This window comes from Leuciscus leuciscus (assembly GCF_965113295.1).
Source record: "Leuciscus leuciscus genome assembly, chromosome: 19".
Lineage (NCBI taxonomy): Eukaryota > Metazoa > Chordata > Actinopteri > Cypriniformes > Leuciscidae > Leuciscus > Leuciscus leuciscus.
In genome coordinates, this window is record NC_138743.1 from 17,633,890 (window position 1) to 17,778,068 (window position 144,179).

General features: G+C 39.2%; 4 protein-coding genes and 1 long non-coding RNA gene across 8 annotated transcripts; 4 read left to right on the forward strand and 1 right to left on the reverse strand.

Annotated features, from left to right (window-relative positions):
- Nucleotides 1-596: 596 nt before the first annotated feature.
- lgals8a (galectin 8a) lies at nt 597-14,879 on the reverse strand. Its single transcript, XM_082148518.1, has 9 exons — nt 14,720-14,879; nt 14,450-14,538; nt 9,085-9,295; nt 6,851-6,979; nt 6,508-6,558; nt 5,801-5,827; nt 2,244-2,332; nt 1,937-2,102; nt 597-1,640 (listed from the first exon to the last, which is right to left on the reverse strand). Exons 1-9 carry the CDS (start codon nt 14,756-14,758, stop codon nt 1,491-1,493), a joined length of 951 nt encoding a protein of 316 aa, XP_082004644.1. The 5' UTR covers nt 14,759-14,879; the 3' UTR covers nt 597-1,490.
- Nucleotides 14,880-15,128: 249 nt separating this feature from the next.
- Nucleotides 15,129-25,316, forward strand: galca (galactosylceramidase a). The gene is made up of 17 exons (XM_082148474.1): nt 15,129-15,420; nt 15,508-15,576; nt 15,679-15,742; nt 17,760-17,873; nt 17,980-18,119; nt 18,204-18,242; nt 18,340-18,467; nt 18,553-18,708; nt 18,790-18,914; nt 20,267-20,394; nt 20,504-20,593; nt 20,689-20,778; nt 20,864-21,008; nt 21,089-21,269; nt 23,001-23,164; nt 24,402-24,478; nt 24,559-25,316. The coding sequence occupies exons 1-17, from the start codon at nt 15,292-15,294 to the stop codon at nt 24,700-24,702; spliced, it is 1,983 nt and encodes a 660-aa protein (XP_082004600.1). The 5' UTR covers nt 15,129-15,291; the 3' UTR covers nt 24,703-25,316.
- Nucleotides 25,317-36,503: 11,187 nt separating this feature from the next.
- On the forward strand, nt 36,504-62,688 carry ak7a (adenylate kinase 7a). The gene is made up of 18 exons (XM_082147621.1): nt 36,504-36,611; nt 36,683-36,835; nt 55,014-55,122; nt 55,328-55,422; nt 56,409-56,519; nt 56,627-56,710; nt 56,803-56,891; nt 57,001-57,091; nt 57,654-57,731; nt 57,821-57,970; nt 58,153-58,281; nt 59,548-59,653; nt 59,766-59,894; nt 59,987-60,052; nt 61,110-61,307; nt 61,465-61,658; nt 62,357-62,515; nt 62,606-62,688. Exons 1-18 carry the CDS (start codon nt 36,531-36,533, stop codon nt 62,639-62,641), a joined length of 2,058 nt encoding a protein of 685 aa, XP_082003747.1. The 5' UTR covers nt 36,504-36,530; the 3' UTR covers nt 62,642-62,688.
- Nucleotides 62,689-63,784: 1,096 nt separating this feature from the next.
- papola (poly(A) polymerase alpha) lies at nt 63,785-86,794 on the forward strand (the record flags this gene model as incomplete). 4 transcript variants are annotated; one of them, XM_082148471.1, is made up of 24 exons in its annotated part: nt 63,786-63,958; nt 66,912-67,082; nt 69,469-69,535; nt 69,627-69,708; nt 69,802-69,911; nt 70,003-70,056; nt 70,182-70,293; nt 71,377-71,466; nt 75,257-75,395; nt 75,517-75,589; nt 76,448-76,568; nt 77,128-77,212; nt 79,025-79,078; nt 79,206-79,325; nt 79,424-79,533; nt 79,652-79,776; nt 80,678-80,811; nt 80,951-81,030; nt 83,275-83,513; nt 83,605-83,664; nt 83,776-83,829; nt 83,927-83,962; nt 85,471-85,592; nt 85,970-86,794. In XM_082148471.1, exons 1-23 carry the CDS (start codon nt 63,951-63,953, stop codon nt 85,564-85,566), a joined length of 2,220 nt encoding a protein of 739 aa, XP_082004597.1. In that variant the 5' UTR covers nt 63,786-63,950. The 4 variants fall into 4 exon arrangements, with proteins under 4 accessions (XP_082004599.1, XP_082004597.1, XP_082004596.1 ...); XM_082148470.1 differs by having other exon boundaries at nt 85,471-86,794; XM_082148472.1 differs by having other exon boundaries at nt 83,278-83,513; nt 85,471-86,794.
- A 34,897-nt stretch (nt 86,795-121,691) lies between these two features.
- LOC309481542 lies at nt 121,692-126,506 on the forward strand. Its single transcript, XR_014200047.1, has 2 exons — nt 121,692-124,167; nt 125,398-126,506. It is a non-coding gene; the product is annotated as an uncharacterized lncRNA (long non-coding RNA).
- Nucleotides 126,507-144,179: the final 17,673 nt, after the last annotated feature.

A 144,179-nucleotide genomic window follows, 5' to 3' on the forward strand; every position in this document is an offset into this window, starting at 1 on the left:
TACATATGACTTGTCTGTGCTCAAAGCAGAGAAGAAAACGTATATTACAGCAACTTCATAACTATTATGTGTTAAGTATGTTGCTATGGATGAAAAGTGACCCAGACAAGAGGAGAGAACGCATAAAATAGGCCTTTTTAAAGGGGGTGCCGGTGTTGCCAGTCTGAATGACCTCAGTTGGGGAGGTCACTAATTTATCCTTACATATCAGTGACGATGACAGTGACAACAGATGCTGCTTCATGACCAACCTGAAGAGATTCTCCAGCACCAGAACCATCGCTGATATTGCCTCGATTGAAAAACGTAAATGTAAATTGATCAGTTGACTTAACTAAATAATTTTAAAGCAACGGGTTTCCTCACTTTTAAGTAAATAAACCATGCGTAATTAAATTTAAGTTATGTGGAATTGTCAAGTTGACATAACTTAATGTATTCAATTACGCATGAAGTATATTTAAAAATATTTAAAACATGAGATTTTTCTGATTCTTATTTCATGTCAGGCTTTACAGGGTTAATGCTTTCTACTGAGATTTCTAAATCCAAATGGATTGAAAAAAACATCACAAAACACAACTGTAACTACCAGACATTGTAAAAGGTATATATTATATTTTTATTATATTATAATATTGCTTATTTCTAATACATTGATCAACATCTCTCAAAGGAAAAACAAAAACAAATGAGATTTATATATTTTATAATATATCACAAATTACCAGACAATTCTAAAAACTATTAGTAGCAAAAAGCAATTATAGGCCATTGGAATATTGCATAGATCTGCAAAAACTATCAAATATATATATATATATATTTTTTTTTTTTTTTTTTTTTTACTGATCTTCAGTTTCTTCAGTTTAAGGCTATCATGCCAATGCATTAGTGCAGGCTTCATTAGCTAATCATCTGCTTCTCTGATGTAAAATTACACCTTCTGCAGAAAGGAAAATGAAATGTTTTAAGAAACTCAACTTCAATTATTATACTCATTACTGAAAAGGTTTATGGTTGGATCAGGATAGGTATGTTTATCTACCCTGTAAATCTGTAATTGCAAATGCCTGGAATTAGTTTGGAATGATTCCGAAACAAATGGCTGGACAGACAGACAGTAGTTACTGTCACACAACCATTAATATCCTGCCAGATGGGAGTTTTTTCCATCCATCTGTTATGTTCGTGGTCTACAACCTTGTTTGACCATTACAACCATGTCGCGGAATATTGATGCTAGTTTAAATGTGCTAATAGTTAGATAAAGTGGTTGAGGAGTATAATTTCAAGACAGATTAAACAGTGATAGTGGCATAAAAATGTAAACAGACCAAACTCCAGGTCTAGCATACTAGTCCACTTTCATATTACAACTTGAACAAGGTAGTTAAAATAGTTGAGATTAGCATAGCCACAGGAGTCACAGGTTGATTAAATATACTTGGTTGGAGAAAACATGGGAATGGTTTTCAGGCTGGAGCTGCTCACCACATCTTGACATCCTTGAGCTCTAGATCTCCCACAATCTCTAGCACATCCACACAATTCAGATCCTGCACACGGTGCCTGTATTTCAGCTGGTGGAACCCGTTTACTGCCACTTTAAACTCCTCAGCTTCACACAGGATGATCATCTGCCATGGAAGGGCATGAGGTAGAAGTCAGAGTTCAAAGAGCAGATACCATTCAAAAATACAAAGCTACAATGTATAAGATGCACATGCAGGATCTGATGAAATATCTAACTAAATCATGACCTCCATCCTGTATGTTCAAAGATATCTTACGGTTTGCTATTAAAAATGACACTGAATGCTAAGTGAACCAGGACTAAATGTATCATTTTCTTTTTTTGGTCCGGACCAAAAGAACCAAGAGAACCGTGACTACAAGTGTGAACACACCATTAATGACAGGAAATGTCTGATACCTCAAAGTATTGACCAGGTGAGAAGGGAAAGCTGGAGAGGCTGCACTCCTCGGACCCCCAGCAACCCCACAGGAAAGAGTTTCGAACAAAGATTCCAGTCTTAAAACGAGGGTTTAAGTGAAAAGCAATGTCCTCTGAGTTACTGATGCGTAAGTTTACTGAGAAACTATGGGGATAAAGGAAGATATAGAAGACATCAATACATAATTCAATGAGAAATAGGTTAAAAATGACAAAAAGCATTAATTATATATTATATATCTATAATATTCCAGTGGTATTGCTGCTGGTTGTTTTCTTCTCACACCTCTGTGGGGAATCAGTGATCTGCCCCTTCACCATAATGGAATCTCCTGGACGCAATCCTTTCGCAAGTTGGCTCCTAAAAGGAAGACTCTGGAGAGAAAAAGGACACATCTTTCAGATTCAGCAGGACAAAGACAAAGTGCAATTTACCCAACCCAAAACCACCGATGACACTGGATTTTATTGTGGCCACCAACCACAATAATAAATCACAGCTATTATTACCAGTCACAATTATTACAAGGCTGGAATACACTACACGACTTTTAAAATCGAAACATATCCTAATTGTCATGCACTGAACAACTGAGGATCACACACTACTAGACTTTTCAAGTTGTTCCAACAACTGCAAACTAACGCAGAACGTTGCCTCGTTGCATGACAAACAAAAACAATGCATGTTCTAAAATCTGCTCAAAATATAAAATATGTTGAAAATATCATAAGCTACACGATTTCCTGTGAAATCTGTTAACTACAACTAGCTCTGACTCTTCCAGAATGCAAACAGGGCAAAGATCTCTGCAAATTCGTGTAGTGTATTCAACCCTGCTCCTGGAGACCCGCTGTCCTGCAGAGTTTGGCTCCAACCCTAACCAAACACACCTGAAGCAGCAAATCAAGTTCTTTAGGACAGAGATGGGCCGCATCCCAAATCACATACTTTCTATTTAGTATGCGAAAAACAGTATATGACAAAAGAAGTATGACTGAATTCACAGTTCTCATAAAAGAGTAGGCAAAAAGTAGCCAGATGACTGACTTCTTCAGGCGAGATCCTGAAGTGTGTATAAGATGGACACTTTACTATCCCATGAGGGCACGGGAGAGGGTTTATGAACGGCAGTGAAGCGAAGCAACTGATGCTGGTAGGTCACGTGATAATGACAACATGGCAAATGTAGTACGTCCTGATTACATTCATACTATATAGAACATACTTTTTAGCGGTCTCTCTCCACACTCTCAAGAGAGTATGGGATTTCGGACGCAGCCATGCCATATTATTAAGAGATATGAGGTTCCCTGGCTCTACCATTGGAGAAAGCATAACGTGTGTGCCTTAAAAACAAATCGCATTTGTTTAGAGTTGAGCGACAGTCAGTCACTGTTAGGGATACCATAGAAATGAATGAGAGTGGCCGTAAATTCCAAACTGTCGCAAACTTGTCTGTAGGTGCGTTTCCATTACAGATTTGCGCAAAACTCTTGCGATTTTTTCTAGATGTCGACAAAAAACTATTGCGAAATGACACAGTTTCCATAAACCGATGTTATGCGAGTAAAACTTAATTTTTTCCTCTCTCGATAAGTCATTCCAAAAATCATAGCAACGGATGTTGGTAGGTTTATGTATCTCAGCCACCACACTGGCCATTATTATTAATCAAAGGAGATGTATGTGTGTTATCCAAGCATTAATGGCAAGGAAATTCCCTTAGCCTATACTTGAGAGCAGCACATTTGAGGTGTTTCTGGGTGTTTCTCACTCATTTCTGCTTCGAGGTCTTGATTGTGGCATTTCTTTGAGGTTTAGAATCCAGTATTCCTGTAATTCTTTGGTCTTTTATGAATTTAATAAAGAACTCTGTCTCATATTCTGTCCAAACATACCACGTCATCTACGTCAGGTGACCTGTAAATGCGCAAAAACTGTTTCCATTGCAGTTTTGCGAAATATTTCTTTTTCGAATTGCCTGAAAAACCACCTCATCACGAATTGCCTGAACAACTTTTTTTGCGATAAATGGGAGTTTTTGCGAAATTTACGTGTTTCCATTGGGCGTATCTTCAATTCGCAATTTCAATTTGCGCAATTTGAAGGGTAATGGAAACGCGGCTTGTGACTTTCTTATAAAACAGGATTTTTTTTGGGTGTAAACTCAAAAAACTAGATAAATCCAAAACAAATATTTCATGAAGAACATGTTGAAGATTAGCCGATAGGCTGTCAATTCATTAAATGATAAACTGTTTTCCCACAAAAATGGTTTATTCAGCATAGTGAAGCCTGTCCTCCATTGACATCCATTAACAAGAAAAAATCCTCTGGCCTCCTTTCCTGGTGTCCGCAGTATTACCGTGAAGGCTTAAAGCCTTACAGCGCCACCAGGAATGCTTGCAAATCACATGCAGGTGTGCAGAAGCAGGTTGGATATAAACTTCACAGGACAGTTTTGGCTTGCTTAGTTGGGGACATTTAATATTCAACAATATTATTGATCTGCTTACTTAAAGGAGCCGTATGTAAGATTGTGGCCAAAACTGGTACTGCAATCACTTTCAAATTACTGTAGAGCGGTGTATCCCCTCCCCCTCCCCCCTGACTCGAGGTTGCCAGATAGGCTGCAGGATCCAGCAGGAACGTAGGCTGCTACGTAGCTGTGGTAACTAGAGCAGAGCTGGCAACCCCGGTGCCGAAACACTACTGACTTCGTGATTGGTAGATAGGTGGAGGGTGGCGCTTCAGGCCAAAACACAAGATGACAACATCAACATCAGTTGAGGGCTGCAACTTCACTTTTTAAATGACAATATCCTGGTCGGACTACTGTTGTCAGTGATATAAGTATTTGAAATGAACATGATTTCTTTATGTCTAGTGACATATCAGGGCCATTTTATGATTAATTGAAATACATTTCTTACATACAGCTCCTTTAAGGTGGGCGATGACGCAGTTTTCTTCTAGAAACAAACTTTGTTGTATTATTTTCATGTTATCACTGTGAAGCTGATTTGAAACAATCTGTATTGTAAAAAAGAGCTATATAAATAAAGGTGACTTGACTTGACAGTGGGTCTCCAAAGCAGGGCTGAAGATCTCTACCTTAAGATGTTCCAAGTGCATTGCAATACTGTATGGTTGCTAAGGTGTTGCTAAGGCATCTGTTAGGGTATTATAGGTGGTTCCCAGGGCATTGTTAGGCAGTTGTTAGAGTTTTCTGGCGGTTGATCCGTAAGCCACGCTGTAGGAACAGAAACCAAGCCATTGACAAAATGTCATCTCCTTCATCATGGTTGGTTAGAACAAATCTCAGATTTGCACGGAAGAAATGATCAAATCACATCTGGTTAGGTCATGGTATTAGTCTAAGGGATTATTGCTCATGTCATCATTTGCTAGGAGAAAATTGTAAGTCTGATTACTTAGAAAAGTAATGGCACACTTCTAGTTCACCCAAAAATTTAAATTCATGAATGAGCAATAGTATATATATATATATATATAGATATATATATATATATATATATACTGTATATATAGTGATGCTTGTCCATTAACAATAAGAAAGTGAAGGTGAATACACCATTTCTTGAGGTTGTAGTCTTCCTAGAAGTCCCTGATCAGTAAGGTGCTTGCTGTAAAGGCCTGATTTAGGGGTCAAAGTGACCTGGTTTCTGTCCAGACTGTGAGGCACCCACCTCAATTTGATTTCAATCATTCTGAAATCAAGTTATGCAGTTTGATCTGTAGTCAAAAGTAATAAAAACTGCATGTGTAAACAATTTCATGTTTGCCCTTTAGGAAATTATAGCCTGACATGTACTCACCATGTCACCTGACTCCGACATGACTGACTATTGGATGAAAGAGGAGGGGAACGTTATAAATAAACAGCTTCAGCTAAACTATCTATTTGAAAAATTATTTTCATTTTCAATTATTTCAATTATCTTTTTGCAAAACAAAGATACACATCACTTCACTAACACACATGTGCACACACACTACCGTACAAAAGTTTGAGGTCATTAATATGTATTTTTTTAGAAAGAAATTAATACATTTATTCAGCAAGGACATATTAATCAAAATTTTACAATTTTACTACAAATAAATGCTGTTCTTTTGAATTGTTTATTAATCAAGGAATCCAGAAAAAAATATAAAAAAATTAATGAATTAATACAAATTTATAAATGTTTCTTGAGCATTAAATCATCATATCAGAATGATTTTGAAGAATCATGTGACACTGAAGACTGGAGTAATGATGGTGAAAACTCAACTTAGCATTCACAGGAATAAATTACATTATAAAATATATTAAAAGAGAAAACAGTTGTTTTAAATTGTAATAATAGTTCGCAATATTAGTGTTTTTACTGTCTTTTTGACCTAATAAATGCAGTCTTGGTGATCATGAAGTGACTTTTTTCAAAAACATTACTAATCCCAAACTTCTGAACAGTGGTGTGCATATATATAGAAATTAAAAAACACAATGACTAAAAACAACATCAGCGTAGTCACTTACATAAGGCAGTGATCTTTTGCTCACAGCGACGTTTGTAGGTGTGATGGGGTTCTGAAAAAAATATCACATCATCATGTTTCCATCCAAAAATGCACTACCAACCACATCATAAACAGTAAATGTGCTGATCAAATAAACAGTGTGTGCATCATGTGCCCCTGACCTACAGTCTACAATTGATCTAATACTATTCTCTACATATAACTATACTATATTGACATTATTTGTGCATATACAGTATCTGTCAATCCCACTATCGGTCAGTTTTCAGGCTACTTTAATGCAAATGCAAAAATGTTCTTTAAATGGTTGGAAATCCTAATAAAAAGAAAAAGCAAGTTACCTTACTCACTGAACTGGGAATGAACCCAATGGCCTGAATCTGAACCTTCCCTGATACGGCCAGCGTGTCCACCTTCTTGAGCTCTAACCTGTGCCTGTACTCCAGCAGATGAGAGCCGTTTACCGCCACCTGGAGGAGATTAATCAAACTATATGCTTATTTTAAAAACAAACAAGTCATTTGTGAAATCACAACACATTTTTCCTGTGCACTTCCACTTCTTTTGAAGAACAAACAAGTTCATGTTTGAGAGTGCCATCAACTGAAAGCATGTGAATTAAAAACACGATTTGCTGATGTCACAGCTCTCATTGGCTTAGAAATACTTATCTTATTTAAAATTATACTCTATTAACTCTACTTTTATATTTCATGTGTGAGAATAAAGTACAACCTCTATAGAATTATATATAGGCCTAGCTCCTAAAAGGACAGTGATGGACACAATATGAGATGGGAGTAAAAATTTTATTTCAATGCTTTAGTGTTTGCTCGTGACAATTTTGCATTCCCTCGAGAAAGTTAGCAAACCTTTTGTGTTCTCTCAAAACCTTTCCTAAAGAAACTTTTAATTCACTCGCAAAATATATGAAATATAGTTTTTCCTTCCATCTCATATTATTTCCATCACCAATTATGCCGAACCCTGAAACGCAACAGTTTTTTGCGAGTGAATTAAATACATTGAAGTCTAATTGCCCCATCTCCTTTAATTACCACATCCCTTTACAATGATGAGATTTTAATCATATTTCTGAAATCATGTCTTTATTCGACTGAAAAGATGGACAAGACACAGATTTTGAGAGTTAAAGGAATATTTCACTTAAAAAATAGTTCACTTAAAAATGAAAATTCTGTCATCATCTTGAAGATGTCGGTAAAAAAACAGTTGATGGACCCCACTGACTTCCATAGTATTTTTTTTCCTACTATGGAAGTCAATGGTGTCCATCAACTGTCTGGTTACCGACATTCTTCAAAATATCTTCTTTTGTCTTCAGCAGAAGAAAGAAATTCATACAGGTTTGAGGGTGAGTAAATGTCATGATGAAAGAATTTTCATTTTGAAGTGAACTATTCCTTTTAACTCCATTGACCTCCTTGAACTGAAATATTACAAACATTAAATTAGGTACAAAAGCAGCAGTTTTTTAAATACATTAATTTCATCTGTAACAAAGAACAAGCAGTATCTGCTTTTGCTAAGTTGCATAGATCTCTATATCACTATATGAATGTTTTATTCCTCCCTTGACTGCAGCCGCCTACTCTCGTCTACATTCAAGGTGTTTGGCATCTCAAACACGTCTAATGTTTTGATCCACAGAGCCACCGTGTTTACACTTTGGGGGACAGCTTACCTGCTGCATATTAAGGAGAAAGTATTTTAAAAGTGCAGTAAGCGATTCCTGAGAAACACAGTTGATATCTGAAATCAACCCAAATGAACAAACCCTTCATTGCTCCGCCCCCAAAATGAACGAACATGCAATGCAAGAGTAGATGTCTCTTTATCATAGCTAAAGCGAAGATGACAAACGAACAACAAGCAAGAACAAAAAATTAACACACAGTCCACAAGAGTATATAAAAGCAAGAGTTGGCTGTTAGTCTCCAGCAGCAGCAAACTGTCCTGTTACTACAGCTAATATTACAACAACACAGTATATCTTGGTTCTGTGAAACACAGAAAAGCCAATGTTACTCACGTATGGAGGAGCAACAACTCAACCCCGGCATCCATTTTCTGGCCTTCCCGCTTCAGTCTCTCCAGCGCTGGAAAGCTTTTCTAATATTAACACTGGTCCTAAAGTTCTTGCCTGATCATAACCCTTCTTTTTCCAAAGATAATCCTCTGACCTTTCTCTTTTGTAATGTCTCTCAGCCATCTCTCTTTCTACAGTCTTTCTTCAAATCTCCCTCTTGCTCACTCTCTCTCCTCCCCTGTCATGAGTGGACACGCCCCCTACTGCTGATTGGCTACAAATGTGTAGTGGCGCTCAGTCTAATCCACTTTCAACACCAAAAAAAAAAAATAATAATAATAAAAAATGCTTACTGCACCTTTAACATCCAAAAATGACCCACTTCAACTTTACACATACAGCTAATATAAAGTTGCTAATGTATCATTTCAAACAAGAGAAAGAGATTAAAGCTGACATCATATGGCACCAGAGATAGATGCCACTGAACAGAGGAGGCAAAGTAATAAAACGCAAGTTTATAACCTTGAACAAATCTTTCTGCACGAGTATGATGATCTCAAAGGCAGTGCCGTGCCTGAAGGGCATCAGGTAGTGGATCTCCTCTTTTCCCCAGCTCTCCTTCTCCAGCGTGTTACAGACGATGTAGGGAGAGCGCTTGAAGCGAGGATTGAAATGAAAAGCCACATCTGCCCGAGGCTTCACGCTGCTCCCGCAGGTCAGGTCCACCTGAAACCTGCAAGACAGTTTACAGATTCTCACTGTTTGGACTGGATGTGGATATGAACATATACCAGGGTGTTTCAACAGATTTCAACTGTATTCTTTTTGTTATATGGTTGTTAACCATCTTGGAAACTTTGACAATACCGTCATCATTTATTTTTATGAATAGATTTTATGAATAGAATATTTTTACGCCTGTTCAGCACGCAGACTTTCATTCTTAACATATGGTGATGACTGATGATCTAAGCAAAGAATAAAATAAAGTACTTCAATTTGTGTGAAAATTATATAAATCTTTCCACATTTTTTATTTCCACAAACTGTTCCTCAGCTGTACCATAATTTTTATTTTGACCAACAATTTTACCACTAATAAAGTTTTTTCAAACATTAATGTACTTGGTTACCAAAGAGACAATGCAGGGTGTCTACAGATATAAACAAGTTAAATTTAAGACTTTTTAAGACCTTTTTAATGCCACTTTGAATTAAATTTAAGACCAAACCTGTGATGGAAATACACATTATATTACATGCGTATATGTAATATTTAACATAAGTAATTGAAATAATTTAATATTCACTCAGGGCCTGAATTTCATTATGGAAAATGGGGGGGAAATCCCCCCTTAGGTGATTCTTATGGGGGGGGGGGGATTTTTTATTTGAGGGGGGAGTTTAGACTTTTTTTTTTAATTACATGTATCTCGCCTAATGTATGCTCACTCATTGCATTTTTACAATGGGGTAATTTTGGTCTTAAGAATTTACACAACACAAGGAAGCTTGATTTCAATCTTTGAATTAAATTGAAAAAAGTAGCACAAATAAATACAATAGAATAAAGATACCAATAAATAGAAATAAAGAGAAAAGTTTTTGCTTAGGTCTAACACTAGTATTCAGAAATACTACAGAGACTGAATAAAGTAATCAAATGTAAAATAACACTGGGTAGTATTTTTGTCCTGACTAAATTAAATACATAGGCTATTAATCCTGATTCCTTAAAATGAAAGCTATGGTTTGTTGTTTTGACAACCAAATGAATGACAGACACATATGTCTGCTGTCCCTTTAAGAGCTAGTGCACGGATCCTGTGTTCAATATACGGTCATGTGCGATTTATGCTTATTTAAGACATAACCGACTGTGTTTAGAGGATACTCACCAAGACCGAAATTAACATCATTTTCGCATGTTTTTGACTGTTAAAGCGATCAAATCCACGAAAAATAACTTTTGTTACCCGCGAGCTGTTTGTGAGGCGGCTTTACTCTATGTACATGTGTGAAAAAAAACATCTCTCAGACAGCGCGCAAGTACAGAATAGTTTCAAATCGCGTGAATGTTTAAACTGGTAAAACTTTAAAAGACGTGCAAATGATAAACTTTAGTTACTCATGATGCAATGCTGGCTCGATTATGCAAGTGACAATTCCGTCTATCCCGACTCCCGAAACCCGAGAGTGTATTATCGCCGCCTGGAGCTCTTAACGAGCTTATAGAAGACCGAAATTCGAGCTCTGCACTACTTGTTTATTGAACTAAAATCAATGTAACATTTGCAATCGTGAGAATATTCAGCAACATAGCTCCCGTCATGTTATGTTACTTAACTATATCACATGTTATAAATAAAAAAAACTCAACATTTTGAATTTTTACCTCAGTATGTTTCTTCTGGGAGTTTTTTTAATTTTTATGTTTGCCGTTATGCTCATTTGCCATAAAATCTATCACAGAGACAAGCAGCGCGAGCCTCAACAGCGTTACCAGAAAAAGCCTACATTATCATTATCAATAGCTGTTTATGTAATAAAATCTGAATCATTCTCGCGATTCGATGCTTCACTGGTTATTTGACGGATTTTAGGTCCGTCAGACTGGAGAAATTTTAGCGGTAACGTGACCAGAAATATTTAAGACCTATCGAATCTGAATTTAAGACATTTTAAGACTTTTTAAGGCCTTTTATTAGGAAAACTTTATTTAAGACATTTTAAGACTTTTTAAGGACCCGCGGCCACCCTGCAATGGTGTAAATGATTAGCATGATGGAGATGAGATGCAAGTCATGTGATGTGTGAGGAAAATTAAGATTACATTATGTGAAAATATCAATTAATTGTGTATATAAGATATATAAAATGCTAGCCATGAAATTAGGCAAAAGAATTGGCTAATTTCTGAGAGTTCGGTAACACTTTAGTTTAGGGTCCAATTCTCACTATTAACTAGTTACTATGATATTGTCTGTTTATTAGTACTTATAAAGCACATATAAATGTCTTATTCTGCATGACCATATTATACATCCCTTAATCCTTCCCAATACATAAACTTAACAACTATTATTAAGCAGTAATTAGGAGTTTATTGAGGCAAAAGTTGTAGTTAATAGTAAGTTAATATATTGAGAATTGGACCCTAATCTAAAGTATGACCACAATGTCATTTACATCACAGAATGTTCTCAAAACACAAAAAAGTATTTGAGATGGAAGATTGGAAATGACATTTCATTTCAGAAAAAAAGAGATGCGTTTCAAAATGAAATAAATCTAGTGATTTCCACTGTGAGAGTTAGTTGACAGTAAAAGTGTGTGAAATATGTTTTAAGGGCCAGAAATGGCCATGAAAAAAGGTTTGGTGCTTCTATCATCTCTTATTTCTATTAATATAATATTTCCCTGCGTGAGTAAAGTCAGCATATTCAGTATATAGAGGAAGTTGGCTTATAACTAGAAAGACCCCTTCCACCTCAACTGTTACAGGACTACCTCAAGTACAGTCTGGGGACTGCAGTGACATGTACAGGGTTAGTTCACCCCAAAATATTTTTTTTATGTAAAAAAAGATCCCGCAATTTACTCACCCTCAAGCCATCCTAGGTTTATATGAGTTTCTTCTTTCAGCCAAACACAGTCTGAGTTATATAAAAAAAATATCCTGGCTCTTCCAAGTTTTATAATGGGAGTGAGTAGAGCCTGAGATTTTGATGCTCAAAAAAGTGCATCCATCCATCATAAAAGTAATCCATACGCTCCAGGGGGTTAATAAAGGCCTTCAGAAGCGAAGCAATGCGTTTTTGTAAGAAAAATATCCATATTTAAAACTTTTTAAACTATAATCACTCTGGCGGAAGAGTGACCTCTGACCCTAAACTGCGCTTCTGAAGGCCTTTATTAATCAGAATCAGAATCAGAATGAGCTTTATTCGCCAAGTGTGCACAAACACACAAGGAATTTTTTGTGGTTTTTACAGGAGCTCCTGGTACATACATATATGACATTAGAACAGGCATTTAAATGAGAACATAAATAAATAGAATAAACAATAATAATAGTTCTAGTATACATCTGAAACAGAAGACTTATGTACAGATTTGTGCATTGTGTGTACAGCTCTATAAATAAAATTTGTATATGTATTTACACACAAAAAAAAAAAAAAAAAAAACTCTTGCTTCTCTCTCAAGTACTGAATGAATTATACAGCAGGTGTTAATTGCTGTTTTAGCTGTTTAAGCTGGAGATAGCATGGGGGAAAAAAATGTTTTTGTGCCTAGATGTTCTAGTGCGCAGAGATCTGTAACGTCTGCCTGACGGCAGAAGTGCAAACAGGTTTTGGCCGGGGTGGGAGGGGTCTGTGATGATGTTCCCTGATGTTTCTAGATTTTTATTATTAATGACGCTTATTGTTATTTAGAAGAAGAATGTCATTATTATTATTATTATTTGTATTATTATTATTATTATTTAAAAGAAGAATGTCATTTTTATTATTTTGTCAGTCTGAATAATTTTTTTGGTCATTGAAAGCCTTTCATTACTAAACCCAGTCCGTGCACACCTGCCGGGCCTAACCCTGGCCTAACCATCGTTTCAAAGAATAGTACAACGGCGAGCGCGTCGAGTATAAACGCCTTGTCCGTTTGGGGAGGTGTGCGCGCAGTCTGCGGAGACTCGCGCTGCGGAGCCAGGCGAAAGTATAAACAAGGCGTGAACTGTCAGGTAAAGCGCACAGGCTCGCAACTGAAGGAATACATATGCCTACAATTCAAATGCTTTGGTAAAGTCACACAACTTAAACATTGAAGTCCATGTTGCACAAAAATAAACACTGAAGTTTATAATTACTATGTTGTTGTTTTTTTACAGTGGGTCATAATATATCATATCTTTTAGTTTGTCAGTGCGTTTTGTGGTGTTAGGAATTGTTTTTCTGCGCATTCCCGCACTCAAAACGTGCGTACACCACCTCCTGAGCTGGCGTAGCATTTGAGCGTGCCGTACGCCAACGTTCATATTGATAAATCTCAAAGTCACCGTGGTTTTGGGTGTACGCCAGGTGTACGCTGGAAATTTGGTGTACGCACTTTTGATAAATGAGGGCCATTGTGATTGTCCCACTTCAGGTCCTGAGAGATGGTAGTGCCCAGGAACCTGAATGACTCCACTGCTGTCACAGTGCTGTCCATGATGGTGAGAGGGGGGAGTGCAGGGGGGTTTCTCCTAAAGTCCACTATCATCTCCACAGTTTTGAGCGTGTTCAGCTCCAGGTTGTTATGACTGCACCAGACAGCCAGCCAGCTGTTCAACCTCTTGTCTGTAAGCAACTCGTCACCGTCCTGGATGAGGCCAATGACTGTGGTGTCGTCTGCAAACTTCAGGAGCTTGACGGAGGAGTCTTTGGAGGTGCAGTCATTTGTGTAGAGAGAGAAAAGCAGTGGGGAGAGAACGCACCCCTGGGGGGCACCAGTGCTGATGGTAAGGGTCCGAGATGTGACTTTTCCCAGCCTCACTAGCTGCTGCCGGTCTGTCAGGAAGCTGATGATCCACTGACAGATGGAGGAGGGCAACCCCCTGGAGTTGTATGGATTACTTTTATGACGGATCATGGATGCGCTTTTTTGGGCTTCAAAATATCAGGCTTTATTCACTCCCATTATAAAGCTTTAAAGAGCCAGGATTTTTATATATATATATATATATATATATATATATATATATATATATATATCTGTGTTTAACTGAAAGAAGGCAGCCATATACACCTAGAATGGCTTGAGGGTGAGTAAATTATGGGATAATTTTCATCTTTGGGTGAACTACCCTTTAAGGTGGAAATGATATCGAGATTGTTTGGGTTCTCACCTGTCGGAGTCACTGGGGACACTGCCCTGGATGAGCACCATCTCTCCGGGATGAAGTCCGCCCAGGATGGTCCCAGCATAAGGAATCGTCTACAGGCAGAAATTGGGACATGAGACACAATGACTCAGTTTGTCCTACCTTATAAGTCAACAAGATACAACAATTAACGCTTTCATTGACAGATAAACAGTTGAAGTCTAAATTAACTTATCCGTCTAACGTTGCATAGAGACCCATATAAGGAAAAAGTATAAGTAGAGTAAATCTTACTGGATTCATTATTGTTTGTTTCGCATTTGCGACAGACATATTGACGATGCTGTTCCGAAAGTCTCTTTATATGCTGTTTTTACGAGTTAATCACCAGCTGAGGAAGAAAATATAAACGCTTTCTGCACTTTCACTTCCGCATGTGTTCAGTGACCAATCAAAGCGCGAGGTGAGCGCGACGCGTTCAGTGACCAATCAAAGCGCGAGGTGAGCGCGACGCGTTCAGTAACCAATCAAAGCGCGATATGAGCGCGACGCGTTCAGTAACCAATCAAAGCGCGATATGAGCCCAACGCGTTCAGTGACCAATCAAAGCGCGATATGAGCGCGACGCGTTCCGTTTTCTAATTCTAAAATATAAATACTTAATACAAATGACATAATTTCAGATATTTGCATGCACTGTTCTTGAATCAATGAGCTCACGTTTACCTCCTGCATGTCTGTATAAAGAACAATGACATAAGAGGAGTTTCACTTGCAGTTCGATCGGAGCACATGACACGGAAGTAGCTGCACATAAACATCATGATTTCAGGCTTCAGCAGCAGTTAAAAATCATTCATCAAAACATGCAAACATACACTCTGCTGTTCATTATCTCCTGTATTTTGGGGTGCTCTGCTCAGTTTTATGTTATAGATGATCGGATTGGATTAGGGAGAGAGTTTGATGGAATAGGTGGATTAAGCGGAGGAGGAGTAAGTGAAGTTTTGTTCACTTTTTAAAGTGAGTCTGGATAATTGTGTCGGTGGTTGCTATTGACAAACTGTCGCTTTTATTCTCAGGCCACTTCGAGACTTCTTGTCAACTATGAAGAACCGTATCGGAGTCAGATATTGGATTTCTTATTCAAGGTATTGGGTCACGTGAGCCACAGATGTGTGATATTTAAAGAAGGACATTTTTTGGAATAACCGAATGTGTTGTTATTATGTTTTGGGTTTGGTTTTATTCAGCCCAACTTTGGAGCTTCACTGCACATCTTAAAGGTAGAAATAGGAGGCGACGCTCAAACTACAGGTAATAAAGTGAATATGTTGTCTGTCTGACTTGTCCTGATCGATTAATTTGTTCAGTAATTCATTAAAAAATTAATTCATACAGTCAAAGATTTGAACACACGATACACACCTTTTCTATAATAAGTATGTTTTTGATTTAAAATTAATTCAGGTGGAGCATAAAGTAATATATATATATATATATATATATATTCCTGACAAGAAACCCATAATTAGTAGTTTGGCATAATATTGTATTGTTTCATAGCAAACTACGCTGTCAATGTGAAAAAAAATTGAAAAAAAATTGTACATGAATGAGTCATATGATGCAAGTCATGTGGTACCAGCATGACAAATACAAAAAATGACATGATGATGAAGTGTTCATTCCTGAAATTCTCTGACATTTGACCTTTTCATGACAAATCAAGGTTCATTCAAGTTGTAAAATGTCATGTGATTTTGCATGAACTCCATTATTGTCTGGTTGAGCCAAACAAAATGACAAAAGAAGTTCATCCGGTGAAGGAGCAGTGGGCTGGATAGGAAGGACAGTGGAGTTCAATGGACCAGCCGACCTGAGTTTGAATCCACCTTTTTCCGATCATATTCTTCTCCCTTAACAAAAACAAACAAACACTGGTTTGACTTTATTTTAAGGTGTCCTTGTTACAGTGTAATTATACATACAAGTACTGAGTAATATTAATTAACTACATGTACTTACTGTAGTTTGGTTTAGGGTTAGTTGCGTGCAATGTGTAACAGGGACACTGTAAAAAAAAAAAAAAAAGTGTTACCAAAAGCCGATGGTAACACTTTTTTTTTTACAGTGTCCTTGTTGCACATGTTGCATGTGCTTGCATTTAAATTATGCGTAGTGGCATGCAACTAACCCTAAACCAAACTACAGTAAGTACATGTAGTTCATTAATATTACTCAGTACTTACTGTATATGTATAATTACACTGCAACAAGGACAACTTAAAGTCAAACTGGTGTTTGTTTGTTTGTTTTTGTTTTTAATAAAGAATAGAGAAAACATTCTAAAAGTGTAATTTACTTTTAGAATATTTAGAATTTTTTTTGTTACCATGCTGTTGATGCTCTCTTCCTGGGACTTCAAGGACATCTTTATTGATCAATATTGGCATAGTATCCTGAATATGTTGTTGTTATTACATACTGGTTTATAATGTACTAGAGTACACTGAGGTACAAATAGTATAAATAGCAAAAGTATAATTAGCATCTAACTAGAAATATTTACACTTAGTGGAAAAAAAATACGGTTACACTTTATTTAAAGGTGACGTACTATAGGTACATTGTATTTACTCAAATAAGTACTGAGTAATATTAATTAACTACATTTACTTCTTATAGTGTTAAGTTTGGTTTAGGGTTAATTATGCATAATTTACTGTTATTACTATAGTAAGTACATGTTGTAACATGCATCTACGTCACCTTAAAATAGTGGGTAATACTTTATTTTACAGTGTCCTTGTATATGTTACAAGTACTTACCATAATAACAGTAAATGATGCATTATTACATGCAACTAACCCTAAACCCTCAACATACCCTAACCCTATAGTAAGTACATGTAGTTACTTAATATTAATCAGTACTTAAATATATAATTACACTGTAACAATGACACCTTAAAATAAAGTGTAACCAAATAGTGTTACCGAAAATAGTGTTTTCCCTCAGTGAAAATAACGCTTTTTGCACTTAGCAAATAGACTCTGCATTATGTAGACTATATGTTTTTTTTTTTAAATAAGACAATTTTAACTTTTGATTGACCCAATGATAGTGATGCAAGGATAGTGTGGAGTTATTAAAACTATAAAACAATTATAATGTAAAAAAATTTTTTACACTTAATTATACAAATATTTCACACTTAGAAATACATTTTTAGACTAAAACAAACAGTCTCAGCAATTTAGGTTTCCAGAAACACTATTAAGAAACTTCAAGTCTGGATTACTGACCTTTTTCTTCCCGTTTGATTGACAGATGGCACAGAACCCTCTCACATGCACAGTAAGGATGAAGGGAATTTTTATCGGGGATATGAGTGGTGGCTTATGAAAGAAGCTAAGAAGAGAAATCCAAACATCAAGCTGATAGGTAATCTATTTGTTCCATACTGAATTTGCCATTTATATTATAAGGACAGAAATAATGTAGAGAATACCACAGATATTTGACTTGATTCAATGGTTTGATTTTGAAGGTCTTCCCTGGGCATTTCCAGGATGGGTTGGATATGGAACCCAATGGCCTTACTTCTTTCCAAATGTTACTGCCAACTATGTTATTACATGGATCATGGGAGCAAAGCAGCATCACAACCTTGACATTGATTATATTGGTGTATGTATTGCTTATAATTAGTCTGTTACTGATGTCTATTTTAAAGTGAACCTTTATTTGAACTAATTTTGATATATTTTTCAGATATGGAATGAAAAAACATGTGATCCAGCATACATTAAGGTAAAAAATAGTCATCTTAGTTCCAGCCTAATTACCTTGGCAATACGATTATTAAGATTTTAGTCAGTCCACATTTATCTGTCTGTAATTTCCATAGGTGCTAAGGGATATTTTGGACAGAGCTGGTTATACAAATATCGGCATCATTGCTGCAGATGGAGACTGGTCAATTGCAGCTGCCATGTTGAAGGATTCATATCTGAATGATGCTGTTGAGGTGATAGGGTGAGCAGTTTAGAACATTTGGCCTTATAAACCCATATTATCAACCAACTAGCTGAGTGTAGTTATAGTTTACAGTCTTTTACAGTGTCCACTACCCAGGCACCCACACGGTGAAGGAAGCTCTGATGACGGAGAGGAAGCTTTGGTCATCTGAAGACTACAGCACCTTTAACGACGACATCGGTGCCGGATGCTGGGCTCGCATTCTGAACCAGAACTACGTGAACGGCAGAATGACCTCGTGAGCTGTTTTCATAAAACTTTCGCTATCTCTGCACTGTGATACACATGATGTGCTCAGAGTAAGTCTGCTTTGTTTTAGGACTATATCCTGGAATTTGATTGCAAGTTACTACGAGAATCTGTCCTTTGGTGGAGATGGGCTGATGACAGCGGAGGAGCCCTGGAGTGGACATTATGTAGTGGATTCTCCCATATGGATGACTGGTAACATGTTTACAAAGCTCCTTTCACACAGAGCATTGATCCCTAAAACAATTGCCGTAGATTTGCTAGAGTGCCTTGTGTGTGAACGCAAACACATTCCGGGATTTATCCTGGGATGGGGACCAAGTAACATTTCTGGGATCAGTCCCGTGAACATGCCCTGTGTGACCAGTTCTGTAAGGGGTGTGTCGTAGTGATGATGCATGTGTCGTCGCAATTACTTTCAAAATTGCCCTTATGTTTTCAGATCATGTTATGTTCATATATATATATATATATATATATATATATATATATATATATATATATACTGTATATATCAGTACTGTGCAAAAGTCTTAGGCATGTTAATAGGGTTAGAAATTGGGTTATCCACCTTGTTCCTACGCCCCATGATGATTTGCGCGAAATATGGGAGTAACTACTGATACTGATACTCAAGCATCAAAAAGTTTATAAAGACAACGTAAAAGTATTTCAAACTATTAGGGGTGTAAGAATATATCGCAATGCAACAATATATATCGTGGATAGTTCACCCAAAATGAAAATTACTGTGAGAAAAAAAATATCAAGTTTTAAGAGTTTTAGTGTCAGTACTACATTAAACTACTATATATAATGTTGAATATAATGTATACTAATGTAATGGGGGAATATTTGTGAGTCCTGATAATGCCAAATGTCTTATGTTACCAGTAAAAAGTGGCCTACATCATTTTAAATATATATTTAGTCAGTGACAGAGTGCAAGCATATTCGTCTAAAATAATTCTGTATTTTCAGCTTCAGAATCATGAATATTTTTAGTCTGGTGTCACTATTGTCCTGGGTTTCCAGCACCAAGTCCAAGCCTATTCATTTATACCCACAATGTAATACCAAATTTAGCATTTTCATCAACAGTGCCTATTTTGTTAACCTTTTATCATATGTCTTGGAGTATCGCAATTATATCATCTTGTGAGTTCAGTATCATGACATGAGGGTGTCGTTACACCCCTACAAACTATGAATCAAGCTGTTTAATCCAAGTATTCTAAAGAGACAATCCCTTTATATTATGAACAGATTTCGTTTTGGCTTTTATTCGCATATAAACATTGATCAACGCAAATACATATATGGTATACACTTATATATTACTGCAAATGCATTATATATGGTAAATGAATCCCAACCCTGCTTGCTTTATCTTCTAGAACAAACATCATTGGTTTTCACGCACCAAGTAAGCCCGTGGGACTGAGAATGGCTTCTTGTAGCAGATGAATGTTAGTTATTTCCTCGATGAGTGTTGAATTTTGTTTCTGTTTCCTGTATGAATTTCTTTTATTTCTTTTTCCCTGTAGCGCACACAACTCAATTTACACAGCCAGGCTGGTTTTATCTACAGACGGTGGGGAATCTCACCAGTGGAGGAAGCTATGTGGCTTTAACAGACCGTAAAGGGAACCTAACAATTATTATTGAAACCATGGTGGGTGGTTAATATTTTCTTAGGTCTTGTGAAGGACACAAGTTTCAGTGAATAATTTATTTTGACCTCTATGCACAATATGTACACTCCTCCACTTTTCTTTTTCTAGACACACAATCACTCTCAGTGCATTCGTCCTCCTCTACCGTACTTTGACGTTTCCCCTCAGAAAGTCACATTTCAGCTCAAAGGTTCTTTTGTAAGTGCAGTTCTGTCCGTTCTTGATATTTCAATCCATTTATTTCTTAACCTTAAGGCTTAATTTTATGTTTTCTGCTTTCATCTTTTTTTCAGGCACATCTCACTGACCTTCAACTGTGGTACTCAAAATTGGATTTTGAGACCAAAAAAGACACGCTCTTTGAGCAGAGGAGTCCTGTTAAGGTTTAATTCAATCAGTTCAGTCCATGTTTCATGTCTTAACACATTGCAGGATTGGCAGTAAAGGAAACTTCCTGTTTCCACACAGGTCTATAATGGTTCCTTCACCTTAAAACTGGATGTCGATGAGGTTTACACAATCACAACAGTCACCACTGGACAAAGAGGTTCAAACCCAGAGCCCCCCAAATCCCGCCCGTTTCCGAAGAATTACTCTGATGATTTCACTATTGGTAAGGAGTATTAGTGTCAAAAGGAAACTATTGGCATTGACTCAAATGACATTTCTAACAGCATTTATTTTCATTCCAAGATGTCCCTCCCTTCTCTGAGGCTCCGTATTTTGCTGATCAAACCGGCGTGTTTGAGTACTTCAGAAACAGCTCAGATAATGCCTCGCACGCCTTTACCTTACGGCAGGTGATCACTGAACGGCCGGTCACCTGGGCTAGAGATGCCGACCAGACCATCAGCATCATAGGGGACTACAGCTGGTATGTTTGTCCTCGGAACAGTGATATTTTGATGAGAAGATATATATATATATTTTTTTTTATTACACACATCATACAATTTTTATTAGCACATACTAGCACATAAATATGGATCTGGATGTCTACAATGCTAATAAATGTTATGACTCTTAAAGGTTGTATCAGCGATTTCAGGCCCAAACATAACATAAATGATCACATTCATCTAATCTTTCCTAACGATCCGCTAGCTGCCCGCCCCAAAAAAACAATTGCTTTCAACACCACTCAAAACCAAAATAAATAGTGTTCCAAAGCAATTGGTGTTGAAAGCAATTGTTTTTGTGCGCAGATCTCAGAGCCTAGGCTGCCTACAGAGACGCGTTTTTTTGACGGCCTGCTTATGGGACGGGCAGCTAGCGGATCGTTAGGAAAGATTAGATGAATGTGATCATTTATGTTTGGGCCTTTTTTGGGCCTGAAATCGCTGATACAACTTTTAATGGGCCATATCATACACCCGGCGCAATGCAGCACCAGGCCCGACACAAGTGTTTTTTGCTAGTTTCAGTCCGACGCAGTTATCATTTTCACGTCCTGCGCCATGTTGTTTAAATAGCAAATGCATTTGCGCCTATTTGTTCGCCCATGGGCGTGCTGGTCTGAAAACGAGGTTCAGGCGCATTGTTGACGCATTGCTATTTTGAGGCAACTGAAATAGACTGCGCCATTGACTAACTGAAACCTGGTCTAAAGTCAATGGCACAATATTTATTTTTGTTATTTAAAGAGTGCGTTAGTAATGTGCATCTATAGGTGGGTCCATAACGCGCATACACTCTGCTTATTATACACACACACTCTGCTTATTACACACACAGGGGCAGCAGCAGCACACGCAGCAGCACACAAACATACCAAATAAAAATAAAAGGATTACAATGTAAAAGATTATTATTGTGTACATAAAGATATGGTGGAATCCGGCTTGTCCCGTAGATGGTCTAATCACACGCTTTAACCTTGTGCATGAGCAGATCCGTTCCCTCTCTAGAGAAAGCGTGCAGTCTTTCCGCTTGCAAATTCCGCCATGTTAATAGCGAATCCGCCATGGCGCGAGCGCAACTGGCTTTTAAAGGGAATGGGAGATGAGACTCTGATTGGTTTATTGCACGTTACACCCAAAACACACCCATTACTCATTAAGAGAGTAGGGACAACCCTTTTAGACCATGCGCCGGGTGCGGCGACCATTTTTCCCGTCGTTAAACTAGCAAAAGTGAATTCGAACAATATTTTGCTTTTAAATTTGCTGATATTTTTGTGTGTTGTAAGCCTGAGGAAGGTTGAATGACCGAAATTTTGTGATGATGCAAGTTTAGACTAATCTGTTGGATTTATACACTTATTTTGGACGTCCCAATTTATATTGGACGTTTATCCACCACATCTACGAATGATTCAGGGGTGCGAAGCTCTATATTTTTTATTAAGAACACACACTTTGCAAGATATTTTATGAGATATAATTCTCTGATAACCAAGGCACTCCTTAATTAAAATGTCTTTATTACAAAAATGACATGTCCTAACTGGACAACTTTAAAAAGCCCACGCGTAGCGGCATGGAGCCTTCTTCAGGGCTCCATATTTTATGAGATGTTTAACTCAATACTGCAGTTCTATAGTAAATGGCATTGATTAATTGTGCCTCATAATTAATATAACCAAACTTCACTCATGTCTAACTAGGACAGACCTGAATGTGTCCTGTGATGTCCTCATTGAGACGCCCATCACTGGAGGTGTGTTTCTGGCGGCCAGGGTTGATCAAGCTGGAGAATCCGTCCGAGAAGCAAAGGGTGTCTTTTATTGGCTTTATGCGAATGGAACCTATAAAGTGACAAATGACATAGGTAACAATTTTGTATTTCCCTTTCTTTGAGTACAGCATGTTCATTTTGGTTATATCATTATAAACAGGGTTTGAAATTAAGTTTTCTCTCACCAGCCAATTTTTAAGCTACACCATAAAATTACGGGTAAATAAAATAAAAGAAGCGGGTTTGTGTGTCAACTTGTCGGAGTGTCGGAGTGGTGAGAGAGCGAGAAAGTGCAGCTTGTATCGTGTTTTCTGCGGAAAATGAGTATTGAAACCGTTTCAGATATTTCAGTATCGTTATGTATCGAAAAATCTATATTTTTGACAACACTACATTGCACTTAGTTAAAGGGGTGGTATAAAGCCCTTTTCACAAGATGTAAAATAAGTCTTTGATGTCCCCAGAGTGTGTATGTGAAGTTTTAGCTCAAAAAAGCCCCACAGATATTTGTATATAGCATGTTAAAATTGTCACTTTTTGAGGGTAAGCAAAAACGCATAGTTTTTGTCTGTCCCTTTAAATGCAAATGAGCTGCTGCTTCCGGCACAGGGGGCGGAGCTACAACAGTCTGTCCTGAAAATTTCTAAAACTTTTAGCCTTTTATGTTCAAACCGGAGTCAGACAAAGATGAAGAGACTCAAGAAGAAGTGATAACATGTAGACAACATTTCTGAATGGTTGATGAATTTATGTAGCTTATGTGTAGATATCTTCTAGTCATTGATTAGCATATTCTGTCATGATAATCTATAAATCGTGTTCCCGGGGGTGGGGTTTATGTAAATTTTAGGGTTTGTGTGTGACGTCACTAACCCGGGAGGAATGTTGTGTAGTCCCTACCAGCCGTTTCTTTAAGCAAATATATCCCTTTGCTTTGAACTTTGAGTGTTGTAACTTTGCAGATGTTGTTTATGCTCAAACAGCAACATTACACACTAACTAAAGTAAAAAAAAAGTGAAATCATAATCAACCACCCCTTTAAGTTTATTACATCAGATGCCTTTTTAAAAGACCACAACTGAAAAATGTATGTATTATAAATAAAATTCAACCCGCCAAAGTGGCTAGTAGGAGTGACTGCGTTACACGCCACCGCTGAAATCCAACCGCGGTTAGCGGGTGTTGATATCAAGCCCTGCTTACTAAGCTATATGAAATAATTTTTACCCTGATTACAATCTTAATTTTGTTTTTACTTAGTTTGGTTCATACCTGAATTAACCATTTTTGTTGTATTTGTGACTGATCTTTATGTTTTTCACACTAAAGGTGGAAAGAGAGTTCTTGCTGAAGGGCTGTCAGGAACAAGGGAAGGTGTATGGTATACCTTAACCCTTAGTGTCAAGGTAACATCTACACACTTATGTGCAACCTTTTAACTATTCATTATGTCTTTGTTCTAAACTGTGCATCTTTTGGTCCACAGGGATATTTTGCCTCAGGGATGCTGAATGGCTATCCGCTGTGGGAGAACGCTGTTGTTCTCGAACCCAAGAATGGATGGACTGCACTAGGAACTTTCTCTTTTGAATATGCACAGTTTGATAATTTTGAAGTAAATGCATATTGATTTCCGCTTACTTTGATACCTCACATTCATGTTTACTTGATTATTACAAGTTCACGCCATGTCAGAATTACCGTAATTACGCGTCATCGTAGAACTCTCAATTACAACAAGAGCTCTGACTTGTACCACATGACCTCTGCAATCTAACTCAATCTAATTCATTTTGCCGTTGATGATGTTGGCATATAAACACACAATTCTAAAGATGTGAACAGCTCCGTCACAAGTTGTCGTCTCGTAATTATGGTAATTTCATGGCATGAACACAGCATTTTGGTGCATTGACTCCTTTCACCATGTTCAGGTTTCTTAATATCTTTTTTATTTTAGTGCAAAAATAACACTGTAATGAATGTCTTATTTTATTTTATTTGGTGATTTGCCTTTTTTTTTACTGGAATGATCGGTTTATGATTGGGGATTTATAAATGAGGAATGTGAGTATGAAATATTAATCTTTAAAAAGGGACATTCTGTGCCAATAAAGCTGAAGTAGACAGTGAATGACTTGCACTACCAGTTTAAAGTCTGGACTTATTTGTTTTACACGGTTTTAAATTGTACTTGTATCTTATACAGAATAAAAATTGTGGAAAAAAATTTGTTTGAATGACTCCTTCAGTACTGCTTAGAAAGGATGTGCAACATAAAAAGATAAAAGAGACCTGACTTGTACAAGAGCAGTCTACACGTAGGCTGTGTTCGAAATCGCCCCCTATATACCCTCATTCACTTGTCCCTACATTACTCAACTAATATAGTCCACTTGAAGGAGTGAATGAAAACGAGTGAGTGAATTCGTTCACTGAGTGCACCGGAAGAGCTGCTGTTTTTGCATAGTTTGTGCTTGCTGTCTAATAATCATTTGAAACTTAGCACACTGGCAGCTCCAGTAGCAATGAAACGATTTATCTTGAACTCTGTCATGGAAACTAGCATGTATAAACCTTATTAATAATAATAATAATTCGTTACATTTATATAGAGCTTTTTCTGAGACCTCAAAGCGCTTTACATGGAAGGGGGGGAATCTCCTCAACCACCACCAATGTGCAGCATCCACTTGGATGATGCGACGGCAGCCATACTGCGCCAGAACGCCCACCACACACCAGCTTACTGGTGGAGAGGACACAGAGCGATGCAGCCAATCAGTATATGAGGATGATTAGGAGGCCATGATGGACAGAGGCCAAGGGGCAAATTTGGCCAGGATGCCGGGGTTACACCCCTACTCTTTTTCGAAGGACATCCTGGGATTTTTAATGACCACAGAGAGTCAGGACCTCGGTTTTACGTCTCATCCGAAGGACGGTGCTCTTTTGGCAGTACAGTGTCCCCGTCACTATACTGGGGCATTAGGACCCACACAGACCACAGGGTGAGCACCCCCTGCTGGCCTCACTAACACCTCTTCCAGCAGCAACCTGGTTTTCTCAGGAGGTCTCCCATCCAGGTACTGACCAGGCTCAGCCCTGCTTAGCTTCAGTGGGCAACCGGTCTTGGGCTACAGGGTGATATGGCTGCAGGCCATATCAACAAATATTAAACAATTTAATAATCAATTAAAAAGCATTTATTAATACCTGTAGGATATTACGCTGTACCCACATTGGAGCAGTGGTTTGGAAAAAGGATGGATGATTTGATTCAGCTGCAGGCGCCATCTTCTGGTCAGACACAGGAATTCATTTTGTACAACTTACAGTGCATTATGGGTATTCTCTAGCCGTTGAGCGTACATGGGTTGTACACTCATTATTGCAGTGCATTATGAGATTGAATGAGTGCACTTGATAACGTCTACAATTGTTTCGGACACTACTGCAAATGGCTGTGTGTGGGGTGATTTCAGACACAGTCTTAGAGATTATGATGTTCTAGACTAGAGCTGTGTCCCAATTGAGAGGCTGCGAGGGGTGGTAGTGGCGCAGTGGATAAGACACATGCCTTTGGTGTGAGAGACCCGGGTTCGAATCCACTGTGAGACACCAATGTGTCCCTGAGCAAGACACTTAACCCCTAGTTGCTCCAGAGGCGTGCGACCTCTGACATATATAGCAATTGTAAGTCGCTTTGTATAAAAGCGTCAGCTAAATGAATAAATGTAAATGTAAATGTAAATGTGCATCCTTCGAAGGCCGCGAAGGTCGGACTGAGCATTGTTGAATGGTAGGGGTCTCCAACACGTCGCTCGCAAGCTACCAGTAGCTCGCGGCCTGATTGGAGGTAGCTCGCCAAGGGCCGTTCACATATCGCGTCTTTTGCGCGCTCAAGTTCGTTATTTCAAATAATTCAAGCGACGCGCTAATTTTTCCAGGCGCAGCGAGTCAACATGAAGGATGGGGGTGCACCCAAACACTACGGGTGTTTTTTTCTTCTCCGTAAATAAATCTTGTAGCAGCAGCAAGCGTTTCTCGGTGGTGGAAATCCATTAGCTATTAAAACTTCTTTGTCCTTGTGGAGAGCGCAGTGCATGGTTGCATAGCAACGACAGATGCCACGGGAAAATCGGACCGAATTTGACTATTAACAAACGTTAACAAAGCATGTCTACGGAAAGCCTGTTCACTCCAACGCCCTATTAAGTCCTATTGGTTGTAATTCCAATCAAAGTTCCACTGGGGGCGCTCGCCATGAGTGCAAAATGAATGGGAGTCAATGGGGCTAGGCGGCTAAATGTGTCTCTTTCACCAGATTGCCGTTGAGAAATCTCAGATTTGATTGTAGGTTTTGCAAGTTCAACATGGGTTATAGGTCGAAAGTTGAATGAACGAGTACTTATGTCCTTTCGATTTCTTACAGGTTGAGTTGTTGTTGCCCATAACACGCTAGCATTCTGCTAATGAACGCTGATTGGTCAGTGAAGGACTGATTACGACCAGAGATACCGCTTGATGGCATCGTGGCATCCGAAGCCGGACCAGAAACAAACAAAACAAAAACTCATCTAGCACGTGTATTTACCTGTGTCAGCTGTGTTGTCGATGCCTCGAGAGAAAAGAAAGTGCAGAGCGCGAAAGCACCAAAGTGACTGAAGGATTGCCGTGAAGCAGTATCTCTGGTCGTACGATGTGTTGTGTATGACGTCATTGACATTTTGAAAGACTTTTTAAGCAAATAAGTGACTCTAAAAAATCTAACACCAAGCAATGTGTAATTTCTTTGCATCCCCTTTCGAAAACAACATTCAAATTACTAGACAAAAAATTATATCCTGAGAAAAGTGGATTTTGAGGGGTATAGCGCCATAGACCTCCATTCATTCTGCACTCGCCCTGTGAGCGCCCTCATATGGAACAAGAGTGGAACTGCAACCGGAAGTTTATTGAGTGGCACTTCTCCCCTCATTAGACTTTCTCTGCTATTAATAATAAAAGATAAGCTAATGTGCAATGTTAATGTCAGTAATTTATCTTTTTTGACTCATTCTTTTTATAAAAATGATTTAAAGGCTGAAATATGCGAGGTTTATCTTTTTATAAAACTTTTTTGTCAAAACTTTATTTGAACTTGTACATGTTAGTAGATAACATGTTGCAATACACTCCTTTAAAATCTGGCCATCACTTTTAATGTTATTATTTTAATGTTTATGTAAACAAAAAGTGCATATTGATGCTAAGTTTATTTGTTATTAGCTGGTTTTAAACATAAAACTTGGTGAATTGATTTTATTGTGTAGTATTAGTACTTTTTGAACAGGATTCTGTGATAACCGTGATCATTTTGGTCACTATAATCATGAAATGAAATTTTCATGCCATTTCATCTCTAGTTCTCTTACGAGAGTACTCTCGTGTTGCGTAAGCTAGCTTACGCTACGGGAAAAACCCTTTTCTCGAGAATACTGAAGCCAAAAAATTATCCTTAATTTTTGCATTAGTTTAAAACGCATTGCTGAATAAGCAGACCTAGGCAGAGCGGCTCGCGCGCCTATTGGTTGCTCAGCAGCAACTGCTGCAACCTATCCAGGACCTGCTCGTGACGAAGCACCAATGAGGGCGCGGGCGCCCGTGCGCGTCACGTCCCGCCAGAATGGCCGTGGCTACAGGCTATAAAAGCAGGCCCGTGAGGTTGTTCTCTGATTTTTCAACTCTTCAGCGAAGTGGACACTCACCTCGCTGTTCTCTGGAGAAGCTGCGCCGTCGAAGAGCCTTCAGCGGGACGAGCTTCAAGCCGGCCATCTCGCCGCTTCCTCTGCCGTTCCTGCTGCGCTATCCGGCGCCGAATATCCTTTTTCATTACCGCGTGTTACGTTACACACGCTTGCATCTAAAAGAGCGAGGCGTTGTTTCAAATGCCTCTTTTCAAAAAGTGCGGCTCCTGCCGAGCCGATCTCAGCGACGGGGACCGCCACATCCTGTGTGTTTCCTGCCTGGGACAGACACACGCGGACCACGCGCTTTCCCTGGGCGGCTGCCCGGAATGTGAAGTGATGTCTATGGCGACCCTGCGGGCTCGCCTAGCATCTTTCAGCGTGGATCCCGCCCCTCCGCTTCTCTCTTCTGGGCCGCGCCGTAAAAAGCGCCGTTCACAGAGAACACCGGAGGCATCTGCCGCGAGCGCTTGCATGCCGGATCTCTCCCCGTGTGCATCGCTCTCTGCATCCCCCACCTCTATCACGGCCGTCCAGCCGCCCGCTGTGGATATCGAGTCGGAGGGAGATGACGCAGAAGGGGACAGCTGCTCTATCCTGGCTTCTGACTGCGAAGGCTGGTCGGGCTCCATTCCGGACCCCGCCCCTTCTCTTCAGGAATCGAGCGGTGTGAGGTCTACGTTCGACGCCGAGCTTCTTCGCCTGCTTACCAAGGCCGTGGAGGACCTCGGCCTCGATTGGTCGCTTCCTGACGAGCCTGCACCCAGCAGGCTGGACGGTTGCTTTCTGCCAGGCCGCCGCTCGACGCCTCACACGAGGCCTGCCCCCTTTCTTCCGGAGCTCCACGAGGAGCTCACTAAGAGCTAGAAGGCGCCATTTTCTGCCAGGCTGCGTTCTACTGTGTCTTCGACGCTCTCTCTAGTAGACGGCGCGAAAGACAAGGGCTACCTCTGCATTCCTCCGGTCGAGGAACCGGTAGCCACGCACCTCTGCCCGCCTTCCGCCGGATGGCAGTCTCATCCTTCACTGCCTTCCAAAGCCTGCAGGACTACTTCGGCTTTGATCGGTCGCGCCTACACCGCCGCCGGTCAAGCCGCGTCCGCACTTCACACGATGGCCGTGCTTCAGGTGTATCAGGCCGACCTTCTCCGTAAAATGGACGAGGCGGGCCCGAACCCTGAGAATTTTAATGACCTCAGGAGCGCGACCGACTTAGCGCTACGAGCCACTAAGTCCGCTGCTCAGGCCATCGGGAGGAATATGGCGTCTCTCACTGTCACCGAGAGACACTTGTGGTTAACGCTGTCCGACATGAAGGAGTCCGACAGAGCCACTTTCCTCGACGCGCCCGTGGCGCCATCCGGTCTCTTCGGCCCGGCTGTCAAGGGGTTTTCGGAACGGTACTCTGAGGTTCAGAAAACCTCCCAGGCTATGCGGCATTTCTTGCCGAAGCGCTCCAGTTCCGCTACGGGTCGCTCTAAACAGCCGCCCAACCGGAAATCAGCGCCACAGCCTCCCCCGCCGTCAGCCTCACAGCGCCGTCAGCCGAGGGATTCCTAGAACGAGGCTATTCACTACAGTTCGCTCGCAGACCCCCTCGCTTTCGAGCCAGGGTCGAAACCACGGTGAACAACGAAGTAGCACACCTACTTCGCGCCGAGATTGCGAAACTGTTAGAGAAACGAGCCGTAGAAGCCGTCCCTCACACACTGAGCGAGGCAGGTTTTTACAGCAGATATTTCCTCGTTCCAAAGAAGGGTGGCGGTCTCAGACCCATCCTAGATCTCAGACGGCTGAACAGAGCCCTTATGCAGAGATCGTTCAAAATGCTCACGACCAGTCAGATTCTCGCGCAAATTCGCCCGAGGGACTGGTTTATCTCTGTGGATCTGAAAGACGCATGTTTTCAGATTCAAATAGCGCCCCATCACAGGCCTTTCTTGCGATTCGCCTTCGAGGGGCTGAGCTATCAGTACACCGTCCTGCCGTTCGGTCTGTCCTTAGCACCCCGTACATTCACGAAGTGCATGGATGCAGCGCTCGCTCCCCTGAGACAACGGGGGATGCGAATACTGAACTATCTGGACGACTGGCTTATTCTAGCCCAGTCAGAGTCAGAGTTAATAGCGCACAGGGCTCTATTACTCGACCATTTACGGGATTTGGGTCTCCAAATCAACTGGACCAAGAGTTTACTGTCTCCCAGCCAGAGAATCTCTTTTCTGGGAACAGACTTAGACTCTGTGTCAATGACAGCGCGGCTGACGTCACAGCGCACGCTGCAGATTCAGCGCTCAGCTGCAGCTTTCAGGACCGGCAGCATTTTTCCATTTTTCCAAACGTTTTCAGAGGATGCTGGGTCTTATGGCTTCGGCCTCGGCAGTGCTTCAGCTGGGCTTGCTTTTCATGCGCCCGCTGCAGCACTGGCTGAAGACGCGGGTCCCGCTGCGAGCATGGTCTGCTGGCCGCGTTCGCCTCAGGGTAACTCAGAACTGTGTCACAGCACTGAATCCCTGGAAGGCGGCAGACTGGTATCAGTCAGGAGTGGATCTGGGCATGGCTTCGAGACGAAAAGTAATCTCGACAGACGCATCCAACTCAGGTTGGGGCGCCCTCTACGAGGGCAGACCAGTGTTTGGTCTGTGGGCAGCCTCAGAAAGGCGCCTACACATAAACTGTCTGGAGATGAAAGCGGTCGAAAATGCCTTGAGATACTTTCTCCCCCTCCTCAAAGGCCACAACGTTTTGGTCCGCACGGACAACATGTCAGTGGTGTCATACATCAACCGCCAGGGCGGTCTCAGGTCACGGAGCCTTCACAAGCTGGCGGAACGCCTCCTCTTGTGGGCCCATCACAACCTGCGCTCACTGAGAGCATCACATGTCCCGGGCTCCCAAAATGTGGGCCCAGACATGCTGTCCAGGGACAACGTTCCCCCCGGGGAATGGTCCCTGCACCCTCAGATAGCCCAGTTACTATGGGACATCTTCGGCAGAGCGGAGGTCGACCTCTTTGCGTCAACGGAGAACGCGCACTGCCCAGTATTCTTCACGAAACAGAGAGATGCGCTGGCCCACGACTGGCCCAGCCGTCCGCTCTATGCGTTTCCCCCGATCGCGATGTTACCACAGGTAATCAAGCGCATCAGGGAGAGCAAATGCTCTGTGCTCCTCGTGGCGCCGCTCTGGAGGAATCAAGTGTGGTTCTCAGAGCTGATGCAACTGACGAGCACGACCCCGTGGCCGATTCCGGTGAGGAAAGATCTCCTCTCCCAGGCCAGGGGCGCGATCTGGCACCCGCGCCCCGACTTATGGGCCCTGCATGCATGGGCCATCAACGGGTACTCGCTGACCTCCCAGCGGCAGTGTTGAACACAATTACTCAGGCTAGAGCACCCTCTACTAGAAGGCTCTACGCCTCTAAATGGTCAGTGTTTTCCGGCTGGTGCTCGGCCCAAAACTTAGACCCACAGCGCTGCAGCGTTGCAGAGGTTCTCTCCTTTCTGCAAGAGCTTTTGGACGAGGGCAGGTCCCCCTCCACGCTCAAAGTGTATGTGGCGGCCATTGCGGCGTTTACAAAACCTTTGCATGGCCGGTCACTGGGTAGAGACGACCTCATCGTTAGGTTCCTAAGAGGAGCTAGGAGGTTAAATCCTCCTCAGCCCCCTCTGGTTCCAGCCTGGGACCTCTCCTTGGTCCTGGAAGCCATGAAGGGCGAACCCTTTGAACCCCTCCAGTCCGTGGATTTGCGGTATCTTTCACTGAAGACCGCTTTTCTCATGGCTCTCGCTTCAGTTAAGCGAGTGGGTGACCTTCACGCGCTCTCTGTGAGTGCTTCGTGCTTGGAGTTTGGGCCTAATGACTCTAAAGTCATCCTTAAACCGAGGCACGGTTATGTCCCCAAAGTGCTTTCCACTCCGTTCAGATCACAGATCATTTCACTGTCAGCTCTTCCGAGATCTGAGGGTGAGGACGATGTGAATTTTCTCTGCCCCGTCAGGGCGCTGAGAATATATGTCGAACGGTCTGATGCTTTCAGGCAGTCAGAGCAGCTCTTTGTTTCATTCGGTGGCCGCACTAAGGGCTTAGCCACATCGAAACAGAGCCTGTCCAGATGGATAGTTGACGCTATCGCTAGGTCTAAGAACCTTCATTGCCCTCTGGGCGTCAGAGCGCACTCCACCAGAGGCAAGGCCTCGTCGTGGGCGTGGTCTCGCGGAGTCTCGCTCCATGATATTTGTACGTCGGCGGGCTGGGCCTCTCCGTCTACATTTATCAGGTTTTATAACCTGGAGGTGCCTGCCCTACAGGCTAAACTGTTGTCAGTCTAACATACTAGCTCTGTTCGCTCTCGCTGCAGATCGACACAGACTGTGTGTGGTTTGTGTTATACACAGGCTCCAGATCGACAGACCAGGTCTTCCTGTCTGTGATCTTTTTTCACCTGACCTTCGGGTTCAGGTGGCTGACAGGCAGTGTTATCATTCTTAGTTCAGCCCACGGATGTCCCTGGCTGTTCTATTGTATTAAGCACCCATTCCCACACTCTGGAATGGTTATCTCTCCCTGGGCCCAACCCTCATCGGCCCAGATATTACCACTTACGTTTGTCCCCGGGCACATGCCCTTGGGAACGTGCATGTGGACCTTCTCTAGCACGCACTGCGTTTTACATTGGGTTCCCGTAGCGTAAGCTAGCTTACGCAACACGAGAGTACTCTCGTAAGAGAACGCTCTCGGTTACTAACGTAACCTCGGTTCTCTCTAGATGAGGGAACGAGTGTTGCGTAACCCTGCCGTGCTTGTGCTACTTCTGGTTCGCTTCAGATTGAAAAACCAGAGAACAACCTCACGGGCCTGCTTTTATAGCCTGTAGCCACGCCCATTCTGGCGGGACGTGACGCGCACGGGCGCCCGCGCCCTCATTGGTGCTTCGTCACGAGCAGGTCCTGGATAGGTTGCAGCAGTTGCTGCTGAGCAACCAATAGGCGCGCGAGCCGCTCTGCCTAGGTCTGCTTATGCAGCAATGCGTTTTAAACTAATGCAAAAATTAAGTATAATTTTTTGGCTTCAGTATTCTCGAGAAAAGGGTTTTTCCCGTAGCGTAAGCTAGCTTACGCAACACTCGTTCCCTCATCTAGAGAGAACCGAGGTTACGTTAGTAACAGAGAGCGTTATCATGCACTATAAAATCAACTATAATTATGTGTTTTTACAGTATAATCATTTTTTTTATTATCTCTGATTCTGTTCTTTTCTCTGACATTTAAGGGTGACATATATAGTCCTACAAAAACTATTTTAGATCTAAAAAAGTTTGGATAGTTGTTACTATGAGAGTTATGAGACATTATTTAAGAGATTTAAGTATTGTATTACATGAGTAGCTCTCGTCCACTTTCATTTTTAAAAAGTAGCTTTCAAATGAAAAAAGGTTGGAGACCCCTCTAGCCTATGGAGGACTGTTCTTGTTGCCTAGCAACTGCGACAGCTGCTGTTGACAAGCGGCAGTTACGTTTGTAAGTCCCTCCCCTTCCGGTTGACCACAATGGGACCTTATTTCGGAAAAATATTGTATGGTAGTCAATGGCGAGAGACAACAAATACATTTACATTTACATTTACATTTAGTCATTTAGCAGACGCCTTTATCCAAAGCGACTTACAAATTAGGACAAAAATTCAGCGAGTCATCATAAAGAGGCAAAAACAACAACAACGCAAGAAGTGCTCAAAATACGAAGTTCAGGTATTATTCAGAGTAGCATAAGCCTGATAAGTGATGTTTCAAAGGGAAAGGATTTATTTATTTTTTTATAAGGTTAAGTGCTCACGGAAGAGATGGGTTTTCAGCTGTCTTTTGAATGTTGTCAGGGATTCTGCATTCCGGATGAGGGTGGGGAGGGCGTTCCACCAGCATGGAACTGTGAATGAGAATGTTCTGGAAAGTGATTTTGTGGCTTTCTGTGATGGAACCACGAGACGTCGCTCATTGACCGATCGTAGGTGTCTGGTAGGGATGTAGACTCGTAGGAGTGAGTGAAGGTAGGAGGGAGCTGAGCCTGTGATGGATCTGTAAGCAAGCGTCAGTGCCTTGAACTATTTTGATCTCGTTTGAATTGTGCCCTGAATTACACATAAGATGTTTGTCAATTTAAAAGATACATTTTAAAGTCAAGAAAGTCGCAGTTTGATGTAAAACTGTTGAGGTATAAGACTGTGAAAATACGTAATTACAAAGACTACAAACCCAAAAGGCGCACATGTGACGTCATACCTTTTCTCTCAATGAATGAAGCTAACTTTACTGAAGCTAACGTCTGTCATTTTTTCTATAGTCTTGCGTTATAATCGTAACGTTACGCTGTCATGCCTGAGTGTTTTGTACCAGACTGCACACATACGAGCATGTTGGTGACGTACAGTGCGAGACGAGAGATGTAGTTCATTGAGCGATTTTCACATACAACTAAATGTTACTCTTCTGTTTTATGACAAACTGCAGCTTTCTTGACTTTCATAATTATCTTTTAAATTGACAAACATCATATGTGTAATTCAGGGCACAGTTCAGACGGAATAAAAAGATAAGTTGTCTCTCGCCATTGACTACCATACATATTTTTTCCGAAATAAGGTCCCATGAGCCGGAAGCGGAGGGGAGGGACTTAGGCTCTCTATACTGGACTTTTTTGAAAGTTATATTAAACTGTCTAAAAACAAAACAGGGTTCATAAACTGTTGTTTTTTTTCTTTCGTATCATTAGATATTTGAGTAAACTGAAACCCAATACTTACATTTAAAAGTGTAATGCGCAATTTGTCAAAAAAAATCCTGTCATCACAGGCGTGCAATGATTTCTGGGATAGACAAGGCAGCGAAGGATTCATCTGTTGTATCATTCATTAATGTACATGAAATGAAGGACTCATTTGGAGGAGCCTTCGAATTGGGACAGCCTTCGTAGCGCTGCGGTAACGCAACCGGCCTTCGAAGGATGCAGCCTCTGAGTTGGGTGACCACAGGGGTGCCCAATTCAAAGTAGATCTCCAGGATCAGGATTGGCACCCCTGTTCTAGACAATTTACAAAAAGTAGGTCGTTTTACCTGACTTTAACCTAAGAATAATGAGATCATGCTTAAATGATGAAGATTCTGAATAAACTTGTGAGCGTTGTTTCATGTCACAAGCACATGCTGACTTGACTTCACCTCTGTGTGAAATAACAGCATGTCATTACACTACATGTATACACTTACTTTAAATGTTTTTGGCATTAGACAACATGTTTGCACTTATTTAACCATGTTTTAAATTTGATTAAAAAAACATTGGTTAATTTGGTTTTGTCTACTGGCATGACACGCAAATACATTGCCTTATTATTTTTCCTCCATCTAATCTTTAATTAAGAAGAATTAATTATTCTTGTAATTAACAATTCATTGTCCTGTCATTGCAATTACAGCTACATTTTAGACACAGTTGTCAATATTGTGTCTCCCCCCCAATCTTAATCACATTACCACCATATGAACATGTTCCACTGTTGAAATCATAGGTTGAAATGCAAAAAACTTTTCAACATTTTGTCATGTAGCCTAATGCATTTATAGTGAGGTGTACAAATATCTCAACAACAATAATTAAAAATGTTTAGGACAAGGTTTTATAAAATACATTTGCTTTGCATCTTTCCAAGTCTCCATAGCAACCAAACGACAAACATGGCCAACCACAGCGAGAGCCGCTCCAAACGAGTCTTTTTCAACAACATCGACTCATACTCTTCCAAATATATCGCGCAGGTAAAAGAGTCATTAGGTACATAAATTACATGAATATAATAAGCGCTGTGGCTTAATGTTGCTTTGTTTAGTTCTTGTCGTCGTGTGTCGTCGGAGAGTCTCTCGCTAATGAAGAGGAGGAAGACAAACAAGAACAGGCTTCAGAAGGCGCACGATTTCAGATAGTCGGAACAGTTGCGAATAAAGGTGCAAAAAAACAACGTTTTGCTCTGGAGGAATATTGGGTTAGTTAAGTTTATCATCTGTCATTTCTTTTGTGGTATTGTAGATGGCATTTGAGATTCACGCACACAATACACTTCTATGAACAGCACATTTTAAAATTCTGAATTAAAATTTATTTAGTTATTTAGTTATTTTTTCGGAATCAAAAAATAAAAACATTTGTAGGTGATATATCATGATATATTGTATACAATGGTGCCTATGAAAAAAAATCATTAATATAATGGAATTCTTAAAATATTAAATTCTTTAGTTTTTATTATTTCTTAGAAAATATGAAATAAACAGTGAAGCAGTTTTTTTTTTATAAATATAAAATAAAAGTAAAGTTCAGTAGCTGCTAGTCATAGGCCGGGAGCCAGGTCCACTCCGCTACCCTTTTTTCACTATTATTTCCTATTATCTTATACCTTGGGCCATCACAAGTTGATAACTACCACCCTCAACTCGGCCCCGTTTGGTCTCAGGGGCCAAAAAAACACCCTTTTTGGGTAAAGCTTTTGGCGGAATGATGTAATTGTGAATATTAAGGTACTGCAGCTACATTAATGGCCATAACCCTAAAATTTTGCATGGTGTATCCTGACACATAGGGGAAACTAGCAGAAAAAATTCTGTGGATTGCTGTCTTTTTGCTTTCAAATATCACCCTCAACATACCCCAAAAGACAACAAAAAATTCTGTCCGCCTGACAAATTGTCATCAAAAGGGATCATTTTCAAGCATTTTATTATAGATAAAGGCCTATATATATCACTGCCTCAAATGTACATGAAAAACTTCCCAAGTTTATAAGCTTCAATTTAAGTCCAAGATGACCTTTCTATCTAGAGGATTATAGCTGGTATAACCAAAGTTCTCCCCTCTACTTAAAATCGGAGAAAACAGAACTTTCAAGCATTACCATTCCATATTGGATTAAGCATATTTTTTGCATATGAACAATGTCTTAAACAAGAGTTGAGACTTGACTTATGTACTGCTATACTATATGAAGTGAATTGCATGAAAAGTGAGTAATGTTATGCCCCTAGGTCAGGGCTATTCAATTAGCTTAATTCGAGGGCCGGATTATTAAATCAGAATGTTGAGGAGGGCCGGTGGGGTTTAGCTTATTTATTGAAACATTATTTATTACTTATTGAAACATAACAGTATCAATAAATAAGCTAAAGTAAACCTAAAAAAGTATTGTATTTACTTGGAAATGTGGTACCCAACAGTATGCAGATTTATGAGTCTTTAATAAATAACTTATTTACAGCTATGTACAAAAATTGTAAGAATTGGTAAGAATTATTTTATATATAATTATTATAGGCTTAAATGAAAATATTCTGACAGTGAGACTTGATAACCACAGGTAAAACCGTGCATGGCTACTCACTCACTACAACTGTATAACAAAATGCCTAAACACAGGTAAAAACTATACACAAAATTAATTGTATATTCCTCTACCCACCTAATTAATCTACTGCAATATAAATGACTATAAGATAGTATTCAGTATAAATATTCCACATTTCTGCCCAAACCATAATTACTACAGTACATTCATGGTAAATGTTTGTAAAGGTGGTGATTAGGGGATTTATTAAAGTCTTCTAACTTCGTTCATGGCACAATATTTCTGCTGTTCACCTCATCAGTCGTGTTGGGAATGTTGAGGCTGCTTCATCTGATTTAAAACTAGTTAAATCATCGAGTGATTTGTGGTCTGTAACAGAGGTGTGTCGAATTGAACAACTTCTCACTGGATGTTGCAATGCTGTTTAATAATAGTGTCCAGAACCGGGAGTAAATGCTACTCCTTTAAGCTTGCGTTCCGTTATCCACTGGGCGGTGGTGCGCAGTTCAAAGTAAACTAAACTGCGAGTTGAAACTAAACTGAAAACAGCGCTATTTGTTCTATATTTGTTATTACTGACCGAGAAACAGCTTCAGATGATTCAGTGACAGAGCGGTCCAAACGAATCTGAATCGTTTCAGACCATTATGCAAGCGCATTTGGCCAATTCATGGAAAGGAAATAATTGAACCAAAGATCGAACAAAAGATTCGCACCATTCACAAATGATTGGTATCGCTGGTTCAGTCGACAGAAATACGGGACACACATAATAACTGCTGAAATATTCGGACTGAAAACGTTTCTCAGGTTAGTCGGAGCGCTCATGGTACGCACAGTGCGTATAGACGTACAGCTGCACGCGCCACTATGGCCACTCGCATATCTAACCAAATGTAGCCACACCGCCAGGAAAAGAGGCGGAGGGAGGTTGGGGTGCCTTTGGGCCAGATGGAGATGATTGAATTGAATTGCCCTGCCCTAGGTGGACTGGGGTGAGGGTGCAACATAGGGTACATTCACACAAAATCAATTAACCAAATGTCATTTGCATCAGCTGTTAAGCCTCGCAGCGCAGGCATATAATGAGCAGAAGGTGCGAGGTGAGCTCCTTTTTTGCTGAGGAGCCAAGCCTGGTAAGCTGGCCACCCCAGCGGGCAGCAGCAGATGTGACGATGGGATGTACGTCTCCGTTACCTCCCTCAGGGAACGAGGGTTACCATATGTAACCGAGACGTTCCCTTATCGGTCAGTCACTCTCGACGTATGTCGTGACCGACTGATAGGAATCCCTCTAGCGCCCGGTGTAAGCCTGTACCCCTTCTTGCCTGGACGGACGATAGGAAAGGGCTTACACAGAGCGTATCTGTCACTGTTGTTCCGTGATAACCCATACAGTGAGATTATTGGATAACACTGGGAAAGCGTGCCCTTTCTATGGAAGGGGAATGCTGCGGAAGCCACTTTCTTCGAGGGAGTTATGTGGAAAAATGTGGAAAGATAAGCTGAAATAGCGGCAGCATGTACTTTGAGGGTGGAGGGAGACAGCCTTCGCTCCAACCCTTGCTGCAAGAAGGAAAGCACGGACCCTATCGAACATCTTCGGGGGTCAGAGCGAGATGTACTGCTAGCAACTCGAGGCAGTTGATGTGCCAATGCAGTTGAGGGCCCGTCCACACCCCTGACACTGCATGCCCGTTGTACGTGGCACCCCAGCCGGTGGCAGAGGCGTCTGTGAACACCACAGCATGCCTGGACACCTGCCAGCAGGAACGAGGGGTTTGACCGCGGGCTGAAGGTCTGGCGGCACGCCGGGGTGATTGTCACCAGGTTAGTGCCGTGATGCCACACCCACCTCGGGACTCGGCCATGAAGCCAGTGCTGAAGCAGTCTCATATGGAGCAGCCCGAGCGGATTTACCGCTGCTGCCATATGCCTTAGGAGCCTCTGAAAGAATTTCAGTGGGACCGCTGTCCTGCCTTTGAAGGTGTTCAAGCAGTTCAGCACCGACTGAGCACGTTGCTCTTTGAGGCGCGCTGTCTGTGCGACCGAATCCAACTCCATACCGAGAAATAAGATCCTCTGCATGGGGGCGAGTTTGCTCTTCTCCCAATTGACCGGAAGACCCAACTGGCTGAGGTGCCTGAGCACGAGTTCCCTGTGTTCGCATAACTGATCTCGAGAGTGTGCTAATATGAGCCAGTCGTCGAAATAGTTGAGGATGCGCATGCCCTGTTCTCTCATGGGAACAAGGGCCCCCTCCGTGACTTTTGTGAAGACAAGGGGAGACAGGGACAGCCCGAAGGGCAGGACCTTGTTGTGATATGCTCGACCCTCGAACGCAAAGCGCAGAAATGGCCTGTCTCGAAACCAATCTTGGGGACGGATGCATTCGAAAATGCGTTTCTGCGTGAGCATGAAGTAGGGACTGTAGTGCCCTGACCTCATATCGGCTGGAGGGATATCGCGTCCTTCGCCAGTAGGACTGCGATCTCCGTTCGCAAGACATGGGCATCGGCTGCCCTCACTGTAGTGGAATGGATGGCCTGATCCATCTCTGGGTCTGCCTGCCTGCCTGCGACTGGCTCTTCGGAGCCGGACGAGTTCTATTTGTGTAAGCTCTTTTGGGGACTGCTCTCGTTTGTGCTGAAGCACGCAGGGGAGCGGTCACTGCGAACACAGACAAGAATGTGCAACTGTCTGTGCGCTCTTTCTCCTCGCTGGTCTTACCAGCCGTGAAAACGGCCTTTGAGTGCTCTCAAGCGCAAGTTTGCTCAAGTCAAAGCAAAAACAAAAAGAAAAGAAAGAGAGAGAAAAAAGACCAGTGTGGAGAGGTCCGAAGAAGAAGAAGCTCGCTCAGTTTCATAATCTCCTTGAAGATATGTAGAACACATCGAAGTGCTTGGCTCCGAAGCAAAAAACTGAAATGCAATCGCAACTCTGCCCATTATATACCCGCCCTGTGGGGCTGAACAGCTAATGCAAATGATTGCATGCCAATGTGTATTGGCTCGTTTTAGTTTCACTTTAAGTAGATCTCTCTAGCGAGATTCCTATCAGTCGGTCACGACGTACGTAGAGAGTGACCGACCGATAAGGGAACTAAAATACAGCTCAAATGTAAAACAGAAAACATTTATTTGGTTCTTAGATCTTTTTGCTGCTTATCCATGCTGTACTTCAACGACTGGTCATGTTAGTGTATTGTATTAGTGTAGAATATAAATATTACTATATTACTAACCAGACTGACTCTGTTATTTCTGTCACACGTCTACAGAAGTTTTTATTGAGAATTAACAGAGGTTTAGATGTTGATGTCTTATTGAAAATGTTTTCGTTTGAGGTCACCATCATGGAGAGCATGAAACAGATGAAGATGATTTGACTGATGAAATCCATACGAATATAGATGAAGATGAGGAAGAGGAGGAAAATTATGATTGAGAGTTTATATTCTACACTAATACAATACACTAACATGACCAGTAGTTGAAGTACAGCATGAATAAGCAGCAAAAAGATATAAGAACCAAAAAATGTTTTCTATTTTATGTTTGAGCTGTATTTTAGTTTCGCCATTTGGCTGTAAAGAATGTTTACCTGTACAGAAGGTTACTAACTTTTACTCTATTGAAGGTTGGCTTTTTGATAACAGACTGCACACTAGAGTCATCTTTATTCCTTGTGTTGCGAGGACTTTGTGGACTTATGGAACCCTTATGGAATGGTAATGCTTGAAAGTTCTGTTCTCTTACGAGAGTACTCTCGTGTTGCGTAAGCTAGCTTACGCTACGGGAAAAACCCTTTTCTCGAGAATACTGAAGCCAAAAAATTATCCTTAATTTTGCATTAGTTTAAAACGCATTGCTGCATAAGCAGACCTAGGCAGAGCGACTCGCGCGCCTATTGGTTGCTCAGCAGCACTTGCTGCAACCTATCCAGGGCCTGCTCGTGACGAAGCACCAATGAGGGCGCGGGCGCCCGTGCGCGTCATGTCCCGCCAGAATGGGCGTGGCTACAGGCTATAAAAGCAGGCCCGTGAGGTTGTTCTCTGATTTTTCAACTCTTCAGCGAAGTGGACACTCACCTCGCTGTTCTCCGGAGAAGCTGCGCCGTCGAAGAGCCTTCAGCGGGACGAGCTTCAAGCCGGCCATCTCGCCGCTTCCACTGCCGTTCCTGCTGCGCTATCCGGCGCCGATATCCTTTCTTTACCGCGTGTTACGTCACACACGCTTGCATCTAAAAGAGCGAGGCGTTGTTTCAAATGCCTCTTTTCAAAAAATGCGTCTCCTGCCGAGCCGATCTCAGCGACGGGGACCGCCACATCCTGTGCGTTTCCTGCCTGGGACAGACACACGCGGACCACGCGCTTTCCCTGGGCGGCTGCCCGGAATGTGAAGTGATGTCTATGGCGACCCTGCGGGCTCGCCTAGCATCTTTCAGCGTGGATCCCGCCCCTCCGCTTCTGTCTTCTGGGCCGCGCCGTAAAAAGCGCCGTTCACAGAGAACGCCGGAGGCATCTGCCGCGAGCGCTTGCATGCCGGATCTCTCCCCGTGTGCATCGCTCTCTGCATCCCCCACCTCTATCACGGCCGGCCAGCCGCCCGCTGAGCATATCGAGTCGGGGGGAGATGACGCAGAAGGGGACAGCTGCTCTATTCTGGCTTCTGACTGCGAAGGCTGGTCGGGCTCCATTCCGGACCCCGCCCCTTCTCTTCAGGAATCGAGCGTGTGCGGTCTACGTTTGACGCCGAGCTTCTTCGCCTGCTTACGAAGGCCGTGGAGGACCTCGGCCTCGATTGGTCGCTTCCTGACGAGCCTGCACCCAGCAGGCTGGACGGTTGCTTTCTGCCAGGCCGCCGCTCGACGCCTCACACGAGGCCTGCCCCCTTTCTTCCGGAGCTCCACGAGGAGCTCACTAAGAGCTGGAAGGCGTCATTTTCTGCCAGGCTGCGCTCTACTGTCTCTTCGACGCTCTCTCTAGTAGACGGCGCGAAGGACAAAGGCTATCTCTGCATTCCTCCGGTCGAGGAACCGGTAGCCACGCACCTCTGCCCGCCTTCCGCCGGATGGCAGTCTCATCCTTCACTGCCTTCCAAAGCCTGCAGGACTACTTCGGCTTTGATCGGTCGTGCCTACACCAGTGTTGTTTTTGGCAGCCCTTTTAGTTTTAGTCTTAGTCTTAGTCTTTTGGACGAAAATGCTTTTTAGTTTTAGTCACATTTTAGTCACTTATAAACTTGATAGTTTTAGTCAAGTTTTAGTCGACGAAAACACAAAAAGGTTTTAGTCAAGTTTTAGTCGACGAAAACGCAAAAAGGTTTTAGTCAATTTTAGTAAAAAAAAAAAAAAAAAGTAGTCTTTAACAAATTAATTTAGGTTAAAAAGTATTGGAAATGGGCTTAGGTTTGACAGGTTGTAGAAAGTGTTGCAATTCATAAAACAGCAGTTAACCTTAAAACCTTTGCATAATAAACTAGACTTTCTCATTGATGGAGATGCAGTGCTGCCAAGCTGTAGGCTACTTCATTGTTGCATTGGGCAGAAACCTTTTATCCCCATATTTCAAGTTATATTTTTTCCATGAATTGATGCTCTTCTAAAATTTCAGCACATTGGCTATTTTCACCAGTAATCACAGTAATAAAGGAATGGTTTACAGTTTAAACAGCCAAAAACTTTGAGCTATCAACATTACACACAGATTAAGGGGTAACAGTGGAATCACTGTTTTACTCAAAAAAAGCCAGGAATAAAAACATTCTTACTTTGGCAATTGTGGCTTTATTATATAATTAGTTAAATAATAATTTATGTTATAATCTAAGTTATATAATAATTATATATTACTTTGTACCAATTAGCCCACTAAACTAATGCTCGGACACACTCGGTCTCTCTCGCGTACACTCGGTCTCTCTCGCGTACACTCGGCCTCTCTCGCGGCGCAGACACACTCGGTCTCTCTCGCGCACTTTCGGTCTCTCTCGCGCACTGTCGCTCGCTCGCGCAGTTCGTTTCGCTTTTGTCCAGTCCGTCGCCTCATATCGAAGATGTGTGGCGAGTGACTAGCCGCAGCCGCAGGTGTGTTGTTGTGTGGAATCTGGTGCGCGGCATGGCGGCAGCCGGGTGGTGGGCGTACCCAAAACAAGGATAGGAAGCGGCAGCCTTGCTGATACTTTTTTTTTTAGTAGCTCAAAACAGACAGATTTCACGCAAATTAGGCAGAAATGACATGCATTGTGAACGTCAGACTTATAATCATTTTCGTTCCGTCTCGTCTCGTCAACGAAAACTCGAAAACGTCTCGTCATGTTTTAGTCACCTTAGAGCCATTTTTAGCTAGTCATCGTCGCATTATCGTCATAAAAAAAAGGTGCGTCAACGAAATCATTTCGTTATCGTCATCGTTGACGAAAACAACATTGGCCTACACCGCCGCCGGTCAAGCCGCGTGCGTCTGCACTTCACACGATGGCCGTGCTTCAGGTGTTTCAAGCCGACCTTCTCCGTAAAATGGACGAGGCGGGCCCGAACCCTGAGAATTTTTCTGACCTCAGGAGCGCGATGGACTTAGCGCTACGAGCCACCAAGTCCGCTGCTCAGGCCATCGGGAGGAATATGGCGTCTCTCACTGTCACCGAGAGACACTTGTGGTTGACGCTGTCCGACATGAAGGAGTCCGACAGAGCCACTTTCCTCGACGCGCCCGTGGCGCCATCCGGTCTCTTCGGCCCGGCTGTCAAGGGATTTTCGGAGCGGTACTCCGAGGTACAGAAAACCTCCCAGGCTATGAGGCATTTCTTGCCGAAGCGCTCCAGTTCCGCTACGGGCCGCTCTAAGCAGCCGTCCAACCGGAAATCAGCGCCACAGCCTCCCCCGCCGTCAGCCTCACAGCGCCGTCAGTCGAGGGATTCCCAGCGCTCACGCTCTTCCAGCCGCCACAGACCGCCTCCCCCTCGGGGACCTCGGTCCAAGATTGTGCTGAAGGCAGAGCCCTCAAAGTCTTCCTGACCGCGTTAGGAAGACGAAGATGGTCGAGTCCCGCTGCGGCCGGACCGCCATCAAAATCAGCGCACCTCGCTCTCACAGTCCCCTCAGCAGAGGTGACTGGATATGTGTATTTCACAGTCAAAGAGCCCGTTACACAACACGCTCGCCTGTTCCCAAAGGCCGTTTTTACGGCCGCCCAATTATATCACAGAAAGAGCATTCTGTCTGTTTATCCGGCTCACGCCGATGGTGTTATAAATGTAGGTCATGTGCCCACTCCACAGTGTTCGCGCCTGCATACAAACACGGCCGGTTCAGTGATTCACACTCATTCACGGCCCATATCCATAAACCCGGCTCACGCCGTGTGTGTTTTGAATGTGGAAAAGGTGCCCGCTGTACAGCGCTCATCCCTACATACAAACACGGGCTGCTCTGTGATAAGCACTCATTCAGAGCCCCCGTCAATAAACACAATACGTGTCCCGTGTATAAATCACCCTCTACCAGACACGAGTTGTGTTATGTGTGTGCGAAGCGCGCGTGCCTCCATGAGCGCGCTCTCTCTCATGCGCTGTGAGATATGTGCCACACACACACAGCGACAACAGCCCGCGCGTTATTCTCCTTCTAGCTTTTCACATAAAGTCATGGAGGGAGCTGCCGGGCGTGTCAGAATGGGTACTGAACACGGTAGAACGAGGCTATTCACTACAGTTCGCTCGCAGACCCCCTCGCTTTCGAGCCAGGGTCGAAACCACGGTGAACAGCGAAGTAGCACACCTACTTCGCGCCGAGATTGCGAAACTGTTAGAGAAACGAGCTGTAGAAACCGTCCCTCACACACTGAGCGAGTCAGGTTTTTACAGCAGATATTTCCTCGTTCCAAAGAAGGATGGCGGTCTCAGACCCATCCTAGATCTCAGACGGCTGAACAAAGCCCTTATGCAGATATCGTTCAAAATGCTCACGACCAGTCAAATTCTCGCGCAAATTCGCCCGAGGGACTGGTTTATCTCTGTGGATCTGAAAGACGCATATTTTCAGATTCAAATAGCGCCCCATCACAGGCCTTTCTTGCGATTCGCCTTCGAGGGTCTTAGCTATCAGTACACCGTCCTGCCGTTCGGTCTGTCCTTAGCACCCCGTACATTCACGAAGTGCATGGATGCAGCGCTCGCTCCCCTGAGACAACGGGGGATGCGAATACTGAACTATCTGGACGACTGGCTTATTCTAGCCCAGTCAGAGTCAGAGTTAATAGCGCACAGGGCTCTATTACTCGACCATTTACGGGATTTGGGTCTCCAAATCAACTGGACCAAGAGTTTACTGTCTCCCAGCCAGAGAATCTCTTTTCTGGGAACAGACTTAGACTCTGTATCAATGACAGCGCGGCTGACGTCACAGCGCGCGCTGCAGATTCAGCGCTCAGCTGCAGCTTTCAGGACCGGCAGCATTTTTCCTCTCAAAAGTTTTCAGAGGATGCTGGGTCTTATGGCTTCGGCCTCGGCAGTGCTTCAACTGGGCTTGCTTTTCATGCGCCCGCTGCAGCACTGGCTGAAAACGCGGGTCCCGCCGCGAGCATGGTCTGCTGGTCGCGTTCTCCTCAGGGTAACTCAGAACTGTGTCACAGCGCTGAATCCCTGGAAGGCGGCAGACTGGTATCAGTCAGGAGTGGATCTGGGCATGACTTCGAGACGAAAAGTAATCTCGACAGACGCATCCAACTCAGGTTGGGGCGCCCTCTACGAGGGCAGACCAGTGTTTGGTCTGTGGGCAGCCTCAGAAAGGCGCCTACACATAAACTGTCTGGAGATGAAAGCGGTCGAAAATGCCTTGAGATACTTTCTCCCCCTCCTCAAAGGCCACAACATTTTGGTCCGCACGGACAACATGTCAGTGGTGTCATACATCAACCGCCAGGGCGGTCTCAGGTCACGGAGCCTTCACAAGCTGGCGGAACTTCTCCTCTTGTGGGCCCATCACAACCTGCGCTCACTGAGAGCATCACATGTCCCGGGCTGCCAAAATGTGGGCCCAGACATGCTGTCCAGGGACAACGTTCCCCCCGGGGAATGGTCCCTGCACCTTCAGATAGCCCAGTTACTATGGGACATCTTCGGCAGAGCGGATGTCGACCTCTTTGCGTCGACGGAGAACGCGCACTGCCCAGTATTCTTCACGAAACAGAGAGATGCGCTGGCCCACGACTGGCCCAGCCGTCCGCTCTATGCGTTTCCCCCGATCGCGATGTTACCACAGGTAATCAAGCGCATCAGGGAGAGCAAATGCTCTGTGCTCCTCGTGGCGCCGCTCTGGAGGAATCAAGTGTGGTTCTCAGAGCTGATGCAACTGACGAGCACGGCCCTCTGGCCGATTCCGGTGAGGAAAGATCTCCTCTCCCAGGCCAGGGGCGCGGGTGCCAGATTTAGGGCCCTGCATGCATGGGCCATCAACGGGTACCCGCTGACCTCCCAGCGGCAGTGTTGAACACAATTACTCAGGCTAGAGCACCCTCTACGAGAAGGCTCTACGCCTCTAAATGGTCAGTGTTTTCCGGCTGGTGCTCGGCCCGAAACTTAGACCCACAGCGCTGTAGCGTTACAGAGTCATCCTTAAAGTCCCTGTAAAGTCAAAATTAAGTATGTGTTCTGAGTTTGTCACACCACAGAAAAATGTGTTATTAGCCACCCAGCCAAATTTGAATGATAAAAAAAGCCGGCAAGTACATAAAATAAGCTATCAAAATCTTGAAAAAATTAGCAGTAGTCTCTAATCTCAAACGCTGGGGGCGTGTCCGCTGGCTGCGCTGAAACCACGCCCACTCGCGGGAAAGCTACCGTCGCCACACTCAACTGTCTGTCACCGCTACAGCCGGAATGGATGCTCCGGAATGGATGCTTTTTTTTACAAAGCCATACATGTTCGAGCCTGGACTACCTACTATAATTATAACATAAGCACACAAGGCAACTTACACTCATTGGTGGGCACGCACTGCCGACGATAGCACCGGGAGGATGAACACCGAGGCGAGAGAAAGTCGGCTCGGCCCCATTCACCAGTAACAGCGGACTATCAGTGAATCCCAGTTGTCTCCGACGAAAGTTTATAAAACTATCCCGTGTAAAATGATCACTACAGAGGCAGGTTTTGGCGGTGATCCTCAGCTCTCCATCAAGGCGGCTCTTCACTAAATTAATCCACCTCTTCTTGATATGATCGTTTTTTGGAAATTTTAATAAGGACACCGATCTGTTTTGTACGTGATCGCATCCAGGTAGTACGCATTTCCGTGACGAATGCATAGCTAGCTAGCAAACTGTAGGCTGTAGTAACTAATAGTACTGACAGTAACTCGCGATCGGTAAACTGATGTGATTGTGCTCTATTTAGGGGAGGGGCCAGCGTCAGGGGCTCCAGTGCGTCATCAAGTAGGGGCGTGTCCAGGATCTCAGGGGCTCCGGTGCGTCATCGAGCCCCCGTTTTAGCCCCGCCCAAAAAATCCGGAACACAGCAATGGTGAAAAACTGTTTAACTCCACAATTCAGCACTTCACAGTTCACAGTCTTTGTAATATGTTTTAGCAATACATTTCTAACATTTATAATGTGTTTAGAATTTTTTTTTAGAATTGCCTTTACAGGGACTTTAAACCGAGGCACGGTTATGTCCCCAAAGTGCTTTCCACTCCGTTCAGATCACAGATCATTTCACTGTCAGCTCTTCCGAGATCTGAGGGTGAGGACGATGTGAATTTTCTCTGCCCTGTCAGGGCGCTGAGAATATATGTCGAACGGTCTGATGCTTTCAGGCAGTCAGAGCAGCTCTTCGTTTCGTTTGGTGGCCGCACTAAGGGCTTAGCCACATCGAAACAGAGCCTGTCCAGATGGATAGTTGACGCTATCGCTATGGCTTATAGGTCTAAGAACCTTCATTGCCCTCTGGGCGTCAGAGCGCACTCTACCAGAGGCATGGCCTTGTCATGGGCGTGGTCTCGCGGAGTTTCACTCCATGATATTTGTATGTCGGCGGGCTGGGCCTCTCCGTCTACATTTATCATGTTTTATAACCTGGAGGTGCCTGCCCTACAGGCTAAACTGTTGTCAGTCTAACATACTAGCTCTGTTCGCTCTCGCTGCAGATCGACACAGACTGTGTGTGGTTTGTGTTATACACAGGCTCCAGATCGACAGACCAGGTCTTCCTGTCTGTGATCGATTTTCACCTGTCCTTCGGGTTCAGGTGGCTGACAGGCAGTGTTATCACTCTTAGTTCAGCCCACGGATGTACCTGGCTGTTCTACTGTATTAAGCACCCATTCCCACACTCTGGAATGGTTATCACTCCCTGGGCCCACCCCTCGTCGGCCCAGATATTACCACTTACGTTTGTCCCCGGGCACATGCCCTTGGGAACGTGCATGTGGACCTTCTCTAGCACGCACGGCGTTTTACATTGGGTTCCCGTAGCGTAAGCTAGCTTACGCAACACGAGAGTACTCTCATAAGAGAACGCTCTCGGTTACTAACGTAACCTCGGTTCTCTCTAGATGAGGGAACGAGTGTTGCGTAACCCTGCCGTGCTTGTGCTACTTCTGGTTCGCTTCAGATTGAAAAACCAGAGAACAACCTCACGGGCCTGCTTTTATAGCCTGTAGCCACGCCCATTCTGGCGGGACGTGACGCGCACGGGCGCCCGTGCCCTCATTGGTGCTTCGTCACGAGCAGGCCCTGGATAGGTTGCAGCAGTTGCTGCTGAGCAACCAATAGGCGCGCGAGTCGCTCTGCCTAGGTCTGCTTATGCAGCAATGCGTTTTAAACTAATGCAAAATTAAGGATAATTTTTTGGCTTCAGTATTCTCGAGAAAAGGGTTTTTCCCGTAGCGTAAGCTAGCTTACGCAACACTCGTTCCCTCATCTAGAGAGAACTGAGGTTACGTTAGTAACCGAGAGCGTTTTCTCCGATTTGAGGTAGAGTGGATAACTTTGGTTGTACCAGCTATAATCCTCTAGATAGAAAGGTCATCTTGGACTTAAATTGAAGCTTATAAACTTGGGAAGTTTTTCATGTACATTTGAGGCAGTGATATATATATATATATATATATATATATATATATATATATATATATATATATATATATATTAAAATGCTTGAAAATGATCACTTTTGATGACAATTTGTCAGGCGGACAGAATTTTTTTTGTCTTTTGGGGTATGTTGAGGGTGATATTTGACAGCAAAAAGGCATCAATCCCCAGAATCTTTTTCTGCTAGTTTCCCCTATGTGTCAGGATACCCCATGCAAAATTTTAGGGTTATATGGCCATTTATGTAGCTGCAGTACCTTAATATTCACAATTACATCATTCCGCCAAAAGCTTTTCCCAAAAAGGGTGTTTTTTGGCCCCTGAGACCAAATGGGGCCGAGTTAGGGGTGGTCATTATCAACTTGTGATGGCCCAAGGTATAAGATAATAGGAAATAATAGTGAAAAAAGGGTAGCAAAAAACATCCTGAGGAGTGGACCTGGCTCCCGGCCTATCAGGGCACTGATCAGGGAATCTGCCATTTTAAGGGCTGTCTCAATCACAATTCCACTGCACTGAAACTTTGCTTCCTAAAAAGTCCAAGATAAGTAAATTCTGAAGCACAAATATATTGCACAAGCCAGCTCAATACACATCATGACACAACAAGACAGATGTATTGAAAAAAAACATTATATTACACAAACATTGATAGACAGGTAGTGAAAAATCTAGCTACCATTATAGATGATTTACAGTAGAAATGTTGAAGGGAAATGTAACAATCAAATTATTTATCTTAATGTACTTTAAATAGCATAACAAAAAAAGTCAAAAAGCATCAGTTCTGCTGTTATTCATAAAAATCAATAGCAATGCTGGCTGTACAACACAGATGTTTTCATGTCGCCAGAAATGGAGTGTCCCAATGTGTTGTGAGCAAGGGACCTTATTGTTATGTTTTAAGCAGGGATGAGGAGAGGTGAGAATCCAGGTGCAGAAACAATTCAAAGAACACAAATCAAGATAATCCAAAACAAAGACAGGAACATAATCCAAACAGGGGAATCAGAGACTTAATCTAGACAGAAGAAACCAGGAACACAATAACTTACAAAGAGAGACATGAAAAACAACCGACAAAAGATAATTGAAACACAGGGTTATAAATACACAGGGAACACAAGGGCTAATGATTAACAGGTTCCTATGGAAAACTACGGAGACAATCAAGGCAACAAGGCAAACCGGAACTAAACACGAGAAAAGAACTTAGGGACAATGGGCACAGAAAATTATTTCAGAATAGGAGTCCATATGAAAACATCGATGAACACAGACCCAGGGCACATGTTACAGAGCCCCCCCTCAAAGGAGCAGCTTCCAGATGCTCCAAAAACATAACAATAAGTCCTGGAGGGGGGTGGAGCGGAGGCAGATCAAGGGGCAGGATGTCGGGCCGGGCCTGTGTAGCAGAAGTGAAGCTAGTGACCAAGGTGGAGCCGGCAGAGCAGGTGGTCTGGGTTGAGCTGGCAGAGCAGGGGACCATGGTGTAGCAGGCAGAGTGAACAGGGCGGAGCTGGCAGAGCAGGTGGCCACCAAGGCGGAGCTGACAAGACTGAAGATCCCCAAGGTGGAGCAGACGGAAAGGCAGATGGATAAGACGTTCTCCGTGACCGTGTCTGAACAGACAGAGTTTAGGAACGACCTCTGTAGTCTTGTCAGGGCAGACAGGGAGTTTAAGAATGCCGTCTGTGGTCATGTCAGAGAAGAAAAGTAGTTCAGGGACGGCCTCCGTAGTCTTGTCAAAGAAGACAAGGGGCCCTATTTTAACGATCTGAAACGCAAGTGTCAAAGCGCAAAGCGCAAGTAACTTTGTGGGCGGGTCTCGGCGCTGTTGCTATTTTCCCGGCGGGATAAATGACTCTTGCGCCAGGCGCAAATCTAAAATGGGTTGGTCTGAAGTAGCTTCATTATTCATAGGTGTGGTTTGGGCGTAACGTGAAATAAACCAATCAGAGCGTCATCTCACATTCCCTTTAAGAGCAGATGCGCTTTTTCCATAGCGGATTGCTATTGTAACGGCGGATTTGCCAGGCGCGCGCCAGCAGCGGTTCACAGCCAAGGAGAGCAACGCTCTCGTCACGGCCGTAAAAGAGAGAAGTTACATTGAAATGGAGAAACCCACCCAAATTAACTTCGGTTAATTTGGGTAAATGTGTAAGCTAGATGTATGCTTTTATAATAAATTGTTTATCTATCTATCTATCTATCTATCTATCTATCTATCTATCGTAATAATGTATGATTTGCAAAAATGAAAACTGCTGCTTCTGTGTAGATGAGAGAATCAAAGTGCGCGTTGTGCACACGCTACATTGATTATGGCCAAGCATGCGCCCTTAAAATAGCCTATGAATAACATGCGCAACGCGCCACTGACTTTAAACTATTTTTTCCTGGTTAGTGGCGCAATTGTTTTCTAAACCTGCAAAATAGCAAGAAGGAACGTTTACGCCGGAACACGCCTCCTCTTTGCGCTGATCCGCCCCCGGGAGCGCAAGTGTATTTCTTAGTTAACCGACGTGCTTCTGTGGAGGGAAAAGTCCGCTTTGCGCGGGTGCAAAATAGGAATGATACATGCGTCGGTGTACAAAGTCACTTGCGCTGGGTGCAAGATAGGGCCCAAGGAGTTTAGGGATGACTTCTGTGGTCTTGTCAGGGCAGACAGGGAGTTTAAGGATGGCGTCTGTGGTCGTGTCAGAGAAGAAAAGGAGTTCAGGGACGACCTCCGTAGTCTTGTCAAAGAAGACAAGGGGCCCTATTTTAACGATCTGAAACGCAAGTGTCAAGCGCAAAGCGCAAGTAACTTTGTGGGCGGATCTTGGGCGCTGTTGCTATTTTCCCGGCGGGATAAATTACTCTTGCGCCAGGCGCAAATCTAAAATGGGTTGGTCTGAAGTAGCTTCATTATTCATAGGTGTGGTTTGGGCGTAACGTGAAATAAACCAATCAGAGCGTCATCTCACATTCCCTTTAAGAGCAGACGCGCTTTTTCCATAGCGGATTGCTATTGTAACGGCGGATTTGCCAGGCGCGCGCCAGGGGCGGTTCACAGCCAAGGAGAGCAACGCTCTCGTCACGGCCGTAAAAGAGAGAAGTTACATTGAAATGGAGAAACCCACCCAAATTAACTTCGGTTAAACAGGCGTATGATAATTTGGGTAAATGTGTAAGCTAGATGTATGCTTTTATAATAAATTGTCTATCTATCTATCTATCTATCTATCTATCTATCTATCTATCTATCTTATCTATCTATCTATCGAAATAATGTATGATTTGCAAAAATGAAAACTGCTGCTTCTGTGTAGATGAGAGAATCAAAGTGTATGCGCGTTGTGCACACGCTACATTGATTATGGCCAAGCATGCGCCCTTAAAATAGAATATGAATAACATGCGCAACGCGCCACTGACTTTAAACTATTTTTTCCTGGTTAGTGGCGCAATTGTTTTCTAAACCATCAAAATAGCATGAAGGAACGTTTGCGCCGGAACACGCCCCCTTTTTTGCGCTGAACCGCCCAGGGAGCGCAAGTTCATTCCCTAGTTTAGCGACGTGCTTCTGTGGAGGGAAAAGCGCGCTTTGCGCGGGTGCAAAATAGGAATGATACATGCGTCGGTGTACAAAGTCAATTGCGCTGGGTGCAAGATAGGGCCCAAGGAGTTTAGGGATGACCTCCATGGTTATGTCAGGGCAGGCAGATAGTTCAAGGACGGCCTCCTTGGCCGTATCAGAACAGGCAGAAGGTTCAGGAGCAGTTGCTGCCGCCTCGGGAGAAGCTGTAGACGAGTGCGACCCGAACACATAAGACTGCGACTGCCATTACAGGAAGCCCAGCCGTTTCTGGTAGGACCTCTGGGACCACCATACTTGGAAGCGTTGGGACCACCAGACTATGATGTGCTGGGACCTCCGAACTTGGATGCGCTGGAACCACCGGGATGCCGGCCCCTCGCACCGATATCAGTGATGGGTCCGCCTCACTGGACGCCAGTCTTGAACACCTTGGAACAGCCTTTGCTGCTTTGGGTTTGGCGGCCATGACGGCTGAGCCACTCAATGGCAGTGCCAGATCGATATAAAATTCCAGAGTCCAGTTCCAGAGTCCGTGCAGTGGCATGACTGAACTGAGCAGCTCAGGTAGCATGAAAATAATCCAAATGGGAACGAGAGACAAGGGGAACCAGGAACGCAACAGCTTACAAAGAGGGGCATGCAAGAACAATGACTGAAAAAAGACAACTGAAACGGGTACAAATACACAGGGAACACAAGGGCTAATGATGAACAATTGTAGATGATAAGTATGAAAACTAATAAGGGAAACTACGAAGGCAAACAAGGCAAACAGGATCTAAACACATAAAGAGAACATAGGTGGACACAGTGGGCACAGAAAATAACTTCAAAATAAGAGTTCATATGACAACATCGATGAGCACAGGCCCAGGGCACGTTACCCTTATAGTGCCAAATTCATGTACACGATATACTGATTCACGAGCTAGGGAACTGATTGAGACGAACCTAAAGAAAACAAAACAAGAAATTAAATAATAGATGACCCCTGTGTGTCAAGGTCAATACATTTCATAAAATATCAGACCTTTTATGAGGAGGCAACACTTTTGTCCTTGACCCTTGTAACAAGTCTCAGATGTGTCTTAAAACTTTGCAAGCTGGGAACCTAGAGCAATTTTGAGCATCTTGTTTCATCATATTTCAGTCTGTGAGTCGAGAGGAGCTCTTGCAGTATCTGATGCAGTGTGATGTTATTGTGTATAATATCACTGAACACACTGATCTCATAGATGAGGCAACATGGGCCATTTCAGGTAACAATTCCTCAGATTTCCAGATTATTTATCTAGGCTGCATCTCAAAACATGGTGAGGCACGTTCAGATGACCAAAATTCTGTCTCATTATGCAGCTCACTAGGTTTTAGGAGACAGCCTTAACGCCATTTAATTTATTTTCTGTTTATGTCTTTATTCATACCAATCTATAAAACTGTATATTAAATCTATGTTTCCTGTAGCCCTGCACTCTGAAATTGAACATTTTGGGTCTTCAAAAATATTTATCCTGCTGTCAACGGTCATGACATGGGCAATGACCAAACCAGCTGATCCTGTGAGTGTTGCTTTTAAATATTTATATCATACAGTGAGGTCCAAATTTGTATTGAAACATTTTTCCACCATGGAATAAAAAATAAAGAAGGTAATTGTAACTTTTTATCACACAGTTATGACCTTTTTTTAATCGCAGTTCATACTTTTTTTCTCAGAATTATGAGACAAACTCACAATTGCGAATTATGAAGTCAGAGTTGTGAGATATAAACTTGCAATTGCGAATTACAAAGTCAGAATTGTGAGTTTATATCTCGCAGTTCTGACTTATTTTTCCCAAATTTGTGACATAACTCACAAAGTCCAAATTGTGAGCTGACAATTGCAAGTTTATATCTCACAGTTTGCGGAGTAAAAACGTGCAATTGCGAGGAAAAAAAAGTAAAAATTGTCAGTTTATATCTCGCACTTCAGACTTTTTTCTCTGACGCAGAGTTGTGAGACTCGCAATCTGAATTGTGAGCTGACAATTGTGATTTTATGTCACAATTTTGAAAAAAAAAATTGGTTATAAAACAATTGTGAGTTAATATCTCGCAATTCAAACTTTTTTTCTCAAAATGATGAGACATAAACTCACAATTGTGAATTATAAAGAAAGAATTGCGAGATATAAACTTGCAATTCTGAGAAAAAAAGTAAAGATTGTGCGATGTAAACACCAATTGCGAGGAAAAGGCCAGAATTCCAGTCACAATTATCTTTTTATTTATTTATTCTGTGGCAGAAACCTTCCATAAATTTCACTGCACATCGAAAATACTTGTTTTTACCTTCTTTTTTTGTGTGACAATTGTTAAAAAAGTTAGAAATAATCTTTTGTATTTTTTTTATTATTATAATTTTTTTTTTTACAAATTACATTTTTCACTTTTCACTTTGTTTTTCATTATGCTTATATTATCAGTTAGAATGCTCTGTACCAGTGACCATAAACAGACCTGACATAATTCATTTTGCTACTTTTTCCGATTTTATCTTAAGGATGAGCCTGACATTCCCTTGACTGAAGACGACTACAAAAGAAGAAGACCACATCCAAACTTTAAAGAACACACAAGCACAGAGAAACATGTGCTTAAACTGGGGAAGACTGTAATGATCCATCCAGAATCCAGCCTAATACATTTCAAATAATTTGTGATATGAAACAATCTTAATACCATAACATATGAAACAAACTTCCTGTATTTTTCTTTCAGAAAAAGTCAAAGCTGTCTACTTATGTTGTAACATCAGGGCTGCAGTATGGAATGGGCGAGAGCGTGTTTCACTTCTTCTTTAAAGTACTGAAATGACAAAAGTATAAGAGCAACATTATTTTTCAATATGAATTCATAATCACATTTTGTTGCCTGACTTGTTCACTTTCTCCCAGACAGCTTGGCTCGGAGAGCTTAGCAGCATTCCTGTTTTTGGACCTGGGACAAACATCATTCCTGCCATTCACATCCACGACCTTGCAAGGTTTGAGAAACTGCAGTTATGTCATTTTCCCGGGATGGTGATTTGTATTTTGTTTAACTTTTTAATTTTTATTCTCATCTGATATTTTTGTCATCATTTGTCATTTCAGAGTGGTTCAAAACATCATCGATCACAAACCAAAAACACACTACTTCCTCGCTGTGGATGATTCCAAGAACACTTTTGAAGACATTGTGAAAGTATTAAATCATTGCACACTTTGCTATATGATGTACTGATCAATATAATGCTCACACTTTAGTTTTGCAATAAAGCGCTGCAGGTATGACGTCAGAACCCGGAAGACTAATTCGCCACTGGTTCCTTTGAGATTTTCCTATGGGATTTTATTATGGGGGTTTTCGATTCATGTGTAAAATAAAGCCTGTGGAAAACATAACTTGACTATACTTTGATGTTTTGTTCTACAACGTAAATTACACACACCCATAGCGAAAACGTGAATTTTTAAAGCATTTCTGAAAACATATGTTTTTAATAAGTAACTAGACAAGACAGGTTGAGGTGTGAGTGTGTGCAGTGTACGTTGTAGAACAAAACGTCAAAGTATCATCAAGTTATGTTTACCACAGGCTTTATTCTACACATGAATCGAAAAAAACCCATTATAAAATCCCATAGGAAAATCTCGAAGGAATCAGCAGTGTTTAGTCTTCCAGGTTCTGATGTCATCCCTACAATGTTCTATGAGAAAACACCACTAAAAATCATTAGTAAACACGCAGCTGTCTGTTTCCTTAGGCCATTGCCTCTGCCCTGGGTTCTGGACAAATAGAAAAAGTCCCAAAGGAGGATGCCTGTGGCACAAAGGCAATTACGGTAGGCTGTTTTTGCTGAACACACATTTTTTGCCATGTCATAAAATAATATGTGAAGGTAATATATATAATTGTTGTGTATTTTAACAGGAAACCGACCTGCTTTACCTCAGTGTCAACCTTCAGGCTGAGTCTGTTTTCTTAAAGGACAGATTAAACCTCTGCTGGGATTATGACTCTGGAATAGTTGATAACATATTTCGTGTGGTGGAGGAATACAAACAGACAAGGCAACTGTTGGTAAGCTTTGATAACACTTGCTGATAGAGGCATGTGTAAGAATAAGAATCAGAAAAAAAACAAAAAAACTTTTGCCAATAATTGTTTTGTCGCTTTTTTTTAATAATTTGAAGACATTTCTAAACAATATAGGTTAAGAAAATATGTTTACATGCTCCTATTTTGCTTTTCTTTTCCTTCAGCCAATAAAAATCTGTCTTCTTGGGCCCCCTGCTGTTGGCAAAAGCTCAGTTGCTGTAAAGTTGTGCAGATATTACAAACTTCATCATATTAATGTCAATGAAGCCATCAATGAGAAAGTCAAACAACTGGTGAGTGGGGACATAACAGCTTCTTTTTTTATTGATATTTTAACAATGTCTACAGTAATTAAGAACAATTGTTGTGTTGCATACAAACCATAGATCTAAAATAAATAAATAAAATTAAAATAAATAAATAATATATATATATATATATATATATATATATATATATATATATATATATATATATATATGAAAAGAAAAGAAAATTAAATAGACATGTATATATATATGTACAATATGTTAATTATAAACAGTGTTGGGGAAAGTTACTTTTAAAAATAATGTGTTACAATATTGTGTTGCTCCCAAAAAAGTAACTAATTGCATTACTTAGTTACTTTTTATGGAAATGAATGTGTTACATTACTTTTGCATTACTTTTGCTCAAATTGGCTGCACCTGCTTGTTTGGTTTATAATAACAAAAACTCCCAATACTTCTAATTTTGGCAAATGTATTGGCTCTTTGTGAATGAATACACCTTAGGCTGAAGGAAATGCTAATTCTCGCCTGCATAGTACTTTACTTGTGACTTGAAAAAAGTAATCTGATGAAATAACTCACATTACTTGTAATGCGTTACCCTAACACTGATTATAACAAAACACTATGGAGGAAAACGATAAGTTACAGACTTGACATCCAACATCTACATGTATATTTAAAACTAATACATATAGTCAAATAAATATGGGTGTGTACATTTATTCTACAGTTGTCACAACATAACAGCTTCTATGGTTTAAAAAAATTGGTGTCAGTAAGATTTTTTTAAATTAATACTTTGATTCAGCAAGTTATAATAAAATTGATCAAAAGTAACAGTAGACATTTACTGTGTTACAAATGAACACTGATTTATATATATATATATATATATATATATATATATATATATATATATATATATATATATATATATATTTATTATAGTTCCCACTAACATATTAGGCAGCACAACTGTTTTCATTTGATAATGACTGATTTCTGATAGTAAGAAATTGTTATGAACTGCTCCGAGACACAACGTTGAGGATCCTAACACAGAAGTGTATTAAAGGGTTATCCAAACACGTATTACAAACAGGCAAATGGTCAAAAGCACAGGGCAAACAGAGGAATCCAAACAAGCAGAGATAATAATATAATGTATACTGAGTAATATGTTTTAAAAAGTATAAAGTAGAAGTATTTTCACTAACAGTCTCAAACTTTTTGGCCCCACTGTATATGAAGCTGTCTTTTGAATGTTCAGTGTGTGTTCTTCAGGAGGAACTGCTTGAGAGCAGTGAGAAGACACAGAAGAATGAGGAAACGCTCACTGGTGCTGAAGAGCAGCTTAACACTATAAAGAACAACATGCTTCAGAATGATGGTATGCAGTGAATGAAGCTTCGACATGATCCGATTTATGCATCTAGAAATATGATTGTAAGATTGTAACAGATCTGATATAGTAAGTGTTACTTGATGATGTTTTCTCACAGGCCAGTTGGATGAGCAGCATGTGATGCATATCATAAGGGAGAAGCTAAACTCAATGCCTTGCAGAAATCAAGGATTCGTTCTGGATGGATACCCAAAGACCTATACACAGGCTAAAGAGCTTTTCCATGGTCAGCTATCTTCCTTTTAAACCCCCCCAAAAAAACAAAAAAACTAAAATGGTAAAATAAAGTCTTCACCTTTAACTTCTAAAATGTTTCAGATGCAAACATGGAAGAAGAAGATACAAGATCTACAACACCTCAGTATAGCAAAGTGTTGATTCCAGGTTAGTTTCAGAACATACATATTTCACCACTTTTGCTGGTAAAAATGTTTAATTGCATGATGCAGCCTTCAAACCTCTTAGTAATATCACAATAATGTAATGCTTGTTAATGTTCGTGTAATAAAAGAGTTGTGGCAATGATAAATCTGGAAATAATTATTAACATTGAGACTCTTCAGCTTCAACGTGCCATTTTTGTCCTATTGAATACCCTGTTTCACCCAGAAATACACTGTTCAAAAGTTTGAGTTCAGTAAGTGTTTTATTTTTTTATATATATATATAAATTAAAACTTTTATTCCAAAATGACAAACTAAGTTGATCAAAAGTGACAAAACTTTTACATTTTGTTAGAAAAAATTATATTTCAAAGAAATACTGCACTTTCTGTTGAGCAAAGAATCCTGAAAAAAATTACAAAAATATTAAGCGGCAAATATTAATACTGTTTTGAACATAAATAATAATACGAAATGTTACTTGAGCAGCAAATCAGCATATTAGAATGATTTCTGAAGGATCATGTGACAAAAAAAATTCAGCTTTGCATCACAGGAATAAATTACATTAATATTAAAATCAGCTGTTTTAAATTATAATAATATTATTACTGTTTGTACTGTTTTATTAAAGGGATAGTTCACCCAAAAATGAAAATTCTGTCATTAATTACTTACCCTCATGTCGTTCCACACCCGTAAGACTTTCGTTCATCTTCGAAACACAAATGAAGATCTTTTTGATGATCTTCCCTCCATTGACAGCTACGCGACTACCACTGCTTCAAAAAGATCGTAAAACTAAACCATATGAATTGAGCAATTTAGTCAAAATTTTCTGAAGAGACTCGATCGCTTTATATGATGAACAGATTGAATTTAGGCTTATTATTAATCAAATAAATTCAGATTTGGTGAGCATAAGAGACTTCTTTCAAAAACATAATATCTTACTGACCCTAAACTTTTGAACGGTCGTGTGTGACACATTACGGAAGTAAAACTGGGCTGGCAAATGCAGTGTTTCATGTTAACAACCATTGGCTTTTTCCTTCAGAGTTTGTCTTCTCACTGGAAGCCACTGATGAATTTCTTAAGGAGCGCGTTCGGAGTCTCCCGCAGAATGTGGCAGAGGAAATGCACTACACTCAAGAAGAGTTTACAGAGAGTCTTGCAAAATTCAGAGAGACTTCGCCAGAAGACGAGTCCGTGCTTGACTATTTCGATGAACTGGAAATCCACCCCGAACACATCAGTTAAAACCCAAACTTTCACACTTATTTTTGCACTTACATAAGATAATGGCACGCCACACACCATTAAATTAATAAATGAGCTGACGGATAAGCTGATAGTTATAAAGCAGGGTGGTATTGTTATTAAGAATTGTGTTTTCATGATGTCATTCTCAGATGTTGAGAACGTGGCCACGGTGGAGAAGATAATTAAGACGGTGGGGCGGCCCATGAACTATGGCCTGAGTCCAGAGGAAATGCAGGAAAAGAGGAAGAGGAAAGATGATGAATCTCACCAGCAGCTGAAAAAGGAGGAAGTTGAGAAGGAACTCGTGGAGAATGATAAAATGGCTGCTCTTTTGGACGAATGGGTAAATTTGTTTTTAAAAGAATCCTCTTATGCTCACCATGACTATTTAATTAATAAGAATACAGTGAAAACATTGATATTGCAAAATGTTATTACAATTTTCAGCATCATTACCCCAGTCTTTAGTGTCACATGATGACTTTTTATCTCAGAATTGCATGATTTAAAGTCGCAATTGCGTGTTATAAAGTCAGAATTGTGAGATATAAACTCGCAATTGCGACAAATAAACTTGCAATTCTGACCTTATAACACACATTTGGGAGATATAAAGTCAGAATTGCATGATATAAAGTCGCAATTGCGTGTTATATAGTCAAAATTGTGAGATATAAAGTCGCAATTCTGAGGAAAAAAGTCAGTCTTTTCCTTAGAATTGGACTTTATAAGTCCAATTATTTCACAATTCTGAGAAAAGATGTCAGAATTGTGAGATGTAAACTTTTTATTCTGTGGCGGAACTTTTATTCTTAAAATTTCCTGTTTCTAGTTTTGCAGTCCTGTTTCTAGTTTTCTAGTCCTGTTTCTAGTTTTCTAGTGTATTTATTAAATAAAACTAAACATGAAAGTCCATATGAGAGACATGACATTTACTGCCCACAAACGTTTGATCAGTAGGTGTGAATGAATGGGCAGCAAAAGCTTTCTCTTTCCCTTTGGAAAGACTACATTGTTCAGCTTGTGGATGTGTATTTGCAGAACAGGAACGTGGTCGAGGTGAAGAAGCAGGAGCAGGAGCTATTAGAGACACGATCTGTCCCCATGAGACACTACTTGATGAAATACGTCATGCCCACTGTCACACAAGGACTGGTGGACTGCTGTAAGGTCAAGCCTGATGATCCTGTGGACTTTTTGGTAACACTTGTATAATGGTATTCATATCCTGTGTTTTATTTAACAACAGATTATTTCAACTTAATTCCTATTCTCTTTACTCCATTTCAGGCTGAATACCTCTTCAGGAACAACTCAGATGATTAGCTCATTCTGCTTTAACAATAAATGTAAAATATAAAGTGTTATTAAAAGTGTGTGCTGTGTTTTTTTTGTTTTTTTTTAAATCTCTACAAACAGGTGCTAGTTAAAGATTTAAAATTTCACCACCTTCCTAAGGGGCCATATCACATGATGAACCTTGCTTTGTAATTTCAGTTATTAAGTTAAAATTATATGATGCATTTCTTTACAAAAATAAAAATAAAATTACAATTGGCATGAATATGGATGTTGCAATAGTCTTTCCTATTGTGACCCAAGTGAAACGACTTTTTGAACAAGAAAAAATGAGGGGCAGGATTTTGTCCATGGGGAATTGATTGGATGGTTGTGGTTTGCTATTGGTCGATCTCATGTGAGTGAAAGGTTGCCCGCCCTCGTGCCAGTAAACGCATCATCAGAGATGAGAAGACATGATTATGCAAGAGGGAGGGGAAGTTATTTTGATTAAAGAATAAGATGGTACATTAATTAAAAAGAAAATATGATGTACACATTGTACACGGACAAATCATTAATAATAAATTCTGCAATATTCCTTAAAAAAATTTAAATGTCCATTTTGATTTTATGGTAACAAACTTAAACATACTAAAAGAACAGACAAAAGAACCAAACTTAAAGTGAAAAACAAAAACTACTTGTACTGTAAACATAGCTTACTGTTCACTGAAAACAGCTAAGATAATGGAAAATGTATTTAAATTTGAAGTCTCACTTATTTCAGTTAATTACTACCCAAAACTCATGAACACTGTATTTAAAAAAAATGTAATTAAAAAAACAGTATGGGAAAAGATAATATGTGAAGCAGTATGAAGTACTAAATCTTCCAATGGTATGCCATATAAAATGTGCTATTTATCATTTCAAACCAATTTCTTATGAATCAGTAAATCAGTAAATAAAAGAAAAGCTATTGAAATGGCCTTAGTGCCACTTTAATGGATAAAAAATACCAAATGTAATATAATAAAACAAGTTTTGACATGTTCGTGACGATGTTACGACAAAATATACACAACATTTTAGCTAGTGGCTGCCCCTTTAAAATACTATTATTTCGTAATAGGTTACAAAAACAATACGTGTGTCAGCCAGCGTCATCAGGTCATCACCGAGCCCGTGCGTCATGGCGTCACTTCCTGTACCAACTGGCAGTTGCTGTTGTCGGAGCGCCATGTTATTTCAAACAAAAGAAACAACTCCACTTCGTAACAGTTCATGACAGGCTGAAACACAATGGCGGAATATAACCTGCTTCTCAGCTTCTCATAAACCGGAGATTTTCATAATGCCTTTGTAAGTATGTCGACGGAGTTTAAGGACAAACGTGGTCGAAGCAAACGCGAGGTCTTGGGCCTTAAGTCACGAATCGGTTGAAAACTCGACACGCTGATAAAAGCGTGTAGTGGTGTCGTTCAGTTGTTGAATTAGTCCACAATGTATTAATTTTGACAGCAATCTTGTTGTCAGTATGCAGCTGTTAAAGAGATAAAATGATCCCCACCCCATCAGATGCAGAGATTGCGCTCATGCTAAGCACGCCGGCTTGTATGCAAGTTATATGTATTAAATATATTGCATACAAGAGTTGTTGAACTGTTCAGATATGTAGATCAGTAGTGCACATATTGCTGTAGGTCAGTGACTTTATACTAATACCCTTAAAGGGGGGAGTTCGCACAGACGCGTTCAAGCGTAAACAAATGGGCGAAGCGGAACAGAACACAATGCATGGACCGTTTATTAAAGTTGAACTATTTTTATCTTGACATATGGTGTCTGTGGACGCTGAATGCGCGAGACCCTGGGAAAAAACGGCCAGCCGTGACGCAATGGTCAGAGACACGTACGTTACGCGCACAATTAAACTTAAACGCGCCACGTGTGAACGGCGAAAAAACAACAGCAAGATGCGCAATAAATACGATCTTTGTTCGTCAAAATATTTGCTCTACTACGAGCTGTTCTCTACTTTGGACTCAGAAAGCGTTTGTTTATATGGGAAGGTCTGCACTGAACTGGGTGCATGTGTGCTGTTGTTTTTGGTCACAGGAAAATACATAACCTGTAATATTTCTATTATGTAGTCATTTGCAAAGAATTGATGAAATAAGATGTTCTCAAAGTAGTGCTGGCAACAATACATGTACATATTAAATGTGTGTAAAGGTAGCTTCTTAACTATCTTCCGTTGTGTTCAAGTCATGTTTATGAGAGTTGAACAATAATGAACCAAAATGTGTTAATTACGAGTGGGAAAGTCAGAATTTCTCTTAAGCCCGAGTTTTCGAGTTGGGGGGAGTGTCAGTTAGAAAATATGGGGCTCGCAATAGATGCAGCATCTGTATTGACAGTACATTTGGTGAGATTAATGAAATTTTATTCATACTCAATAGTATTTTGTACATGCTAAGTTGCATACAAAAACCGCCAGTATAGTACAATTACCATAGAATAAAATATTAGATGGTAACAATCTTGACATTAAAGTCCCTGTGAACCGGAAGTTGCAAACGACTTTTCTCCAGTGTTGTGACGTATTTCCAAGTGAAACGGAATATTGAACAGAGGGCAGGGTTTTACTTTAGCACTCCTCCTTTCCATATCTGCTCACAGCAGACTAACGGTTTGAGGGGAGTGGTTAAGCGTTTTCAACCCATGCCGTCAAGTAACGCCATTCCAGACCGGAAGTAACTTTTCAGATTTTGATTAAAGATTACCACGGCAAACACATTTTTTTCTGTGTATTGAGAGCCTAAGTCCCTCCCCTCCGCTTCCGGCTCATGGGACCTTATTTCGGAAAAAATATGTATGGTAGTCAATGGCGAGAGACAACTTATCTTTTTATTCCGTCTGAACTGTGCCCTGAATTACACATATGATGTTTGTCAATTTAAAAGATAATTATGAAAGTCAAGAAAGTCGCAGTTTGTCATAAAACAGAAGAGTAATATTTAGTTTTATGTGAAATTCGCTCAATGAACTACATCGCTCGTCTCGCACTATGTACGTCACCAACAGTCTGTGTGCAGTCTGGTACAAAACACTCAGGCATGACGGTGTAATGTTACGATTATAACGCAAGACTATAGAAAAAATTACAGATGTTAGCTTCAGTAAAGTTAGCTTCATTCATTGAGAGAAAAGGTATGACGTCACATGTGCGCCTTTTGGGTTTTGTAGTCTTTGTAATTACGTATTTTCACAGTCTTATACCTCAACAGTTTTACATCAAACTGCGACTTTCTTGACTTTAAAATGTATCTTTTAAATTGACAAACATCATATGTGTAATTCAGGGCACAATTCAAACGAGATCAAAATATTTGCTGTCTCTCGCCATTGACTACCATACAATATTTTTCCGAAATAAGGTCCCATGGTGGTCTACCGGAAGGGGAGGGACTTAGGCTCTCTATTAACTTGCACGGATTAATTGTTCACCACAAGACTAGTAATATGTGCTAACAAAGTAAATAGGGTAAATTGATTTCATGTCGACTTTAAACATTTGGGTCAGGCTTGCATGTGTTTTTGGCACATTGTTTACTTAAAGTATACTTACTGTTTCATTGTCTCTGTTTTAAATCCATATCTGAAGTGTCCTGCAGCGCGCAGCTACACGTGTCAAAACAAACTCCATGAGGCATCAGTGATGGTTTTTATTTCACCTCTAGAGGCCGCTCTCGTACTGTACACAGCAGACCCTTCCCAGCAATGAACGCAACCTGGAAAAACTATCAGTATGGATTTTTGCAGATAAATTGTGCTAGCAATCGGTTATTGGTGCCGATTAGCCTAATGTGATAAAGCTATCAATCGGTTGTCCTTTATAATATTTAACTATTCAATTTACAGCACCTTCAATCGAAATCCAATTAAAACAAAGCAAAAACGTACCTGATGTGCATTCTTCATTTTGTAGAAGAAGAGTTAAAAAAAAAAATAGCTGAATGTTTTGTAGAAAAGGTACATCGTTATCTTCCTCCGACCCAAAGTGACTTGAACGCATGTGACGTCATAATTACGACTTCACAACTCATAATTTACATACGAACTTCCCCAGAGGACTGGAATGCACTATTAATCTTTAGCCAATTTTTTTGACATAACAGTGGTCAGGTGATTGAAGGCTGAAATTTCATAACATGCAGAATTTCCAACAAAGATGGACGGCTCCTGTGACCACGTTCTATACTACCACTATGTTTCTGTTAAATCTGACAATTAATGTTTGACTTTTTCACAGTCCAATTACCAATCAGGTGCAGACAGTACAGCAGACCCCAAAGCATTATGGGATCACGTCTCCTATCAGCTTGGCACCGCCTAAAGAGGCTGATCTGGTCCTTGCGCGGAAGCTGACAGAGACACTCCGACCCTTCGGCGTCTTTGAGGAGGAGATGGAGCTGCAGCGGAGGTAAATGAAACATGCATCACTGAATCACACATGTATGTGGACATGCATCATGACAGTTAGATCGTGATTGAGACCATCAACTGGCTCTTTAACAGTTACACAACTTTTTAAGTTAACTTCTTAAAACTAAATGCATTAAGTTCATCAAATCCATTGCTTTTATTGACTTTTATAGACTTTATTTTAGGGATGCTCCCGATACCGATAATTCTTTTTAATGGAAAGCCGATAATCACTGTATTGGCCGATAAATCTAAATTTTTATATAATTTTTGAGAGCCTGATTACAAAAACAAAATTCTCGCCATTAAAATCCATGTCCCAAACACACAATTATAATGATGTTCTCATTATTTTATGTAGCCTATATGACAGACATGTTGTACTTAACTGTATTTTCCTTTTTTGATGTAATTCCAGTCATATTTCAAGCAATTCAAAACCGTCATGGTGAACAGTGCACATTTGAAGTGTCTCAGCTGAAGGAACATTTTTGATTGGGATGATAACATTAAAAATGAACATATATCGGCCGATACCGATATGGTGGCCGATATATCGTGCATCCCTGCTTTATTTTCTTCTATTTTAAAACAATTGATGATTATCTAATCAAAATTACAAATTATGTTACTGTGATGAATACTATAAAGATCTGAAATCAAATGCGTTTCTGATTTGTTTGTTTCTGTCAGCTCCATGAACATCAGTTTGCTTTCTCACGTCACTAGCTTTGAATTTGCAACTTTGCTTGCAAACGAATGCATTAAACATTTGGGTCAGGCTTGCATGTACTACAAATGTTAGCGTCCTCAGCCTTGATGGCAAACATACTGCTGTTCTTTCTCTACTAATGCAGCATAATATAGTCAACAAATGAATTACTTAATAATGATATGAAAACATGTACGGTAGTGTACTGTATTACCGTTTCAAACACATGCACCGACACGTGTCAAAACCAACTCCATGAGGCGTCAGTGCTAGTTTTTATATCGCCTCTAAAGGTCGCTCTCGTACTGTATAATGCCAGCGGACACTTCTCAGCAACAGACTCAACCCCGAAAAACTGTCGGTATGGATTTTTGCAGATAAACAGATTATTCCATTGATTGGTCGACCTCTAGTAAAAAGAGCGGTATACTGTTAGCGAACATCACGACACCACCCACACTGCTGAGAGTGCCGTTTAGATGAATATGTAAATATGTTCTGCACGCTTTCCTCTTAGTAACAAAAACAACTGTTTTCTCACCACTGTATTTTATTGTATGTATGGATATATTTGCACCAGCTCTGCAATTTGGCACTCCAGTAAAGTCGTCACATTTATTTATATAGCTCTTTATACAACAGATTGTTTAAAAGCAAGCAGCAATACAGTATTAAACATGGAAAAAACAAGTGTCAGTGTCTCTGTCAATTAGAATTACAACTTCAATTTCTACTATAATGCAGCTCTCCAGTGTGTTCATGTTTTTACTCACGGATGTCTGACTTCAATGGACTGAACAGAAGAAATTAACCGTTGAAGAAGGTGGAGCTTCAGAGCACACCTGGCTATTACGTAATCGCCCCGGACCAATGGTAGTTCGAAGGTTTTCGATGGAGTAAACTTTTCTGGAAAGTTCGCTTTGGCAAGCTATTTCAAACTCCCAAAACGAACTTCATTTTGAATTGATTTTGTTCTAAATAACGTCACACCAGTTAGTTCTTTCGATTTTTCTCTAATATAGGAGGCCTTTACTTCCTGGAGGATGTTGTCCCACTTAGCAACTGCCTTGTTAAAAAGATTTTTTTTACAAAATATTAAAATTTTAAAATAATATTGAAGGCACAGTAAAATTATATAAATTGTTGGCAATTGTAGCCAAGTTATGTTTTGTTTTAAATTACAAAAAGGACAAAATGAAGACACAACTATGATATTTCCTTTTTTATCAGTTTATATTAAAACTTAACACAGCACCAAGGGACGAGGATGGCAGCAAGTTTTCTTTTAATTAATTAAAAAAGGATGCATTAAATTCTTTCAGACTTCATCAAAGACTCTCAAAAAACATGTATCATGGTTTCCATGGCTGCTGAGAAATAAAATATATTAAAATAGAAGACTATTTCACAATATTACTGTTTTTAATATATTTTTCATCAAACAAATGCAGCCTATAAGCATAAGAGACTTCTTTCTAAAACGGTAAATCTTACTGCCCCAAACTTTTGAATGGTTGTGTGTTCACTTCCCTAATTTCTATCTTTTTATTGTTTATTATTCTATCCAGTACACATTTCTCCATATCCATAAGTATGAAAATGTAGAGCATAGTCTTGACCCATCTTTTGGCTTCATCAAATTGCTGTTTAAACATGGTTCTTTTGCCCACAGAATCCTAGTGCTTGGGAAGTTAAATATGTTGGTTAAGTTGTGGATCCGTGAAGTCAGTGAGACGAAGGTAACTTATCGTCCTTTTAATTATAATAAATACATAAACTTCTGGATAACCGTTTGCAGATTCCAACTGTTACATTTTCATATATTTACAGAATATTCCAGCATCAGTGATTGAAAGTGTTGGTGGAAAGATCTTCACGTTTGGATCCTACAGGCTTGGAGTTCATACCAAGGGTAAGTTTTCATAGACCAGCACTAGATCCATACATGTACTTCACATAGTTTCTGTGTGTCTGAAATTTCTCATTCACTAACCTAATTGTTTAGGTGCTGATATTGATGCTCTCTGCGTTGCACCCCGACATGTGGAGAGAACAGACTTTTTCTCCTCGTTTTATGAGAAATTAAAGGAGCAGGAGGAAGTCAAAGACCTGAGGGTATGGAGCCTTTTGTGAATGTGTACATATCCTGTACATCTTCCTCAATATCGGTGAGGCTTAACAATTGATATTTGCTTTTGCCTTCTAGGCGGTGGAGGAAGCATTTGTACCTGTGATAAAGCTGTCTTTTGATGGCATTGAGGTATTTTTTACGTCCTTGCATATATGACATCAAACAATAGTTCACGCCAGAATTGAAATTATCATAATTTTTTGTCTCATGTCATTTTGTGTATGTTTTGAAATAAGTTGATATGTTTTTGGCAGATTGACATACTGTTTGCCCGACTGGCACTACAAACCATTCCAGAAAATCTGGATTTGCGAGATGATGGCTTGTTAAGGAACCTTGACATTCGCTGCATTCGGAGTTTGAACGGTAATTGGTTATAATTGATGAACCTTGTTAGGGCTGGGTATTGTCACTGATTTCACGACTTGATCAATTAACACGGTGCACTTTTAATTCTCCTAAGCCCGAACTTAACGTGCAGATCAATAAAATCATGTAAAGTGACTTCCGTAAAATGGGACGTGCTTGATACTAAAAAGAGTTATTAAAAGCACAAAAGAGAACGCTTTTCCTCAGGCGGCTTTTTGTGCGCGCGCTCAGAGACTGAAAAGAACATGGACAAGTGGGAGTTTCGGCTGCGCATCTAAACGGTCTAATACATGCAAAAATGTTAAAATTACCAGCTTGGCGAGTATTCACTCAAATCCAGTCAAATTATGTCTTAAGTGAACGTAAACAGTTGGGAGAAAATATAATGTATCAGTATATTTGATCTGTGCATATAATATTCCTGCTGCAGACTAATGTCAATAAAACAACAAAAGACAGAGAAAATCTCTCACTGCTCTTGACTGAATAACTTTTGTAGCTTCAATAAGAATCAAAGCAAGTTTAATTCTTGCAGTGAAAATTGAAACTGTGATGGGCAACATCCAACAATGACAAGAAAAAAACAAGTATACTTGAGCATTATGTCCTTCTGAGGGTCTAATCGTCCTGTTTTTGGTTCGTTTACATGTCTGGTCAAATTACCATCATATGTAGGCTACGCACATACAACGAGCGCATTTAGCCCAGCCCACAGCATTGTTTTGGATGTTCGGTAAGTTCCGTCATAAAAGCCGACCAGTCAGGTTGTGAACGTATCCCTTTGCCTTTAGATTCGGTGATAAAAAATGCCAATCTGAATGCTAAGCGGACCAGGACTGAATTATTATTTTTTTTGGTCCGGATCAAACAAACTGAACTACAAGTGTGAACTAAAAGATTGATCTTGGAATTTAAGAATCAATATATCGGTTCATCAAAATTGAGCTTGATTACAATCCATTAATTGATATTGTCAACCCAGTCCTAAATCTTGTATGCTTGTTTAATGAAGTTTTCCCCTGGTAATCTCAATATATGTACTTGTTTGATTGTCTGATTTCTCAATGTGCTGACCTACAGGTTGCAGAGTGACTGATGAGATTCTTCACCTGGTGCCCAACATTGAGAATTTCAGACTGACTCTTAGAGCCATCAAAATGTGGGCCAAGCGTGAGTAAAAACTTGTCTGTCAGCCTGAAATTGTATTTGGTTTGTGGAACATGCCACAAAAAACAAACCCTACAATGACCTGTTGTGTTTGTGGGTATTAGTGCAGTCAAAAAACCCCAGCAGTGCAGCATTGTGCCTCAGGAAATTTGTATGGCTTGCATTTGCTGCCTAGAACCCAGTGCACTCATGCTTAACCTAGTGAACAAATGACAGATTCTTGATTGGAACTTGGCCTTTAGAAATGCTTCATTGTGAAAAATTTCAGGCCAATTAGGCCTGCACGATTATGACAAAAATCATAATTGCCGATTATTCCCTTGAAATTGTAATTGCGATTTATTAATTACGATTATCAGAATTTATATATAAATATATAATCAGATTATATAAATAAATAAATAAATATTCAGGCATTTTATAATACATGTTTACACAAAAATTGTTAACACACAGGTACCGTCCCCCTTTACTTAACATACACATAAATTGTAAGAATATAACTAATAGTAAAGACTACTTTATAAATAAAAATTAGGCCTATGCTAAAGCTATTAAATGGCAGTCCCAAACTAGTTTTTGCTAATACAATGTTGGTGTGAGCCACCACAGTCATTTAAAAATATAATAAAAAAAAAACACAAGGTGAAAATAAAGTGGCATTTTGGGGTTAATATGGAAATGACAGTTACCATGATGAATACACAATATTAACAAGAACTGTTAATGAAACATGGAAACTGCTCTTGGTGAATAGAATGAAAATCATACCTGCATGCAAATCCTTCTCAGCTAACACAAGACATATGGTGGATGGGACAATCCTCCCATCCACCATAGATAATTTCTCAAATTGCTTATCTAATCTGTCTCAGCTGCTGCCTGAACCCAAACAAACAGATGAACTAGAAGAACTAACTAGCACTATGAGCACCATTCTCTCTAGAACATTGGATGTGGTTGCACCTATTAAATTAAAAAAGGTCAGAGAGAAAAATAAAGCACCATGGTATAACAATACTACGCATGTTTTAAAGAGAGAAACCCGTATTTTAGAGCGTAAATGGAAACAAACTAATTTAGAGGTCTTTAGAATCGCGTGGAAAGACAGTATGTCACGTTATAAAAAGGCCCTAAAAGCTGCCAGGGCTGAGCACCTCCGCAAACTAATAGAAAACAACCAAAACAATCCAAGGTTTCTATTTAACACCGTGGCTAGACTAACAAATAAACAGACGTCACCCGAACAAAATATCCCGTTACAGTTCAGTAGTAATGATTTCATGAACTACTTCACTGAGAAAATAGAAAGCATCAGAACCACAATTATAAACGTTCAATCTTCAATCGCGCCTTACAATTCAGCTTCAATTATCACCCCGAAAGAACAATTACAGTGCTTTACAACTATAGAACAAAAAGAGTTAAATAAACTTATCACTTCATCTAAAACAACAACATGTTTATTAGATCCTATACCAACTAAACTACTGAAAGAAGTGTTATCTGTAGTGGAAGAGCCTCTCCTCAATATTATTAACTCGTCTTTATCTTTAGGTCATGTTCCAAGAACATTTAAACTGGCAGTTATAAAACCTCTCATTAAGAAACCACAATTAGATCATAATAATCTAGCAAATTATAGACCCATTTCAAATCTTCCATTTATGTCTAAAATATTAGAAAAAGTGGTGTCCGCTCAACTGGGCTCTTTCTTGCAACAAAATGATATCTATGAAAAGTTTCAGTCTGGATTCAGACCGCATCATAGCACTGAAACTGCGCTCGTTAAAATCACAAATGATTTACTTTTAGCTTCTGACCAAGGCTGTATCTCAATACTAGTTTTACTTGATCTTAGTGCTGCGTTCGATACTATAGATCACACAATACTCTTAGATCGACTACAAAATTATACTGGTGTTCAAGGACAAGCACTAAGCTGGTTCAAATCATACCTATCTGACCGCTACCATTTTGTCTATTTAAATGGAGAAAAATCGATCATAACTCCAGTAAACTATGGAGTGCCGCAGGGATCTGTATTAGGCCCCCTGTTATTTTCAATATATATGATGCCACTTGGAAATATTATAAGGAAACATGGAATTAGTTTCCATTGTTATGCTGATGACACTCAAATATATATTTCATCACGGCCGGATGAAAACGCTACATTTTCCAAATTGACAGTGTGTTAAAGATATAAAAGATTGGATGACGCGTAATTTTCTTTTATTAAATCCAGACAAGACAGAGGTAATACTTATCGGTTCAAAAAACCGCCCACAAAACCTCGCACAATACAACTTTAACATCATAGGATGTCCTGTTACTTTATCCTCTACAGTAAAAGACCTGGGTGTTATACTCGATTGCAACCTGTCTTTTGAAAATCATATTTCTTATGTTACAAAAACAGCCTTTTTCCACCTTAGAAACATTGCTAAGCTACGTAATATGCTATCAGTTTCTGATGCAGAAAAGTTAGTTCATGCATTCATGACCTCGAGACTGGATTACTGTAATGCTTTATTAGCTGGTTGTCCTGCATCCTCAATAAACAAGCTACAGTTAGTCCAAAATGCCGCCGCTAGAGTTCTTACGAGATCAAGAAAATATGATCATATAACACCGATTTTATCATCACTGCATTGGTTACCTATAAAGTTCCGTATTAATTACAAGGTATTGCTACTGACTTATAAAGCCCTAAACGGCTTAGCTCCAGTCTATTTAACGGATCTTCTATCGCCCTATAATCCATCGCGCTCTTTGAGATCACTAAATTCAAGGCTTTTGGTCATACCTAGGATATCCAGAACCACCAAAGGAGGGAGAGCATTTTCACATTTGGCTCCAAAACTCTGGAATAGTCTTCCTGATACTGTTCGTTGCTCAGACTCGCTCTCCCAGTTTAAAACTAGATTAAAGTCGCATCTCTTCAGCCAGGCATTCATATAATCCTACAGTTCAAACTACAATCCGGCCTCTATCCAATGCCAGAGGAGAACTGGCCCCCGACTGAGCCTGGGTTCTCCCAAGGTTTTTTTTTCTCCATTAAGGCACCTGATGGAGTTTTAGGACACCATTAGGTCACTTGATGGAGTTTTTCGGTTCCTTGCCACTGTTGCCTTTGGCTTGCTCAGTTGGGGATATTTTGGGGATATTTAATTTAATTTTATCAATCAATAAATTCCTCTTGAAACAAACTTTGTTGTATTATTTTAATTTAATACTGTGAAGCTGCTTTGATGCAATCTGTATTGTGAAAAGCGCTATACAAATAAACTTGACTTGACATACCAGTAACGGGATTTATTGGTATTTGACTCTTATTTCGTGTAATTTACAATGTAACGACGTTGCTTGCTCGTAGTTTCTTTTACACTTTATATACAGTGAAGCGACACACAGCGCGCGCCGCCGCATTTGCGCGTGCAATTGAAAAGTGCGCACTACGAGCACAGTAACGGCTGACAGGACAGGAAAGTCCGTTTTTCTGAGGTGAAAGACTTTTTATTTCAGCGTACATTTACGTCACTGCCTGGTAGTTCCTATTGTGCTGGGTTTTCTGAAGTAGTCGTGATTCACCTCTTATAACATAACATGCTCTAAACAACACGCACGCAGAGTGGATTTTCTTTTGTAATCGCGGCTTTGAACGATTACGTAATCGCGATTAGAAATTCGATTGATTGTGCAGCCCTAAGGCCAATTCATTTATGAAGTTGATTTGGAGGTTTACTGTACGAAATTGAGAAATAAATGACATTATTTGAAACTCCTACAGGCCATAATATCTACTCGAATATCCTTGGTTTTCTCGGGGGAGTGTCGTGGGCCATGCTGGTGGCAAGAACCTGCCAACTCTACCCCAATGCTGTGGCTTCCACCCTGGTCCACAAGTTCTTCTTGGTTTTCTCAAAGTGGTGAGTTCCTACAACAGATAATGACATAACACAGAATCTGAACTTTTGGTCTTTGCTTTCAGAGAGCCGTTCTCTTCAATTTCATTAATTCCTTATTTTTCTTCCTGGGTGGTGTTTTCAGGGAATGGCCAAACCCTGTCCTTCTGAAGCAGCCTGAAGACTGTAATCTCAACCTCCCAGTCTGGGATCCCAGAGTACTGTCTTTATTTATTTATTTATTTATTCATTCATTCATTCATTCATTCATTCATTTATCTGACTTTATGTATTCATTTATTTGAATTGCAAGGCAATATATCTACAGAAACGTTAAATATTTTGACAATATTCAAGATTTTTATGAATGTATTTTTGGTCTGATTTGGTGTAAAAAGGTGATTGCACCCAACAAATCATGGAAATTCAGTGTTTATTGTTAGTTCAAATATAGTTAATGCACTGAAAGAAGAATATTTGATCTTTTTCTTTATTTGCACCAACATAAGATGCATATGAGTAAACAACAGTATTCACCTACATATAACTTTACTAAACTGTTAAAGGATGTAAACATTTGTGGAAATGTGAAAGTGATTTTGAATCGAATAGTGACCAAGAATCAATTTGAATTGAGTCGTGAGGTACTAAAAGATTCCTACCCCTATTCAAAAGGTTGTTAATGTGTCAGGTGGCTCAGTACACATAAAGCAAGCAATGTTTTGAGAGCGCCACAGATTAGGATCAAGCGACTATTAAAATGCCTTGATTACTTGCCTGCGTCATGAAAAAGGTAGTGAGTATGAAAATCACACAGTCAGGGAATGTATTCATCTAATAAAAGCACATTAGAAATCAGCACATTTTTCATGGTGCTGGTTAATTTTATATATATATATCAAAATAATATTGAAAAAATTGTAATTGAGAATATTGCTCTTATTGCATGTATTAAATCCTTTTTTTTAACCCACACATAAACAAAATTAATTTAGCATATCATTTACTAAAAGCTACAGTGATTTTCCTGTACCGTCTCAAATTCTTCACTTCAAAATTTTTTTTTTTTTTCTCAGGTAACTCCGAGTGACCGTTACCACCTCATGCCAATCATCACGCCAGCTTACCCTCAACAAAATTCCACTTACAATGTCTCAGCATCTACTCGGGCCATCATGGTGGAAGAGTTCAAGCGGGGTCAGTCTCATTTCTGAAGATCCCTAGAAACACATTCTGGTAGAATAAAGAAGCGTGCTTTGAAAAGTGAAAAGTCAACATTTTCTCACCATCATGTTATTCTAAATCTGTATGATTTTACTTTCTGATTTTAGGGTGTTCACCCAAGTGCCAACCCCCCAGAGTATCACATAAAACCTGTGCTATATTCAAGTTTCTTGACACTTTCTTTGAGGAACTGGCCAAAATTTAAGTTTAAATTCACTGAAAAGCTTCCCTTCTGCAGCAGCTCTTAAATCTAATTTGTGTTTAAGTACATTAAAATATGGATTCGGGTTGTCAAAAAAGGAATATAGCACACAATTTGAATGGACTACTTTTTTGTTTGTCCTTGACAGTGTGTTTAACATCCCCTTTTATGTTCTACTGCTAAAAAGAAAGTCATGCAGATTTTGAATAACAGATTTTTTATGTTTTGTTTTTTTTTGTTTGGGTGAGCGATTCCTATTAAGCTGAAGATACCGTGCAAGGCTATTGTGCCACTGTTTGATTCACATTCCGATTGTTTAACTCCTCACAGGTCTTGCTATCACGGATGAAATATTGCAGAATAAAGCAGATTGGTCCAAACTATTTGAAGCACCAAACTTCTTTCAGAAATACAAGTATGTATTAAGCTGCATATCCTGTTGGACACTCATGGTGAGATTTAATCATTTCAATAAAGATTTATTTCTCAAAACTGCACTCACACACATTCATAGCCCTTTCACAAGTACCACCTTATGTAATCGGTGTCATCAATTTGAAATAAAAGCAGAATTTTGCATATTATCAGTTTATTTATGAGTACAACACAATGGCTTTTGACACGTCAACGTTTTTGATAAAATAAAATCTGTAATAGTCCTGCTTGTAGAGCATGCCTGAAATGTAAGTAACACTTTTGAGATGGTTAAAATTTATATTTTTCAAAGGTAGGTATATCAGTTTAATGTGGTTTTCTTGTGCTATTAATTTGTGTACAATTCAAAAATAAAATGTTTTAGTTCACAATTCGTACAATGTATTTCTTGTTAGTCTGTGTTTTCATAGTGTTCCTAATTTTAAATTTTAACTTTTTTTTTTTTTTTTTTTTTTGTCAATGTTTAGCATTTAGTCTGTTTTTGTTCATTTTTAGATGTAATTCATTGTTACGACTTTAAGTCAGTAGGTGTGTTTGACTGTGTGTTGAGACCGATCAGTGTATGACATCAGAGCACCGCAAGAGCGATTCGAAAGCAGTCTTCTCTGTAATTGCTTTCATGGTACTTTGATGTCATTCACCGATCGGTCCACGCAGTGCCGCCTCAAGTCAAACACACCTAATATTTCAGTCAAAGGATACAGAATTCTGACTGAAGGAATAAAACTGATATTTTCTATCAGTAATGTAGGTTTAATACAGCTCATTGCTTTTCCATGTTAATTGAAGATCCATTGTGCTTGAAAGCTGATGAAGCTCAATTTTGGGGGGTTTTAGTTAGTAGATTTTTTTAATAATTTTTTTCTAGCTAATTTAAGCTCATTTTAAATGTTTCGGATGCTCCTTCACTTTCCGACACAAGTCTTCCCACCCCACATGAGGATGCAGCGACTGCATGCAGTTCATTGTGGTGCTCAATTCATAATCACCCATTATTTTGTACAATGTAGCAGTTAGCTGGTTTCAAAGAATGAATTAAATGATTTACAGCATCTCATTCTTTTCTGTCCAGATAAGCCCCTAAAACATAGTCAGAGTGGGGGAAAATGCCCAAAGTGTGGTGCTCTGCAGAAAAATACAGATAAATGCATAACGGATCAATTGTGAACGTTTTAAGCTGCTATAAACTTTTAAGTTGCGGTCAAAATATAGGTTATCTTGCTTTTGCTTTGGTACTTTGATTTATCAATAAGATATGGGGAGCCATTCCACTGAAAAATCTTTTTTTTTTTTTTTTTTAAACAATAGAATAATCTGAAAGAGTTTGTACACTTCTATTCTATTAGACCATCTATTCAAATGGCAAGTAAACTGTGTTGAGTCACTTTGGTTAAACAAAATGCAGTTTTGCTTCAAATAAATGTATCTTGTGAATGTATGAATTGGGAAACGGGATGAAAAATTAAGAATGTTATAGTTTGTCTGAATTAATTGATTATCATAAGAGGACTATATCTTTTCATGATGCTAATTAACTGTAAAAAGTGCCATGAATCTGCTGTTAAAGATAAAGCGTTTTAGTGTGTGAAAAGAAGTGATCATGGCTGGATATAAGGGTGATCCCTGCTGTCTTGAATGAAGTTCATAAAGATATTTTTGGTTTTGGAGAGAGGTGTAACGGTACATTTTCAGTGAGATGGGGGCGGGACGGCCCTGTAAGTTTTGCCGGGTTTGGTTGAACAGCTCTAGTCTAAAGGATGTAATGGCATTGTTCTGTCTTTTATGTCCCAAGGCATTATATAGTGTTGCTAGCAAGTGCACAGACAGAGAAGCAGCACTTAGAGTGGTGAGTAGCTTACCGTCTTCATCCAGCACTGTCACATGCTTAATCGGACCGATGTTCTGCTCAAATCCCCTGCATCTGTTTAAAAAAATGTAGTGGAATTGGACTAAATGTACTGTTTGCCTGACAGGGTGGGCCTCGTGGAATCAAAGATCCGAATCCTGGTGGGAAACCTGGAGAAGAACGAGTTTATCACACTCGCCCATGTGAATCCACAGTCATTCCCGGGACTAAAAGAGGGAGCTGACAAGTGAGTTTAAGATGCTTTTAAAGTCTTAAAACCGACCTAAGAATAGTCAATAGTCCCATTCACAGTCTTTACTCGCTCTTTCCTTTGTGTCCGTACAGGGAGGAGTTCAGCACAATGTGGGTAATAGGTATTGTGTTCAAAAAAATGGAGGGATCAGAAAATCTCAACGTGGACCTGACATTTGATATCCAGTCCTTCACTGACACAGGTAAGACTTCCTGTCTGTTGGCAGTTTTAAAGAACACACTCGAAGAGTCGACTTTGCTTTTGTTTGTTTTTTCTGGATGTTTTCTAGTAATCAACATTTGTTCTTTGAATGGTTGTAGTTTACCGACAGGCGATCACTAGTAAAATGTTTGAGCAAGATATGAAAATCACAGCCATGCATGTGAAGAGGAAACAACTGCATCAACTACTTCCTAAAGTCGCCATTCAAAGGGGCAAGAGAAAGGCAAGTGTATCTTTGCAAAACATGATAGACAATTGCTTAGAATCGAGATTAAAATGCATGTGCTACACTTTAGCAATTTATGTTGTTTTCATACATTTTTGAATTGCAACAAAAGTCTAGTGTATCCAAGTAATAACAGGTGAATTCAGGTTGATTGGGACACTTTTCCCCAGTCATCTCAATGGCAAAAAGTTTACCAATAAACACAAATTCACCCTATGCTTTCAAGGTGTATGAAATGGTTTAATGGTTATTTTTCAATTTTTTGAACATTTTTCAAGGTAAAAGTGTTTTTTTCTTCTTCCTCATAATATAAATCATACCGTTGTTCTAGAGGTTTTGTTATTTGACATTCTGAAATTCAATGACACAATCATGTGAGGGTCTATCATTCTTATGGTATCATTTCATGCTTTATAGTTTTCTTGGCCTTAAGATGGCTTCTTGCACAATTTGTTACACCACAGTAACTTGGATTTGTTGGATCAAAGCCTCAAAAATTGTTAGATTATTATTTTTTCTTCTAGAGCATCTAAGAGTTTTAAATCAGTTTTTCTCAACCTATTTGCTTCGATATTTTCTCTGGTGTTTCTGCTTGTAATTATAACAACGCTGCTTTTATAACATAATTATAACACAATTATAACAATTATAACAAACTGGGACTGTTGATATATTTAATTACCCTTAGTTATTTGATTGCAGACTATTATGTATGTAACTGTTACTGAGGGGAAAATTTACATTTGAATTAATTTTAAAGGTACAGTATGCAGTTTTTTGCGACACTAGTGGCACCTAATGTAATTACAAAAATAAAGTATTATGTTTCTCACTCAACAGTGATGTAAATTTTGTTGTTGTTGTTAACTGTCTTGTTCTCATTTCCTTTTTCCTATAGCATTCGTCTGATGGCATTCGTGTGATGAATGACGGCAGTCTCGACCTATCGGTTGACAGTGACAACAGCATGTCAGTGCCCTCCCCCACAGGCCCTTCAGCTGCCAAGAGTGCCCGTGCCTCCAGCCCTCAGGGGTATAAAATCTAAATATTTTCACCTGCTTCTCTAACATCATTTGTCTGACTTTATGTAACTCTTGTCTTTTGGGAATACCTGTACACATGCTTTTTTCTTTCTTTTTTCTAATCTCTCCTCTTCTCTCCCTGACCATAGTTCCACTGGGATGGCCACAAACAACTCAGATTTGCAGGGAAAAACGGACACTTCAAGTGGAAGCCCGCTCCCGGCTGGTGGTATGTCTATTGGGATCTTAACTCTATACGGCTTACTGTATTATATTTGATACAGACATTTTTAAGGCGTCTAAATTATCAACATGGTCAACTTCGCTGAAAAACATACTACATACAAATCTACATTTCAAGGTGAACTCTTGTATTTTTTTTCTCCTAATTTTTTAAATAATATGGGTAATTTTGTTGTAATAGCAATTTCAAATAAAACCTCCCTGTGCTGTGACAACTATGAACTAAATTTATAAGAAAATAAAAGACTATAGAAAATAAAAATTAGAACAAATAAAAAAATTGCAAACCATAGCACAAATAAATATAATTGAATACAGAGACAAATTAAATAAACACTGCTTTAAAGGAATAGTTTGCTCAAGAATTTAAATGGTCATTTATTCACCCTCAAGTTGTTCCAAACCAGCATGAGGTTCTTTCTTCTGTTGAACGCAAAAATACAAAAAAGAATGTTGGTAACCAGACAGTTTCTGGTCCCCATTGACTTCCGTAGTATTTTTTTTTCTTCTATATTATAGAACTATATTTGGTTACCAACATTCTTCAAAATATCGTCTTTAATGTTTAGCAGAAGTAAAAAATTCAGGTTTATTATACAGGTTTGGAACAATTTGAGGGTGAATAAATTATTATTATTATTATTATTCTTTTTTTTTTGGTGAACTATCCCTTTAAGTTTTTTCAGGTGAGTCTAACAGTAGTATTCGGATAAGAAATACTACATAAATTAAATCATCAAATGTAAAATAAGACTGGTTTGTCATCTTTGTAAAAATTAAATACAGATTAATCAATCAATTAAAGTTACAAAAGTTATTCAGTAAAGAGCAGCGAGTGCATGCAATTTACTGTTACACATGCATTTTTTCTTAATGATTTACATTCCAAAACTGACTATTTGTTTTTATTTAGCTGTTTAAGTGCAATAAGCCACAAAAAAGAACAAAATTTGGTACACTATATCATACTGTTTACATAAAAGCCGGGTATTATGTATGATACTCAACAAAACCACTTTTTTTGTTGACTTCTTTTTAAAGATTTTTGTAAATCTTTTAATTTCATGTCAGTCTTTGCAGTGTTAATGTCACCTTTAAAGTTGCCATTTTTATTTTGTAGTTTTGTCATTGATTGAATAGTCCACCCAGTGAAAATGGTCATTGGGTCTCATTCACTAAAAATTGCGTGGATTATTACGTTTTTGACGTACAGGAGAACTTCTCACGAAAAATCTCCACCTAATTCACAACACGTTCGTACGCACATGAGTTTGTTCTTAACATCGTTCTGATGTTAGTGAATTTGGAGTATTCTAAATGAGCGGCCGCGTGAACGAGGTTAGTCATTTGCATAAGACACGCCCAAACCATCTCCATATAAGGGCTTTCCGCACACCATTTCCTTATAGCCCTTCGTCACGCTTGTCAAACACGCCGCTGTTTGCAGACGTGCTCTCGCCCGATCCTCGATCCATTCTCACCCGTTTGAACACAATAAACACCTTTTATGCAGACCCAGATTACAGACCTCTCATTAGCCAGCTGTACATACATGTTATATCTGTGCTATTCAGAGAAATCTCGCAGCTGAAGCTATAATGCAGCTTTTCTTACTCTAACTGTATATGATGGAATGTATTTAAGATAAATTTAAACTGAAGTATATTGCATTAATTGTATTAATTAAGTAATACAATTTAATTATAGTTGTGTTAGGATAAAATATCTTAACACTATTATAGGCCGTACAGAGTACGTGCTTTTTGCGTACGTGTGGTTTCAATTGTTCCTATGTTTTTTTGTAAATTGTGCGTACGCTTGCTTAGTGAAAGAGACCCATTTTCTTCATCATCGTTCCAAACCTGTATGACTTGCTTTATTCCATAGAACAAAAAAAAGTTATGTTTTGAAGGATGTTCTTGCTGCTTTTTCCCCTTTTTTAAAATTTATTAAAGCACCATAAGTAATCCATATTCAAGTTTGCTTCACCCATATTTTCATAGGACAGAAATCAAACCTGCGTGACATACCAAATGGAAAACGACTTAAATATAACCATAGAAAAGAGCAGCTTAAACATTCTTCAAAATCTTAGCTTTTTTACTCCTTTGAAAAAAAGAGTTATTTGGGTTTGGAACAACATGAGGGTGAGTAAATGATGACAGACTTTACATTTTTGGGATAATTTGTTTTCAATACTACTACTGTTTTGTTTCTGTATTGATCATAGCAGTGGATGGATCTAAACCCGATAATGTTGGGACCTCCAGCAGCAACGCCCCGCGTAAGGGGGCAGCTGCACTGAAGAGGCCTGCCTCACCCCTTCAGCAAGACTTGGAGAAGAAAGCCAAAGTGGACAGTGTCCAACAGGACCCTCATCCTAGTCCATGTTTATCTGCTAGCCCTGCCAGTAAGAGACCTGCCTCACCCCTCGAGAATGAGACGTCCAAGAAAGCCAAAGTAGAGGATGTAAGTCAGCGCTCTTTCATCTGTGTTGAACCCTCCATAAATGTTATGTATAAAGTGATCTGAAAAGCCTAATGAAATCCTGCTCTTCCAGTTCTCAACCGCAGAAGCAAAGTCAGGTGAAGCTGATGACCATGTTGATGCGGATCCAGCGGTAAAGGCTGTTTGTTCTTACTTTGTTACAAAAGTGCCAACATTTTTATCTCCATTCTATCGCCCGAACTTGAAGAGGCAGCTCTTTTACCTTTGTTTTTTTCTTATGCAGAGCATTGAAGTGGTTCCTTCAGATGGTGAATTGAAAACGGAGACAGAATTAACGGTAAACTAATCGTAAAAACAGGGTATGCTTTTTATAATCATAAATGGAGTGAATACATGACAACTTAAATGCTGATATTATTTCCTGTCATTCTCAGGTGGTGGAAACCGCAGAGAAGATGCCGCTTTCCCAGGTTAGGACATGTCCAGATGATTATTACATAAGAAGATTATTACATAATAATCCTTCCACCATGTCCACGACTCGAGTCATTTATCTGTTCTCAATGAAAGCTTAATGCTCCACAAAGCACCAGCCAATCAAATCAGAATTAATAACAAAAACATCTTTATGCATTAATACCCATAAAAGGGGTATGAAGTCAGTACTATTTATACATTTTTTTGAAAACTTTTACTCAGCAAGGATGGATTAAATTGATCAATTGAAAGTCAAAACAATGTAAGCAGCACAACTGTACAACATTGATAATGTTTCTTGAGCAGTATATTAGACTGATTTCTGAAGGATCATATGACACTGAATGTAATGATGCTGAATTTAATCAGCTTTAAATTACATTTTAAAATGTTATAATAGAAAACAGTTATTTTACATTGTAATACATTTCTGTTGATCAAATAAATTTAGCCTTGGTGAGCATAAGAGACTACTTATTAAAAATATAAAAAAATCTCACCAGCATCAAACTTTTGAACAGTTGTATAACAGTATTTGTGATTAATTGTGATTTAATTGTTAATTGTGATTTGTAGGCAAGTAAAAGTCAGGCCATTTTTAAAGAGCTTTTAAAATAACATGCTACAATATTAAGTTATCTGAAAATGATTACATCAGTATCTGAGATGTCTGAAGAACTAAAGATGGGCTTTAGTATATAATTGTGTAAAGTTTATTCCAAATAATTTTAATAGTCTTCTGTAGAGCTAAATAGAAATTTCAGTAACACTTTATTTTAAGGTGACATAGTTACACGTTCCTACATGTACTTACTATAGTAATAACAGTAAATTATGTATAATTAACCTTACTAAACCAAACCATAACCGTAACTATAGCAAGTACATGTAGTTAATATGACAGTACTTATTTAAGCAAGTACTGTCACCTTAAAATAAAGTGTAACCGAAAGTTCAAGTGCTCAATGAACAAATGGATTGTATGCACTACAGTGGATGAATGTATTTTCAATTATGGAAAGCAATCTACAAAAACATACTCGGACACTTTTATTTAGGTAATTAAGTCATATTCTTGTTAAGCTTAACAAACAGAATTTTGGAGCGATGGGATTTCACTTTCACTGCTCGGGGAAATGCAGAGTAAAACTTATCGCCTTGAAGACACGGCTGGTTCAAACAAAAACTTTTATTGTAGAAGAGATGAGATTATTACTTGTCAGTTTGTTACTTCATGACACTTTAGGCCTGTTTACACCAAGGACAATAAAGATACAGTTCTAAAAATCATTCCAAATATAAAAGAATAGCAGAGTCTGTAACGGTAATGACAGAGAAACAATATTGTCGGAATCACTTTCAGAATGTCCAGCTTGATATTGTGCATTGGTGTGGATGCTAATATAGTTATCTTTATGGTCCTTGTTCATGGTGCGAACAGGGCCTTTACACTGATTCCAATCCGTTTCACTGGCAATCTATCCTTTTTATTGTTCCACAGAAAATTTCCCACACCGATCTGTCGGATGTCCAGATCCTCCCGTCCAACCCCATCGCAGTGGTCAAGAACTCCATCAAGCTGAGGCTCAGCAGGTAGAAGCGGCCCAGTCTCGTGCTCAGGAGGTGAACGTCCCCTCGGCTCCTGCCCATGTGCAACACGGCTCTCCACAAGGGGGCAGCTCTGTTCTTCCACAAACTCCCTGTGCGCTCTCTCTCTCTCTCTCTCTCTCTCTCTCTCTCTCTCTCTCTCTCTCTCTCTCTCTCTCTCTCTCTCTCTCTCTCTCTCTCTCTCTGCCCTTCCCTACACTGCAAAAAAAAAAGATGTCATACACAAAAACCTCAATGTGATTCAATGTGTTTGTGATTTGGTGCACATGCTTTGTAAATCCGTTCATATCCTTCTGTTTTGACCCGAAAGACAGTGACGCTTTGCTTTTTTTCTTTTTCTTTTTTTCTTTTTCTTTTGTAAATCAATAAAGAGGCATGTAATTATATTCCAGGGTACAGTTGGTCTATTGGAGACCGATCCACCATATTGTACAGAGCTGAAGGTGTAGATGTCGTTGGAGATGCATTGAATGGACATGAACTAATGACAGTTACTAATCTGACAGCGGAGGACATGGCTAGCTCATCCAGATGATTGGAGCTCACTAATGCAGCTGTAATTTAACCAAATCAGTCTGAGATTAGTGTAAACACCATCGTTTTGCTCCGCCGTCTTAGCAGGGCATTAATTATGGGTGTTAGGAGTGGAATAGCTAGTATTCCCAGCATGCTTTGATTCGTGCTCTGAGGAGACAGACCAGTGCTGGCCGTTCATTTAGGCTTGTTTTACCATGTGTGTATATATATATAGAGACGACAATATTGAAACTTTTATTTGCTTACAACAGCTTGGTTTTCCTGTTATATACTGGGATTTTCCCAATGTGGAATCGAAGATGCTTTTCGAACGCGATTAAAATGGCGGGTCAGCTCGTTTCCGTTGACCTGATTTTGAGGAAATGTGTAATGACGATAAAAGATTGATTTAAGTTTCAAACGAATGATGTTTTATTGGGGCTGGAGAGTGATTTTGTTCATTTTTGAAATCTGTACGAACTTTTCTTACTCCGTGTTTTGTCTTGATGGTCTGTGTTGACTGTGGATTGGTGTAACGGTAAAGCTGCCGCCCCGGGAACACTCGTCACGGCACAGATTCACTCCTGTGAAACGCCTCCTATGGCCTTGCAACGTTCTTTCAGTTCTTTCATACGCTTATTTGTAAGGACAAGGTATTGTACTTTTTCACAAATAAAAGTCTACGTTGTTGCAAAAAGAAATCAGTGTGATCTGTTTGTTTGTATCGCCTCTTAACAGTAGGGATTATTAATGCAGTGCTTTATGCTTCACACTGCACAAATTAAAACAAAATTTTTTCATTTAATTTAAGGTAAATGTAAGGTTTGAGTCTTAAAGGGATAGTTCACTTTGAAATTAATTTTTGGTATGTTTTAGCTTACCTCAAAGGCATCCAAGATGTAGGTGTCTTTTTTTCCAGAGTAGTTTCAATTTTGATATTTTTAGGTCAAACCGTTCTTGTCTGTCAGTCATATAATGCAGGTCGATGGTCACTGTCTCAAAACAGCATGCACAAAGTCCAAATTAAACAATTCCCCATCGTCCAAATTAAACAATTCCCCATCGTAAGTACACATTGATGGCTTAAGACACGAAACGAGCGGTTTGTGTGAGAAAACGAACAGTATTTATATAGTTTTTGTCCTCTTGTAAACACACACACCCAAATGATCAGAGGACGCGGGTGCTTCGGTCTGCGCAAGCGCCGGAAAGCGACGGAAAAGGTCAGAAGGCGCGGGCGCTTCGATCTGCGCAAGCGCCGGAAATAATCTCTCGCGCGTGTACGTCACTCATTGTTTACACAGAACAGAGATTGTAGGTAAGACGGCTAATCGAAATGGTTCTAATTTGCGCTTATCCAGGATGTTTAAACCGACGTAAAAGAAAACAATTTCGTATGCTCGCGCAAACTCATCCGGGAGTGGTGAGTTTTCACGAATTCCCAATTTATAATCCTTCCCTCTTGAAGTTATGGTTGATCGCTCTTCGGCTGGATATCAACACACCCATAAACGTACTAAAGTTGAGGAGGGTCTGCAGCGATCATTTTTCCCCTGATGATTTTATAAACCAAGGAGAGGATCGCATAGTACTGACATCATCAGCTGTGCCTATGGTGTTTTCTCATCCAACGGAGGTATGTGAACAACGTCTTTGTATGTGTCCTTTGTATTTGTAAAGCTGGCATTACATGAAATGAGCAATAAAATGTATTTCTGCACCATATATTTGGTAAGAATGGTTTTACATGAGAGAGTTATAAGATATGTTATAAGAAGAGAAGATATGTGTAGCCTATACTAAGCAGCTGCTAGTCAAACCAATGTGAAACTATGTGTACTACTCATAAGGGTGCAGTCAATGATACTACTACTAGGGATGGCTGACGCGAAACAGTCGTTCCGAAGCTTTGCGAGATCCCGAAGCGCAGATGTTTCGAAACACTGATCCGAAGCGTGATTCAAAACACCCATGTCACGTGACTATGGCCAAACGAAGCCTCGAAGTTTCATCAGGTGTGGTCCGCCGAATCAGCGTTTGATTGACACGGTCGGGAACAGACCACACAATCGCGCATCTGTATAAAAGTGAAATCAACGCATATTGACCTCGTGGGTTTTTGTGAGAGGAGTTTGACTTTGAGATAGCGGATTTTTGGTGATATAGTGACAGTGCGATTTGATTAGTTATAGGCTATTTAGGCTTACATTTAAATTTACACAACACATTGACTGATAGGCTAGAGACAGACAGAGTATACATATAGTGACACATTAATACATAGATATAAATATATATAGACAGCTAGATTAATAGATAGATACATATAGGCTATAGATAGATTATAGATATAAATACATAGATTATAGATAGATACATATGAAGAGTTCAGATGCAAAAGCCTCTAAGTGCCATCTGAAATTTTCTCATAGAATGGTCATTTTTATCAAGCTCGTATTTTTAAATTCAGTAATTTCACTTAAATGGCAATGAAAATTACCTATTAATTGTCATTTAAGTGAAATTACTGAACCTAAAAATACGAGCTTGATAAAAATGATCATTCTATAAGAAAATTTCAGATGGCACTTAGAGGCTTTTGCATCTGAACTCTTCATATATAGATACATAGATAGATTATATCTATACATAGATTATAGATATATATCTAGATACATAGATAGATTCATATAGATAGATTTGGATAGATAGATAAAATGGAGGCTCCCCAGAAGAGATGCCGTACATCTGTGGTGTGGGAGCATTTCCGTTTAGAAACCCCAAATAAAGTGAGATGTGTGTATTGTGATCGGCTGCTAGCCTACTGCAACAATACATCATCCATGATGCGCCATTTGAGGAGAATTTGACATTTTTGTATTTGCCCAGAACTCATGATCCACTAACTTACTGGAAAGAGAGAGCAGTAGCCTAATCTTTCCTCATTTGTATGTCCTAGCTAAAAAATATCTTTGCATGCCAGCAACAAGTGTCCCTTGTGAGAGGATTTTTTCAAAGGCTGTAGAAATTATCTGTAAAAAAAGAAGTAGGCTAAGTCCTTCCACAGCAGAGAAATTAATATTTTTTAATAAAAATCTCAAAAAAAGTGAGACATTGTGGCTTGATTTCTTTTATTAATATTCATTTTGCAGGACCAAAATAACATTATGCACAGTGAGGAGCCTATAGGTTACAAGCTTCACAGATTAGAAAAATACAATAATAAAAAAACAAAAAAAATTTTTAATGGCTCGTCAAGGTTGTTTCAGATCAACACCTACAAGTGACCACTAGGTGTCACCGTTGAGACGGGTGTCGGATTGTTTCGAAGCCTCGAAACAATATGGACCATTTGGTTCAACTGTTTCATTGCTTCACGAAGCCTCGATCTGCCCATCACTAACTACTACTACTACTAGCCTAATAATAATAATAATAGTAATAGACAGTGTGGATTCACGAGAGATAATTTCCGGCGCTTGCGCAGATCGAAGCGCCCGCGCCCTCTGACCTTTTCCGGCGCTTTCCGGCGCTTGCGCAGACCGAAGCACCCGCGTCCTCTGATCATTTGGGTGTGTGTGTTTACAAGAGGACAAAAACGATATAAATACTGTTCGTTTTCTCACACAAACCGCTCGTTTCGTGTCTTAAGCCATCAATGTGTACTTACGATGGGGAATTGTTTAATTTGGACGATGGGGAATTGTTTAATTTGGACTTTGTGCATGCTCTTTGAGACAGTGACCATAGACCTGCATTATATGACTGACAGACAAGAACGGTTTGACCTAAAAATATCAAAATTGAAACTACTCCGAAAAAAAAGACACCTACATCTTGGATGCCTTTGAGGTAAGCTAAAACATACCAAAAATTAATTTCAAAGTGAACTATCCCTTTAAGGGCCAATTATGAAAATGCTGATTTTGAGCATTACAACGTGAACAATGCAGGGAATCTACACATTAAGAAAAAAAGTCTTGATTTTAACTGCAAGTTTTCAGATTTTTTTCTCTTTTTACATGTTTGGTTGTGGCACTTTTTCCCATGTTTTTATTTTTTATTTTTAAATTTAGCTGAAAGCCATTAAATAGCCCTAATATACTTTAGAATAGATCTATCGTAAATGATTTCTGTTTTAATCAGTGTTCATGTCTTTAGTTTTCATATATTTCAGACAAAGGTATTCTTAACTGCTAAAGGTGCATTCAGAGTGTCAGACTGTATTTATATTAATAAATGGCATCCTTTGTGATTTGAAAATCGTACGAACTAAGCCATGTCACATAAAGAAGTTTTCGGCCAACTGGTGAGCTTGCCAGCACTTTTTCTGAGTGCTGATTTTGGACTCTGAATGTGGTGTTCTGGGCAATAACCGTGGAAATGCTTTTTTGGTGAAAAATGTCCAAACATTTTTTTAAGTGTGATTACAAAAATACTGTGCAATATTAATTAGCAGCATGTACTTATTATAGAGTTATAATTAGGGTTTGGTCTAGTATTAGTTGTTTGTAATTAAATAATGCATAATTTACTGTTATTACTATAGAAAATGTATCAATGAGGCATGGAGTTATGCGTTTAGAAAATGTGCAGGTAATGTAGTAGTTACCTATAGAGACTGACTTTAAGAAATACCCAAACAAAACTCTGGTGTTTGCTACACAAAAATACCCATCAGCTTAAGAGTGATGTACAACTACCCTGATTATTCCTATTTCCAAAATATGCACTGCAAAATTTTCCATTTTTGACCCATGATTTCATTGTGTACACTTGACTTTTTTTTTTAAGGTCACCTAAACAACCTTTATTTATTTTCACATACATTTTATTCTATCTATCCTTTTTTTTCAGTCACTTGTCACACCAGAATAAAAAACACATTTTCCTAAAGGGAGCCCTTTACCTCTTTTGTACCTTACTATTGTCAATAAAAAAAAAATAAAAAAAGCTGTCTTTCGACATTTTCTGGAGAAAATGTTAGTGATGCTTACTCATGTGAAAGATGTCATCACTTATCACCAAAGTACTTTTTCTGTTGCTTAGTGCGAAGAACATTTTAATAATCTAAAGAATATTTTTCCACTATGAAGAACGTTCTGGTTCCAAGGTTCCATGGACGTTAGAGTGGAAATGAAGCATCAGTCAAGGTAACATTATTTAGTAACGGGATTTCCTCCATCTTGCAGTACTACACCTGTGTCGTCTCAGGGTTGTTTGTCTCCGTTGGATTAATGAAGATTATGGTTTTTCCATTCTGTTCTTGATTTTTCTGCTTAGTTGATGTAGTTGTTACTATCAATGGGTTATCTCATGATACCTGACCAATAGAGGGCTCCAGTGCTATATGCAAAGGCAATTCCGGGCTGATAAAAACAGGCAAACAAAAATAATTCAGGACTCCAGCAATGAAGTCAAGTCACCTTATTTATAGCGTTTTTGCACAATACAGATTTTTTTTTTTTTTTTTTTTTTGAAAAGCAGTTAAAAAACTCAAGTAAAAGTAAAGTGAAGCAAAGGTTGTCAAAAAAAAACTATTACTTGCATGGAATGCAAAAGGATAAAAAGATGATGGGAAAGATGATGACTGGATTAGGGATAACGTTGGAGATCAGTGCTGATTGTTAAACGTGGAGTCACGGTAAGACATATTTATTTAGTGGTTTGCATCAGCTTTGTTCTGTGTATGTTGTCGAATGACAATCTGTATAATGGTTGCGGTTCATTTGAATTTCTGACTGTCATTTTGGCAACACATTGTATATCCAAGTATGACTAGGGAAATCTTGAGGCTGTTCTGCGTTTCAGCTGCAGTTTATGAAAACTGAGTCTTGTGTCCTTTGCTTTAACACTGTACATCTAATTTTTTAGTCCAGGGACAATTCTTTTGTCTTCTGATGCTCTGTGGTTTCCATCTTTCACTGTCTCTGTCCTCTGACTGTCTCTCTACTGTTGTGTCTGTTGTTGAACTCAGGCAAGACGCCAAACCCAGTGACGTCACTTTAAAAAAAAATTTTTTTTAAGGTACAATATGTAAGCTGTTTGGATTAAAATGTCCCTTGTGAAAATTAACCATGGTTTTACTTCAAATAAACAAAAACCATGGTCATTAAACCATGGTAACCACAAATTAACCATGGTTTTGCTACACTAACCATAGTTTAAACATGGCATTTGTAGTAAAACTGTGGTTATATAAATGGTAATCAATCTGCCAAAAAAACATGCTTAATTTTCATAAGGGATATTTTGTTGACTTATGTACTTTCCCAAACGTTTCCAACAATGTTTAAATCCAGAGAAATCCGCAAATTGATCCAGTGTAACGGCCCTTGTCATTGCGTTGCCAATGACATCATATCCGCGCTACCCTCGATTTCCTGCTTTACTTCCGTAGAAAAAACGTAACCATAAAGACGCTTTAATGTCATGTGTTTTATTAGACAGGTAAGCAACTGTTGGTGATCAATCGTTGTTATATAGCTCAACACGGTTAGTCTATTGTTTGAATCTCTTGTTTTCTTGATACCGCGAGTAACATGTTTTTACCATGCCTTATAGACAACACAATTTTGACAACACAAGACTAAGTGGGTAACAGCATAATCAAAGAGAGCTTTATTTGTTACAGTAATACAACATTTTCTCCACCATACAATGTTTTAAACTGAACTGCATGCCATTTAGCAACACAAGTCATACATCTTTTATTTACGTCACATTTATAAAAGCTGGGTGACTTGTGTTGCTAAATATCGATTTAGCTTACTAGCTTGTTTCATAGTAACGTTATAACAACTTTCAACACACTCAAACGTATTATGATTGTTTTGGCCAAGTAAAACAGCGCTGCATTGCCCCACAATTTGAATTAGTTCGATAAAGTGACTAGTAATTCAGATTTAGAATGAAATAATATAAAAAATGACATAAAATAATGTGAATTTGTTAAACAATGTTAAACAGGCTGATGTTAAACGTAACTTTAATCGTAATAAACATAGCCTAAGCAACAAAACGAAAAGACTGGCAGCGGCCGCCTGCTGTATATAGCCTAATAACAAATGAACCTCATTGGTTCTCACACGTCAAGCGAACATGCCTCAAGTGAACAAGCTTCTGTTTATCATATCTAATATGTGAGTTGATGAATGTTTATATTTGAATAAAAGCCTAAATTCAATCTGTTCATCATATAAAGCGATCGAGTCTTTTCAGAAAATTTGGACTAATCCGTTCGATTCATATGGATTAGTTTGGAGGGACAGAAAGCTCTCAGATTTAATAAAAAATATCTTCATTTGTGTTCCGAAGATCAATGCAAGTCTTAAGGGTTTGGAACGACATGAGGGTGAGTATTAATGACAGAATTTTCATTTCTGGGTGAACTATCTCTTTAACTTTACTCACCACTTCATTTCCACTTTAAAGGTTCTTCATATAACCCTAGTGCCATAGACTTTAAGGGTGTGCAAGACATATTCTGGGCCCAGTTGCAAAAAAAATAAAAAAATAATTCCTTGCAACCAGTTGCTGTTCCCTGTAGGCTCAGATCTCTCCTTCAGTCTATAGGATGTTTTTACCCATATTGCACTGTCTACCAGCTTAGAATCCAAAGTCTGATCGCTTTGAAGATTATTTATGAGCTCATTTAATTCTCATAACTACAACTACAAAGTATGAGCAATACAGTGATGCTTCCCTCAGCAATCACCACTGTTTCCCGGGACTGTTTCCCAAACGCTCCCCATTCCTGCCGTTGGTTGTTCAGACAGCTAGTTTGAGGTTTGAAAGCACCACATATTTTACACTCAGTTTACCAATGGCTTATAATTGTCTACGCATTAAACTGGAATTGTTCAAAGTATTTTAACATTGAAGAATTACATAATCTTTAAATGTAACTAGCATGGCATCAAATGTGTTCACAGCGTTTGCTTTTCGTTTAGTTCACTTTCATTGTTTTTCGATTGATTCTGTGCTAGCCAGTTCAGTAAACTGCTAATCAATTGTTCAAGAATCAATGTGATTTTTTTTTTTTTTTTTTACAGGCCTTCTTTTTTTCATCCCAGTTACACATTTTAATTTGTTCAGATGCTGTTGTTGTTGATTGATCAATAATCATTATGGTCAGCTGAGCGTGATGATGACCGTTTACCTATTCTACAAAAAGGAAAAAGCTTTATAATTCTTATTCAGTGTGTATTTGTGCATGTGTGCCAGTGTTCCTGAACCAGATAAAATGAGCCAGCCTCGAAGTACCTGATCTTAAACCATAGAAAGGTTTGTTTGAGGTTGATTTGAGGAGTTACAACAAATGTTTGTGTTCATGGAAATAATGTTGTTGTTGGTTTTCCAAAAAGATTATTCAGAATATATTTATTTTTGTGATCTTGGCAAGAGGGAGGAGAAAATACTTCCAAAATATTTAGTTTTTGACACCAAAATATTTGATACATTAAAAATATCTTCATTTGTGTTTTGAAAATGAATGAAAGTCTTATGGGGGTTGGAACAACATGAGAGTAAGGGGCCGTTTACACACTTTTTGTGCGTCTTGGCCGTTCCTTTACATTACAGTGGCGTTTTGAGGGCCTGAAAACTCAAACAAAATTTCAAAGAGCAAGTTTTTAATACCATTATCATCTCCATGTAAACTACAAAATATGAATGTATGAAAACGGTGACGTCATGCGCATGCGTATTACTTGTTCAGTCTCTATGCGTGTAGTGTTTCTTTACATCACCAACTACTGGCCTGTCATGAATAATACAGCATTTTTAGTCATTTTTGCAGATATTTGTGAACGGGGATCGTTTTGACAACGTTGTCGTCGTTGTGGAGGAAAAACTTCTCCGTTTTTAGTACATCGTTGTCCCCTTAGTAAACATAATTTACATTTTTGGGTAAACTATCCCTTTAAGCACTTTAAGCATCTTTTATTGCATTATTTTTTTTCTTTTAAAAATGATGTATGCATTAAAATGGGCTGAAAAATTACATGAGACATATTTTAGGAAATTTGTCATTTGCCATTGTTTGACTGCTTAATGTCATGATAGTCTGTGCTTTCAAAGTAAAAACAAATTGTGTATGAATCTGAATGTACTTTGCATTGTACAATAACAGTTGGTTTCCCATAAACATGTTAAACTGAACTGTTTTATATTTATTTATTTTCATTTTAGGTGCTTGTTTAAAGTCATTAAAGCCTATTTATATGCTATTATTTCATAAAGGTAATAAAATTACAAATAGCAAATGGTGTATTTATAGTATAAATAGTCATTAATGGCCACCTTAATTGAACTTCACAATTACCATCACAGAACATTACTGGACAAAAAATCTGCAAAAATGAAATCCCCCAAATCCTAGAAACACTAAATTTGGCAGGATGGTCCCAAATGCCCCCCACTACCCAGACACACACACACCCCAATCGGACCATAAGTGGCGCTATAATAAGTACTTATGTTTTTGCTCATTTCTCCTCAACCATATCGGTCAAGCAAAACAAAATGCATATCTCCATTTTTTTTGCCATCTTTTTTGCCATCCATAAAATGATTCCCATACTTTTTGATAAACCTACTTTTTCAAACTCTTATAGACCATTTGTCCAACTAAACCCAATTTTTGTATGGATCATTTAGAGACCCTGAAGACAAAAGGTTATAAAAAAAAAAAAAAGTGGATTCATCAATCAAATAGTTTAGAAGTTTAGAAGATTGTTACTTTTCACTGGCAGTATTTGAAAACTGTTAGCACCGTTTGTATTTACTTAATTATAAAATGATCAGTGATCAATAAATGGCAATTCTTGACAGCTGTTCTATACATGTTTTAAAGGGATATTTTTAAAATAGAGATTCTATCATTATTTACAATAATAATGTCTCTCTTGTCGCTCCAAACCTGTATGACTTTCTTACTTATGCGGAACACAAAAGAAGATGATATTCTGATAGTTGTTAACAAGACAGTTTTGGTCAACATGAACTTCCACTGAATACAGCATTGTCGTTTTAGGAACGATTATTTGTGGAATCTGTTAACTATGGGTATGCTAGCTGGACAACATGTTTGCATTGTTGAGGGCATTAGTTTACTTGACTACTAGCCCTTTCAGTCACATATCTGTCCAGTGCTCAATAAAACAGATATGATCTGCACTGATTGACCCAACATGACCATTTTAACTGGTATATAGGCTCAATTGTTTCATACACGTGCTGTATATGTGCAGTGTTGCAATTCTGTTAGTAGCTTCTTTCCTTTTCAAGCTCTGAAGAGTTGTTATGAAACTCATACTCAACGCTTCCTTCTGTCTGTTGCTTGCAGTTTTGTTTTCTCTTTATTCCAGTAAGGCTGTCTATCTACGTTCCCATTCTCTTCTTCGCTGACGGCTCCAGCGCAGGTGATAAAAGCGTAACCTTCACGTTAATGAAGTACTCACGCTAAAACATTGCTGTGTTCAAAGTGCGATGCCATGTTCATGAAATGAAAGGGCTGTCTGTCTGTCTCATTCAGATCAAAACCATCAGAAGTTAAAAACACACTGTACCATTTCACCGAGACACCCAGGCTTTTAATGAGAGCAAAGCACTATGGGTAGAGGAAGGGGTTGTTTCATTAAGTTCCTCCAACAAAGGCCTAGATGGAGATTTTTATCACATTTACCCCGAACTTTTGTTGGTTGTAAAATGCATGCTATCATGGATTTTCTGAGGCTCACTGAAACTAAATATAAATTCGCGACAGGATTGCTTTGTATCTGTAGACTTTAAAGGAATAGTTCACCCAAAAATGAACATCAAGACATTTCTTATCCACGTTATGTTTAAGAGAAAAGGAATGAATCTGAAGACTTGTCGCACTGCTCTTCCACAGAAGAAAGAATAGAAAGAAAAGTGGAACAAAAAGAGGTGAGTAACAACACAATGTGGTTATTTTTTGGGGATTATCTGTTCTTTTAAGTTACTGATTTTGGAGATTTTTATTTTATACCATTTCAATAGTTTCTTAAAGAAATACAAACTCTCTCACGCAAAATCCTGAATGGATCAATAAAATGATTGTTTAGTTTGTTTGCATCAGTAATCGGTATGCAGTGACTGTCACAGACCAACCGGTAGGTGTCGCTGTTGCTTTCATTGTCAGTTCAGTTGAAGAACTGTCTTTATGTCTTCAGGCAATGTGCCCTTTTCATGTTCACATGAAATTCAAAAGAAAAAAAGGACCTTCTATAACTTTGAATCCATTTAATAAACTAAAACAATGTTCATAACACCTAAATGATTCCCACTAACTAACCAAAAAATGACTAAACGTTTGGGTTATGAGTGGTTTTCTGTTAGTGGCAAGCACCTGCTAAGTGCTGGATATTATTTAAAAATGTCATGCAAATTGGCCTTTGTTAGCCGCTGATGAGGAAACATTTGAATAACAATATCCTGAGTGCGATGACGTCTGCTCTTCAGGTGTTTCTGAGCATGGCAGGGCTTTGTGAGAAAGTATAATTAGAGTTCTTGGCATGGACACAATGTGGTCTGTAAAACACTACAGAAACACCACTACTCCGTTTGCCAACCGGCCCCTGTCGCTGCTGCAGAATAAACTGTTCTCAAAGTGTGTTTATCAATTAGAAATGACGTGTGCCAAGTCTTGCTGCATTGAATTCATATGACAGATCAACATGAAATTACTGTACCGTTTTGATTTGACCTAAATTACTGTAGATGTTCATGCCCCATCATATATGTTGGGAAATATATAGTATATAGCTACTGGATATAATATTAAAACCATATTTTATAAAAAAAAAAATATATTTCTCACTCTTAATTTATGAGAAAAATCACTATTAATTTAACTAATTGGTTGGTTTAAGCAGATGTTGCCATTATAATACATAATCCAGGTGTTTCTTCATTTGTTCCTTTTGCTAATTGAAATGCTTCAAACAAAACGTTTTCTTGGAAATATTGTTAGAATTGGTAATCAGTTTAATAAAGGGTTTCTTCTGTGGTCTGTATTTGGTATCTTCTTTTCCGTGTTTAAATTATTATTATTTTTAAGTCCCTTTAGAAATCATTCAGAAAGGGACTGCAGGATCATGTATTATCAATGGATTTGGATCAGTTCTGTGAATTCTGTTTTGTTGTATATTCATTTTTTATGTCACATCCTCTTTGACAAAATTACTGAAATTAGAATGAGAAAGAATAATATAACAAATATCAAAATTAAATTTATACACATATACTGTAAGTCAGCTCTCACCAAGCAATGGATCATTTGAGCTCTTTATTTTCATCCTGTTAGGCATCTGTTTTCTTGCCATTGTGTACATCAGGTTTTCTAAACTCCATCAATTCACTGACTCCCTGCAGTTCCCTCACGAACCCCAGTTTGGGAAACACTGGTGTAAAAAGTTGTAATTAATAAAAATTAGAAGCCTGAGCTTGACTATCTTTTTATAGTAATAATTTCTTAAATTACAATTATATTCATTTTTTAAGTTAAAGGGAAAGTTCACCCAAAATTTTTTATTTTGTCATCATTTACTCACCCTCAAGTTGTTTCAAACCTGTATGAGTTTCTTTGTTCCGTTGAACACAAAATACAATTTTGAAGAATGTTGGTAACCAAACAGTTGACAGTAGCCATTGACTTCCATAGTATTTTTTCCCCTATAGCCTAATATTGCCGCTTTTCCACTGTGTGGTACGGCTAACTTTTGGGGGGGTTTCCACTGTGTACAGTACCTAGTACCTGGTATTTTTTAGTACCACCTCTGTTGAGGTTCCAAGCAAGCCGTACCGATACTAAAATGTGATGTGTAAACACTGCAGATCACTGATTGGTCAGAGAGAATCGTCACTACCAGCGTTATTGGATTTGCGTCACGAGACACCAAACCCACTAGATTTAAATAGTCAGCAACAGCCACTGCAGTATCATTTGTTCGCACAACTTTTTTTAGCGACTTGCTTTAAACGACCGTCGCACTCAACTTGAAAAAATAAATGGCTGTATCGTGATCAGTAGACGAGGTGGCGGCGCAACTAATAACGATCAGTCTATAACCCCACCCACTTTGAAGCAACATAAATAGCAGTGGAAAAACAAACCGAGCCACGGTAAAGCGAGCCGAGCTGAGTCATTCCAAAAAATCGTCAATGGGAAGTCAATGGGGACCAGAAACTGTTTGGATATCTTCTTTTAATTTTTGGGTGAACTATCCCTTTAAAATAACTGAACTGTCCTACCTATTCAGAGCCCATTTCTGGTTGAGTACCCCCTCCCTCTTCCCGGCCCAGCCCAGCCCAATGCCCCCATGGTCCCACTCTGCTCTCTGCTCAAAGGCCTAATTAGTGGCTAAATATGCAAATGAGCACAGCTGCCAAAGTGTGGCACTTTTTTCCTGAAATGCATCAGGAGTTCAAATGATGCTTAGGTTCAGTGGTGAAACAGCACAAAATCATCTTGTTCATTCACGGTGAAAATCTGTTATTGAGAAAACTTAAAAATTCGACACAACCTGATATATTTAAATTTTAGGTTCTCTCAACTATACAACTAAAGGTTGTCCTAAGTAACACTATTTTATTTTGTCAATTTGTATTTGTTCATTCACTAAATGCAAAAATTGTATGTGTGTGTATGTATGTGTGTATATATATATATATATATATATATATATATATAGAGAGAGAGAGAGAGAGAGAGAGAGAGAGAGAGAGAGAGAGAGAGAGAGAGAGAGAGAGAGAGATCAACAAATGTAAAAAGATGAGCTCATCACAACACAAACAAACTAAAATAATGACATAACAACAAATAAAATGATCAATCATTTAACAGTAAACACATCATTTATTCATGCTGCAATGCATGCTGGGAACTCACAAACTAACTTATAATCAACATGAAATGGAAGTTGCGATTTTCTTCCTTATAATTACATCCGAGTTAAACGGTTTCCCGAACAAGGAAAAAATTTAGGGTGGGACTTGATTTTGTCCATCAGAAATTGATTGGATGGTTGTGGTTTGCTATTGGTGGATCTCATGTGAGTGACAGGTTGCCCCGCCCTCGCGCCAGTAAACGCATCATCAGATAAGAGATGTCGTTGCAAGAGGGAGGGGAAGTTATTTTGATTAAAGATTATGAGGGCATGTGAATTAAAAGAAAATTATGTGCACAGATAAATCATTTACAATAAATTCGGCAATATTCCAATTTTGATTTCATGGAGACTTTAACATTTCAGCAGTAATGTTAAATTTGAAATTCTTTGTTCAGACAAGCGTGTTTGACTAGTTGGGACAACATTTGGGGGAACATGGAGTTTCACGTAATTCACAGTTCTTAGTATTTGTGACTAAAAAGGTTCCATAAACTGTCATTGCTTTTTTCAGTTGCTTTGCTTCGCTGTACAAATAAATATGGTAACATATTGATGTCTGAATCACTGCAAACTCGTTCTTGAAACTCTTCCCGGCTGATTGTCGATTATGCTTGATTAAAGGATGGAGTGAACATTAAGAATCAATACCGCGGACAGCTCAGTGAATCAGACTACACAGTCAATTAACCAGCTGCCGAACATCAGCGCCGGGGAGCTGATCTTGGATCAGTTCATCCACGCATTCAGCTGAGGTGGGCCGCAGAGGGGAGAAAGACCCAAGCCTCTTGTCTCTTTTTTCAAATTTCTTTGGCTGGATAATAAAGGTTAATAACAGTCCTTTCAGTGTCATATTTGACATGACCAGTTATTGCAGTAATTACAATCATTACCGCCGAAGGATGTCGTCCTATCCCTCTTAAACATAGAGCGTTCCAGAAAATCAATTATTCAATCAAAGGACAGCCCTCCTTCACTCTATTCAGTAGTGGCTGAAAGGAGTCGGTTCACTTGATTTCAGGTCCAGAGAGAATAAGCAGAGACCTTTAATTTCAGACGTTCAATGGAATGTTAGCTTTCTTCACACGATCAGTGAACAGGAAGTTCTGTGGGATTCAGCGGGTTCCTTTTTTTTTTCTTTTTTTTTTTACGCGAGTGGTAGAGGGATGTCAGACAAGTTACACTTTCTTGCACACATTCTCTCCCTCTCTGTCCTCTAAAGCATGCTGGGATTGTCAGGATGTAATTTAAGTGCATAGGCACAAAGACCAAATGCCAAACAGACAATGACGACGTGTTCAGCTTTAAATGTAGCCGATCTCGGTTCGTTTGGGGTGTGTAATTAGGATCAGTGTTACAGAAAAGAGTCAAAAAATCACAATGTGCTTTAGACACAGGAAGAACGATCAGGGCAAGAGAAAGAATCTGAACGCGCCGCGGGCCGCAAGGCAAGAGTCGCAGATAATATACCGTCAAGCATAGTTTAAAGTGGTTGTGTAAAAAGCTGGCCCACAAAAGGTTCGAGACTTCATGTCCTGTGAATTTGAATATAGTTGAAAAAACGAAATAATTACACAAGAGGTGTTCATGGAAACAGCATATCTTCATGATCTCACAGCTCTTGTTTAGGTACTCATTTTCACTATATAGCCAAAAGTTTTGGGACGCCTGCCTTTACATGCACATGAACTTTAATGACATCCCATTCTTAATCCGTAGGGTTTAATATGGAGTTGGCTCACCCTTTGCAGCTATAACAGCTTCAACTCTTCTGGGAAGGCTTTCCACACGGTTTAGGAGTGTGTTTATGGGAATTTTTGACCATTCTTCTAGAAGCGCATTTGTGAGGTCAGGCACTGATGTTGGAGGAGAAGGCCTGGCTCACAGTCTCTGCTCTAATTCATCCCAAAGGTGTTCTATCGGGTTGAGGTCAGGGCTCTCTGCAGGCCGGTCTACTTCCTCCACACCAAACTCGCTCATCCATGTCTTTATGGACCTTGCTTTGTTGGAACAGGAAAGGGCCATCCCCAAACTGTTCCCACAAAGTTGGGAACATGAAATTGTCCAAAATGTCTTGGCATGCTGAAGCTTTAAGAGTTTCCTGAAAAACAACCCCACACCATAATCCCCCCTCCACCAAACTTTACACTTGGCACAATGGTTTCACTTTATTTTGATGGTCCCTTTAACACATTCTGCTGACTATAAGTAGTTGCACCGACATGTCTTGTTAACTATCATTAGAGTATTAGTAGAGTATTAGTAGACTGGTAGGGTTAGGGTTAGAATAAGTTGACATGTAGTTGCAAAGATACTTATAGTCAATAGAATGTCTGTTGGAGAACCATCATAATAAATAGTTAGTAAATATTAAGCAGAAAGTCTACTAATACTATAATGAGAGTTAGTTGACATGTAGTTGCAAAGTTACTCATAGTCTACTAAATGTTGAAAAGGGACCATTAAAATAAAGTGTTACTGGCACAATGCAGTCAGGCAAGTACCGTTTACCTGGCAAACGCCAAACCCAGACTTGTCCACCAGATTGCCAGACAGAGAAGTGTGACTCTTCACTCCAGAGAACACGTAAGGCTTGGATGCAGCTGTTCGGCCATGGAAACCCATTTCATGAAGCTCTACGCACTGTTCTTGAGCTAATCTGAAGGCCACATGAAGTTCGGAGGTCTGTAGCTATAGACTCTTGACTTCTGCTCATTGTGCTCCTAAGCATGCGCTGTCCCGCTCTGTGATTTTACGTGGCCTACCACTTTGTGGCTGAGTTGCTGTTGTTCCCAATTGCTTCCACGTTATAATACCACTAACAGTTGACTGTTGAATATTTAGTTGTGAGGAAATTTCCCGAATGGACTCATTGCACAGGTGGCAACCTATCACGGTTCCATGCTTGAATTCACGGCGCTCCTGAGAGCGACCCATTCTTTTACAAATGTTTGTATGAGCGTCTGCATGCCTAGGTGCTCGACTCGAAGTGATTGTAACTCCTGAATTCAATGATTTGGAGGGGTGTCCCAATACTTTTGACAATATAGTGTATATTAGACATTAAGAAGCAAACACACTTTATCATCTAACTTGAAAATGTTCAATTGTACTCGAGGAAGCATGAAAGAACAAGTGCAATTGTAGAAAATGGTAACTGCAACAGTTTCTTTAATCACAAACAAGTTAAGAGTGATGACAAGCATTCAGCTCATGCAAAGTTCTCTCTCTTACTGCGAAAATGTGTTTGATTTCAAACTAATATCTGTGTTTTCTGTAGGTTGCTGATTATAAGTGAACATTTATAGTACTTTTAACATGATGTGAATTATGAATGAAAAAATAGTGACTGAATTGAGCAAATGGATCTTTAAAATGTTAAATCAACTTTAATTAAAATTTCTAGTTGAAAACTGTTCTTGATTTATCAGCTGATTAATATATTAGTAAAACTGAATGAATACAATTGGCCCGACTTGTATTTAATTCAATATTAAGATGTAATCTTCATCATTATAATTCTGTTAATGATTGTTTTGGCACATAAAATGTTTCTTACAGTATATTAAAACATGTAAGGTAGATTTGTAGTAATCTGTGAGTTATAAAAGCAATATTTAAAAGTCAGTCATGGTCTCCCCTATATTTCATTTACCACCTTGAAGTAAACAGAAATAAGAAGTAGATTCTATATATAAAATTGTAAAGTTCTTAAATGCACAGCGCCCTGCTCCCGCTGCAACTCTCTGTTCCTGTCCGCTCAGAGCTTTCTTCCGTTTAATTAGATTTGTAAAAACAATTTTTGGAGAGCTTTATTCTGTAAAAGCTCTCAGGGGTTAAAATCAGCTGAGCACTTCTTTTCAGATTCTTTTCAGCGGCGGAGCATAAATTATTTAAAATTGTGCGACCTTTTATCTCACCCCCTTTGAAGGCAGCAAATTAAAAATGTAAATGGCCTCCCTAATTAATATGCAAATGCATTCATTCCCAGTTAACAATTAGCAATTAAACCTGCACTGTCTAGAAAGAGCACTGACAAAATTAGCAACTTATTTTTGCATTTGAAAAATAGCGACGGGACACAAATGTTTTGTTGAACAAAGTGACTTTTTTGAAATGTTTTGGATCAGCTGGCCTCACAAATGCTTCATTTTTTTAAAAGGCAGATCGGGTGGTCACATTAAAATCATTTGACCTTCTGCTAAGAGGTTTCTCTTGTCTTTTTAAGAACAATTGATTTTTCCCCCCCTCTATAACATTTGCTTAGAGAGTTCAATAGCCAATAAAAAAGTCAGAAATCTCAGGGTTAATAATAATAATAATAATTGTTATAAATGCTAAGGTATGCTGCCTCTTACAAGGCTTGTAGACAGAATAATGATGGTCACTATTCAGACTATTTAGAAGAGAAGGTTCTTCATCACTTGACAGTGGGCCCCATATGCACTGATAATGACATTTACAGCTCTTAACATTGAAACATTGAAACATTAAGTGTTTAAATGTAAAGACGTGCAGTTTAATTATGCCAAGCCCTTTAGGACTGAGGCATTTCCAAATGCTTGCTAAAACACTTCAAATACATGTACATATTGTGTTTTGTTGTACTCTTCCATTCAAATCTATAACATTTTTCACATTTCATTAATTTGCTTTGTTAATATAATTGGTATTATAATCCCTGCCCTTCCAAGTTCTGAAGTATTACGATTTTATCGGCTTGTTTGTTTGTGCGGTTTACTGTTCAGAGCTCTTGAAATAATATTGGAAGAAAACACATTACTATGTAATTACACATGTACAGTATTAAAATACATATAATACAAGTAGTTCTCATTTCCCACAGTAGTTTGTTTCGTGGTAGTTTACAAATAAATAGGACATATATTTTAGGTTCATAAATCACTTGACTCCATGTAGTTTCTCAACTAATATGAGACCATAAAACCTGTAGGTAAAATCATTATACAGGAAACCAGTTACAATCTTTAAAGTTATAATTTATAGACATTTTAAGAAAGCAAGCATTTACCTGTTGAGAGTATGTTGACAGTCTGTGTAGAAAAACAAAAAAGCGGGAGTAAAGAACCATCATTTAGTCCACCATTTCTCTTTTTTCTCGTTTTTTGAGGGGTCGGTTCTTCTGTAACGCTTAAGTTCCAATGAAGATGAAGATGAAGATAGAATAACACAAGGTTTAATAGATAAATCCAAATAGACAGCCAACATGCGAGACAGTGTTCTGGTGCACAGACAAACAAGAACCGACCAAGGAATGACAGAACAGGGAGTATACTGTATATACACATAGTAATGAGGGAACAAAACAGGAACAGCTAGATGAAGATGAACTAATCAGAAACCATAGAAACTAATGAGAACCAATGCAGATACGGAAAATGAACTCAACAGAACATACACGTGACAAATCCATTACATTACACATTTAAGGCAATATAATCGGATTACTTTTAGATTACTTTTGACCTAAATCGTTTATCACATTAATTTGAATAGGATAATATTGTACCACATTGATATAAAAATACTAGGGCTGTCAAAATGTATACGTTAACGCACTTAAATTGAAAGTTGTTAGATTTTTTAAAGCCAAATGTTAAAATTGATAATAATAATAATTTGTTAAATTTATATAGTGCTTTTCTCTGCACTCAAAGCGCTTTACATAGAAGTGGGGAATCTCCACAACCACCACCAATGTGCAGCACCGCCTGGATGATGCGACGGCAGCCATATTGCGCCAGAACACACACCAGCTTACTGGTGGAGAGGAGACAGTGATGAAGCCAATGAGTATATATGGGGATGATTAGGAGGCCATGATGATGGACAGAGGCCAATGGGCAAATTTGTAATTACTCGTATTACTTGTAATGCATTAAACTAACACAGCAACTTAATGATCAAGAATAGTAGGCCTAGTATATGAAAAGATTTTCACACACCACACCAACTCATCTAATGTACACTCTAAACTGCATTCAAAGAAAACAGTGGCAGTACGTCTGTTCCGCGCCACAGCAGTTCTGTATTCCAGACACACATCTTTCTCACACATTTTCAATCAGGTTCAAAGGCTCTTGTTCCATGATGAAGGTAAATCGAGTAAAATTGAGTGAGGACATCATTTCGTCTAAGGACCACCTGTGGCTCCAGGTATGAGCTGAGTGTGTTTTATGTCTCAGGGGAGCTGTGGAAGAGAAGAGCCTGTTCTGGTCGTAATTAACACAAGCCTGTTGATTCTTGGATAATGAAACAGAATTCATTAACACTCCGTTAATTGCCATCTAGCTCTTACAAAGTTTTCTCTCAGTTTCAAGGAAGGAGTGAAGAGGTGACAATGAGCAGCTCGTCCTTTTACAGGAAGCCGCTCGACTCTCTAAATTCAGTACTTCAAGTCTCACTTTGACAGCAGAGGTTTATGTCCGGTCCTATAACCCTTACTGCTTCAAAGTGAGAGCCCCTTCAAACGTCATGCTTAATAGGGCCTTTGAATCTGTTTTTCATAGCCAGTACTCTTAAAAATATTACGGGAAAATTATCTCAAAACCGTCAGTCAATTTGTTTTCTGTCTTTATGTAAAGAGGATACACTTCTAAACTGATCCTTTCTCTATAAAGTCATAGTGTCTCCCAAAAGGGAAATCCATTTTATTATTGATATTAGTTTATGATTATATATAAAATATCGTATTTTAATGAAATTTTGCCATGTACTGTAAAAAAAGATTACTGTTTTCCAGTGAACTTATGTACTATTATTATGTCTCTATTACTTTACTAAAGAAACAAAAGGTTACACTTTATTTTAAGGTGTCCTTGATACAGTATAATTATACATTTAAAGTACTGAGTAATATTAATTAACTATATGTACTTATAGGGTTAAGATTAGGGTTTATTTAGGGTTAGTTACATGTAATTATGCATAATTTATAGTTATTTATATAGTAACTGCATGTAATGTTTAACAAGAACACTAAAATAAAGTGTTGCCAAACAAATAATAAGATAACACTGTTTCTTTGCATGTTTCAAACATGTACAATTTACTATAGTGAGGTTCAACCTCAAAATCTGTTTGTCTCATTAAGTAATTTTGCTTAAGGTAAGATTACATATATGTACTGGAAAACAAGACTGCAAATTATCAATTTCTCAACCAGTATTTCTAAAAGCAGTGTATGGATTAGCTGGGAGAAAGAAAAGCACATCTTAAAAATCATCAAATCAAATTACGGAGCACCTAAAGGGACATGGTTATGGAAAAAAAAGGAAAAGTTATAGGTCAATGCTTTTCACTCGCAAAGGGAACGCAAAAGTTTTGCGGGGGATCGCAGAACATTTGTGAGAGAACGCGAAAGCATTGAAATATATATATATATATATATATATATATATATATATATATAGAGAGAGAGAGATTTTTTTTAATTCCCATCTCATATTTTATTCCTTCACCATGGCCCTTTAGAGGCTCCGTAGAAAATAAACTTTTCAGGTTTATTGTAAATCTATTTGTAGTCACATTTACATGTTTTGTAGTAAGACACAACAACAATAATCATTGTATTAAGTATAAGCATAAGCTACCATTTAGATTAAAAATGCAACTCAGCCTGTTGGGTTATATAAAAATTGGCAAATTGGTGTCGAATTTGTATGAATTTCTTTTTTTTAATTACAAATCATAGGCTACGGTTTCCTACGAATGTATGACTAATGTATGAATTCTTATGAAAATGCAAGGTTTACTCGTTTTCTCGTGAGATAGGGTTGTTTTTGTCCGATATTCACCCAGTACTGTTAAAAAAAAAAAAAAAAAAAAAATCTTACTGACCCCAAACATTTGAATGTTATTGAGACCAATTTTTCAAAGAGTATAGCATTTCAAAGTTTCAACAAAGCAAAGAGTAGAAAAAACAAGCAAACCTGTGTGGTCAAAGTGGGAACAACACCTAAAGTATGTAATTCACTGGACATAAAATAACAAATTATGTTCTTGTCATTTTTTCCCTGTACTTTAGGAGCAGTCAGTCATAAAACATCATTCTTTTACTGCTTTGTTATAAAGAAGAATTCCCATATGGCAGTGCTATTGGCTTGATTTAATCTTATGGACCAACCTGATCTTGTGAGTAAATGTAGCTATTTTATACGATTTGTGTGAAAATTTGTATGTGATTTGTGTGTAAATATATACGATTTGTAGAAAAAAATTAAGCTCCACCCCTAAAACTAACCATCAATGGAGCATAAGCATCATACAAATTCATATGAATTCCACCAATTCACCAAATCAAAAAACAGTTATGAATTGCCACGAGATTGTGTTGTCTGGACACATAATAATGATAATTCTCTACACAGCAGTGCGATATACGGGAGTACAGTACGTATGCATATGAAACAGCCTTTTCTTTTCTCTGGTTTGCCGTGTTCTGAGCACTTCTAAGGTCTGTCAAGCACCACATCAAAACAAACCTGCATCTCATAGTCTCCGGGGAATTCCACGACACCTCTTCCCAGTCCAAGGTGCGGAGAGACAGGGTTTTGTTTTTCATCTGCTCTAATGTTCACTCTTCCGATCCGTTCTGAGACAACCGCTCCTGCAACAATGGGTTTGTTAGCTCATGCAGTCAATCAAAACACGAGGAGAGGTATCAGTCCTCGCTTTTACCTTTGAAAGGCATCAGTACGGAGATGAAACGCCCTGCTGATGGTGGAATCAAAGCTGCTGGTCCACCCACAGGCGGGGAGTCAAGAAGACACGATTGTTGTGAGATTCTGGACCTCTGTTGACCAACTGTCATTGGTCCCGTGAAGTTAAACGCCCACATTGACCTTGGAAAGGAGTGACAACTAAGACAGCTTGATAACTTCCTGTTGTACCCTCAAAGATGAGTTGATTTTAACCTTATGAAACGTAATAAAAGAAAATCCAAGGCCGTTCACATTCACCTATGAATTTCCACAATTAAGCCTTTGTTTACAGCAAAAAGTCATATTAGAAGCGGCGAATTTGCCGCAATTATTCATAATTCCAACAATTCAAGAGAGTAGCTTCCTCATTTGCCTGCCTAATTCTGCCATTTAATTTCTTGCATACATTTGCACATTAATTTTGCCCATTGTCTGCTGTGAGAGCTTGTTTATTTTAAAAAGAGATTTCCTGTGTGATGTTTTTCACAGGAGTGGAGCGCGGTTGGGTGGCTTTCCAACTGCGCGTGCTGATCATTTGTTTTGTCCTCATTTACAACCCACTGCTTTAACACATTCACGGCCACATCAGAGAGAGAGAGAGAGAGAGAGAGAGAGAAATCTACTCTGAGGAAAATGATAACTTCTGTGATCACTTCAGTTCAGGGTAGTTAATGAGTCATTTTGTCAGTTCTACAGTCAATCAAAGATATTTGGTTCATTAAAGGTGTTTTTTATGTAAAAATATTTTTTGCCCATTCCAGTTCAAAATCCAGAATAAGTAACCATCTGTAGGTTGATTCTCTGTAAACTGTGGGTGTGTGCTCTGTTTATTTGACCATCCCACAGTCTTAGACTGTGTTTGCACTCGGCTTGTTTGATTTGATTAAAACAAACCCTGGTGCGATTGCTCTGTTAGTGCGGTTCATTTGAATAAGTGTGAACACCATCTGAACCCTCATGCGCCGAGCGGGCCGAGACGAACTTTGCTTCCAAACGAACTCTGGTGTGGTTCAAATGAAATATGAACACAACACAGACCAAAGACATAAACAAACCAAAAACAGGAAGATACTAAAGAAACTAAGAACCTTTTCCACTATAAATAACCTTTTTGTGCAATGGAAAGGTTCCATGCATGGATGTCAAAGATTCTTGTTTGTAGAGGTGGGGTAAAGTAATAATTACCAGAGCTTCTCTGTGATTTTAGTCCCGTCCAAATGTGCAATCTCAGTTATCATTACGGACAATGTCAGTAAAGATTACGGCGACTTTTACCTTCTGTAAAAAGGTCCGGAAAAATGACCTTAGGTAATACTAATCCCATGCAAATAGACCCGCTGCAAATATGTACGTAAATATTTATGGAGTATGGAGGCGCTTGAAAAAGCATTCAGTTTTGTTCTAGGCGGTGGGACAAGTCTGTGAAAAAAAAAAAAGTGTTTTCCACACACCATTCAGATCAAAAAGAAGGTCGAACGCACTTTTTAGAGGCACAAAACTTTTAATTTAATTAGTACATCGTTCGACCGGACCTTACTGTTTTATATATATAAATATAGGTTCTCCCACTTCTGCTAGTTTTACTGAGATATCTTATCCTGTGCAAATTGGCCATTATTATTACAGACGTCCTGTGGTAAAATTACATTACTCCATTTACCCTTGTAAAGATAGTCCCGTCCGAATAGGGCTTACCAGTGCAATAGGTCAGGGGTTGGTTGGTTAACGTCTTCTGATATGCCGTTTGTTTTTGCCACCATTCCGGGGGTCTTCTTTGAGAGCCATTCATTAATTTTCGAAGAAACATCTAATGCACAAACATTTCATTATATTATAATGCACATTTTACCAATGACTGTACATTTTTGGCGACAATTATTTTCTTATTTGCCTGTCCTCCTTTCTTACCATCCTGTCCGAGCAGAAGTCTGTTCATCCAAAATCATACCGCCGGTGACTGTGGCTGGGATGTGTGTTCGCTCTCTATCAGATTTGCATAAATAACCTCCCAGCATGCCTGCACCACTGCCCAGGTGCAAGGACATTTGCATATAGAACTGCGATAGGGCTCCCTAGAGTCCCCTTAGCATCCGCTGAGCGAACAGGGGGTCGGTGGCGGCACAAATGAATTTGAAATTAAAATCCCACACGTGTGTCCTCTGTGAAGTCATAGATGTGTTGACCATGGAGACCTACACAAGGAAACCTCTGTCTAATGAGGAAGTGATTGATTCCTACAAGGATTAGTTAATTGATAAATTCATTTATTTTGGACAGACATTTTTACTGCAGACAGATGTCTTAATGACTGAAAAGACACTTTAAATAAAAAAGATAATGACTCAACCAAACACTTAATTCAACCAAAACCAAATTAAGACAGTCATGTCCACTTCTATTAATGTTTTCTTTCAAGCTTACATTAATCTAATTATGGCACTTAATCAGAATATTCAAATGATGTAAGGATATCTAACTTAAATTATATCCCAATAACAAAATATATCTTTCTCCGAATTCAAAATATTTAGGTTATACCAAACTCAGACAAAAAGCAACTCATGCTATACTCAACTCAGACTAGAGTATAACCAGTTTATTTAACCCAACTCAGATTAAAAACATCTAATTCTTTTACCAACTATCCTATTCTACAAACAACCCAGATTATAACCAGCTCAGATTATTTCCAGCTCATCTATAGTGTCACGTTTGGTTGGGTTTTGGTTCAAGTTTATTTTCATGTCTTTTATTTTGTAGTTTGCCTTGGCCATGTTTCATGTTCCTGTCATATGCTTCCCCTGTTTATGTGTCTTGTTCTGATTGGTTCCCTTGTCTATGTGTCATATTCTCATTGGTTCATTGTTTATTTATGCACAGGTGTTGTCATTAGTTTCTCTGTATAAATTGCCCTCATGTTTATTGTTCTCTTGTCTATTATTTTCTTTGTAACCTCCTGTTGGTGAGTTTGTCAAGTCCACGTTCAAGTCCACGTTCTAGTCCAGGTCTTTGTTTATTTTGCATTTTGTTCATGTTTGTATTTAAATAAAACTGCATTTGGGTTTACCTGCAACTCTCCCTCAGTGGACTTACGTTACACATTTTTAAACATTTCATTCTAAAACCAGCTCAATCAATAACCAACCCATTTTATAACCAGTTTATTCTATATCCAACCCAGATCATAAACAGATAATTCCATAAGGAACTCATTTTATAACCATCTCATTCTATAACTAACTCGGACTATAAGCAGCTCATTATGAAACCATATGAGATATAAACCAGTTAATACTAAACTCATATTTTACCATATAATTCTATACCCAAATCATTATATAACTAGTGCTTTCTACACCAGCTCATATTATAACAAACCCATATTATTAGAGATAATTCCCAAGAATTATAACCAGATAATTCTATACTCAACTCATTCAATAGCCAACTCATATTACAACCAGTCAATTCTTTAACCAATCCAGATTAATTCATTCTAAAACCAGCTCAGTCAATAACCAACCCATATTATAACCAGCTCATTCTATTTCCAACCCAGATTGTAATGCAATAATTCTTTACTCATATCATTTTATAACCAGCTCATTCTAAAATCAACTCTGATTATAAAGGTCATTATATAACCAAACCAAATACCAGCTAATTCTATACCAAACTCATATTATAATCAGCCCGTTCTTTAATAATCCAGATTATAACCAGCTCATTTTATTTTCAACCCAGATTGTAACCCAATAATTCTATACTCATATCATTTTATAACCAGCTCATTCTAAAACCAACACCGATTATATAACCAAACCAAATGCCAGTCTATACCATCAGAAGTCTATACCAAAATCATATTATAACCAGTTTATTCTGTAACCAACTCAGATTATAACCAGATTATAATTATAAATGTATTATAACCAAACCAAATACCAGTCCATACCATAAGAAGTCTATACAAACTCATATTACAAGCAGTTTATTCTATAACCAACTCAGATTATAACCAGCTCATTATATTCATATTACAACAAGAACATTCTGCATCAAATTCAGATTTGCTCATTCTGTAATCAACCCATATTAAGAAGAGCTTATTGAAATAATATCACTAAAATCAAAGGAAATGCACAGTATAGTTTCAACAGCGTTGACTTTGACGCACGTATGTCATGAAAGACTCATAATCCTTGATGATAGTGAACTGGCTTCTTAGCCTGCAGCAAATTCATCACAGCCCTGCCCGTCACAGCCATATGACACTCGTTAGAGATGTCAAAAAGACTCAGACGCTTAGTCATTTCACATTTGCAGACGGTAAGCGAGAGACACGAGTTTAACTAGCTGCCAGGTTGGCAAGCCAAGTCTGTAGAGGATTCCCATTGAAATGTTTACCCTGATTCCCATCTCAGGAAAGGGTGGGGGATCATCTCATAGACGAGCCCATTAACGGATGTATTGTGCCCAGCCACGTTAGCTTTGGAAAGCACTGAAGAGTGGAGCGTGCCAAAAGAAGCAAATAGCACCATGCCAACTGGAGGCCCAACGGACCTGCACGCGCATAGAAACCGATAAGAGTCATTAAAAGGCAACTGAAGCATCAGAATGCCTGAAACAGCATGGAAAAATTCCATCAAACAAATGTTTCTTCAGCTACAGGTATTTTATGTTCCAAGGGTTTATGTTTTATTAAAGCTAACAGCTTGCTAACTTATTTTTGTTTTATGAAGGTCACATTTAAATTTTCTTGGGAACTTTTTTTTTTTACCGTGCTTTTTGACATTTATTTTTGCAACTTTGCAAATGCTTTTAATATTATCTTTTGCCACATCAAGACTTTTAAACTATGAAAATCCATCATAAAAATATTATTACATTTCAAAAACTATATTAATCTAAACATAGTCAAATAAACTGTTTTGATGTTTATAGTGTGAAAAGATTTATTTATTTTTTTACACAAAGGAGGACAGCATTTTTTCCAACACAGCCAACATTTTTTGCAAAAGATAACATACTTGTTTACCTAGGGGACAACAGTATAGAGAATACCTAAGTTGAAATATTAAACATGATGTGTGAGGAAAATAATGGTAAGTGTCGCTTGTAAACAGAATATTTTTTATAGTGTGTCATTTCCAATCAAGGTGTAAGATTGTCATATTATGCAAAGTATTATTTAATTGTGCTTATTTAGGATACATAAAGTGTTAGATACAAAATTAGCTTTGACAAGACAAAGGAGTCAGTCGTTGATTGAAAAATGTTTAAAATGTCATGTGCATCACATAATGTTATCAAACTAAATACAAAATCTGACATATTTTCTCCTGTGATGTATGTACAGTATATACACTTGGACATTGTTAGTGGATAAATTAAATAATCTGTTGAGAGTCTGAAAAGTAGGTTTTAAGAGAGTTACACTTTATTTCGATGGTCCACTTTAGAAATTCTACTAACTATAAGTAACTTTGCAAAGTAACTCTCATTAGAGTATTAGTATGTCTGCTGAAAATCTGCTAACACTTTATTTTGATGCTCCACCAACAGACATTCTACTGACTATAAGTAACTTTGCAACTATTGACGCAACTACATGTCTACTTATTCTACTAACTTGAACCCTAACAGTCTACTTATACTCTAGTGAGAGTTAGTTGACATAGTTAGGGGGTGCTACCACAGAAACCGAAAATTCTCGGGCCAGCAGCATGTGTCCAAATTTCAATATTAACCGTTCTATTTCATCAGAAACGATCTGAAAACAGGGCTTTAAGTGTAAAATACCGAACTTGTCCTTTAACATCCATGTCACACACAAAAGGTTCTTTAGATTATTAACTCTTTCCCCGCCATTGACAGAATTTTCCCACTTTCTGTGTTTTCATTGTTATACGGTAGGGGCGCAATTACACATCTTCTGAACAAGTACTAAATCTCCTAAACAGCAATCAAAACTGCCTAATGTTACTGAATGAAATGTGGACCCAGACGAGCTATAGGACTGTGAAGCTTTGGGGTGTTGAAGGACTCAATCTTCTCTATCTGTGTTTTGATCATCGTTTTGAATCCGGTCTGGATGTAGTCTTTGACAAAAACAGAAACTTACCGACATTCAAGTGTTGATAAAAAAGAATGCATGAAGCTAGAATAAAATGTTGTTGTTTTTTTTATAAAAGCAGAGGGTCTGTTCTTTCTTTTGATATATTGTATCTTCAGATATTCATACAACAAAATATTCTGCGGGCCATGAAACTTTTGTGAAAATGATCGAAAACGCTGGTGCTGGCTGGCAACTTTTTTCAAAAACGCTGGCGGGGAAAGAGTGTTCTTCACATTAAGAAAAGAATGGTTCTTTTAAGAATTGTTCCCTGAAAGGTTCTTCGTGGGAACCCAAAATGATTCTTCTACGGCATTGCTGCAAACCTCCCTTTTGGAACCTTTATTTTTTTAAAGGTATAGGTGAAGAATCACCTGAATAAATAGACTTTTATGGCACACGGCATGATTTGGAGTTGAGATTCTGCCTGGGATTGAGTGGAAAGACTCTTGATTGCTCCTGAGCTGCGGGCTGAGACAGAGGCATTGATATTAACGACATCGGTCTCTGAGCGCAGGCCTCTGGGCTCATGTTATTTGCCTAATATGTTCTGCTCCAAATCTGCATTGTGTGGAGCCATTGAACTGCATAGAAAAGAGAGATCAATATAATACGTTTGGCATGGAGCCAAAATGATCCCGACAATGCCAGAGACGGGCATTCGGATTCAGCCGTGCATATCGCCACATTTTTTGGGGGGGAGGGGGGGAATTATTCAGGATGTGTTGCCAGAAAGCAAGAGGTGCGCTGCCTGGGCCTGATGGGTTGGGTGCCACATGGGCTGGCAAATTGGCTTGGTGATCAGACATGGAGCTCCATTCAGGAGCAGAGATGAAAGAGAGCAAGCCGCACTAATTTCCCTAACCCGATGAGCTCTGTGGGGTAGAGAGGGTGCTCCGGGACGGGGCCATGAACGAGAACTCACCTCTCATACCCAACGGGTGGAACTGCTTTTCCTTACCAACATATTAGGCCCTATTTTAACGATCTAAGCGCATGGTCTGAAGCACACGGCACAAGAGCACTTAGGGCGTGTTCAAATCCACTTTTGCTAGTTTAACGATGGGAAAAATGGTCGGCGCACCCGGCGCATGGTCTAAAAGGGTGGTCCATATTCTCTTAATGAGTAATGGGTGTGTTTTGGGCATAACGTGTAATAAACCAATCAGAGTCTCATCTCCCATTCCCTTTAAAATCCAGTTGCGCTCGCACCACGGCGGATTCGCTATTTAAATGGCGAAATTTGCAAGCGGAAAAACTGAACGCTTCTCTAGCGAGGAAACAGATCTGCTCGTGCGCGAGGTTAAAGCGAGCAAGCAGACCATCTACGGGACAAAGTGTAGGCGCGTTGTGGACCCGCCTATAGGCACATTGATAACTTCGATTTGATAACTTGCCCATTATGTATACAAAATGGTTTTGTTATTGAAGCTTCATTACATGGAATAACATGACATCTTCAGGAAAAAGCTGTACATTGTCCCAGGTATCCACCTATTCAACCACCGTCTTTGCCTCTGGGAGAGCGCTGGCACGCTCCTTTCCTCTGTTAGTTCCATGCTAATTGAATTTGTTACTCTAAAATAAAAGACATTCAAATTACAGTTTAACAGCTGACCCTACCGTTTTTTTCCCCCCGAGACTTTCAAATGTTGTCGTGGACTGCGCACAAGCGCAGATTAATCCATCAGCAGGGGCCCTGTCAGAGCGAAAGAGTTTCGGGAACGCTGTGTGAATTCTCGTCCCAGCACTCACACACCCACCGGGCTCCCCGCAGCCACTCCGAGCGCCCCGCAGGAGAACCAGATTAAAAATGACAATCACCGTGTGCGTCGCCTCCCTTCGCAGGAAATGCAGGTGTCTTTGTTGAAAGATGCTCACGCTACAAAAGCTTCTAATTATCTGCAGTTATTTTGTCAGTTGCTGGCGTGACACAGCTCTTTTACCATCCTCTCGCAGTCTGAGCCTTGTTTTTCACATATTTTAAGAAATTCTTAACATGGTGGAAGATTGGGGCATTCAATTGTTTTATCAAAGACTTCTTTTACATCAATGCATAAATACAAGTTATTAAAGTATGTTGTTTTGCATGATCTCACAGTATGCTATTTGAGTTGTTTATACCAGAGGACATTATTTAGCATTTTGCTCTGATTGGTTCATCAAATCACTTATTTTAAGCAATATCACACAAACAAGAGTGTTGTTGAACTGAATATCAGCCCGATGCACGATTCTGCATGTAGAACAACAGCATTCTTGTGCTGAAATTGATTTTAACACGTTAATATTGAGTAACTTAAATTTCAGACAGATTTTAACCAGTTAGTTTGAAGTAGCCTATACACTTCTGTACAAAAGTTTGGGTGGAAGGCGACTGAAAAGCAGGTCTTAAACAGCATGAGTGGAGTGGAGTGACAGCAATATCCCATTTCTGCTCAAAGCATTCTGTAATCAGTAGGTTTTCCAAATCCATTCTGGGTTTTCCTTGAGTAATCCTATAGCGAGACACAACAAAACGATGCAGGCAAAATCACACAACTCTACTCCACTTCCACTCTATACCGTTCACACACTCTTGAACGTCACAAACACAGGCTTAGTGATACAAACAATGAAATATTCCTGTGCAGTTATTATAAAAAACAACTGTCTTGAACATTGCTTGGCCAAGTAGATTAGAGAATCGGAACTGTTGTCTAAAAATCTAGCCTACATAATTATAAACATTGCTTTTTTGTACATAGATCATCAGTTATGTCGTTCAAGCCGTTTAATAATGTATAATAAAGCCAAATAAAATTCTTCATCTGTTCTACTGTATACTGTTCAGATTCTAGGCTACTTAACAAATCAGCAGTCTATTTTGAATATTAGGATTTATTATTTTGTACTTTTATGAGTTTTTGTGGCTGCCCACCATTAAATTTACAATGAATTATCAGCTACTTCTGGGCACTTCAGTCATCTATCTTTTATCTCAGCCTATCCAGCCTATCTAAATGTGCCGTGTTCCTGACATGTACTCTGACACACAGTTTATTGAACTATTTATTGAAAGTTGTTGTCTTTTTTATGTTACTGTTAAAACAGTAAGTCACAAGAAGCGGAGAATACGAGTTTCCTATTTGAAAATTGGACATGAACACCCTGTCAAGTTGTATTTTCCACTGGGAAGTTTGGGAATAAGGCCAGAAACATGGATCACGATTGCTGCTATGATAATAATAATATTATTTATTCGTTTTCTCCACAACAACTACATTGCCTTGTCTTCTCATTAAAGTAGTGCATATTCACACATATGAATAATCATTTGAAGCATAATGTATGTTTGTTTTATACATAGCGAAAATAGCCTGTATTTGACCGAAATTCCAGAATCGTTGGCAAGATGACTATTGATAGTGTGGTGAATGTTTATGGTTGTCAATGAATGGGAAATATAATTTTGCCTTTAATAAGATTTTCCCTATAAATAGGCAAGTATAAACAGGCTATCCTCCATGATTCCTGTTCTTTCCAACAACAAAGCACTTGAATGCGACGAGTAGGAAATTTCCGATAGCACGTGAATGCGCATCACCGGCCATGTCTCCAGGTGGTTTATTCAGAAAACAGTAGTGATGACCGAAGTGTGCTTTCAATCCCACTTGTTAAGTCTTGACGAAAGGAATAGGCTACTGTTTCCAGGCCCAAGCCTCTATTTGTTTTAATTGAGAAGGTTTTAAACAGCTGTTTATCAGCACTTTTTATTCATATCACACACTGTTACCTTTAAAAACTCAAGCCAACATGCTTGAGCTTCCGTTTACCACAACTGATGTGTGAGTTGATGAATGTTTATATGTGATTATTACACGGCTCTGTGGAATACTTGATTCTGATTGGTCAATCGCGCCATTCAGCGGTAAGTTATTCCCAGATAACAACCGCTGAAAACAGATAACACAGGCAGCAGGCTCATCCGGGTCACTGAAGTCAGTAGTGCTTTATGCTTGCTAGGAACAGGTTTTCTTCGTGGAAGTTTTGCATTTGGTCAGCTAATAAAATATTAAAACTCAGTGAAATCAATATTTTGTGTACAGTTATTTAATTATGCCATCCAGTATGTGGACTCGCAGCTGCTGACATTTTTGTAACATTTTTTTTATTTAACAAACAGGTACGATTTTAAAAGTTTCATCTCAAATCAATATTTCTTATCCCCATAATTATTTATGTGGTGAAATACTGTGTAATAAGTGGTATGACTGTACTGTATCTCTTAAATATCCTTCTAGTTTGAACTTGCCACTAGCTAGCAAATGCTTTCTCTGCGGAAGCTTTGCGTTTAAAGGGCTAATAAAATATTTCAACTCAGATCAATATTTAATATCTAATTATTTAGTTATGTGGCAAGTTGCCGTGGGATAATGTACATCCAGCTGGTTGGTTGTTATCTCCGCTTCGTGTCGGGGTCCTAATCACCCTGTCAGGGTTTATTCTGAGATAACATTTACATTTACGCATTTGGCAGACGCTTTTATCCAAAGCGATTTACATTGCATTATCCTATACATTTATACATAGGTATGTGCAATCCCCTGGGATCTAACCCACAACCTTGCGTTGTTAACGCAATGCTCTTACCACTGAGCTACAGGAAACACGATAACAACGGGCTGGATGTACATTATCCCTTACATAAAAGCCGATATTCAATCTGTTCATCATATAAAGCGATTGTGTCTCTTCAGAAAATTTGTACTACACCACTCAATTCATATGGGTTAGTTTTACAATCTCTTTATGAACTTTTTGAAGCGTCAAAGTGGTAGTTGCGTAGCTGTCAATGGCTGGACAGAAATCTCTCAGATTCCATTAAAAAGATCTTCATTTGTGTTCCGAAGATGAACAAAAGTCATACAGGTTTGGAACGACATGAGGGTGAGAAAATGATGACAGAATTTAAATTTTTGGGGTGAACGAACCCTTTAAATTACGAGGAAGTTAAGTTAACATCTAACTAATGAGCAACTTGATATGAATGTATTTAAACATCTTCAAGAAACAAAATATTTGGCTGTTTAAGTAAAGCTCTAGTCTACGACTGCTAGGCCACAGTCAGGGCTTAGATTAAGCCACGATTAGGCCTTAGTTCAATTAGCCTTAGAAAAAAAAACATTACTGTTGTGCATCTTGAAAATCACAAAGCAATGGCACTGACATATTTTAAGATATGCCTGTGCAAGTTGGCTTCAGTTAAAACTAGGGGTGCGCCAAAATATCGATATGGCGATGTCTCGCGATATTTTCTCCCGCGATCGATTCTCGATGCGCTCTTGCCAAGTATCGATCTTAAAAGCCGTTAGGGCGGGCGTACACGGTGCGAGTTCGGACACTCGGGAGGTCGTGATATTGCACACGTTGCGAGTCAGTTTAACTGATAATCGCGTCAAAGCAGCTGGTACACGGTACGACTGTCCTGCACGAATTTTATCCCGAGCCGTCAGCAATCACGTGGGCTTTCGCGCTAAACACAGAGACCGTCATGTTGCATGCAGGCAAAGCTTCAGATAGAAAAATGACATAAATGTGTGCAAATGATTTGTTGAAAAGCAGAGAACAGTAGCCATTCCTTTCAACATAAAAACTTGAGAGAGAGAGAGAGAAAAGTGTGTGTGTGTGTGTGTGTGACAGTGTATGCGCACGCTGTATGGTTGCTGCCACTGAGGTATAGCCCCAATCGACGTGGTTGTGTATGATTAGGGCAATAGGGGACAGCTGGTGAAAATGGTGCTCGATCGGCTCGGCTCGTAATTCCTCTCACACGCTGCGAGCCGCGACCATGCGAGCATCATCGATTCCACTCGATTTCTCCCGAGTGAAAAAAATCATCTGCGAGCAAAACAAAAATAGTGTCTGTGACTATTTTGTTGCAACTGATAAGACACAGGTTGTTTTTGTTATTGTGTTTCATCCCAAAAAATAAATGGAGATTCATTTTCCTAATTAAAATTTTTTATTTATTTTTTTCAACATGATATATTGTGAGTTATTACTGATAATATATCGATTATCGCAGTATCGCCATATCGTGATATTATCGGTATCGTGAACCATGTATCGCGTATCGTATCGTATCGTATCGTATCGTGAAGTACCCAGTGATTCCCAGCCCTAGTTAAAACTGCTCAAACATGCATTTTAGTCTGAGACTAGGCTTAAACCTTGTCTGTGAAACCGTGGGCCAGTCTGGAACAAACAAAACACAGAAATGACTGCTAACAATCCTTCCTCAGCTCCGCCGCAATAGCCGTCCCATCTCCACAACTTTCTCATTGGCTTCCTGTAAACTGCGCTCCTGCTCGTCCCAGGGGAAATCAGTTTAACATTACTGTCAGTGTCGTCCTCGGAGGGCCATGGAAGTGGGGCCCTTCGCATATGCAGATGGCTAATGCAGCGCCGCTAATTCACTCTCAGTGTCATGTGCCGTCCCCCGGCGTGTCATTGGGGGAGTGCATTGGCCTGCAGGAAGTGAGGAACTTGTCACCGGGATGAATAATACAATAGAGGGGCATCTTTACATGGTGTACTACTTCGTTCCCTACGCAGGGTTTCTGCACTCATGGGGAGCGGGAGCGTAGAAGGCGTGGTGTGTGTGTGTGGGTCTCTGATCGGAGATGGCACAACTGGGGAAAGTCTCTGAAACTTGCAGTAATACTCCTATCTACACTGGCAAATGCAGTGGTGATGAAGAGAGGGTGTTGTGGCCTATAGGGGGCGCTAGAGTACACCGTTTGAGCTGTGAGGGGAATCTTGCAGAACAGTTGATTTAGTTTGAATAGTACAGAAGACACACACACACACACACGTAAATATATCCTCATCTTTAAAAAAGCTGATTTTATGCCTTCCCCTCTCATAATCAAATTCTACATGGCCCGTCTTCAGGTGAGAAGTTGCTCTCTATAGTTACAGTTGTACAAGTAAGCTTATTGTACTTTATTTGAAGACCTTTATGCTCATTTAAATGCTCATACACTGGCAATGTTCCATAATTACCAAATAATGCTATTATGTGCCATATGCCTGTTTTGTTGTTGCTTGTCTCTGTTGTTTTTTTGTTTTTTTTACCTGACATTTAAACCACTGTAAGAAAATGACAGTTTGCTTTTTCTCTTCAAAATGAGGAATCATCTATTCATTTTTATTTGTTTTTTTTTTTTTTTGCTTAAAGGGCCCTCTTGATCTTAAACGGTTCTAAAAAAAAGTTGAATAGAAAAACCCTGCAAATTCAGATTTGTATATATATATATATATATATATATATATATTTCTCTAGCTTTCTGTTTGAATGCATTGGCACACCTTTCACAAACTTGCACAAAGAAGAGAATAACAATTCCTTAACCATATATTTTCAATAATATCAAAACAAATCATTATTACAATATTGTTATTTTGACTTTTCATATTGAAGTAAAATAAACAAATAATATAATATAATATAATACAATATAATTTAATATAAAATAATATAATATAATATAATTAATATAATATAAAAACTAGAAACTAGGTTATGGGTGTTTCTTTAAAAAATAAGAAAGTAAGCTATCTTAAAAATATTTTTCACAATCTCACTAGTTTATTTAATTTGTCAGTTACTATCAATATCCAACAAACATATGCACTAAAGGAGAATTCTGTCGCTATTTCTGAATTATCTTCTTTTTTTATTCTTCTTTTTTTTTACCGTCAAAAACAAATGTAATTTCCACCATAGTTATGTAATGTAATGTATTTGATAACATTCAGAGATGGAAATGACATTTTAAACATTTCTGGTAATAAAATGACAAACCTGTTTAATTTCTGGCTAATCTCATAGCTATAATTTTATATATCTTAAATACACACTGTAGACACTTTTTGCATAATTTGACAAAACTGACAGCCAATTAAAATAGCAAAGTGATTAAAATACCATGATTTTTCACACATCACATTTGTATTTCATCCAAAACACACACTGAATGTTTTCAACTTGGTGAACACCAACTTACAAATGTTTGTAAAACACTGTATTTGGGAAATTTGAGATGAAATGTTTAGAAAATTACTGCAGAAATAAAGTCACAGAAACACTCATAATTTATGTACCAATGTATATACACAAACAAATAAATTGTTTCTTTTATTATTTTAGATAATGACAGTTGTAAAAAATGTCATCATTTTGGACTTTCAAATTAAAAATGTATCTGACACAGGTCAAATCTATACATCAAAGACATTCGATAAATATAATAAGAAAGTTTCCAAGATATATTTAATGTGACCTTCACATAAAACAAAAGGTGTGTTTTAAAAACCACCGGGATATAAAAATGCCTCTATTAAAGAAATACCTATTGGCTTCAGTCTAAAACTGGCTAAATGAGGTGTAAGGAAATGAAAGCAAACGGTTGCAGGTGGGACTAAAGCCAGAGTAACTGTGGTCTTGAGAAACCGCTGTCGTTCGTCGGTCTGGCCTGAGCGTGTCTCACGGAGCTCTCGCTTTATTTAAGATGAAAAGAAGGATATGAAGCAGAAAGGATGCGGCCCCCAGCAGAGAGCTGCTCTTCCACCATCATTTGATCTCATATTGTAATCCCAGGTGTTTTGAATAATTTATGGAATACGGCTTCTCGTTAAACAGTAATTTATATGTGTCGCAGAGAATGGGTTCTGCAGCCGTGCACATGTAAATAATGAAAGCTAAACTGCTTGTGGTGGAATTTGATGATAGTAGTAGTAATAATAATAATAATAACAATAATTTTATGCATGGATTAGCACAGAATTTGATTGTATCAACATTGTCATTATAATTCAAGTTTAGTATTAAAAACCCTAAAGATCATACATTACAGGTATCTTTGCTACTGTTATTTTAAACCAATTCATAAACTCGCCAAAACAGGCTTATAGTAACATCAATAATCTAACACGCAGAAAATCTCTCAGAAATAAGAATTAAATGTCAGTGATTTATTCAGCATTTTATGTGCCTGACAATGAAAACTTCTGACATGTACTGAGATGAATGTGATGCACAGAGAGCAGGACGAACACAGATCGTCCTCCAGTAATCAACACTAGTGTGTTTCTCAGAGAGAGAGAGAGAGGCTCTCACAGGAAGACGGGGTGCAGGTAGTCATGTTGTGATATGATGGGGGAAATCACCCACTCTCTCTGTACGGCTATTGGCAAAGCAGAAGTGAAATTCTTTCTCTTATTTTGTTTCACTTTCTCTTAAAAGGAAGCTGTTGATGACTTTTCACAGTCGTCAGGATGCGAGTAGATGTACATGTGTTTTTAATTGTTTTCTTCATGTTCATTAGTGGCAGTGGCTCGCTAATGAGCTAGCTACACCTCAGCAGAAACACATCTATCTATCTATCTATCTATCTATCTATCTATCTATCTATCTATCTATCTATCTATCTATCTATCTATCTATCTATCTATCTATCTATCTATCTATCTATCTATCTATCTATCTATCTATCTATCTATCTATCTATCTATCTATCTATCTATCTATCTGTCTATCTGTCTGTCTGTCTGTCTGTCAATCAATCTATATGTCTGTCTGTCTGTCTGTCTATCTATCAGTCTATTTGTCTGTCTGTCTGTCTATCTATTAATCTATATGTCTGTCTGTCTGTCTATCTGTCTCATTAGGCATGTTTCAAGTACAGGCTTGAAAATGTGCATGCTACAATCGTGCAATAAATAAATAAAATCAGAGATATCCAAATGATAAAATATAGATTAGCATTTTGATACTGTCTGGTCTGGCTCATCATTTTGCTTCAAAGAAGAGGAAGATAAATGATGATGCCATTAAAAGTGAACTAATTAAGGAATGCTTCTTTTAAAAACTCATTAACGGCACCCTCATTTACATAATGATGCATATTAATTACGTTTTAATGAATCCTAGCTTCAATCAAGTCACTTTTTGGCCGTGAAACAATTTTGACGAATGAAAAAAAAAAAAGAACAATGCTTTCGAGTCTATTTTTTTTACTTTTTTTTTTTAACTTCAAATAAAATAAAACTCAAACACCACCTTTGCTTTTTTTTCAAACATGACATTTATGTCTTGGTTATGTCAGTCATAATACATCAGAGGTATTGCTTATTAATTACATTGTGGTAGAAATATCCAAGAGCATGCGCAAATTATTAATAAATATACAGAGGAACGCAATTAATTTGTGTGAGCTTTGTGAAAGTATGTAAAGCTGATGTGAAAATTCACATGGAATTAAATTCATTTTACATTCATTTTAAAGATATCTGTGATTGAGGCATTACCTCAAAACTCACCCTTTACAATACAACCATCATAATAAAAGATTCTGTACATCACAGAAATGAAGACCGATACATCTAAGTAATAATCTGTCACACCTATGCAATAACTCCATAAAAACAAATTCCCATTGGAGCCTTTGCTTTTGTGTCCCTTGCCAGGAGTTTGATGTAAAGTTGTTTTTATCTCTCTCTTGACGCAGAGTGCTGTTTGCGGCCGTTGCCTTTGCCGGGGTCAGGGGTCGTGGAGAAGCGTGTAAATGAAGCAGGAAAGCAGATGCTCGTTAATTAGGGTAAAATGTGAGTGACAGGATTTGATGAGCAGTGCTACACGCGTCCCCTGCAACACAACAGCTGTTGTCACCCGCCTCGCTGTGGGCTTCGCTCTCCCAGAACCCCCTGCGGGGTCGCAGTGCCAAGCCCAACCCCGAGCCAGTGTGCCAGTGAACAGGCTGCATACTAATAACCAAACATGCTCCGGAGTACGTCACGTTATTCTCACACCTTTACTTATGAGCACGTGTGACTGTTTTATGTCTGTGACATATATGTACCTGCTCTATGATTATTTTATACTTATGATCGAATAAAAACAGTGATAATTCTTGCCATCAGGTTTGCAGGCAGATAAATGTAACGCTCAATAAACCAGTAACTTATTTTCAATAAATTTCAAGCATAATTCACTCCTACCCCAAAATAACAGTTTTTAAAGGACCGACAACAAAAACTTGTTTTGCTATGAATTAAACACACCTTCCTTACTCAATTATTGCCTTTATTGTAAGATTTTTATAAAAAAATAGTATAGTGTCAGTATTACAAAACATCAGCATTGTTCCAGGTTTTATGAATATAACAGCTGTCTTTTATAAAAGTGTGGTTACACTTTATTTGGTAACACTTTATTTTACATTGTTCCTGTTACATGTTATGCACTTTCTTTAGTAATAACATTAAATTCACAATCACAACCCTAATTATATATTAAGTACATGTAGTTAATTAATATTACTCTGTACTTAAGTATATAATTAAGGCCAGCTTAAAAAAGGTAATTATACACTTAAGTACAGAGTAATATGAATTAACTACATGTACTTAATATAGGGTTAGGATTAGGTTTGGTTTAGGGTTAGTTGCATGTAATTATGCATAATTTATAGTTATTAATATAGTAACTACATGTAACGTGTAACAAGGACACTGTAAAATAAAGTGTTACAAAAAGTGTACTATTGTATTTCACTGACGTTTTTATCTATTGTAAAGTGTGTCTTTGAGTTTGTAAAATATGTACTTTTCATAGCAACTTTTTCATCTGGCTTGCTGTGTTTATTTATAGTCTGTTTATGTCATTAAATTATTAGAGTTTATGGTGACACTTTATTCGGCAGTGTCCTTGTTGCACTTTACATTTAGTTACTGTAGTAATATCTATACATTATGCATAATGACATGCAACTAACCCTAATCCTAAACCTAACCCTATAGTAAGTACATGTAGCAAATGATTAATAATCAGTACTTAAACGCATAATTACACTGTAACAATGGCACATTAAAATAAATATTTTAAGCTGCCATTGTTACAGTGTAATTATACACTTAATTACTGAGTAATATTAATTAACTACATGTACTTACTATACAGTTAGGATTGGTATAGGGTTAGTTGCATGTAATTATGCATAATTTATAGTTAATAACATAGTACATGTAATGTGTAACAAGGACACTGTAAAATAAAGTGTTACCAAAAGTGTACTATTGTATTTCACTGACATTTTTATCTATTAAAAAGTGTTTCTTTGAGTTTAGTAAAATATGTACTTTTCATTGCAACTTTTTTGTCTGGCTCGCTGTGTTTATTTAGGCTATAGTCTGAAGTCATTAAATGATTAAAGTTTAAGGTTATACTTTATTTTACAGTGTCCTTGTTGCACATGTTACATGTAATAACTATAAATTATGTATAATTGCATGCAACTAAACTAAACCCTATTCCTAATCCTAACCCTACAGTAAGTACATGTAGTTAATTATTATTACTCCGTTCTTAAATGCATAATTACACTGTAACACGGACATCTTAAAATAAAGTGTGACCAAGATTATTAATAATTATGAAGTTATCTTTATCTATTATTTATCTATTCAAGTTTAACCTTCAAACCTTAATAAATGATGTATACATATAAACTATAAATATTCAAATGATACTTCTACATTTATCACATACAAACGTTATGAACATAACATCAGTCTTTGTATACTTTCTACTTGAATTGTGTTTGATTATATTTAATTATCAGACTGACTTCAAATGTCAAAGTCCGATATTTAAGCTAAACATTTCTGAATAAATAAGCAAAATACAATCATCTCTTCTTTCCCTCATGTTTACTTTTCTAAACACCTGCATGACAATAGTCATTAAGCTAATTGCTTAACAAAAAAGTTTCCAGGGTGTCTCGAAAGGACTTGCCTTAATTTACTCAATTCAGTAACAACTAAAACTTTCATAAAGAAAGAAAGAGAAAAGGAATCACATGTATGATGATCCTGAGGGTTATAGCGCACAGATGCTCCATGCTCGCCTCCTTTGAAGCATTTAAATAGGCCAGGCGTGTCTGTCAGTCCTGCTCGCACCCCCTCACACCTGGGACTTAAGGTGTTTCAACAATAACGTACCGCAGGAGGGGGAAAAAAAGAACCACTTTTTTCTTCTGCTGAAATCCCACCAGAGCACACCAAAGGTATCAAAAAGCAAAAGAGCTGGAAAGAAATAAACCCAAATGCTTGCCTGATGAATAATTTGAATGAAGAAATGAAGCCATGTGAAGTGATCGCACACAGCACAAACAGGAGGATAAAACTGGATACAATTAGGTCACCAGACAGAACAGCTTAAACCTTCTCCATTGAGTTCTCTATCTTACCGCAAGGCAAATCTGGAGGGTGCCGCTATTGTAGATGGAAAATAAAGAGCGGTCAGTTTTGTCATTATTCAGTGACAGAAATTCAACAGGCCACTGAAGATCATCAGTTCGAAAGAAGTGATTCCTGATGAACCTGAACCTCCAGGTGTTCCTGTGCATCCAGAAATTGGCTCCTAGCTAATTATAGTGAATCATTTGATAGCTAGCTCCATGTTTGCTGGTGTATTTGATTATAATTGATGCTGTAATGTGCGGCAGATGATTGTGGTTGTCCGTGAAGTAGTAAAGACACTTTTCTAGACAGTAGTAAAGACAAATTTCAGTACAACAGCATGATAGTGAGTGTGAATGGCTTTAAACAACTGTTCTATTAACCGTCTCCCCAAAGAATAGTGATATAAATGTAGATATTTTCTTTTAAAAAGGGGACAAATAAACTGAAAATAGGCAAACGTTTTATTTCGATGGTTCACTTTAGACATTCTGACTATAAGTAACTTGCAACTACATGTCAACTTATTCTACTAACACAAACCCTAACACCTAACCATAACCCAACAGTCTATTAATACTCTAATGAGAGTTAGTTGACATTTAGTTGCAAAGTTACTTATAGTTAGTAGAGTCTCTAAAATGGACCATCGAAATAAAGTGTTACCTGAAAATATGAAAATCTTTGCTCGAATTATGATTACTTGTTGTGGAAATGCGTCATCAGTATGTGAAAAAGTCCATGGCTTAGTTAGTTAGTTAGATTCATGTAGCTTGTTGAAGTACAACTTAAATATTTGTTGTGAGTGACTGAAATTGAGAAAAACAGTAATGAGGAAAAAGTAAACGAGAGACAAATTAAAAAGTAATTAAAATTAGACAAACCTGGCCAACATTATTTCCTATCCAACATTGAACAAATGGGATTTTGTGGGCTGATATGTGGGTAGAATCCTGAAGAGTTTCCAGTTTGACAATTTGAAACGCCACCCACTTTCTGATGTATTGAACCGTTCGGTCTGCGCCGAGCTACAAATAACCGCACCAGTAACAAATCAGACATGGTTGCAATATACTTGGGGTCCAAAAGTCTGAGACAAAATTATAAAATCTGGGATTCAAAATCTAAATTAGACCTAAACTTTTAGGATTTGGGGAGGATAAAAGTAAACAAAAATACAAAGAATTATGATACATTAATTTGTGTTCACAACTTCATATTTACGTGCTTTCACTTTAGCACATTCTCAAATCAGTCTGAATAACACAGATCATCAGGTTTTGAACTTGTGGAGTTCATGTCAGATTGAGTGCTGCTGCTGTTAAAGAAAAAGGGCGCACACACACACACACACACACACACACACACACACACACACACACACACACACACACACACACACACACACACACACACACACACACACACACACACACACACACACACACACACACACACACACACACACACACACACACACACACACACACACACACAAAGAAATTCTTATTAATTTCTCATTTAATGTCAACCTTTCACTTGGATTTTTCCTCAGATAATATAATTTAGCATAAAAATACTAAATAAATATATATTACATTTCCTTTTCTTCTATTAGATTTTAATTTAAAGGCAAATAATTCAATCTATTTCATTGGCATTCTATTCATCTACATTAAAAGGGAGGTATTGGCAGATATTTTAATATTTTCAATCAATGCACAACATATGTAACAACAAATTTTTCAAGACAGTGATGCAATAACAGATGTAGACACTTTAAACGTAACTAACACCCTGCTGGGTCTCTGAGGAACAGGTCTTCTTCTGACACTTGCCGTGCTTGTGAGGAAGTAGTTGGAGGAAAACTTTCCTCAGAGCTCTGACAAACGAGAAAGGGAAAGCGAGCGAGAGAGTCAAGACGAAGACTCTATCTTTGAGAACCCAAACAGGAAGGAGGGCCTTGTTTTGAGAATGCAGTGGCACATCTCCAGGTGACAAATATGTCAGCGCCTAAAGCCCTGTGGCACAATTATGCCACCATTGCTCTGAGTGTGAGCGATAGACGGAGGAAGAGAGAGAGAGAGCGAGAGAGATAAAGAACAGGAGGGAGGGAGGGAGGAGGGGGGGGGGGGGGGGGGGGGGGGTGGTGGTGCTGCTTTGGTGTAAGAAAAGTCATCACAGCCTTTGGCTTATGCTGAGAGACAGCCCAGGGGATGCAGTTTGCTCCCATAACAAAGCGTTCCTCCATTTTGAATACGGTTGAGAACATTCCAGCTAAATCCGCTGGGCGTGCGGGGCGTGCGCGTCCCCTGGCAGCTGCAACTTTCTCAGGGACCTAATAAACACATTCATGCATAATGTTTACAATAAAATTAGATGTTGTTTGTACACAATTAAAACTAAAAACACAAAAGGATGATAGACCAAAGACAAAAAATTAGTTGTTGTTGTTGGCTTAGTTGCCGGAAATCTTTTGGATATTGATTTAATGTATTCCTCATCACTTTCGCTGGTTCAGAGTCATTTGTTTGTTTGTTTGGCAGTCATCTATATTCTGATAAACAATAGAAGTAAGCACTGGGGACCCAACAAGGCGTAAGAAGGAGAAAGAGGAATAAAGGCTCTGCATTCGACTACAACTAGGTCAAACTGACGGAAGGAACAAAACATAACGGGGCTGAGAGTTTGTAGGAATCTTTACAGGAAAACAAACTTGTCACTCACTTGACAGTCTGTTTTGCTTCCAAAGGAGAGAATAATGGGGAAAAAAGCAGAATCTCCATTGCAAATCAGCATTGGCATTGTGAAGTTCTCCGTTTGAAATGCACATCAAATCAGAAAGAAGAAGAAGAAAAAAAAGCCGCCACATACCTCGTCAGTGACATCTGGGGACGGATGAATCTGGGTGTCTTTGTTTCAAATGTGTGACTTGGGGAGGGATGGAGGGGAGGTGGTGTCTGTATTGGAAGACATTCTAGAGGCTCACATTCATAAAACATAAATATGACTGCCGTATCTCCCAAGATTCATCATGAAAAACAACTATTTCTAGGAGAACATGAGAAAAGTTAGTCGGAGGAATTATGCTGTGGGAGAACTGACCAGCCTTCTGCTGTAGATTGTAGAATGCAAGAGAACTGTCAGTCATATCTGCGTTATATTTGTTTTATGGACATTTTTACATCTTTGAAGAAAGTAGAGAGACTGTTGCAGGCCAGACTAGAACCAGTACATTCACTACCACTGCACCACATCTCCGACTCAATTGCACATTTAAAATTGAAGAAAAAGGAAGGATTTACACCAGTTTATACATTTATAACATAACAAAATATGACCATTTTTCATTATCATTTTTGGCTTTTTAATAGAAAGGACCAGAATTTAGACAGGACCCAAACGGGATTTGAACTTGGCTACATAACATTAACACATACACTACCTGCTATAACACGTGTCCAAAAGGATCATACTTGGTGTTGATGCATTTGTTCTAATTTTTGAAATATATGTAAATGTAAATATTATTCATTCATTGGCGATATTGGAGATCGATAGTATCACTACTCGTTTAAAAAGAGATTGCAAAGTTGCAACAATTCTACTGGCCTACAGTTCCAGTTGAAGATTTGAGGAATTTGTCTTGCTGACCAGGGCCTATCTGTTTGCTTGATGGTCTGGAAACTGAGGTGCATTCTGGGATGGAGGGTGGGGTGGGGGAGGTTGTAGTTGGGGGGTTGTTGAGAACAAAAAGAAGAAGCGAGCAAAAATGAGAGGACGAGAGATGGAGAGAGCGCCAGGCGTCTCTGCATGATTGGCGGTGTAGGGGAAAGTGACAGAGCACCTCACCAAGGTCACGTCCAAGGAGAGCACAGCCAATTACTATGCAGATCAGAGCAGGATGTGGTTTAGGAGGATTGCTCAGATGCAATCACATTAGCTGGCCAGAAAGGAAACGGCTGTCTGACCTCAATCATTGCAGGCTGGAGAAGTGAGGCAGGAGAGGTACTACATTTTCCCTGCCTAAACCACCTGTCCCTCATCTTCACAATAACGTGATTAACAAACCAAACATGTCAGTAAGTCTGTGTGCATGGGAATTAGAGAGTGAAACGAGTCTTGTTGGCTGGTCACGCTGTTATGTACAGACGTAATAATGCGTGTTTAAACCTGGCCAGACTGGAGCATATCCCCTGAGGATGCAATGTGTTAAGGCTTGTATATAAACTGCTCTTTTTCATCTGGTTGCCCCTTAATTTTAAGATGTCTTTGAGTAATAATAAGGGCTGGTTGCATCAGGGTGGCCAAGTGCTCAAAGAAGAAAGAAAGAAGCAAAAAGAGTCTTGGGCTATGTCCCGAATGCACTTAGTCTAGACTTGTGGTTTTAGCTTGTTCAGGTCCATGACGTCCACAAGACTGTAGGGTGTCTTATTTGGAATGTTAGGTTGTCGAAAAGTATTCACATAGCCTGATGGTGGCAGCTATGCAAATTAGATGTGACCTTTTGCCAAGCCTGTGTTGGTGCAGACTACACAACGGACTATTATCAAACTGTAGACTTGTGTAGACTTGCAGCAAGACATCGACCTGAGCTGATGTATTTGGAACAGTGCCTAACACAATATTTCATGAGCACTGACACAAGTTGTTACAAAAGGTAATTGCACTTCCTTCTAAGAAACTTTGGACACATTCTGATGCTGCATTGCATGTCTCCCATAAAAGGGAGTCCCACAATGTATAATGTAACCCCTCTGGTTGTACTCGAACCGGTGTTTCCAGCATGGGAGGCAGGTGCTCTAACAATGACGCTAAAGACTGCAGCCTATAGTGTGCCTCTTGAGATCAGGGGAGTGAGGTTTACTCACACTCTTACACACACCGACACCTACATGCAATTCAGTGTCACGAATTCTGCATTTCTGCATGCTTTTGGATTGTAGGAGAAACTGGACCACTTGGAAGAAACCCACAACAACTCAGGGAGAACATGCAAACACCACACAGAACTCATTAAGTACTTAAAAATATTGTTAAAATATCTAAATCTAATTTAAAATGGACTGTTTTACCCAATACTTGCACGTTGTGTATTTTATGCTTAATAGAGTAGCATTACATTAGCTTAGCAATCAATTTGTGTGTCTCCCATACGCATCTCACGAGAAACACTATTTTCGACACACGAGTAACTTATGAGGTTCTCTTCATATTGGGATGCTATTTTAGAAGGTAGGTACCTATGTAGACAGTAGACTGCAAGGCAGCTCACTAGGTTTTGGAAGAGAGCCACGCTGTCCCATAATGGAATCAGCACGGCATGTATACATAAATCACAGCACATTTTCATATGCATAATGTTTCTTCATCCAGTGTCTTTGCAAGAGATGAGAACGGGGTTGGGGTGGGAGGGAAAGAGAAATGGAAAGAGCTTTTTTGTGTTTTACTTTCTTTTTCTCTTGCTCTTCAAGAACGACTGTCTTTAATGCTTCTAATCTATTGTGCTGACAGCGTAGCACTGCTGAGATGCTGCAATGGGAGATGTCGAGGTGCCTGGCAGACAGCTGCACTTTCTCTACACGTCTGTGACTGCGTGTGTGCGTTTGAGAGAAAGCAAGGCAGCAAATAGAGAGAGTTTGTGCATTTCAAGCATGTCGGTGGGACTTTTGGGAGATTTGAAGAAGACAGGTTTTCTGTCTTCTCTTTCCCTCTCTCTTTCTGTCCTTTGCTCTCTCTCTTTCTCTCTCTCTCCCCTCTGGGGCTTTGTTATGCTAATGTAGAGGGATGTAGCGGATTCATAGTGATTTTTCATCTGGCGAGTGACGAGAGATAAAAAGGAAGTGACGAGGTGTCTTGATTGTCCTCAGTGTTTGGCTCTCGCTTGCTAACAAGCCGCCACATTGTACAGATGCCATTTTCAAACGCCCTCCATTTGCATCTCCAAGGCTGCACTCTATCGCAACCCCTCTAAAAGTTTATGCCCCCTCATTAGACGAAGCACTCGTCTAAGATTAAAAATGCGGGACACTTTTATTTTCAGCAAGCCCTCTCTTCTGCGCATAGTAAAGGCAGATGTTATCGCGCGGCTGATGCTATATATATGCTGCTGCTCCTCGGTGCCAGGGGCGTATGAGGCAGCGGGGGTTTGAAAATGAGCTGCCGTATCAGCGCACGGTAACCGTTTCTTAATCACATTTGCATTTTTATTTTGAGAGATTCTTCAAACGTTTGCGTTATTGAGGATTTATGGCGAGACTCTTCGCTTGATATTCCATCAACTTCACTCATAAAGGAGCCACTCCATAACTCAGCTCAAGATGAATCTTCCCGCCCCGCCGAATAATTAAGTAGTGGATTTTTGATGCGGAAACTTCAGATAAATCATTTGTTTATCAGTACCAAAGCCTTGAGGGTACTGAAGCTACAGTTTAATACCAGATCACTTACGATACTATAGTATCCAACACAAGTAGATTCTATTCATGGAGTTATCACAAAATCATCCCATTATTGCAAAATCATCTCATAATTGCTACCTTCCATGTTTTGTCTTTGCAATACCACAATATATATATATTAGGGCTGTGACAATAACGCGTTAATTTCGATTAATTAATCTGAGAAAAAATAACGCGTAAAAAAAAATAACGCAGATTAATCCATTCCGTATTGACCTTTGAACCTGGAGCCGTTCTAGCCACCATTCGACTGTAAAATGAAGGAGGGAGACGAGAACGCGCTGGCGCTGCCTGGATCATTGATTGGAACATTTACTTATAAAAAAACAGCCGGCATTTCAACGTTGATTCACCGGTGAACGTAAGGGACCAAGGTCGAATCAATGTTGGATTATGTTTCGATTGTGCAAAACGAATCAATGTTGAAATCGTGACGTTGTTTCACCGTTGATGTCGTGACATTGTTTCATTGTTGATTTCGTGACGTTGTTTCACCGTTTCTTCTTTCAATATGGGTGAATAAAGATTGTAGGACGTTGAACCAATGTTGAATTATGGTTCGGTTTTGCAAATTGAATCAACGTTGATATTGTGACGTTGTTTCACCGTCTTACCTTTCATCATGGGATAATACAATTGTACATTCAATTACAACCTAGTTTGCAGTTGGAGTCATGACAATGCTGACTGAATTTGTGATTAACTGTACACTAAAATATTGTTAACTGTCAAATTACTTGCAGCAAATGCAATGGCTTAATTAAACACATTTAATAAAAATATAACACATGCTCAAGATTGTAAAACAAGTTTTATTCTGAAAAAACTAAAGTCTAAAAATACTTTCTAAAACAGATGAAAAACATCTCAAACTTTAAATTGCAGCATTTTCGAAGTAATGTTAAAAACCTGTAAAGCAAGTGTAAATAATGTTTATAATTTAATGTTTAATATTAAATGTATAATTTAATAATGTTCAATAATTTAATAATGTTCAATTGTATTGTATTGATTATTTGCTAGGCACAATTATTTCAATGCTCACCCTTTGAACATTTGAACATTATTTCAATAACATGTTCAACACAATTATTTTTAATTGATTGACAGCCCTAATTTATATGCAATTAAAATGTGATTAATTTCGATTAATTAATTAATTACAAAGCCTCTAATTAATTAGATAAATGTTTTTAATCGAGTCCCGGTCCTAATATATATATATATATAGGGCCTATATATATATATATATATATATATATATATATATATATATATATATATATATATATATATATATATATATATATATATAAAGAATTAGTTGCGGTAATTTATGTTAATTTTACAGTAGTATTGTGAATATTTACTGATTAACTAAGTTAGTAAGAAGTCCCAGTGTGCACTGCAGCATATTTAACCTTTTTTTGTGGAAAAAAAATCTTGATTTATTTGTCTGTTTTTGTTTTTGTTGTTACTTTTAGTTCATTGTTTTGCAATGTTTAGAATTTATGGTAACGCTTTTTTACAGTGTCCTTGTTACATATGTTGTATGTACTTACCATAGTATTAACTGTAAATTAGGCATAATTACATGCAACTATCCCTCAACCAAATCTTAATCCTACCCTAACCCTAAATCCTACCTTAAGTACATGTAGTTGCTTAATATTACTTAGTACTTAAATATATAATTACTGTAACACTGTAACAACGACACCTTAAAATAAAGTGTAACCGAATTTATTTTTTATCTAAAATTATGTTTGTCGATTGACTCTATGGTTGCGTTGAGAGTGCTGTGTAAAAACATGTCACTAGAGATAACAATTGCTCCACTTACCACAATTCTACAACTATCATCCTTAACCGTAAAAAAATGTCATTGTTTCTGAATTATAAACTACAAAATTGCCACATATAATGTGTAATGAAAGCTATGTTGGGGGTTTACGACTAATCTTAGCTTATTTTCTCAAACAGTGCATGGGAACTACATGGAGAAAATGAATCACAAGTAAATAAGAGATTGGAAGCTGTGGTCAATGTGAATTCCCTGGGATTTGAAACTGTGACCTTATTGCTCTAGCGCTAGTCGCTACTGTTTAAGTTAGAGGAGGAACGCAACAAAATAACAGCGTGTGGGATTGGAACGACGCGAAGGTGAGTAATAATGACAGAATTTTGGTTTAGGGCGACCTAATCCTTTGAGATATCCATCATTTCTCAGGTTATTAGGGGATAAAGGAAATACGCCGCTGCTGAAAGCAAGACATCTCTGAAAACCCAGCTCATGTAGACTTGTTTTGCTATTAGTGACAGAAGTTTAGCCATGAACATCTGATGGATAAATGAACTGTTAAACAGGACATGAGGGAGGGAGATACATGCATACATGCTCAGTGTTTGCACAGTTAAACATCCAAACCACTGAAAGCCAGTCATCTGAGAGATGATACCTTTCAGCGCACACAGGGGATCTCGTCGACAACCCCACCACTTAACGAGTTTAATTGTTTTAGCCAAGGACCATTGGTTAACTTGCACATTGGTTTGAATGGTTGGCTCCAAAAAACCCACCCTAAATAAACTGTGTGCGTCAGTTGTCAGGGTGATTTACCCAATGTTCCCCATCCCAGCTCTTCGGTGCAAAAATAATTAAACTGTTCCTTGGATTTGAGACACGCCAGATATTACATTCCCTGTTTGTGCTAGGCTGCTTACCGTTGCTCTCCGATGATCTGTTGATCTGTCCTGACACAAAAGAACGTCTTAAATAGACCAAACATGCAAAGGTTTTAACTGCTTGCATCCATAAATATCCCGTCTAAAATTCAAATCAGAGAAAAGATTTATGGATCACGCCGGGTTTTTAATAGAGAGGATTGGAATATTTAAATGAACTCTGGACTGATCTTTTGTTTGAGTTGCTCTCTGTTACCGGTTATTAACTCAAGAGACTAGAGTTTTCTTTATTTTTTAGGGTTGAGGAAGAATTTCCTCACAATTGACTTTTTACACCAGAGGGAAATTTAATCATGTTTTGTTTACTCTGACTCATTTTCATTTAGTTCTCTCCAAAAACGTAGGTTCAAGGTTTTGAGTAAACTTCAGGACTCTACATATATTTTTGCAGCCATGATTGTGTTTACCAAGATATAATTGGGAACCTCCTGTGAAATCGGTATTCTGTGTTTAAACTTTTGCAGAGAATATTATTTGAAACATCAGTGTTTAAGAAAGGGATGCCTGAGTCTGACACCTATTCCTTTCTTTTTAAAGGAGCAGTTCACCCAAAAATGATAATTCTGTCAGTATTCCAAGACTCATCCTTCCAAAACTGCATTGGCGTCCCCCCCCCCCCCCCCCCCCCCCCCCCCCCCCCCCCCCTGTGGAACACAAAAGAGAAATTCCAAAAAGCTTATTGCAGCTCTTTTCCATATGTCTTTTCCACAAAAAATAACAGGAAAATGGGAGCTAAATAATGACTTTAAATTTTACGGTACATCTTACATTTACTGCCCCAGTAAAATCAAATTCAATGGCTCGACAAGAAATATATTTTAAACCCATTATACTGAATTATATTTTGTCATGGCTTGATGGTACCCATTCTGCGGAAAGGGTTAGATTTACTGTATGGGTTAGGGACATTTGCAAAAATGTATTCTCACTTCTGTCAGACTCCAAATAAATGTATTGTATGAATCTCACATGTGAATCTCTCGAGAGTTGAACGAGGTTTATTTGGAACTCATCATCATTGTATTTAACAACACATTCTGTGACAGCAACATATGAACATATTATGCAAGGAAAATCACACCCCAAGAAAAGTCTGTAAAAATAAGGCACAATGTGTGTAAATATGAAGACATTTTCGGTAATGAATTTTCACTGGCGTTTTATCATAGGCATTGCATTTTGTTGTTTTTTAAGGTTAAGGGAAATGTCAGTAAACTTAACAGATAATGTCCTTGCAGAAACTTACCAGTACCTTTTCTGTTTTTCTATGGATTTCTTTCTTATAGTGCAGTACATTTGCTCTTCCGTTTATTCTCTCGCGTCTAGATAAAGTGATCTTCCCCTACAACCTGCATTATTAGCCAGAACATTTGCATCACGATGTGTCCAGAAAGAAATAATGACACTGTCAGCCCTTGCAAGGCTGGCAATAAAACAGATGGATTCCATCGCCTCCTGTTTTCCAAAGGATCAAGACCAGCCGTGTCAAACAAGTAAATTGTGTGCAGGGTATCCTGCCTTCGCTTTCGAGATGAGTTAAACAAACCAAGTAATAGAAGAAGGCTTTGGATTAATTTGGTGAGAATATTGCTTTGTTGGTGTAGAATCTTACGATTCACAGCCTCTGCCCAGCTGATGGTAGATGTGGGACCAGCAAATTGATTGATGGATAGTTATTTGCATATAACTAAAAAAATGAAGCCCTTCCCCACCTCCCCCACATAGAAAAATGGAACATAGACAAGAAGAAGGTGTTATTAAAGAGATTTATTTTCTTCTGGAAATTCTCATTGTCATTGTCTTGTCTGTAAACTGTAAACATGCCCACTTTTATCTGCAGTTAGCTGACAGCTGAATTTGTCTTCCTTTACACTCTTGTGAATAAAAACCTTGTTTGAACGTGATCCTTTTGTTTATAAATCTTGAAACGAGCACTGATAATTTCGTGCATTGCAAATCCACAGCTTCTGTGTTTTGTTTTAGCGACAGGAATGCGTGTGGCGATGGCATTCGCCTTGACTTTAGGTGAAATTTACTGTAATCACAACTGTGCTCCTTGTAAAATGATTCTCATCACATTCAGCGCGCTCAAAACACATGCTGCTTATTTCAGCGCCAATGTGAATACAAAACATAAGAGGGCTAAAGTGTTCTCCTCTCTGCACAATAAGACATGACCTTCACAGGAGAATAGAGAAGCCAGTGAAAGTACTGCATCGCATCTGGGTTTGCATATTGATGTTTAAGGGTGATGGCTTGTCCCTGGGCAATGCGATGAGAAGGATATATACAAGCTCGCTGGTCAGAGAGGCTTCGTCTCTTAATGAGAATGAGGCCCTCTCACATATAGGTCTTTTAAGTGCAAGCCAGGGGTCTTCTTCACCCACCCCAAATTCATTTGAATATGGGATGCTGATTTATGACCTTATTTGGTCTGTCTTCTGTATGCAGATGCCCGAGGCTTCTTTGGGTACATGCATAATGAGATTCTCAGGGTCATCCCTCCTGAGTGTCACTGCACTATAATGCGCCGGTCTTCGGGGGTGGGGGTTGCAGGAGTGGCGGGGCAGGGGGAGGTGCCCACGAGTTGTGCCCGGAAAGACTTCACAGCCATGGGTTGCCAAATCTGTGGTTTTCCCATGGAATTGGGCTGCTTGTAAACTCTTGCCGTGGGTTGATGTGTATTTATTTATTTATTTTTTTATTTTTTTATTTTTCGTTCTGAGGTTTGAGGGTTTGACATTTCACACCAGTGATTCCCAACCCTGATCTTAAAGTACTTTAAAGTACCCCCCTGAAGTGAAGTTTTATACATGCTAGTTTCCATGACAGAGTTCAAGATAAATCGTTTCATTGCTACTGGAGCTACCAGTTTGTTAAGTTTCAAATGATTATTAAACAGCAAACACAAACTATGCAAAAGCGGCAGCCCTTCCGGCGAACTCAGTGTCCGAATTCACTCGCTCGTTTTCATTCACTCCTTCAAGTGGACTACATTAGTGGAGTAATGTAGGGAATAGTGAACAAGGGTATAGGGGGCGATTTTGAACCCAGCCCAAGACTTCAAATAAATATGTTAGATTACAGACATTAACAATGTGCATTGTTGGGGTACTCCAGGGCCAGGACTGAGAACCAGTGTTTTAGACAAATAACATTCGGATGCAAGTATTTTGATGGAACCAACGACCAATTTTCAAGTCAAAACCAACACAATTTCATAGCAATTCATAAATATTTTATGTTCTGCAGAATTGGTGGCTAATTCAAATGTTTTCATATGATCTTCCTTATGCCCCACTGACGGTTAGGTTTAGGGTTGGACCTTTTTTTCTTCTTCTAAAAATCATACGGTTTTGTACAAATCACATCCCACAAATTCATTACGGAATCAACCCTATTTGGTTTGTTTTGTTTTGAAGTTTGAGGGTTTCACATTTTTCACAAATTAAATTTGAAAGCAAGAATTTTACCCAAACCATAAAATTACTCATAGCAGATCTATACAGGTGGAGCTGGGAAAGGTGGAGGGTTTCAGAGGAACTCTGAAAGTGCGCTGGAAACTGCTAAAGCAAATACTAACCAACCATTTAAATGTCGAGAAGCAAACTTATTTGCTGCAGGTGTGACAGGAACCAATCTTTTGCCATAGCATACCATGTAAATGTCATCAGGTTGCATTAAGGATCAGCCTACACCATCTAGAGTTTCATGACAGAACTTGGTATTGTTTCTTGGTATTGTTATTTATTCTGTTATTTATCAAAAACAGAATATTTGTTGTTCCAAACCTATATGAATTTCTTTCTTCTGTGGAAAACAAAAGAAGATGTTTTTAAACTTTTTTTTCTCTCTCTCTCTCTTAATACAATAATAGGCTATACAGTGGGATCCAGTATTGTTTTAGTGTAAATAATAACACAATTTTGTATAATTTTGGGGGAGTTCTCTTTTTAATTCTGCTAATACATTATCCAGAGGGCCTACAATGAAGTGGAATATGTTTTAATACTGCAGTGTTGTTTTATTAGGCTGTCTGTGTCACAACCCTTGTCTCAGTGGTGGGCAGAGGCCTGTCTGCACCTCCCTTGCGTCCCGCTCCATGTTCACTTATTAGCATCAGTCGCTCTCAGTGCATGAGCTTTATTACGATTTCCTGCTAATTATGCCTTTGGTCTGTGTGTGTGTTTAATAATTGCCTGCTCTGAGGGCATTCAACGTCAGTCCGTGCGGGACTGAAATTGATTTTTAAGACATTAACTGATTGCTGTGAGTACCCAGATCAGAGTGAATTTGAATAATTGTTATTCATGTCATTTTTATGGGGCTGTGACGGGAGGTGCAGGAGAATCACTTTCATGTTTCCCATTATTTTCATTTTCAGTATTATTTACTTTATATAATTTCACTGTATTCATATTTTTATGCAGCATTTCAATAAAAAAAATATGAATTGTTCTGTTAAAGGGATAGTCAAACAAAAGTAAAGCCTGATCCATTCACTGCACTGGAAACGTACTGTAAGTGTATCTGCATCCTAATTAATCTAATTAAGTATCCTTCCAATTTTCGAAAAACAAACGATTAGATGCTTAATAAATGACTGAACTAAGAGTAGCTGTTTATTACTCTTAATACTGAGCATTTCTGTCACATGTAGGCACATGCTTGTGTCACAGTCGTGGCACTTTTCATGAATAGGGTACTTTTTAAAAAGGCATTTAAATTTTATATAATTTTATATTTTAACCTGGAATTTCAATCATGTTTATCTAATATTTGTTGATAGTAAATAACAAGTTAAATTGTATTGTATTGTACTGTATTCAGACATATCATACATTCTAGTAACAGTGCTGACCTCATAAATGTAAAATAAAATGTTCTCTTACGAGAGGTCTCTCGTACTGCGTAAGATATCTTACGCTAGGGGAAAATCCTTTTTCCGCGAGATATTGAAGCCAAAAATTATCCTTAATTTTGTAATAATGCAAAACGCGTTGCGGCAGCATGCAGACATAGGCGAGGCAGCTCGCGCGCCTATTGGCTGCTCTGCGGCAACTGCAGCAGCCTATCGAGCGAGGCCTGGCCTGGCGTGACGCCAGACCCAATCAGGGCACTTCGCGCCCGCTGCGTCACGTCCCGCCGAAATGGGCGTGGTCTAGGCCTATAAATACCACTCGCAGGCAGCTATTATCTGATTTTTTCATCCTTCAAGCGAAGCACACGCATCGCTGGAGCTGGAGAAGAAGCCGCGCCGTCTGAAAGAGAGCACCTTCAGCGGGACGAGTCACTGAAGTCGCTGGCCGCGCCGCCTTCCTTGCCTTCCTGCTGCGCTATCCGGCGTTATATCCTTTCTCTGCTACTGTGTTTATGTATGTGTGTGTGCTCGCCGCCGCGACACACACTCCCATTGCACTAAAAGAGCTGGGCGTCTTTTTCAAGACGCCCCTTTTCCTGATCACGCAGCTCTCGCGCTCGCTGACGGCGACTGCCCTCACTGCGAGCTAGTTACTGCCTATGGTGACTCTGAGGACTCACCTGGCATCCTTCTCCGAGACTGCTCGGTCACAACCCGCTCGCCTGCACCCAAACACCGTTTCTATGGTTTCCGTGCGTCACTGGCGAAAGGAGAAAAGAGCGTTTCTGGTCCCCCCGCGGACGGACCGACCTCCTCTTTCTCGTACATTTCTCATTCCCCTCTGAACTTCGGGCGACTGGAAATGTCAGTATTGCAGTGAGCAAGCCTGTTGTAATACACGCATGCCTGCAACCAAACGCCAGCACGTTGACGCTCTCTTATAATACTCGCGCTAACTGAGTTACAATGTGTCTCCCCCTGTGGCCCAGTGGCAGACTCTCAGGTTTTTGCACGCGAGAGACCCGCGTTCGATCCCCGGGTCTACCGGCAGATAAAATTATGCCGTCAATGCTCGCTCTGTCAGTTCCCTGAAAAGGCGACTGCAGATGTGTATTTTGCAGCCAACGAGCGCGTTGTACAACCCGCTCGCCTGCACCCAAACACCATTTCTATGGTGTTCCGTGCGTCACTGGCGTAAGGAAAAAAGGGAGTTTTTCTGGTCCCGCTGCGGACGGACCAACCTCCTTTTTCCTATACATTTCCCATTCCCCTCTGGAATTCAGGCGACTGGAAATGTCAATATTGCAGTGAACAAGCCTGTTGTAATGCACGCAGGCCTGCAATAAACGCCAGCATGTTGACGCTCTCTGTTTCTATGGCAACTTTTCGCTCGTTCAGTTCCAGTAAATGTGACTGTTCCAGTGTATCCTGCAGTAAACAAGTCGGCGACGCAGCACGCTTGCCTGCACACAAACGCCGTTTTTACGGCTACCCAGATAAATCCCATAAGTGTGAATTTTTCTGGTGTCCCGGCCACGGCCGATGGTGCTTTATGTGTAGAAAGAATGCCCACTGCCCAGTGCCCATCTCTACACACAAGCACAGCCCGTCACACAGGGCTCGCGCACATGAATCGACTCAGATCGATTGCGCTTCAAACATGGTGAATGTGCCCACTAACACCACGTTATGCATGTCTCACGTTTTCTGTAAAAACGAAACCAACGTGCATTCGCTTCACTCAAGCGAACGATGCTTTCAGTGTGATAAATGTGCCCGCTGTCCCGCGCCCACATCCACACATAGACATGACAGTTCCTACGGGAACCGCCCAGCCCTCCCCTTCGCGGTTGACCACCGCAGAGGAGTCGAGCGCGGGCAATCTGCCCGCTGTTATCAGCGCGTCCCATGCCTCAAATGTCACGAGCGCGACGCTTGTGTTACAGCACGCCGAAGCCTCTCCATCGCTGAGCGAGCGGAGCGC

Bases quoted from the DNA above. Each gene is read 5' to 3' on its own strand.
- lgals8a (XM_082148518.1), bottom strand. From the start codon at position 14,758: ATGTCTGTCGCAAATGCGAAACAAACAATAATGAATCCA. The intron at 6,559-6,850 runs GTAACTTGCTTT...TATTTTTTTCAG, and splicing joins TTCCCAGTTCAGTGAGTAAG to AACCCCATCACACCTACAAA. The intron at 2,333-5,800 runs GTGAGTACATGT...TTTTCTCTCCAG, and splicing joins TGTCGGAGTCAGGTGACATG to AGTCTTCCTTTTAGGAGCCA.
- ak7a (XM_082147621.1), top strand. From the start codon at position 36,531: ATGGCCAACCACAGCGAGAGCCGCTCCAAACGAGTCTTTTTCAACAAC. The intron at 56,711-56,802 runs GTACTGAAATGA...ACTTTCTCCCAG, and splicing joins TGTTTCACTTCTTCTTTAAA to ACAGCTTGGCTCGGAGAGCT. The intron at 57,971-58,152 runs GTAAGCTTTGAT...CTTTTCCTTCAG, and splicing joins AACAGACAAGGCAACTGTTG to CCAATAAAAATCTGTCTTCT.
- galca (XM_082148474.1), top strand. From the start codon at position 15,292: ATGCAAACATACACTCTGCTGTTCATTATCTCCTGTATTTTGGGGTGC. The intron at 15,743-17,759 runs GTAATAAAGTGA...TTTGATTGACAG, and splicing joins AGGCGACGCTCAAACTACAG to ATGGCACAGAACCCTCTCAC. The intron at 20,395-20,503 runs GTGGGTGGTTAA...TTCTTTTTCTAG, and splicing joins CAATTATTATTGAAACCATG to ACACACAATCACTCTCAGTG.